This window comes from Felis catus, chromosome E1, assembly GCF_018350175.1.
Source record: "Felis catus isolate Fca126 chromosome E1, F.catus_Fca126_mat1.0, whole genome shotgun sequence".
NCBI classification, from domain to species: Eukaryota; Metazoa; Chordata; class Mammalia; order Carnivora; family Felidae; genus Felis; species Felis catus.
The window spans coordinates 35,466,498-35,605,304 of NC_058381.1; the positions used below are offsets into that span (position 1 = coordinate 35,466,498).

The following is a 138,807-nucleotide window of genomic DNA, read 5'->3' on the forward strand; positions in this document are numbered from 1 at the left end:
CTGTCTTTCCAGTCTTGGGTCCCTGGTTCACCCTCTGATCTACTCAACATGGTGCCTAGGGGCGGGGGTTTGGGTGCAATTGCAAAGCAGGTTCTTATCTGAACCCAGCCACTGGATGAAGGTTCTTGGCTCTCTGCCCTTGCACTCAGCCTCCCTGCACCAGTTTCCAGGACTACCTGTTTCTATACAGCAGAGTAGCTTTCTGCCTCTTCCGGACCCTGCACATCACCACCTCTCCCTCCCTCCTCCCTCCCCAGGGCCAGCACACTGTGCACCAAGAAGCCATTTGGGATTCTATCCAGTCTACTCAGCTCCCCTCCCTGACTTTAGGTTCTGGATCTCAGTTATATGTCCACGACCATCCCTTAGACCAGGACATCACTGAGAGCAGGGGCTGGTATGTCCCCCTCCCCACCTCTAAGATCCCTCCCCGCACCTGGCTTTGTCCGCCCAGGGGTCAGCTAGATGACAGCACTATCCAACAGACCGAACTGAGGTTGGTACAGGGTGGGGGTGAATGGAGGCCGATGCAGTGCATAAAAACTGGGAGCTGTTTATTGGTCGCCTGAGAAGCCTATATACAAAGAAGGCACAAGGAGGGGGAGGGAGCCTCCCGCTACAGTACCATGGAAGGGGACAGGGACTGGAAAAGGGAACCGCCAAGAGGCAGGGGTCAGGAGAGGTTCCCTGGAACCGGCCTCAACTTCTAGACTGGGCCTCAGGACCTACCCACGGGGGAGGAGGCAGAGCTAGGTCGGCTCTGAGAAAGCCAAGGACAGCCAAGAACTCTCCTTCTAGGTCCCCTCCCCATGGTCAGTGAGGGCAGAAGAGGTTCTGCCCAGGGGGCAGGGCCAGGGCTCCCTCCCTGTTCTACATTCAAGTGTCGCTCCCTCTGTGATCTTGTGTGTGTTGGGGGGGGGGGGGAGATGGTCTCTCCAGGCCTTCAGAGGCCTGCGCGGTAGTGGTGGGTAAGAAGTGGTATCTCCTCTCTACGTCCAACATCTCCTTGGCCCAGGACCGGTCCCCTCCTCTGCTGAGCGTTCCACTGAGTTCCCAGGGCAGTCCCGCCGCCACGTGTCGAGCTGGCCGGCGGCTTTTGCCCATCTTTGTTCCTCCAGACTGCTCTCCTCGCCAGTGCGGGCCGTGGCCGAGGAGAGAGGCTTCACAGAGGTCCGTGAAGGGAAGCCATCTCGGGGCCTTCCTTCTAGCTCACTCTGCTCTTGGGTCTGAGCACGCCCAGTCCTGCAAACGCCACGGTGGGCAACCTGAGGCAGGCCCCCGCGCCCTCTGGCATGGGTGCCGGGAGCTGGGGGCCCGGCGCGCTGTTCCTTGTCAGTAGTTTTAGACTTAATAGCAGAGTCAATCCAGTGACTATGGCTCAAGATGGGTCCAGTGTGCATGGGGGAGGTGTCACCACAGCGGGGGCATTTTCCTCCTGGCTCTGGTGGAGGCCCTTTGGCTTGGTTTTGGCACAGGCAGAGGCAGGGCCACGCATGTCCACGCGCCAGCCATGGGGCACAAGCACAGGCCACAAGCAGGGGGGCCCGCGTGTGTCCAGGGCCCAGGGCTGCGGTGAGCACTGCAGGGCCCGCGACCCCGGCCCTCCTGCGGGGAGCCCGTGGCTGGATAGCCCACGCGCGTGCTCGAAGAGGTGCGTGTGCCTGAGTCTGCTGCTGCCAGCCAAAGGCAGTGGCCCCTGTGGACCGTCCGGGGCATAACTTATGATAAATAGAAGGGGACACCAGGGGGAGCAGGGGTGGGATCGGGGAGGAGATCAGTAGTATCGGTCCCGACTCTGCCAGCTGGTGACCCAGTGCTTCTTGGTAGGCACGGTGCTCCCTGGAGGCGGATAGCGCTCCTCCTCCCGGATCCGCACCGCGTGGTACTTGGGCATGATCCGATAATAGCGGGTCCGCTTAAAGAAGTCGCACTGCATTGGGGTGGGGGGTGGAGAAGAGGAAGGGTATCAGCAATCCAGCAATCCGGGCCGCAGGAAGTTGTGCCCAGCCGCTTCCTCCCCCCACCCAGAGGCCCTCAAAGCCGGGACCCCCTGACCCAAACACATGCCATCTCCCTGCACCGCGACAGGGAGGGCGAGGTTACCCACCCCACGCCCCAGAGGAAGGAGGAGCTGAGGAGGGCAGAGAGGAGAAGGGAGGCAGATGGAGACAGAGGCGGGGCACTGAGATTGTTGATGAGAGGGCCAGGATGGGTGGTGGTCTCCCCTGACCATGCCGTTGGGGTGGGGGTGGGGCCAGTTTGTCGCCTGGGGGTGGGGGGTGGGGGGCTCCAAGGAGGAAAAGTACTAGTTCCCAGGAGAAGGACTCTACTAGTCCCGCCCTTCTCAGGAGGTGTAGACTCACTCCGGAAGTTTGCTGTGTGGCCTAGAGATGGGGCCTCGCCTTGGCCTTGCTCCTTTTCCAAGAAAGCTTTCCCAGAAAGCCAAGGGGCACGGGGAGCATTTTACGGCCCCCTCTTGGGACCCCAAGTCTTCAGGGGAGGCAGTGAGAAGACACGTTGAGCTCTCCCAGGGAGTGGAGGGAGACCAGTGGCCTGCTTTTAGGGGTGGCGCTGGGGACAGAGTGAAGTGCAGAGAGGGCCCATGGGGAGGAGGAGCGGATAGGACAGAGTCAGAGGCCCCGGCCAGCTGCGAGGCTCAGGGGAGAGGGCCCGGAGGCCGCGTTACCCGGGTGGGCCGGGGGGCGGGGGACTGCCCCCCTCAGTAGTCGTCGGTCAGCCTCTCTGTCTCTGACGGCTGGCTCTTCATTTCCGCCTTCTGCCTCTTAGCTTCATACAGGGCGCGAGTGCGGGCTCGCTTGAAGAAGCCGCACTGCGGAGGGGAGGAGGTGGGGATGGGCCATCAGGGGGAGCTGGGGGGTCCTTGCCAGCAGCACTCATGGGCGGGGGCTTAGGGCTGCGGAGCCCGGATGCCTAGGCCCCCGGCCCCAGCCCCAGCTTGGTGGTGTGGCCGGAAGCCAGAGCTTCCTGGCTTCTCCTTCCATCTTGCAGGTCCCCCCCCATTAGCCAGGCAGGAATATCCTGGTGAGTGAGGTCAGGATGGGACAGGGGGTGCGACTGGCAGCTGGGGAGAAAGGTGGGGATGACATGGGGGAAGGGTGGGGGAGACGTGAGGAATGGGGTGAAGGGAGGGCTGGCGAGGGTCTGCTGGCGGGAAGTCCCAGAGTGGAAGTCCCAGTGGTGGTCTGGGGTCCTCACCTTCCAGAGCAAGAGGATGATCAGCCCCAGAAGCAGCAGCCCGGCACTCACGGCCACAAGCACCAGCCATAGCTCGATCTCCGCTGGCAGGTCCTCCACCAGCTCAGAGTCAATGTCCACGGAGAACTGGCGAGTGAGCGAGCGTGGGAAGAGGCTCAGCCCTGTGTCTGCCCCCTGGGGCCCCATGCTGGGCCCAGGACCCTGCTGTTTGACCTGCTACCAGCAGGGGGCACTCCGGGACCAGAGAAAGCCCCTGCCCGCCCACTGACGGCGGCAGAGGCCTCCATTCTCTCTGGTTTTCCCTAGGTGCAGACCGGCAGCAAAGGACCAGCGTCAGATCTGGGAGGCAGCCTGGAATCCGGGTTTGTAACCTACCCATCCCGGCTTGAGCCCCAGCCCCATCCTGGACGAGCTGTGTGTGTGGCCTTGGACAAGTAATTCCTCCCCTTGGAATGTACATTTCATGCTCTCTAATAGGGAGATCATCATGCCTACCTCACAGGACGGCAGAGCGGCCAAGAACATGGGTTCTGGAACTAGACTACCTGGGTTCAAGTCCCACGTGTGCTATTCCTTAGCTGGGTGACCTTGGGAGAGTTACTTAACCTCTCTCTGTAAAATGGAGACTCTGAGAATGATACCTACCTCAAAGGTTACTGGGAAAGATTAAATGTGTTTGCCGGATACATAACAAGCACTCCACAAATATTTACAAAAAAATAAAGAATGCAGAGCTTATAGCACCATATTTCTTCCCCTACAATGTGTATGTATAATATAAAATTATATTACATATATTACAACATGTTATATAATCATACATTATAATATATTATATACAATGTAAAGTATATATTATAAAATATATTATACAATATTGTTATAATTATATATAATATTATATATAATATGATACATAACATTGTATATAATATACCATACATAGCATATACATGTTATATATGGTATTATATTATAAAATTATATTACATAATGTATATATTTTTTATACATTTATATTTATATATTTATATTACATTACTTATTTATATACATAATGTATATATATTTAAATAGAGAAAATTTTTTTCTGACTACGACTATATATCATTCTTTCTTTTTTTTTTTTTTCAACATATTTCTTGGGGCACCTGAGTGGCTCAGTCGGTTAAGGGTCTGACTTTGGCTCAGGTCATGATATTGCAGTTGGTGGGTTCGAGTCCCGCATCACGCTCTGTGCTGACAGCTCAGAGCCTTGAGCCTGCCTCTGATTCTGTGTCTCCCTCTCTCTCTGCCCCTCCCCTGCTTGAGCTCTGTCTCTGTCTCTCAAAAATGAATAAACATTAAAAAAAATTAAAATATGTATTTCTTTAAATGTTTATTTATTTTTGAGAGAAAGAGAGAAAAAGACAGAGACAGAGTGCAGGCGGCGGAGGGACAGAGAGAGAGGGAGAGGCAGAATCGGAAGCAGGCTCCAGGCTCCAGCTGTCAGCACAGAGCCCAACGCGGCTCAAACCCAGGAACCATGAGATTATGACCTGAGCTGAAGTTGGACGCTTAACCGACTGAGCCACCCAGGCACCCATCATCCGTATTTAAACAAAAATAATCAAAATAATTTTTAAAGAAATAATCATGGGGCAACTTATGGCAGTTACGCGTCGACTTCGGCTCAGGTCATGATCTCACAGTTAATGGGTTCGAAACCCGTGTCAGGCTCTGTGCTGACAGCTAGAACCTGGAGCCTGCTTCAGACTCTATGTCTCCCTCTCTCTCTGTCCCTCCCTCGCTTGCACTCTCTCTGTCTCTGTCTCTCTCTCTCAAAAATAAATAAACATTAAAAAAACTTAAATACAGGGGCGCCTGGGTGGCTCAGTCGGTTAAGCGTCCGACTTCAGCTCAGGTCACGATCTCGTGGTCCGTGAGTTCGAGCCCCGCGTCAGGCTCTGGGCTGATGGCTCAGAACCTGGAGCCTGCTTCCAATTCTGCGTCTCCCTCTCTCTCTGCCCCTCCCCCATTCATGCTCTGTCTCTCTCTGTCTCAAAAATAAATAAAACGTTAAAAAAAAATTAAAAAAAAAACTTAAATACAGATGATATAAAGAAAACGAAAGGTTCCCAGTAATCTTACTTCCTAGAAATAACTCTCCTCAACATTTCAGTGAACCTCTTTCCGTATTTTTTAATACATATGTTGAACGGACACACTTTTTTCTCCCACAGAAATGGGGTCTCTGTGTGCTGCACACTCTTCTGCGACCTGCTTCCTCTTTCGGTTTTATTATCATCATTTTGTGATGTCAATTAATAAAGATCAACCTCATCTCTTCTGAGGACTGCATAGTCATTCTAGAAAATGCACCACAATTTATTGAACCAACATCCTAGCGAAAGACATGCAGACTGTTTCCAATTTCATGCCATCATAAACGCTTTAAAATATCCTCGTATATTTACATTCGCCTATTCATCCTGTTAGCTCTTTAAGACGTAGTATCATGTGCTGCCTTGAAAGCAGTGTGCATTTTACACTCTAATAGATATTGACAAATGCATTTCCAAAAAGAATCCATCAATTTATACCCTGACCAACAGCATTTCCTTCTACCTCGTCAGCACGGACAGCGTTATTCTTTTTAATTTTTTCCAATCTGATAGGAAGAAAAAAAAAATCTTGCTGCTGTTACTTTTATGTCCTCACTATTGAGGTGACTATTTCTAGTTCACCCTGTACACTGTCCATTTATCTTTATGCTGCCCTATTTACCTTTACATATTAAAAATTGGGCGCCCGGGCGGCTCAGTCGGTTAAGCGTCCGACTTCTGCTCAGGTCATGATCTCATGGTTCGTGAGTTCCAGCCCTGCGTCGAGCTCTGTGCTGACAGCTTAGAGCCTGAGCCTGTTTCAGATTCTGTGTCTCCCCCTCTCTCTGCCCTCCCCCTGCTCACGTTCTGCCTTTCTCTCTCTAAAATAAATAAAAACATTAAAAAAAATTTAAATACATCTATACCAACACTTCACCATATGTGCTATAAACATTTTTAAAAGCAACCTATCGGGGCGCCTGGGTGGCTCAGTCGGTTAAGCATCCGACTTCGGCTCAGGTCATGATTTTGCGGTCTGTGAGTTCGAGCCCCGCGTCGGGCTCCGTGCTGACAGCTCAGAGCCTGGAGCCTGTTTCCGATTCTGTGTCTCCCTCTCTCTCTGCCCCTCCCCCGTTCATGCTCTGTCTCTCTCTGTCCCAAAATAAATAAACGTTGAAAAAAAAACGTTGAAAAAAAAATTTTTAATATCTACTCTAACTCAACTGTATAGTTGGTTATCATGTGAGGGAAGGGTTTGTCTTTACTTCCCAAATGGGTTCTCCCAACCCAGCTTAATAACCTAACTTCTTCCGCTGCTTAAAAGTGCCGTCTGCGTAATAACGTAAATTTCTGTTCTGTTCCATCGGTGTTTCTGGCCCTTCCCCCACTACCTTAATTTATTTTAGGAAATACACCATAATATATTTAGCCAACCCTCCCTTCAGCTCCCGTGTGTATGTCCTCCACCAAATCCTTTTCACAACAAATTGTTAGCAATTTTGCCTTTTTTTTTTTTCCCCTCCCCGATGTAGCTCTGAACCAAGCTGGAGAACTTTGTTCTCAAGTCTCCACGGGGATGGCAGGTCTCCCCAGAGAAGCTGTGCAGGTCCAGTAAGCTCAGGCAGGGGTTCTCAACCCTGGTTGCGCGTTAGAATCCCCGAGGGGCCTTTTACACCTACCCAAACGGGGTCCCCACCCCCACAGACTCTGATTTCATTGCTTAGGGGTGCAGTCCAGACCCCAGGGGCCCTCCAGAGGATTCCCAGGTGCTGCCACGACTCAGAACCACACAGCTGAAGAGAAGACGCGCTGTGCTCCCCTGCCCCGGCCAGGTAGCCCTGCTCCCCAAAACGCTCACTCACCCACACGGTCTTGTTCTCCATGCTGATGGCCGGGATGCTGGTTCGGAGGAACAGGGTAGCCCAGCTGCTTACCCTGACCCTGTCAAAGTCTCTGTAATCCTGGAAGCAGGAGGAGGGGGAGGGATGCATTAAAAGAAGCAGCTGAAGCCCCTCTGAGCCTCCCTCTTGACCCCGAGCAGCCCCCCCCACCAGGGTACCCTCCCCCGACACAGCATCTTTAAGAGGCACCCAAGGGACCTGAGAGCCAGGCGTCTCCACACAAATGCACATCACCCATTCATTTCTTTTTTTTTTTTAATTTTTTAAAGGTTTTTTTTAATTTAGTTTTTTTTTTTTTTTAATTTTTTTTTTTCAACGTTTATTTATTTTTGGGACAGAGAGAGACAGAGCATGAACGGGGGAGGGGCAGAGAGAGAGGGAGACACAGAATCGGAAGCAGGCTCCAGGCCATCAGCCCAGAGCCCGACGCGGGGCTCGAACTCACGGACCGTGAGATCGTGACCTGGCTGACGTTGGAGGCTTAACCGACTGCGCCACCCAGGCGCCCCTTAATTTAGTTTTGAGAGGCAGAGAGAGACAGAGCACAAGCAGGGGTGGAACAGAGAGAGAGGGAGACACAGAATCCGAAGCAGGCTCCAGGCTCTGAGCTGTCAGCACAAGCCTGACACGGGGCTCGAACCCACAGACTGTGCGCTGAAGTCAGATGCTTAACTGACTCAGCCACCCAGGCGCCCCTCACCCATTCATTTCTGCCTCAGGTCGTATGCCGGATGCTGCAGACAGCAGAGACAAGGAAGGTCACAGTCCAGGTCAGGTCTCTGGGCTAAATCTGGCCCGTCACTTGCTTTTGTAAATAAAATATTTTTGAGACACAGCCATGCCCATCCGTTTAGATATTGTTTATGGTAGCTTGTGCTACAATGGCAGAATTGAATAGTTACCGCAGAAACCGTCTGCCCCACAAAAGCTGAAAAGATTCATAATCTAGTCGTTTACAGAAAAATATGGTCTAGGTGGCCTGAGGAGGCCGGTACAGGAGTAACTGTAACCTAGAGTAGAACGTGACCAGTGGCATGTGCAGCTTCTGAGAAAGTTCTGTGGGTAGGGGGTGTCTGGGTGGCTCGGTCGGTTACCGATTTCGGCTCGGGTCACGATCTCACGGCTTGTGAGTTGGAGCCCTGACTCGGGTTCTGTGCTGACAGCGCAGAGCCTGCTTGGGATTTCTGTCCCCGCCCCCCGCCCCTCCCCCACGCTCTCTCGCTCTCAAAATAAATAAATAAACATAAAAGAAAAAAAAAAGTTCTGTGGGTGTCCAGGGAGAGCGTTTGCAGCTGGAAAAGTCAGAGAAGACCTCACTGGTGGTGAAGCATCTGGGGAGAGCCTGAGGGCCGAAGAGGAGTTTTCATGCCGCGACAACAGAGGGGGAGGGACCAGCACAGCAAAGGCGTGGACGTGGGAAAGCAACACACACACACCAAACAGAATGACGGACACACGAGAGAAGGTCGTTTTGGCTGGAGACGGACATTAGGTCATGTCCACAGGCAGACACAGGAACTAACGCTGACAGGCATACAGTGCCAGGTGTCACATTCGCCGCATGTTAAATACGATGCTGTCACTGACGCACGCACGCACGCACAGGCACGCATGTGCACCTAAGGCCTTGCTGGGACCCTGGCCTCACCCTCTCCCTGATGCTCTCCCCACCCTGGTAGGGGGCAGTGACCTCCAGATCCAGGCACTGACCTCGATGAAGGTGCTGTTCCACACTCGTGCCTGCACCGTCACATTGGTGATGACGGGGCTGTCGGGAATGAGGCACTCCAGCCACACACAGCGGGTGCGGTCACTGCCACAGCTCTGAGGTGGGCAGGGAATACAGGACATGAGACGGTCTGGGCCTCCACATGAAGTCCGATCCCTTTGTATACACATGGAGCCCAACACCCAACACCCCCTTCTCAGCCCCTCCCACACTGAGCCTTTGTTCACGCCAGCACCTGCCACCTGGGACACCACCCCCTACGTCCCCCCAGCTAGTCCTCAACGTGCTTCCCAGGCCTGTTCCTCTCTCCCTTCCAGCAGAGGGCGCCCCGCACCACCCACATCTCCTTGCCCGACCGCCCCCCCCCCCTTGCCATTCATCCTGTCTCTCCCCATTCTCCAGTCCTCATGTCCAAGGCTTTAAGCCGCTATGTCACCCTCAACAGGATGGGGCTCTCAGGAATACGGCCAGTGTCTCTTCCTTTGGCTCACTGAATTGGCGGCAAGGAGAATAGGATAACCACTGAGGCAGGAGATGAGTCTCCTCCCTCCGACTAGGGGCTCCTCAAGCCACGGGGTCACATCACCTCATCAGACTGGGGGCTCCTGGTGACTAGCACCCATCAGCCTTGCTTCAGTGCCCCCTCGTGCCCACATAGGCTGTGATGGGTGGGGATGGTCCCTTCCAACCTTGCCCCGGCCACTCACCAGTTGGGTCTCAGACTTGGCTTTCTTGGCAGCAGCCAGAGTGACTGGAGGGGGACCCTGGCCTCCCCCTGGGTCCAGCTGTCGTCGCCTGCGCTGTGGAGATGGCGGCCTGTCCCCAGGGACCTGAAGAGGGAAGAAGGGGTCGGCTAGGAGAAAGGGGTGGGAGCAGAGTAGGGGGGGAGGGAAGGGGGAGAGGTAGGCTCCTAAAGGGGTATGAGGAGAGGGAGGGCAAGACGCCGGCCTTCCTCCCTGCAGCATGCAAATGAGGTGCAATGCAAATGAGATGTAAATGAAAGATCCCCGAGAGAGATGGTGTCCTTACCGAGAGAGTGAGATTCAGAGGGTTGACAAGGTCTCCAGGTGGTCGGCAGGGCCAGGACCCATTGCCGTGGACGGTGATCTCTGTAGGGTACAGCAGCCACTTGCCATTGATGACTTCGTAGGGCCACTCCAGCCCTAGGACCAGGGTCCCCAGGGCTGCCAGCCCTTCCCCCATTGGGCCCACCTGTGGGCACACGGGGTGTCATGGCCACCGCCTCCTGGAAGACCACCTCCATCTCACCCATCCCAACCCTCACACCCTCAGACCCCAGACCCATCCCCCCCACACACACACTTCCCAGCAGTCCCCGCCCAGGGTCCCAGTGGCCCCCTTACCTGGAACTCATACTTGAGGGGGCTTCCCACATCCTCCACAGTTTTCATGCCAGACTCGCCCATCACTGTTCCCCCAAAGAAGCTTTGTAGCCGGTGACTCACCCTAAGGGTAAGAAAGATGCTGGAGTGAGGGGGTGGGAGGGGCCCTGGCAGAGGGGCTGGGCACCGAGGAAGGTGAACCACGGCTCCTCCAACATCAGGCAGACCTGAGAAAAATCCCTGCTTGGCATTTACTAGCTGTCTGCTAGTTATGCCTCAAGCGAGTGATTTATGCTCTCAGAACCTCAGTTTCCTCATCTGTGAAATGGAGTTAATAACACTTGCTATATCACGGGGCTGTTGTGGGAAGTCAGTGAGCTGATGTATATAAAATTCCTAGCACGGGGCACCTGGGTGGCTCAGTCGGTTAAGCCTCCAACTTCGGCTCAGGTCATGATCTCACGGTCTGTGAGTTCAAGCCCCGCATCGGGCTCTGTGCTGACCGCTCAGAGCCTGGAGCCTGTTTCAAATTCTGTGTCTCCCTCTCTCTCTGACCCTCCCCCGTTCATGCTCTGTCTCTGTCTCAAAAATAAATAAACGTTAAAAAAAATTAAAAAAATAAATAAATAAAATAAAATTCCTAGCACAATGAGCTCTCATGAAATGGTAGGGCCACACCAACACCTTAGCCCCAGGGTTACTGATTCCTCCACTGCTACCTGCCTTGCAAGGAGACTAATACTAATAATACTAATACTAATACTAATACTAATACTAATAATAGTGATTGTTGTTGTTAAAGGAAGGGATGACCCAGGGGAAGTAGAGGCCTGAGGACACCAGGTCGAGAGAGGTGTGTCCGAGGACCTTGGGCGCCACATTCAGGACACAGAAGCCCCAGCCCAGGCACAGCCGGCTGGGGCAGGCGTGGTACCCACATGCTGAGTGAGGCCTGGAGCGTGTAGTCCACCAGCAGGGTCAGGGTCATGGGCCACAGGTTGTCCTGGTGACTTGACCTGGGGAGGGAACGCAGCGGGTAGGGGAGATGTGTCGGCTGAGGCTGGGGCAGGAAGAGGCCCCAGGGCGCCTCACTCCTGACACAGACTGGTCTCAAGGTCACTCACGTGGAGAGCTGTAGCTGCGCCTGGAGTTCCCGCGTGTGCAGAGTCACTCCGATGACCTCGAACGTGATGAGCAGCTCCATCTGCCACGAGGGCCGGGAAGGCAAAGAGGGGCACTTGGGGCCGGGCAGGAGCAATGCCACGGGGGACAGAGGGACTGAACCCTACCCTAGGGAGTTGGGTCTCTGGCCGCCTCCCCCTCCCCCCCGTTGTGAGCAAGGGGTCTCCACCTGGCCACCTGTGTCCACTCTTCCGCCTTGCTAGCCTCATCCTGCTTCCCTTTCCTCTTCTTCTCTGTCAATGACATCTCTGATACTTTCAGGCTACAAGACTTTCAGCAAGATACTGTACTTTCTAAGCCTGTATTTTCTTTCTATAAAACAGTATGTACCTCCTCAGAAGGTTGTGAGAATTACAGCATAAAAAAAGTGCCAAGTGTTGGACTCAGGGCCTGGCACATAGTAGGTGCTCAGCAAAATCCAGTTTCCTCACCTCCACCTGCTCTAGCTTTGTGTGTAGCTCCCTAGTGGCCCCATCTTTCTTAGTCTCTGGGTCTCTCCTCTTGCCCCCCTGTATCTCCCTGTGTCCTACCCTGGCTCTTTGCTTCAAGGAGGCCTGGGAAGCAGGCAGGCAGAAGCAAGGTTAAGGTGCTCATCAGAGTAGCAGCCTGGGACCCACAGGGCTGGGAAGGTCTGGCCAGCACTCACCCTCTGGTTCCGTTTGAAGGGGTTCCCCAGCTCACAGACGATGGTCTCATTGGCCTGGCACGTCCCAGCCTGAGGAAAGAGGACAAATCAGGTCAGCCCCTTCCCTGTGACACTGGGTCTGATGCCGGAGAGGCTTGAGCACCGGGTTCCCCTAGCATTAGGGACGCTGCAAGCACCTGAGGAAGCCCAGCCCAGAGGAAGGAGGGTGGACACATGACAAATAAGAACACATGTAAACGACATGCATATAAGCATGCAAATGCTCGGCGGAGCCCCAGTTGGGCTCTTTGCTCCACGGAGGGCACTCACGGGGCGCACTGAAGACAGCAGCAGGGCGGGAGGCACCTCCAGGGTGAGTAGCGCCTCGTGGGCGTCTTCCCCAGCCCGCTCCCTGCTCCGGGTGTTGGTCACGTTGATGCTCAGGTGTAGTTTCCGGACGTCTCTGCTGTAGTGCAGCCTGGGGCGGGAAGGAGACCAGGGTGAGCCCAGAGCCCCGCCCCAGGCCAACTAGGCCCCGCCCCCCAGGCCCGCTGGTGAGGAAAGCCCCTTCTCGGGACAGCAAGGCCCGGCCCTCTAGCCTCCCCCGGAGAAGAAAGCCCCTTTCCTGGCCGGTGAAGGCCAGCCTGAGCATCCCCAACGTCAATTAAAGCCCCGCCTTTCCCTGAGGCCCCTCCCCTCAGATCTTCCGGGGTCCCTCTGATCCCTGACCTAAAGGGCCCCGCCCCTCATCTTCAGTTACCCAATGAAGCCCCGCCCCGCCCTTGGCCATTCAGCTTGGCCTGGAGCGCACCTGCTCAGAGGCTGCCCCAGCTCCGACACGAAGGCCGCCTGCATCTGCAAGTTGCTGTCGCATATGTTGTCCTGGCCGCACTCCTTCTGGAAGTGAACCTGGAGGAGGCCGGAGGCATAAGGGCCCACCACCCATACCGCTCTCTCGCTCCACAGCCCTCCCGGGCCCCGCCCTTCCGACCCTGGCCCCACCCACCTCGGTGTGGTTCTCCAGGGCCTGTGCCTGGTTTAGGACCGGGTACGCGTCCAGGGACCGCAGCCCCAGCCGGGGACGCTCAGGCATCCGTAAAGGTAAAGAGTAGTTCATGGAAATGATGATGGGACGGAGTTTGTCGCGGACGTTGTCCTGGGGAAGGCGGGTGGGTTGAGCCCAGGGCTGCACTCCCCTTCCCCGCCCCCCCCCCCCAGGTTGAACCCTCACACCACACTGAACCCTCAAGGGGAAACTGAGGCCCCTCCACACTGAAAAACCCCGATAGGACTCCTCCTCCCCAGAGATGGGGGGGGGAGTTGTTGAGCCTCCCTTCATCCCCGAGGTCCCCAGGTTGTGCTCTCTCTGTTTTGTTTTTTTATGTTTATTTATTTTTGAGAGACAGAGACAGAATGTGAGTAGGGGAGGGGCAGAGAGAGAGAGAGAAGGACACAGAATCTGAAGAGGCTCCAGGCTCTGAGCTGTCAGCACAGAGCCCCACGCCGGGCTCAAACTCACAAGCCCTGAGATCATGACCTGAGCCGAAGTCGGACGCTTAAGCTTAACCGACTGAGCCACCCAGGCGCCCCCGTGCTCTCTCTTTCAACCACGATATCCTAGAGAAGGGCTGAACTGGTCCCTCGCTCACAGGCCTCTTTTTCTCCCAGACACAAACTAAGCCAAGAGTCTCACACCCCTCACTTTTCTCAGGGGCGATGAGCCCTTTGGCGCCCATGCTCCCTCCGAGGGTCTCTCTCTCTCTATCATACGCTGCTCCCTGTACCCCCTGCAGACCAATGGCCTTCCAGGCCACCCTCCCCCTCCTCTGCCTCTGGGGAGATTGCGATCCCTCCCCCCTGACCTGGTGGGACTCTAGTCATCTCCTGCAGAGATCCTGGATCAGTGCCCCACCCCTCGCCCCTCCCTCACCATCAGGAGCAGTTCCAGCTTCTGGCAACGCAAGTCGGGCATGGAGAAGAAGCCATGGAAGACCGCTGACTGGCTGCGTGCAAAGCGAAGCCTAGGCGGCCGGCGGTCCCGGTCGGCCTCCAGGGTGTAGGCCAGGGCTGGAGGTGGATGGGGTGGTTAGCAAGCGGCCAGGTAACCACGCTCCTCCCCGCCCCGCACCCCCACACTCACTGATGTTTCTCCTGTAGTTGGGGTTCCCGGCACTCTGGTTGTAAGCAAAGCACAGCTCCACCTGCACGCTGTTGGGAGGCGGGAGACACATAGGAGGGCCTGCTCACAGCGGGACCCAGTTATCCAGGCCCTGGCTCTCACCCCTGTACTGGGCAAGGGGAAACCAGGGCCCTTAGAAGGAAAGGCAGGGACAAAACTGGGGAGTCCACACAGCTGGTTTGGGGCGTCCCTGGTTTCTTCCCTCCCCACTCCCATTAAAGCCACAGAACACAGGGTTAGAGGTCACCAGTTGGGAAACTGAGGCCCTGAGAGCAGAAAGAGTTGTCTGAAGTCACCCGTTGGTTGGTGCCCTGCCCAGTCTTGTATAGGGACCTGCTGTCCAGATCTCTTTCTCCCACTCACCCCTGCTCTCTGCTCTGTGGCCCTTTGCCTTCTGATCCAGGCCTCATTCACGCACAGACCCCGGGGTCATCACCATTGTTATTACTGTCACCATCTTAGCAACTAACACGTTCTGAGCACGTAGGGTGTACAAGGTGCCGTGTGAAGGGCTTTGTGTACGTTATCTCATTGAATTATCACAACAATCCTGCAAGTTGGTTATTATTGTTAACTTTGTTTTATAGGCAACGACTCTGAGACTCAGGGGGATTAACAGTTTGCCCAAGGTGGCTCTCTGTCCTGTCCCCCTAAGTGTCTCCCTCTCCCCTCCTCCTCTAGGAACCCACTCCCCAGAGCCCACCCCTCTATACCACTGCAGTGGGCATAGCTGGGATTTATTCAAACACTGCAGTCCAGAGCTCCCTCTCCAAACCCATGCTCGACTACCTCCCCCCGCCGCCCCGACCAAAGTGGGTAATTTGCCTATTACCTCCTGCAAAGAAGTCGGCTTTTTAATGAGGTTGGATAGGAGGGGCAATGCTAACCCCAAGAACCAACCCTCTAACGGTGGGATATCAGGAGTTGCCAGGGGAGGGGTTTGGGAGCCAGGGTCCTTCCTGGCGTGCTCATATATAGAGAAGTGGGTGGACAGAGCAGGGGCTGAGAGTCTTACCAGGAGGTAGCTGTGCAGAGTGCAGGGTCCAGCACGGATGGCCTGGCTACCAAGGTCTTGTGGAGGATGTTGATGACCGGTCGCGCCCTGCAGGGAAAACACACAGACACCAGTGCCTCCTGCCTGCCCCCTGTCAGGCCAGGCCTGGGGCTCACACTTGCATGGACCCGGTGCCCAGAGATGGTGGACAGAGGTGGGGCTCCACGCAGACAGGGCTGGAGGAGAGAAAGGCCCCCATCTACCATTGCCCTGGCTTACCGCAGCAGCACGACGTGGTCTGACAGGCTCCCCACTAGGAGGTCCGGGTAGAAGTTCTCATCCACGTCCATCCGTCCACTCAGTGAGTAGCCAAAGGTGGCCAAGCCAGGCAGTCCCAGCTCCTCCCCAGGGATCACCTGGGGGCAGGGGGAAGCGGTGGGGACAGGCTCAGGGTGAGCTCTGGGGAGTGGGGCAGAGGGGGAAGAGGGAGAAGGTGTCTGCGGGGAAGGAAGGCAAGCCCCCTTTGTCCCTGTCCATCCATACCTGCTGCGGCTCTCTGAGGAGCCCCCTGGAGCTGCTGTGATAGATGTACACTTTGCCCAAGCCCTCGAATGGGGCTCCCACAGCAACGTCTGGGGAAGAGAGGCAGGACGGTTGACTCTGGGTACCGTGGGCCCCCTGTCCCTCCAGCCTTGCGCTCCAAGGCCACAGGGGCCAGCATGAAACTGACCTCACCCTGCCAGGCGGTGCTTCAGAACGTCAGGGAACAGAGCTCGATGGCTGGGGATTAAAACCGCGACCATCGTGAGCCCAGTTGCTTCCTTTTAAAGTAGGTCTAGGAGAGGCAAATGACTTACCTAAAGCCATACCGCAAGTTAACGCCAACAGGCAGGCCTCAACTCCAGATTCCTGGCCTAGTGTTTGTTTTTCCTTGTTATAGTACTTTCCATCTCCTCTGCCAGCCTCCCCTTCAGATACCCGGTTCTTCTAATCGCATTTACCAGCAGGGCCACAAAAAGAAGGGTTCCCCATGGGTGACTTTGCCACGTAGTTATCAAGCACTGACCTCATTTAATCCTGACAAGAGTCCTAGGGGGGTAGGTACTCCCATCCCATCTCACAGGTGAGGAAGCAGACTCAGAAAACCCCGAATCACACAACTAATGAGTAGAAAAGAGGACAGTTTGAGTGCCTGTCTGTCTACCACTGGGGGCTGGAATTTTAATCACACGATAACTTTTCTTGTTAAGATTCGTTAGACTTTAGACTTTTAAAATTCTAACCAGTATTGGGGCGCCTGGGTGGCTCAGGCAGTTGAGCGACCGACTTTGGCTTAGGTCATGATCTCACGGTTTGTGAGTTCCAGCCCCGCGTCGGGCTCTGTGCTGATGGCTCAGAGCCTGGAGCCTGCTTCTGATGCTGTGTCTCCCTCTCTCTCTGCCCCTCCCCCACTCATGCTCTGTCTCTGCCCCTCCCCCACTCATGCTCTGTCTCTATCTCAGAAATGAATAAACATTAAAAAAATTTTTTTTAAATTCTAACCGGTATTTCCACAAATAAGCCCCGAATGTTTTATGATCTTCTTAAATTTTACTACACTCTTTCTAGTTTGCCGTTTTTGATTTGACAAGGCCTAGGTAACCAGAAAGCGAAGCTTGTTAGAGAAGTATGTAAAGGAAAAGTAAGTGGGTCCTGAGTAGAAACCAGACGACTCTTCTATCAGTGAATGCTTAGGCTTTGCTAACCGAACTTTCTAGCACCTATTTTGGCTCTTTAGAGGCTCCTCTGCCTTCCTTTCAGTTCTCAGGTATGTTCTGGGAAATCAAGGATGTCAGAAAAAGTGGTTTCCAGATAAGCCGGGTGCTCTCATGTCAACCAGGTGCTTCCTTAATCTGTCCCCTTTCCTTGACACCCCAGGTCTAATTGGTCCCCAAGCCCTGTAGAGCACTGGCCACCCTCTATATCTGGGCTCCCATTTTGTCCCAGCCCTTAACACCCCACATTTGATATAATACGTTCTTGGGGCACTTGGGTGGCTCAGTCGGCTAAGCATCTGACTTTCGCTCAGGTCATGATCTCACGGTTTGTGGGTTCGAGCCCCGCGTCAAGCTCTGTGCTGACAGCTCAGAGCCTGGAGCCTGCTTCGGATTCTGTGTCTCCTTCTCCCTCTGCCCCACCCCCCCCCCAACCCCTTGCACTCTGTCTCTCTGTCTCTCTCTCAAACATAAACATAAAAAATATTTTTAAAAAAGAATACATGGGGCGCCTGGGTGGCGCAGTCGGTTAAGTGTCCGACTTCAGCCAGGTCACGATCTCGCGGTCCGTGAGTTCGAGCCCCGCGTCGGGCTCTGGGCTGATGGCTCAGAGCCTGGAGCCTGTTTCTGACTCTGTGTCTCCCTCTCTCTCTGCCCCTCCCCCATTCATGCTCTGTCTCTCTCTGTCCCAAAAATAAATAAACGTTGAAAAAAAAAATTAAATAATTAATTAATTAATTAATTAATTAAAAAAAATAAATAAATAAAGAATACATTCTTGATCTTAATACCCCAGCCTTGCTCTCCCCCAACCATTCCATATCACCCTCCAGAATCACCTTTCAAGGTACCAAGCTATCAGATCACATCCCTGCCCCAAAACCTTCTCTGGACACCCCTCCGCCATTACCCACACGTAAAGCCCCAGTTCCTCCGCCCGGCTTTCACAGCGTCTACCCCGTCTCCACAAGGCCATTCCGGTCTCATCTCTGACGTGAACACCCCACATCCGCTCAATTTGGGCAGATGAGGGCAAGTACCCCATGCTCATGTTCTGCCCCTTCTGTTCCCCTCTGTGCACACTCAGCCCAGACTCCGATGCCCAGTGGTACATCCACTCCTCCAGGAGGTCCACCGAGCTTGCCTCTGGTGGCTCCCTCCGCACGGCTTCTCTCTATGACTGCTGTGAGCTCCCTGGCCCTGGGCCCCAGTCTCCTCTTCAGGCCCTGCCAAGGCTGGTATGCGGCTGGCACTCAGTCAGTGGGTGTGCTGGGGCAGGAGTGCTGGCTCATACCCTGGAATCCGTCCTGGTTGATGTCACCAATGCTGGCCACAGAGAAGCCAAAGGCAGAGCGACTGGGGCCGTGAAGAAGGAGGGAGGGGTGGGCAGGGAAGGAGGTGCCTGCCTGGTTCATGAAGACATAGACGGCACCCCCCACCTCTTCTTTCCGCTCAAAGTAGTACGGGGCACCCACCAGGAGGTCCTGCCACCTGCACAGGAGAGAAGGAGGGGAAATGGGAGTGTGGGGTCAGCCTCCAATATACAACAGAACTCTTGTTTAGCAGGTCCAATTGTGCCAGAACACACGGCTATACAAATGGCATTTCTGGTCACGTGAAGGACATGGGAAGGCCAACATGACCCTTTAAGAGGAACCGTGTGTCCTGGAGAAGCCATGGAGCCGCAGATCACACCCAAACAACCCACATCCACTAGAACCATAAACTGACAAACGGAGACGCAGGTGCCGTGCAATTGACATGTAAATACCCGGAATCGCCTAGTGTCTAATTGCAAATCAACGCGCAAATTCGACTTGCAAATCCCCGTAAACAGCATGCAAACACATGAACAACCGCAACCCTCCATTTCTCTGCCCTGTGGCTTGCACAAGCCTGCCCCCCTCACCATTCCCCCTGGCCCCCGAGAATGTCCCTGGATTCTCACCCATCATTGTTCAGGTCTGCCAGGGCAATGGCGCTCCCAAAATAGGCGCCCACCTGCGTGCCCTCCAGCACCTGCCTCCGCCGTAGGTCTCCGCCTGCCTCCTGGCTCAGCAAGAAGACAGCGCCCATATGTCGGTGCCGTGGGGCACCCGTCACAATCGTGATGTCCGTGGGGTGCAGGATGGCGCTGCCCACCTGTACTGTGTACCCTGGGACGAGGGCAGGGTGGTCAATCGAGGCTCAGTACACTTTGTCCCCTTCCACCCTGGACCCAGCCCCCCCCCCCAAATCCCCCAGATATCTTCTATTCCTCTATCCCAAGTTGGGAAAGAAAGTGGACCGTGGACGCCCAGCCTCCAATCCCGCCCGCACACTGGACTGTGACTTCCATGAAGGTAGAGACCTTGCATCTCGGGTGCTCAGAACAGGCCCGGCACATAGGCGGTGCTCAACGGGCGTGTGCTAGTTGAACTCAATGGCCCTCCTCACACCTGCACCGTGGCCTCGCTGTCGTACCCGGCACTGAAGGTGAGAGGCCAGCAGGCTAGGAACTGAGCCCCCTTCTTCCTCTACCACCCAATGAGCCACCACAGCAGGACTCACCAATATAGAGGTTTCCTTGGTCCTCTGGCTCCTTGTAACTATATTCGGATAAATCCCAGTCCTTCCGCTGAATCATGTAGCTGTTTCCTTCACAAGAATTTCCGGGAGGGGGAGGAGAGGAGTTTAGATCACCACTGTCTTCGTCCTCCCTATCGAGGTCCCCCTGCCACCCCTACCCCAACAAGGACAATAATAACCCCTTCTATTTGTGAGCACTTTGCCATTGGCAAAACCCGTCCCCTTTATTTTAATAATTCTGTGAAGGAGAATGATGATGCCTGTTTTACAGATGAGAAAAACAAGGCTCGGGGATGGGAAGCAGTTGCAAGAGACACGGCTAGAACCTGGTCATCCAGGCTCCTGGATACTAGATGACTCTTCCCTCACTCTAGACCCCGAGGCCAGACGCCAGGCTATTATCTCCTGGTTCTGCCCCCAAACTCAGGCTGCCTACCTGTCCCCTGCTCCATGGGGGCTGTGCTGGAGAGTAGCCACTGCCCTGCTGAGGTTCTAAAGGACCAGGGGGCAGGGGAGGCAGGACCAGAGGACTGAGCAGAGGCCTCAGTCTCAGGTGAGTCGAGCTACAACCATGCCCTGGGCTACCTGTTGGCCAAGAGGAAGGCCTCTCTCTGCCGGTTGATTCTACAATAACGATGCAGTAAGGACAGAAGGCTCACTGTGGCTACAACACGTGTGGTGGACACAGGTAGACGTGGAAGGGACGGGAGCCCTCAGACACCTGAGCGGCAGTGTGGGGCACAGCAGTTACAAGCACGGCTCTTGGTACAAAGAAATACTCTACAGGCCCCCAAAAGATTGCCCTATAGGTACCGATGGGAAAAAATGCCCATAGCTTATTGATAAGTGGAAAAGAGAAAGTAGCAGAACAGCATGTTTAGTTGGGATTCTGTTTGCGTGTGTGTTTTAAAAAGATATCTTAGGGGCGCCTGGGTGGCTCAGTCGGTTGAGCGTCCGACTTCGGCTCAGGTCATGATCTCGCGGTCCGTGAGTTCGAGCCCTGCGTCGGGCTCTGTGCTGACCGCTCAGAGCCTGGAGCCTGTTTCAGATTCTGTGTCTCCCTTTCCCTCTGACCCTCCCCCATTCATGCTCTGTCTCTCTCTGTCTCAAAAATAAATAAACGTTAAAAAAAAAAGTTAAAAAAAAATATCTTTAAAAAGACATCTGCATATCCTGGGGGCGCCTGGGTGGCTCAGGCAGTTAAGCATCCGACTCTTGGTTGTGGCTGTTTGGGCTCAGGTCATGATCCCACGGTTGTGAGATCGAGCCCCACGTGGGGCTCTGTGCTGGCAGGCGGATTCTTGGGACTCTCTCTCTCCTGTGTCTCTGTCCCTGCCCCTGTTCACATGCGCATGCGCAGTCTCTCAAAATAAATAAACATTAAAAAATTTAAAAAAAAGAGAGAGAGATCTATATATCCTAAAATAAATCGGCGGTTCCGTGAGACACTTAGTAATCTGCACAGGGAAACAGGAGGAGGGAAGTGGGTGGGAGAGGAGGGGCACTTAAACTCTTTGTTTTACCAAATCCTTCCGCCCCAGTCAGCAGTTGTACCAGGAGCGTGTTTTATGGTTTTAATAAGGTTTCAAATTCTTGAAGTGGAGTCAGATGGACCCGCGCTCCAGTCCAGGTTTCGTACCTTACTGTTGGCCTTGGGCAATTTACTTTACTTCTCGGAGGCTCAGCTTCCCATGAAATGGGTATAATGATACCTGCCTCATAAGAGTATTTTAGGATTGCTTAACATAATACGTGTAAAGCCTCCGGCACATAGTAGGCGCTTTAAAATAGTAGAGGTGCTGGCGATTGCCGATATGGGCAGAGAGATCTCTTCTGCCCTCTGGTGGGGAGGGTCTGGGCTGGCTGTCCCGGGTGGGGGTGGGGGGGGCTGGCTGGGAGTGGGTGCTCCTCCTCCCGTCCCCCTTGGTCCCCACCTTTCCAGTTATAGGCACCCGGAGCGCCGAAGTACACAGTGTTCTGGGTGAAGCCACCGCTGGTGCCCAGCTGACACATGCCCGTCTCCAGGTAGTCCGTGTTGCTGTTACACATCTCGTTGTGGTACGTCTGCCAGTCATCAGTGGGGTCCAGCTGGAGGTCATTGCCCCGCACATAGCACTTGCCCACCATGCGTCGCTGGTCCTCGGACCCTGACCACAGCACCTGGGTGTAGCGGTGGGCACAGACCTGGGGACACACCCCCCCCACAACACACACAGCCTGAGCCCGTAGCAGGGACCGAAGACCCGCTGTCTCCTTGGCCCTGTGCACCTCTGGCTTTGCTAGGGAGGACTTGGAAGAGGTCTCCTGGCTTGTTTTTCTTCCCACAGTGACACCTGGACCTGCGTCTCCTTTCCGGGATTTGGAAATCTGCTCTGAAGGTTGGGAACACGTTTTGGAAGGCCGGGAGGTCCTGGGCGGGAGAGTGGCTTACAGATCTTGGCAAAAGGAAAAGGGGAAAGGATGAGGGGATGTGGGATCCAGGCTCTCGGGTCCCAGACAGAAGCAGAGAATACTCCAACCAAGGCTGTCAGGCTCCTGTGTCTGAGCTCCTCAGTACTGGGCTAGACTGCTCTGCGCCTGTCATACCCCCTCCCAGCACACTAGAGGGGCTCGACAAAGAGTTGTGGGGCAAATCGATGAGAACAAGGTGTTTGTAAAACAGCCAGGGGTCAGGTGAAATCCAGAACTAGGCCTGGGTCTCGTGTGCTTGGTTTCTGTGTCTCCTTCCAGCCATGGGCCTGAGTCACTGCTAAGCCTCCGGTGCCAGCAAACCGCGCGGCACACAGTAGGTGCTCATTAAACATTTGTGGCATGAACAGACGGGTCAGCAGACAATTGTCGAAGGGCACAGGATCTAGGACTGCCTTAAATGGAATCCCAGACCACACCATCCATAACACGGTTCTAAAACGGCATCTCAGTTTTAAGCTCCGGCATTTGATGCAAACCCGGAGTTTCAAACAGTGTTCAAAGGTAACGGAAATTGCAACAGGGATGACTATGGGGGTGGCGATTGATTGGAAGGGGACACACTCTCCGGAGTGATGTAAATATTTCTTTAACGGGTATCTGTTGACACAGGTGTTTAATGTGTCAAAACTCACGAAAAGGTAAAATCTGTACATTTCGCTGTCTGTAAATTTCACATCAATTTTTATGAAAAAAAGAACGGTCTATCTGGGATTCAGAAATTGAGACCCCCCCCCCCACCAGGGGCCGACACTGAAGAATGCAGCCAGGAATTGGCAAGTGACAGCAGGGAGTGGCCCCCAAACCCCAGCCGGGTGAGCTGGGGTCAGCAGGGCTGTGCCTCTTCCGCCAGCAGCCTGTCAGGAAGGAGGGGGCCCAGGCCGCAGTGCCCCAGGCCTTCTCTGCCCTTTCCTCCTCACAGTTCCCTCAGCTCGTTCCCACGAAGGGTGAGCACCCCGGGGGGAGGGGTGGCGGTGGGGATGGGGGGAGAGGAAGTGGGTGATTCAGACAGGACCCAAGCCATGCCAGGCCCTGGGCGCATGCCGGCACCCCTCCCCCCACCCCACTGCCACATAAGAGTAGGATCGAAGGGCCACTCAGGCCCCTGGAGACATATAGGCATAGAAATGGACATCTGCAAGGTCCCAGCTCAGTTACCCAAGACCCCTCCCCTGCCCTCTGCTTCCCTCCCCAGCTGCTGGGAAATGAAGGAGAGGGCTGGGGTGGGGGGAGCTGACAGCGAGTACCCACTTACCAGGACTCTGCCCGCAGGGCCCTGGCTGGCCACAGTCACCCCGAGCCACATGTCCTCAATAATGTGATGATCAGGGTCACCTGTCGGCATGGGAGGGATCATGAGCCGGGGCACTCATCCTCCCTGTGCCTGGAGCCTCTGAGGGCCGGGGTTGGTCTTTCTGGACCTCTACTCCTGCAGACAGCATCCCCCACCCCCCCACCCCCGCCGTGCCCCTCCCCCAGCCCGCCATTAATCTCAGCTCCACAAATCCCATGTGGTCCCACTCTCCTCTAAGAGCTCCCTCCTCCCAGCTGGACAAGAAGGGACTAGAAACTGCCCAGGTAAGCCTGATAGCTCCTCCAGATCATTCTGTCTGTGCTACCCCCCTCCACCAGACCCCTGACCCAGCGCTGATCCCCAGCGCCGTCCCCTCACTTTTCTCAGAGATGTTCATCCGCACACAGTCATTCTTGTAGGCAGTGAGCGGGCACAGGTACACAGCACCGGTCCGGTTGGTATAGCCATCGGGCACGGCGAGGTCCCGGGGAGCACCAGCCAGGAGCCTGGGGGGCAAGGAGGTTGGTGAACCCGAGCTCAGACTCCCCAACGCCCGCTTCAAACAACTCCCTGTTCACCATGTTTCCAGAGCATCTGCTGGGTCCCAGGTGCCAGGCTGTGTGCCAGGATCTGGGGTCAGGAGATGAATGGATGCTGGCCCCCGCCCTCCAGGAGTGGCCAGTGCAGGGGAGGCCGGCAAGAAAACAGACATCTGAAGTAAGTGCCTCAGGAGACGAAAGCGGGGAGCAAATCTGCCCAGATCCAGTGTGGGGCGCAGTCAGGGAGGCACACAGAAGGGGGAGCCCGGCCTGTGCTGATGACGATGAGGAGTCACCAGGAAGAAAGGGAGGGAGGGCAGGCACTTCAGGCAAAGGTGTGACATGTGCAAAGGCCAGGAAGTATGAGCAAGCAGGGTGACTCAGGATCCGCAAGGCCCCTAGTACAGCGGGGGGCAGGGGGCGGGGTGGGGCCACACAGGAGGGCAGGGTGGAAAGGCCAGCCACAGAAGGATTTTTCTAAACAAGGGAGTGACAGGAGCAGATCTGGGTTTGGGGAGGAATGTTTGGCATCTGAGTGACACGGTCGGATCTGGCTTCTGGAAGGAATGCTTTGGCTTCTGAGGCGAAGGTAGACCGGAAGAAAGTCTGGAGGAATCCCGGCACAGGTCAACTTCCGGGGGGCCTGAGGGGAAACCGTGTGAGGGGTGGGGTGGGCTGCTGGAGGCCTGGGTCCTTCCCCTCTAAAGTATACGAGGACTTCGGTCCAGGGGCTGGCACCAAAGAATAGGAGGTAACGAGTGAATGCAGCGAGTGTCCCCTAAACCACAGCCAGATGAGCCGAGGTCAGCAGGGCCCTGAAGTGACTTGGGTGATACCTACTCTCCCCCCACACGGCACCACCACCACCTTGAGACAGGCATACAAGGTGCGGGGGGCTGGGTACCTGACACTTTGGACAATGGGGCCGCAGGGCAGAGTTCTTGGCAGTGGGCACCAGCGTGGGGATGGGCGAGGACAATCACGTTGCCCCCAGCCTGCCTAGAACGCGTCTTTGGGGATGCTAACCGCAAGTTCCTCCAAGGGTGCTTAGGGCCCTGGCCATCCATCCCGTCCCAGAGAGGTGGCTATTGGAGAGGAAGGCAGATCAGCCTGGAAGCAGGATCTCAGAAGACGGTTCTTAGCCCACCAGCATCAGAAATCTCTGGCATGTTTGTTAAAACAGCAAAGCCCTCAGCCGACCACAGACTGTCCGAATTGCATCTGGGGGTGGAGCCCTGGAACCTGCATATCTAACATGGGCACCTCAGTTTGAGAAGACAGCTCTACGTCCCCCTTGCTCTTGGGGCATCATCTCCCGGCAGCCTCTGGACATTCGGCCAGGCCCGCCTCCCAGACCCTGAGGGACGCAGCCTTCTGGGTGACGGGTACCTCCTAGGTACCCCTCCATCTGGCCCCGGCAACACTATCACCCTGAGGCTTCCGGCTCAGAACTTGGGCTCTGGGCTTCCTGCCAGAGTCTGGAGGTGCACAGCAACGGCCCCCACCTGCAGCTCCTTCCTGGGACCTGTAAGCAAGGGCTGCAAGGAGGGGGCAGGGCAGGGCCCGGGCATGCCGGGACCTGGGGTGCCTCCGCCCACTGATGTCAGGAATGCGCTGCCTGGGGGTGCTGGCAAGGGGGCGGGACTTCTGCCTGCACCTCACTCCTCCTCGGGCTCAGACCTCACCCTGGGAAGTGTGGCTGGGGGCGGGGGTGCGGCTTCTTTAAGCAGAGCAGTGCTAGGAGGTGCGGGCAGGAAGGCTGGCAGGGCACCAGGGTGGCAGCCAGGCCCGGTTAGTCATCCACTGTCTGGGCCGGAGAGGGTGCCCGGTGAGTCCGCTGCCTGACCACCCATGGACATCTGCCCCCGGCGCAACTGACAGGTGAGAGACAGAAGCAAAAGCCCGTGGGAAAGGAACGTTCCAGCCAGCCTGTGGGGGAAAAAAAAAAAACCTGATGGCCTGCTCGCGGGGTTTGTTCCGCCTTGTGCGGCAATTTCTTTTCCCTCTCTGAGCTGTGAGTGCCTCATCTGTAAAATGGGGACAGCAGCTGTCCCACCAACCCTGGAGGGGGGACACAGGGGTTCATTCTTCAAGAGGGCTTTCTGACTATGAAGTCATGGCCAACGTGAGCACCGTCCGTCTGACTCCTTGTGGCATCAGGGACTGGCCTTAACTTACTCCCAGGTGTCCCCCCTCCACCCAAGCACCCAGGAATCTTTGCCCCACCGGGTTTAGGGGACCTGGAACCAAGGGCAAATAGCAGACTGGTTCGGTTTAGAGGGAGCAGAGGTCGGGACCTAAGTGGCACTTCCACGGGGGTGGAATCACTAAGGTGGGGGTGGGGCGTTCTAGCACGGTCGCTCAGGTTTGGCTGGAGGTAGAGGCTGAGGGATGGCTACCGTGACCTTGAAGGGGTAGGTCCAGGCCTCGGTGGGCGAGGAGTCCCTGGGGAGCCCCGGTTGCAGTCCAGGGCGCGAAAGGCAGTGGCGGTGTTGCTGGCCCCCCGCTGAGCCCTGACCAAGTTGTTGGGGTGGGGGGGCTGGTGAGGTGGCTGAGGAGCCGGGTGACCGTGACCTCCTAGCTTTGCTCATCTCAGAGGGCATGGGCGGAGGGGCCCCTCCTCTTAGCCCCCTGGGGTACCGAGCAGGCAGAGCCAGGCACGAATGGCGACTAGATTGAAAGAAATCCCTTTACCATCTATACCCGTTCGGCCCTCACCCTGCACCAGCCTTGTGCCCACTGATGGGCAGTGGGGCAGGGCTGGTGCCCTAATTCCAGCCCCACATCCTAGGCCCCTCCTTTCCCAGAGATTCCACAGGGAGCCCCCCCCCCCCGCCCCAAACCCTTTCGAGTATTTTTAGCTCCTACTTGGCCTGCTCGGAGGCCCTTTAAGGCCCTCTGGCTCCCAGCCCGGGATCCAGTGGGTCTATAGCCAGAGGACTGGGAGTTGGATGGGGGTAGGCTTGTGCTGAAGGTCAGGTCCAGCTTCCTCTAGCCACAGCCAGGTGTGGGAGAGACCTTACTGGCACGTAAACTGAAGTGTGAAATACCATGCAAATGAGCACCTCTGCTACCTGCTTTCGGGTCTGGTCCAGATCAGTGAGTCCAAAAGCTGACCCCTCCCAGACCACCCCCGAGCCCACCCTCTGGGCAGCAGTCAGAAGAGAAGGGAAGCTAGAGGGGTGCTTTACCTAGCTCTGGGAGCACAGAAGAAAGGAGGGAGATCGGACAGTCCCTCTCCTGGAGCCGGGCTGGGGCCCTCTGGGAACTAGGGGGATGGATGAAATGACCTCTCAAGGGCTTTCAAAGAGCTGCCTCCTCAGCCTCTCCTTTGGCTTCAGCCAGACAGCCCCCTCCTGGCCTCTGGGGAGTCCCTCGAGCTCCAAGTCCCATCAAAGCACTTCCTCACCCCCATCCCATCACTCTTCCCGGAGCGGTTCAAAGCTAATGCAACAGCCAAGCAGAAAGCAGCAGAATGGGAGGAGGCTGGGGAATGGGATCCAGGAGCAGTTAAGGCACCAGGCTGGCCCCCTGGGGGGCCCTGGGGTGGGCTGATGCTCAGAGAGACCGCCTGTAAGATTCAACTTCCCAGGCCCCTGGCTTCGGGGGGGCGCTGGGGTGACTCAAGTGGGAAGCTTTCAGTTACCTTGGAGGAACCAGAGGGGCCAGCACTCAGACCACAGGCCCGGTGCCTTACTCCTCAGGCCGGGAAGCGGGTCGTGCAGGGCACCCCCTCCCCTTTGAGTCCCGCGGGGTGCGGGTGGGGGCAGCTCCCAGACGCAGGATCCCAGCTCTGCGCCCATCCTGCTGCCCGAATTAGCCATCTCCCCAGAGGCTGCTCCTGTGGCAGCTGAACCGTGGCCCTCTCCGTCCTCCCCCTACGTCTGCCTTACGCTGCCCCCTCTCCCTTCTGGTGACTCAGCCCAAGAACCAGAGCAATAAGCTGGAGGCAGCGAGACAATGAGAGAGGACAGGAGAAAGAGGCCTTGGCCCCAAACAAGGAGTCTTTCTCATCTCATCTCCCTCTTGCTGGCTCCTTAGTATTTTTTCCGTGTTTGATTCCTTAGGGCGGTCTTCGTGCCGTCTAACCTCAGTCCCCTGCGCTGCGTCAGACATCCCCTTCCTCCTTTGTTTAGCTCTGGCCAAATCCCTTCCACTTCTTTTTCTACCGGATCAGCCTGCCCCTGCCTCCTGCCCAATTTTAAACCTCCTTGGCCTGGACTGGTCACTGGAGAGAGCCAGAGGAAGAGGGTACCACGCGTGCGGGAATTCTCTGCTCTGCCCATGTCCTCTGGCACGAGGCTTGGAAGCTGCCAGGCGTCTGCCCTGCCCCGGGACACATGTTTTAGGAGAGCACAGCAGGCAAGCCTGGTTCCTACCTACCTACCTCAGATATGACCTCATTTGCCGGGAGCCACAACCACCTCCGCTGCCCCAGGCTCCTCACTTCCAGGCAAGGGCAAAGGGGAGAGAGAGCCCCAGAGGTATCTTCCATAGCCCACAAGGTCAGGCCAGACCAGGACAACTGGATTCCCAGGAGGGAAGTACAGAGCAGGTGCAGGGGGCTGGGGGCAGGGGCCATCTCCCAGAGGAATAGTCCCTCTGCTTCCCCCGGGGCTCCTCATGCGTCTCGCCAAGAAGCCCAAAGTCCTTAGTCCTTGGCCCTGCTCCACACCCCTCACTTCCAGAGACTGGGAAGCTGGGTTGGAGAGAGCTCTGATGTTGCAGACGGGGAAATCCGGTCCAGAGATAAAGGTGAACAAAGAGGTCCACACCTGGGTTTTTAACCGCTTCTGGAATAAGGCCTTCTTTGAGACTATGATGAAAACCACACTCCTCCCCTCCTTCTGCCCCCAGAACAATACACAGACACACGATATTTTCAGGGGCCCCTGCATCTCCCAGAAACCTTCTAGGAACCCCAGGCCAAGAGTTTTTTCAGGACCATGAGATGTCTCCCCTTTCTGAGGGGCTTTGCGGCTAACAGAATGTAAGACTTGACTTGCCGGTTCCCCTCAAGCAGCTGTTTGCATCTGGCTCCACAGCTGGCCGCAGCTAAACCCAGCTGGCCCGGCTGGCTCTCCCCAAGGGCCAAGGGGCAGAATTCGGCGAGAGGAGGAGAGATGAGCCAAGAGACAGAGCCACCCCCGGGAAAGACAGGACATCCGAGAGACTGGCCCAGAACTCTATCTAGAACTACCTGCCTCTCCAAGGTGCAGTCGTTTTAGAACCTTCTGGGCTCCTGGCACGCCTAATGCCATCTCCAGCTGCCCAGGAAGAAAAGTAGAGGTCCTCTGCTCAGCCATCTTGGTCAGTGAGGGCCCGGCTCTGGCACGAGAGCCCTGAACTGCTCCTTGGAGACGTAGGCATACACACAGCACAGAGATATACACACTATCTCACGAAAGCCGAACTAGAAGTCATGTTGTTCTCCCCCTGACATGCAGAGAAATTAAGACTCAGATATTAGGGACAGATCCAAGACTGGAAACTGGCAGTGGGACTCTGGCACCTTTTCTCTCTCCTCCATGCCAAGTTGCCTCTTATAGGCCAACAGAAGCAGGAAGGAGCATATAGATCCAGGTCCAACCCCTCTTTGGGGAAAACTGGCCCAGAGAAGGGAAATATCTTGCCCAAGGCCACATGGGGGTGGGGGTGGGGTGGGGGGTGGGGCTTACAGAATCCATTATTTACTCCAGCTTTTCACTATTTAATCTTGCCTTCCTGATCTTCTCTTTACACTATGCTGCCTTATATCATGCAGATTCAGGACTGAAAAATCCGAAAATCTTTTTTGGGGCTGGGGCCGAAAGAGCACCAATATAGAAACTTGTGCCGATGGTCACTTAGGTTGTCCAAAAGACGAAGGGCAGCCCAAAGTTGCTGGCGCTGTGCTGGGAAGGGTGTGGTGGACTGGGCCCCTGCAGAAGCGACATGGAGGCCAAGGAGGTAGGTAGACTGGGCTGGGGCTGGGCCAGCAGGGGCAGAGGCTGAGGCCGGGGCAGAGTTTGGACTTTGGATATTCCAAGCTTCCTCAAGTTTCTGCAGGCCCCAGCCAGCATTGGGAAAGGCTTCAATAACACCCTGTATGTGCCTATGTCCTCTCGCTCAGCTGGAGTTGGACACCAGGTGGGGGTAGATGTCTGGCAGGTCCCCCAGCCCAAAGAGGTTGGGGGGGGGCCTGCCCACCTGTCATAACTCCTTCCCTCCTGGGGTGGCCTCCCCTGCCCCAGCTGCCTTTCTCTCCCAAATGCCAACCCCAGCACCGGAGCCCATGGCAGAGAACCCTCTGAAACCTGCACACGCCCCTCTAGACGCGAGTGTGCACCATGGCAGGGGGGATGGGGGGAGGAAACACAAACAGCTGGATGCAATCTCCTTCTCTCCTCTCCCCTGTGGCTAGCTGCTCCCCCTCCTTCTCCTTACAGCTGTTGGGGAAGGCGACCAGAAGAGAAAAACACTCTTTCCCTCTTCAAACCAAAACAAACACACTCAGGGTTGAAGATTCAACATGAATCTGTGGAATGCAGGGAAGATGTCTGGTGGGAGGGCGTCCCTGCTGGGGGTGGCTTGGGGAGCAGGAGACCAAGCAGGAGGTGGGACAGCTCCCTCGACTTCCCCATCCTCAAGGGGTCAGAGGGAGCTCCTGGACAGCTCCAAACGCCCACACTGGCCCATCACTTCACCCAGCAACTGCCCAGCAGCTGAGGAGGCCCTCCAGTCCGGCTCTGCAGAGGGAGGGTGTGGCTGGCATGGCCGGCCGACTAAAATGCGAGGTGTAAAGGCCTGGGAGGGCTTAAATACATACGCCCACGGGTTCTTCCCAGGAACGGGGGAAGAGGGATCCACTAGGTGTTTATTTTCCCCAGGTCCCAGCCCTGGAGAGAAATACTCGGTACATGAGGTCCTCGGTTTACAGAATGGGAGGGTGCCCAGGAAACGGGGGTCCCACTTCTAATCAAGAGAGGTGTGAAGAGCCCAGGGGCTGAGTTTAGGCAGGTTCTGGCCCGGTCAGCACTTGCCAGCGATTACCGACCCCATCCCCTACCCAACCCCTCCACTTCCCGCCAGACCTTGGCAACAGAAGGGCTGCCCAGGTCCCCGCCCCCTTAATCCCGACTCCCTAGAGCCGGCGGCGGCCCCGCGGGCCTGGAAGCCCGGCTGCGCCTCGGCTAAGGATCCGCGCACCCTGCGCACACCCTCCCTCCCACCCCACCCCCGCCAGCCTCACTTACAGGTAGCGCTGCTGCCGCTCCGTCTGCCGATGGAGGGCGACCGAGTAGCCGAAGAGGCTGCCCGGGTTCCTGGCCTCCTTCACCACCAGGAATCGGGTGTCCAGGTTGAAGGCGGAGGCGACACGGCCCCCGGCGGCCACCATCAAGGCGAGCGCGCAGAGCATCGGGCGCGGGACGCAGGCGGCGCGGCGGGGGCCGGGGCCCATGGCTGCGAGCGGGAGCGGGGGCCGGGGCGACAGCGCGTGAGGGTGCGGAGCTGGGAGTGAGGACCTGTTCACCTGCTGCCCGCGCCACCGCAGAACAGTCGCGCGGGCCGCGTCGTTGAGCGCCGCAGCGCCGCGCTAAGTTTCTGGCCCCCGGCCCCGGTCAGTCTCAAGTCCTCTCAGGGTCTGCGCTCTCAGATTCCTCTCCGAGGTTCGCGGGTCGGTTCTCCCGCCTGCCCGGCCGCCGGGTCACCGCCCCCCCACCCCCCACCGCCCCGGGCACCCTGCCCCCAGCTGGTCCTGGCCGCGCCCCCTTGGCCGCACTGTGGCCCTCGATCCCGGCTCGGCGGCGGCTCTGGGCACGCAGACCGGTGGACCGCAAGGAAGACGGGAGGGAGGGGTTCCCTCCGCGCGCGCCCCGCCTCCCCACGCCCAAGCCCGCACCTCCCCACCTTGCGCGCCCAGCCGGGGCTCCGCTTTCCTTCCGGGGAAAGAGAAAAGGTCCCGGCTCCGCCACCGCCTCTTAAAGGGGCAGCATCGCCCCTCCCTCCTCATCCTCCCTCACCAGGCTCCGCCTTCAGCCCCAAACACCTGTCGGGAGCCCCCAAAGGCTTGGATTTCCCTTCCCCGCCCCATGCTTCTCCCAAGAAGCGTCACCCCCACCCCCACCCCCACGCCCGAGCAAGATGGATTGAACGGGCGGGGCCGGGGGTGGGATTTGTCCGGCCGCTTTGCTCCGGTTGCTACTGCTGCTGGAAAGGCAGTTCCAGGCGCGGCCACCTCTGCGGGCCCGGCTGGAGAGCCCCGGCGTTGGCGTATCTGGGAACCGACGTCCGCGCGCCGCTGGCTGGAATGCGCCCGGCTCGCCTCCGCGGCGCTGTGAGTCCCCGAGAGGAGGCTGGCGGTCTCTGGGCGTTCTTCCTCGCACCCAGGCCCTTCGCTGTCCTTGTCGAGATTGATTTCTCTTGCCTACCCGCGCTCGCCCACCCTGATCCGGGCTGGGAGTGGTCCCTCAGCAAAGCCAGACGGATATTTAGCAGTGGTAATAACCAAGCATTGCTAGTTGTAGTAAGCCACAAGACAGCAGTTCCTCCAAAGGGCTGAGCCTTCTCGTCTCCCTTATAAGCTCGTCGGGGTGGAAATGAGTCCCTTCTCCACTGTGTGGCCAGGGAGCTGGGCCCAGACCGTACACGTATCTCATCCACTCCTGCCTTCAGGGCCCAGCCCAGCAGAATCCCAAAGGTCTCCTTCTCCTACTCGGGCTCAGACGGAGTGTTTGGAGACTGGGCGGGGACGGAGCCCCCATAGGTGCGTGATGGGTGGTGCCAGGTGGAGGTTGGTGGGCGGGGCCCAAAGGTCTCGTTATCCTCAGAAGAATCTAACCGAAAGGGAACTTCAAGAGGTCACTATCTACTTTCTTGAATCTGACTCAGATTTCTCATATTGAAGCACAAAGACCCACTTCTGCTGAACATTCTTTTCTCCAGGCTGAAGGAACGTTCTTATTTTGGCCCAGAAATTCAGGCCTCAGCACTCGCCCTCTTGAAATTTGACTTAGAGGGCCTATCTCTGAGAGTTTATAATAGTAAGAAGAAAACTACTATGTAGCAAGTGCTCACGCAGCAGGAACTATGCTAAGTGCTTTACAAAGATTATTAAATTTTTTTTAACGTTTATTTATTTTTGGGACAGAGAGAGACAGAGCATGAACGGGGGAGGGGCAGAGAGAGAGGGAGACACAGAATCGGAAACAGGTGCCCCTACAAAGATTATTAGATTAAAGCTTCGCAACAATCTTCAAAGATTATCTGTTTAGGGGCGCCTGGGTGGCGCAGTCGGTTAGGCGGCCGACTTCAGCCAGGTCACGATCTCGCGGTCCGTGAGTTCGAGCCCCGCGTCGGGCTCTGGGCTGACGGCTCGGAGCCTGGAGCCTGTTTCCGATTCTGTGTCTCCCTCTCTCTCTGCCCCTCCCCCGTTCATGCTCTGTCTCTCTCTGTCCCAAAAATAAATAAACGTTAAAAAAAAAAAAGATTATCTGTTTTAAGATGAGGCAACCGAGGCTCAGAGAGGTTAAGCAACTTGGTGAAGACCACACAGCTCGGATTTTAATCCTATATTATCTGGCCTCAATGTCCTCCTTGACCACTTATGCTAATCATTAACATTTGTACAATACTTGGGGCAGCTCTAGGTTTTTCGGGGGGGTGGGGGGTGGGGGGTGGGGGGTGGGGGGGGGAGCCTGAAGCCTGTACAATTTGGAACCCTCTTTAAGGAGAGGAATAAAGAGCTGGGAGTACAAAATTAGATTCAGAGGCTGGAAAGGGACTTGCACGTTATAGTTTATGAATCATTTCACGTGCAGACTTCTCTTTCGCCCTCCTGGCCTCTCTGTGAAATTAGGATTATCATCCTCACTTGACTTATGAGGGAGTCTGGATGTCCAAGGTCACACAGCTCATTTGAGTCGGAGCTAGGACCGGAAGCCCCTGACCACACCTATGTCTTTAAGAGACGAGTCCCAGGCAGATGTTGGTCAGACAGCCAGATGCATCTAAATGAAAGCAGCTGCAGTAACAGCGTTCTCTGTGATGTTCTGCGAGACGACATCCATCCCTGTCTGCCCTTAGGACAGCATCTGTTCCCGGGCTGTGACTCCCAGAGCCACCCAGCCTCTCCCCGCAGTCTGCCTTCTAGTCTAGCGCCCATGGGGCCATCTAAGGTCAAGGAACAAGAAGCTGACCGGGATGGAAGTTGACCAGTTACCTTGTTCCCCTTTGGGCTGGCTGCTGGGTCCTCCACTGCATTCCTGGAGGAGGGGAGATGTCCAGGGCCAGGAGAGCAGGGGCCAGGGTGGCCGCTTAGTGTGGGCAGGGGTCCCACCTGACACAGCTTTGAGCGTCCTGTGATGACAGATGGGCTCTATGCCAGGCATTATCTCTTTGGCCATCCCAAACAGGAATGACCAGCATGTCCGATCCCAGGGCTGGGAGCAGGAAAGGGAGGAGGGATGGTGTTTCCACTCTAGGGGAGTATCCTGAGGGAATGTGGGAGCCAGAGCAGCTAAGGAATGTGGGGGAGTGTCAGATAGGTCTGGGGGAGACAGAGCAGGGATGGAGGGAGACGTGAACACTGGAAGGGTCTCTGGGCTAGAGAGATGCAGAAAGGGAAACCGTAAGTTCATGACAAAGTTCTGAAGTCCTCTGGTTCCAGTGATGTCTCATCCACGGCTTCGTCTCATTCGTCAGTTGACTTTATCATGTCAGCTCTGCTCTGTGGAGAAGGGGCCCTAGTAGCTACAAAGGTAGACAGAGAAAAACAGAGACACATGAATAACATGCCTCAGGAGGACCCAGAGTCCATTTTTTAAACTTTTCTAAATGTTTATTTATTTTTGAGAGAGAGAGAGAGAGAGAGAGCAAGCAGGGGAGGGGCAGAGAGAGAACGGGAGACAGAGGATCGGAAGTAGGCTCTGTACTGACAAGCAGTGAGCCCGAGGCAGGGCTCACACTCACAAACAGTGAGATCATGACCTGAGTCAAAGTGGGATGCTTAACCGACGGAGCCCCCCGCCCCCCCAGGCTCCCCTTGGAGTCCCGTTTTTGATTGGCTGCTGACAGCTTGTAAGCACCCCCCTCCCTCTTCCCCTTTGCCCCACACCTGGACAAACTGACAATAAAACTGGGGGGCTGTGTTCCCTCCTTTGGCATCCATGGAGGATTCGAACTCCGTCAGGCCTTCTCTGCTCAAAAGCTCACTTTGATCTCACTCCCCAACCACAAGAAGGCAATCTCCTTTCCTTCCTCTCCCTGGCTGGTTCAGACCTTGCTCCACACGCCAGCCCCGCTCTCCCCCAGAGACCTCAATTATGTAAATAACAAACCTTTTCATGCCCTCTTGGCGTGTGTGTGTGTGTGTGTGTGTGTGGCGTCATCAGTCTTGAGATCAAGCAAAACCTTGGGTGGGGTCCGTCTGCCTCTGGGGGAGCCTGGCAACAAGCCAACTCTGGGTTGTGCTGTAAAGGCAGGGAGGCTTCTTGGAGGAGGAGTACCTGGACAAGGGAGAAGGGCAAGACGGGGGCCTCAGGACAGAAGAGGGCAGAAGAGCCGGGGCCTGGTTTGGGGTGAAATTTCCTCAGTCGCAACAATGACAACGTCAAGATTCTATAAAGGCGCCTCGGTTTGTTTAGCGTTTGCTGGGTTTGCGCTAGCCTTCCTCTGGGTGACCACCCCCGACCCCATCTCGCTCGCCCAGAGCCCCAGGCTTGCTCAGTCCTCACAGGAAGGTCAGCACGCAGATGGGGTGTGCACAGGCAGCTGGGGAGAGAGGTGGAGCAGAACTGGGGTGCCGTGTGTGTGTTGAGTGCAGGCTCTTTTCGGCCTTCTCACCTTGGGCAAGTTACTTTCCTCCTCCGAGCCTCGATTTCCCCATCTGTGCAACGAAAGGGCTGGAGGAGATCTCTCATTATTCCCTCGCCGGCATCCCGTGTGTCCTAAGGCTCCTAATATTTGTTGAACTAAGTGGATGAGATCTCTGCTATTGAATTAAGACTCAGGTCTCTATCTCTGATCTGAATTGGAAATGCAAATTACTGAGGAGGGAGGGAGGAGCCGTGAAGCATGAATGGGTTTATCAGATTTCCTTTCTCCTGTGACCTAGATACCGGCAGGCGCCTGGTCCCCGGCTCAGAATCTGTCAGCCTCAAACATTCATCGACAACCTACGATGGCCTGGCACAGAGCTGAGAACCTCCAGGGGTGTCAGAGACGAACCAGAACACCTTCCAGGGAGGCCTTCACCTTGACCCCATATTCGAGCTTTCACCTTGACCCCACATTCAGAGAGCTCTCAAATGTAAACAGCCTAAGTCTGCACCACATTGTATTTTAGGGCTGGGGGGGGGGGGTGGTGGACGGGCAATGGGGGTGCCACGCAGTCACTCTTGAATCTTCCAGGCCTTACGGTGACTTCCAGTCTGGGCTTGCAGTGTGATTATAGAAACCCGACGCACAGGTTTGTTGGAAAACAGTAGAGCTGAGGCCCAGAAGTCACTCACTACGAGATAGTTGTGCTGCACTGTGGATTACGCTTGTATTCCCAGCACCCGTGACGGTCACTCACACGCGTCTTCAGCCACCGTGTGTCCAGCTGAATTCAGTTCATGCTCCGTACGGCCCTAAATCAGAGAACACAGTAGAGGTGAGTGAGAGGCCAGCTCGGTCTCGTAAATATCCTCTTGCTCCCGTCCCCTCCCCCACCCTGGGATCCTGTTGGGACAAATGTCTTGGCTCAGTGGGTTGAAAAGGAAAGTCAGAATTCTGAGGCATGAATTGCTGTGCCCACTGACTCACTTCCTCCTCCCCACCCACTGCAGACCCAGCCGGGCCCTGAGTGACACAGGTTGCAGCCTTCTCCCTGCCCGTGCCCCTCATCCGAGCACTCCACCCCCCAGCCCTCGCTGCGGACCTCACCCGTGAGTGGAAGGGCAGTGACGCCAGCTGCCCCTGATCTGAAATGCGCTTGCAAGTTTTGGTGAGCTAGGGGGCAGGGGGTGGGGGTGGGGGATGGGCACAAATTCTGCTCTCAGGACCCCGAGCCTGATGTGCAAGGCAGAGCACCCCTCTGGAGTTTGACCTGGGAGGTACCAGAAATTCCCCTCCTCATAACGGGCTCTCTCCTTTCCTGCCAGGATCACAGAAATTCTCACCATGAGGCAACCTTCCTGTTGCCCTAAGGCCTTGTCTCCCGAACGTTCTTATTAAAAGGCAGGGAGCTCACCTGGCAGGGTAGCATGTGGGCTCCCCTGGCAGGGATGGGGCAGGATGTTACAGCATCTCCCACAGAGCCCAGGGCCCTGGGTTATAAATGATTCAGGCAGCAGGAAGGTAGGGGGAGGGAGGGAAGAGGCCAGGGCTGGGACAGAGAATGATTTAATGGAGGGGGGTGGCAGGCAGGCCCCTGGCACTGTCCTTACTGGTTCCCAGTTAGCGTGATGAGCAGTGAAGAAGGGATTTCACTTTCCTGCAAAACAGTGCCCCCGGGTCTTGGGCTTTTCCCTCTGGAGGTCCCTTCCCTGCCTTGTCCTGGGCTCCTCTGATGGGAGGAAGAGTTGTAAGGGCTTGGGGGACGTCACGGCCACTCCTCGGTGGCAGAACTGCTCTGGGCAGCACTCCTGGCCGTGGCTTGGAGGCGGAGCGTGGGCACAGCCCATCTGGACTGCCGAATGAGATGGAACTCAGGGGTACGGTGTGGGGGGTGGGGTGGGGGGAGACAACCAGATGCGCACGGGGACACGGGCCCAGCGAGGGGCCACGGGCGGGGCAGCCGGGCAGCAATCACAGAGGCTGCAAGGGACACGCTCAGGAAAGGCTTCGGCTTGCTGGCCTTGGAACTGAAGGCAACGGCTGGGTTCACTCACCCCTGGGAGTGAGCCGAGAGCCTTTGCGGCTTCAAAAGACCGATCCGGGGCGGATGCAGGGATGGACCCGAGAAAGGACGAGGACCTGCCCTGCTGCAGAGATGTACATGGACGTGAGAGATACGTGGGTGAGGGCGGGGGCGGGAGCCGGTGGCGCGTCGGTGCAGGGGATGCGGGGAGAGGTCAGTAGCCAGTAGCTGGCGAGTCCGCGGGACCTCCGGGGCCTCCTAGGTGGAGGTGGGTTCGGCGATCTGACAGAGACCCCGGGACAGGGGTGGAGGCATACAAGGCCAGAGTCCGGGAGGGCCCCCCAAAGTGGCGCGCGCCAAACCTTCCGGCAGAGGGAAGATCCTAGAGGCCTTTCCCCAGGAGCACTAGCCTCAGCTTGGATGTCAACCGGGCTCCTTGGGGTCAGGCTTGGCCCGCAGCAGGCTCCCTTGAGATAGTTCCCAGGGTCTCTCACCACCTGCACCCTGGACTCCAGGCCTCAGCTCCGTCCTTTCTTCCCTCTGGCCCCCTTCTTGTTCTAACTCTCTTGGTTACCACCCCAGAGGCCCCCGCTTCATTCATTCCCTGCCTACCCTCTTCTCTGCCCCCACAGACACCCTTAGACGTCCGAACAATGCACAGCTGTCCTTGCTGCCAGTGTGCCGGGCAGTGGAGCCCCTACCGCAACGCGCATCAGCCTCTGACTCACCTTTAGTCATCTCTGACCCTCATTTCTTTGCAAAGAGGTGACGGTCATGCCCAACTCTGGGAATGGTTGGGACATAACTGAGACCATACCTGAGGCGCACCTGGCATGGGGCCACCCCCTGCGCCCTTCCCTTCTCTTCCCTTGGACGATCATTACCTGGCCCCAGGGCTTTACTCCCCTGACCCTATTCAAAACTAACCTTAGACGACTCGCTGCTCAGCCCGGGGCTTGAGGTTCCTCCACGACCACCTGCTTCCCTTTGGTCCTTGCACCCCCCACTCCCATCCTTCCCCCCCCCCCCCCCGGCTCCAGCCCGTGGGGGAGGGAGATCATCCCCCACATCCGGCTCACCCCTTTCTCGAGACCTTTGCCCGGAGTGCCTGAAAGCAACATGCCAGCATCTTCCTGCCCGTCGACAGCTCCCCTTCCATCAAGGCCAATCGAGGCCCAGTCCCAGCTCCCCGGGCCTCAACGGATGCTTTCTGCTCTGGCATAGCCCTGTTTTTCCCTCGGATAGAGCGCTCGCCATACTGGGCCATATGTCACTTATTAGCTGGGGCGAAGTTGCTTAAGCTCTCTGTGACTCAGTCTCTCTGTCTGCACTGGAGCTAATAACTGCACTCTAACCCTAGAGTCGTTGCGGAGAGTAGATAAGAACGTGCACAGGGCCCGCCGCAGAGTAAATAGGCCAATAAATGTTATTTTTTTTTTATTGAGATGGTTGGGGGGGGTGACGACAGGGCTCCCAACGGCCCTGACTCTCAGAGAAGGCAAGCCCAGACCGCCCCCCTCTCTCTCCACCCTGCCCATAGCTCCTACGACACTGCTCTGCTGGGAGTGGAGGTCAGTGATATGCCTCAGATTGAAGCTTCTCTGGCCCATCAAACAAATCGCAGTGATCCTTTGTGGGTTCCCTTCGGCTCCATTCACTGCGGTGCGTGGACGTTTCTGTGCCCGGGAAATGGACCCCCAAGAGCTGGTGGAGGTATCAGCCCCTGGGGAACCCCCATCACAGAGGAGCCCGGCTGACCTTCCCCGGGGCTCAGGGTGGGACTCCAACACAGAGATGGGGACCGGTGGAGAGCGGGCATCCTGGAATTCTTCCTGGAGGAGGAAAATGGGGAGAGCTAGGCTGAGAAAAGGGGTGACAGGTTTCACGGGGAGTCTCATTGCGCCAAGCTCTTTATGTAGATTGCGACCTTTATTTTTCAGGAGGAGCCTGTGAGGTCAGTCCTGTAATCTGCTTTTCCAGAAGGAAGCAAAGGCCCGGACTGACAAAGCGACATGCCCAAGGTCACACCATTCCAGAGGGGAGCAGGATTCTAGTCCTGATCTGCCGGGCTCTGAGGGGAGGGCCGGGCCGAGGATGGTGGGAGAATTCCAGACTCTGGCCAGCTGCCCCTGCATCCAGGGAGGCTGTGGGTGGGGTGGAAACAGCCACCAGAAGCCAGGGGCACGCGGCAAACAAGGGTACCAGGAAATGAACCGGACCCAGGGTCCTTCCTCCCGGCCCGCCCTGTGCCCCTGGCCAACTGCCACCTCCCTTTGAGGCTTCTCCCTGCAAGAGAACAGAGAGAGCTGGGCCGGAGCCCAGGGATGGCCCTATACGGGGGGAGGGGGGGGGGGACCAGGAGGGTCTTGAAGCCCAGGAGGAGCCCTGCCAGGCCTAAGCGCCCCCTGTCCTGGGAAGAGAGATAGAGATCCCAGGGGTCTCATCCTGTTTGTCTCAGATGGAGCTCAGACTGGGGCCTCGCACAGAGAAGGCGCTCAATAAATGTGCGTCGAAAGGAGGTACAGCAGGTGTGCCGTCCAAACTGCGAGGCTGGAGGTGAAGAGGCCGGGTCCGGACACGGTTTCTGCCCCCGCCTCGTGACCCTGGACGAGCCTCAGAACGTCCCTATCCGTCAGATCAAGTTGTTATCCTGGAATGTGCACCATCGCTTGGGTCCCTTCCAGCTCTGACAATGCAGTTCTATTCATTCTTTTACTCACTCGCTAATTTGTTGTCTCAGCGAAATACATCGTAGAGTCCGAGAAATATACTTTGGTACTAATGAGGCAGTGGGCAGAGTGGCGGCAATCGGCAAAGCTTGTGGGGGTGGATAGTGACGGGTCCCCCTCTTGAGCAGGGACTCTGGGGTCAGATGGCCTGGGTTCAGATTCTCCCTCCATGACCTGCTCACTGAGTAACCCTGGGCAAGTTACTTACTCACGTTGAACTTGGACTTCCTCATCTGTAAGATGGAGATGATAGGAGGATATACCTCATAGGGTTATTGTAAAAATTAAATGGGATAATACAAATAAGTTGCTTAGGGAAATAGTACACAGCAGGCGCCCAACAAGTCTTAGCTCTTCCCGTTCCTTAGAAGGCGAGCGAACTCCAGCAGACAAAGGGGGCTGCTATGTGGGTGCAGGGGTAGGGGTGGGGGAAAGCATCAGCACAGCGTGTGCTTAGATACAGAGGCGGGAAAATCCAGTACTGCCAAGGAGCACCAAGAGACCCGTCCAGACTAAGTGGGAAGAGGTAAGTTGGGCGCAGATGGTGAGCGGCTTTGGTCAGGCTAAGAAACTTGGATCTGATCCTGTAGGTTGGCATTTCCCAACTGCTGCTCCCCAGAATTCCATGAGCTGGTACTGGATGTTTTATAAATATTTCAGGGCACCCAGGTGGCTCAGTCAATTAAGCGTCCGACTCCGGCTCAGGTCATGATCTCGTGGTACGCGAGTTCGAGCCCCGCGGTGGACTCTGGGCTGACAGCCCAGAGCCTGGAACCTGCTTCAGATTCTGTGTCTCCCTCTCTCTCTCTGCCCCTCCTCCGCTCACATTCTCTCTCTCTCTCTCTCTCCCTCCCTCAAAAATAAATAAAATTTAAAAATTAAAAAATAGGGGCGCCTGGGTGGCTCAGTCGGTTAGGCGTCCGACTTCAACTCAGGTCACGATCTCGCGGTCTGTGAGTTCGAGCCCTGCGTCGGGCTCTGGGCTGATGGCTTAGAGCCTGGAGCCTGCTTTCGATTCTGTGTCTCCCTCTCTCTCTGCCCCTCCCCCATTCATGCTCTGTCTCTCTCTGTCTCAAAAATAAATAAACATTAAAAAAATAAAAATTAATATATATATATATATAAATATTTAAGGGGTGGGGGATGGGGGAGAGGACAGAATGACTGGGTGTCCACCTGCAAAAGAATAAAGCTGGACCCCTACTTCAGATCGGGTACAAAAATTAACTCAAAACGGATCAACGATCTAAATACAAGAGCTAAACCAAAAACTCTTAGGAGAAAGCAGAGGGGTAAATCTTCGTGATCTTGGATTTGGCAGTGGATTCTCAGATGTGACCGAGGGAAGCAGCGAAAGAAAATATAGGCAAACCCAATGCCGTGGTCTCGATGTTTAGGCCCGTCCCCCTCCCCACCACATCTGTATGTGACAGTGCTGATCTCCAAGGTGGAGGTGGGGCCTTTGAGGGGTGATTAGGTCGGGAGGTCAGAGTTTCTGGATTGGGATCAGTGCCCTTATAAAAAGAAGCTCCCCAGAGCCCCCCAGCCTCATGTGAGGATACAGGGAAAAGTCTGCAACCCAAAGAGCGTCCTCTCCTGACTGTTGTTGTGCCCTGATCTTTGACTTCCAGCCTCCAGAATAAACGTCTGTTGTTTATAATCTACCCACTCTGTGGTATTTTGTCGCAGGAGCCTCAACGGACTAAGACGCTGAACTTCATCACAATTTAAAACTTCTGTGCTTCAAAGGACCTCTTCACAAAAGCAAAAAGATAACCCATAGAATGGAATAAAATATTTCTAAATCATAAATCTGATAAGAGATTGGTTTCTAGAATATATAAAGAACTCTTACAACCCAATAAGAAAAAGGCAAGCTTAAAAATGGGCAAAGGATCGGGGCGCCTGGGTGGCTCATTGGTTAAGTGGCCAACTCTTGATTACAGCTCAAGTCATGATCTCAGTTTGTGAGTTTGAGCCTAGCATTGGGCTCCGTGCTGATGGTGCAGAGGCTGCTTGGGATTCTCTCTCTCTCCCTCTCTCTCTCTGTGCATGGATGTTCTCTCTCCCTCTTTCTCTCTCTTTCTCAAAATAAATGAATAAACTTAAAAAAATTTTTTTAATGGGCAAAGGATCTGAATAGAAATTTTTCTAAACAAGACATACAGATGGCCAACAAGCCTATAAAAAGATGCTCAACATCACTAATCATTAGGGAAAAGCAAATCAAAACCACAGTGAGGGGCACCTGGGTGGCTCAGTCGTTTAAGCGTCTGACTTTGGCTCAGGCCATGATCTCACAGTTCATGAGATCGAGCCCCGTGTTGGGCTCTGCGCTGACAGCTCAGAGCCTGGAGACTGCTTCGGATTCTGTGTCTCCCTCTCTCTCTCTCTGCCCTCCCCCACTCGCATTCTGTCTGCCTCTCTCTCAAAAATAAATAGACACTTAAAAAAAAAAACCCACAATGAGATATCACTTTATACTCCCGAGGATGGCTTGAACCAAAAAGTCAAATAAATAAGTGTCGGTGAAGGCGCAGAGAATTCGGAGCCCTTGGGCATGGCTGGTGGGAACGTTAAATGATGTGATTGCTTCAAAAAATAGTCTGGCATTTTCTCAAAGAGCTAAACATAGACTCACCATTTGACCCAGCAATTCCACTCCCTGGTATATACCCAGGAGAGATGAACACATATGTCTGCACAAAAGCTTGTACGCGACTGTTCGTGGCTGTTATTCGTAACAGCCCCAAAGTAAAACTCACCCAAATGTCCGCCAACTGATGAACAAACAAAATGGATCACATCCACACAGGGGACTATTATTTGGCCACCAAAAGGAATGAAGCGTTAATACACATTACAGTATGACTGAACCTTTATGATACACGAATTACATCTCAATAAATTGTAAAGAAAAAGGAAACACAGGCAGGGTGTGAATCTAACATCATATTCCTTGGGGGAAATTCTGGGTCTGGGAGGGGATTGTTTATGTTTGTTTGTTGGTTTAGCTTTGGGAATTCTCTGAGCTAACATGCATTGATTGGCAAGCTTGGACCACGTGTGAGTGTTGTGGCATTTCCCAAAATGATGGCCATAGTTTAACCACAGAACCATTTCCAGAGGAACGTCTCTTTGCTTTTCCCAAAATGCTTTTCACAGAACACAGTATGGCAAGTTTGGCCATAAGCAATGGGGAGCCGTTGAAGGTTCAAGCAGGGGGGAGGGCCTGGCTAGAGCTGGGCTTAGAGGGAGAACAGGCTGCGGTGGGGGGAGAAGGGAAGGAGGAAGGACAGCCTAGTGACCTGGGGCCAACGAAGTGGTTAAAACGCATCTAAATAGACCTTTCTGCAAAGAAGATACACAAAAGGCCAGATGAGCACTTAAGGAGATGTAGTCATCAGGGAAATGCAAATCAAACCCACAATGAGATACCACTTCTCACCCGCTAAGTGTGCAGGCAGGGTGGCAGGGGTCTGAACGTGGCCTTCACTGTGGAAGGGGTGGAGAAAACCATCCTGCCTCACCTCTCTTTGGCTCCTGGAAGAGGTGCTTCCCTCCTCCCTGGGCTCCCCCACCCGAGCCCTAGGAATTCCCAGACCCTCCCTGACCCAGACAGGAGCTCCCCACCACCCTGGTGCTTCCGGAGAGGATGCTAGGGACTGTCATTCATCCCAGCTGTGCTTACGTCCCTTTTCCTGGAAGGGGGATGGGCACCAGCCTGGCAAGGCTGGAGGGGGTCCGGGGAAGGCACCAGATCTAGAGACACACAGGAGCCTGGCGGGCGGAGAAAAATAGTGGGTAGGAGCAAGTTGACCTGATCAGAGCCAGGCTGGAGCGGGAGTCTGTGTGGCCTCAGAACACATTATTTCCCACAGAGCCTCCCTCCCCCAGGCCGTGAGAAGCACACCCAGAGCTCAGGGCCGAGAGAACTTGGAGAACTTGGCCTTTAAGTCTTAAAAGCCTCAGTCATAATGGTTCGTGTTTATTGTGTCCTTAGTCTCTAGCCCGTGCTAAGTGCCCCGCCTGCATGATCTCATCTGATCCTTAAAGCAATCCTGTGAAGCAGGTAATATTATTACCTCCATTTTACAGATGAGGAAACTGAGCTCTAGAGCCCTGCGATGACTTGTCTGATATTACACAACGCGACAGTGGGCCAAGGTAGGCTCATGGAACGAGGTTAGATATCGAGCCATAGACACGGGAGCAAGGTTGGAAAAGTGCACGTGGTGGCCTTCTTCCCAGCCCTGACTCCAGCGCTCCGGTCCCCCAGCCCAGCCCAGAGCAGCCCTGCATCCACGGCCTCTCCTGAGGTCCTAGGAGTTGGAACAGGGAGCACCCCTGAGACTCTTCGGCCATCCCCCTGCAGCAGGTAAATTCACAGCTGCCTGGTGTCGGAGTTGTCCAGAGACCACGGGAGGGTGGAAAGGTCTCAGGGAAGGTTGAGGGCTGTGTGTCCCCCTCCAGGCTCCCGCTCCCAGTGGGGCAGGGAAGGGGACCCCCCACGGAGTCTCAGGGCATCCTCCCAGCAGCACTCAGCCCTTCTAGCCGAGGTGACGGCCGGTAGACGGCTCTTCCAGAAAGAGACACGGTAGAGCAGGGCGAGGACCCAAGTTTATTCTCCAAAGGCCAGAACGGGACTCACTTCCATCCCAACACCAAGTCAAGGGCTCCCAGAAGGGCAGAAGCTAGATTTCAGAAAGAACACCCATCAGCAAAGGATTTTGGAGTCGAGAGAGTAAAGGCTTGGGGTTTCCCGGCTGGGCCAGACTCTGGTGAGCATAGAGGCGGGGGCGTGGCTGAAATGGTACCACCGTGGGTGACGAAGAAGATGGGGTTCCTGTCGGTGGCCAGACCCGCTCGAGGGCCTAGCAGATCCCTGATGCGGATCTGAGGCAGAGGGATGGACACCGTGGCCTCCCGCTCCCGTAAGCCTTCTGTGGCTGCAGGAAAGGAGTTGGCTGTGTGCGGAGGGGCGGGTACCGTTCACTCCCCAAATATTTACGGACAGTGTTCTTAGTGCTGGGCCCAGAGCCAAGGCTCTTGGGTCAGGCCCTGGCTGTGTCCATTACTCTTGTCTCTCTCGGGCAGGCAGACCCTGGACGAGGGGAGGGGCAGCCGGAGGAGGCAGGAGCCTGGCTCACCCTGCGTGGGGGATGGGACCTGTAGAACAGTGAATATCGCCTACTGATCCCTCCCACAGCCGACCCTCCGGCGGGGATCTGGCTGCATCCCAGAAGGCTCAGGCCTGCTCTCAGAGGAGAGGCTGGGAAACTGGGGGCAGGAAGGGGGCCTCTCGGGCTCCTAGGATGGGGGGTGGGAGCTGTCTCTTTGGTCTCTCTGGCTCCCATCATCCAGCCCCCCCCCCCCAAGAGCGGGGGCTCCCCCAGGGCTAGGCTGGGCCAGATAAGCTGCTGCCTGCCTTACATCCTGGGCGGGAGGCAGCCCCAGGAGGCAGAGCTGACAGGAAAAAATAATCAAGGAGCCTGACAGGAGTGGGGGGGGGGGGGGAGAGCCGACAAGCCCCCACCTCCTAGCCCCTAGCTAGACACATACCCAGAACCACCCGCAGGGGTGGGGCGGCCCACGGAAAGTTAAGACGCGGGTTCTGGGCCGTGCGCAGGGGCCAGGAGCTCTGGCCGCCCCCCCCTCCAAGGCCCCTGCCCAAGCCCCTTCCGGAGGCTTCTCCCTCGCCCCCTCCTCTGGCTCCATCACCCTACTTCCGCCCCCTTGTCCCGTCTCCGTCTCCCTCCGTGTCTCTGTCCTCTGAACCCTCATCTCTCCTGTCTGCACAGACAGGCTGGGACAGGAACCCAGGGGCCTCCCACTGAAAAAGGCTCGGTGGGAGGAGTGGGGCGAGGCCAGGAGGGGTCGCGGATTCTCCGGGGGAGTTGAAGACCCAGACCCTCGGCCTTCTCTGTCCCTGCCTGCCACCAACCCCCCCCCCCCGCTCTGCCATGCCCGGGAGGTTTGGGGCTGCAGCACAGGAATAAACAACGTGTCTCTCCCTCGTGGTGTGCGTTAAGTAGCTAAGTCTGAACTTCACCCAAGCTTCTCCTGACCAGGTAAACCCCTGCTCCTCTTTCCCACAAGGCCACGCTTTCCCCACAAACACCCCTGCAGACAGGGGGCGAGGCTTCCTACCTGCCCCCTGAGGAGCCCGCGTCTGCTCAGGTCAGTGCTGAGAGGGGCGTCAGCCTTCAGTCCTGACAGGCTCAGGTCCCGTGGGGGCCAGGACTCCCGTAAAGGACGGGCCCTCTGCCTCGCCACCGCCTCTCCTTCCCCAGACCCCGGCTTCCCTGGCTGGGACCGGTCAGGGAAGTGGGCTGGTCATTCCACCCCTTTTGGGGGTTCCCGGCCAGGGCAGCCAGGGCAGGTCGGCCCTAGACTTGGGGTGTTCGGTGGGAAACGTGGCGGTCACAGGAAACCTGAGCGCTCCTTCCCAGCTCTAAGGCCCCCTCTCCCCGCCCCACCCCCACAGCAACATCTGGAAGGCCCACCAGCCTCTCCCAAGCTCCAGGGACGCCTCCCTCAGGAAGTCTTCCAGGTGGAGCTGACCCTTCTCAGGCTGACTCACAAAGTGCTAGTGAGCGCCTCGCCTCCCCTGTGCGAAGCCCACACGGGACTCCTTGGGAGAGACCCAGAGGAGCCCCCACCCCTGCCGCTCGGTTGTCAGCCAGCTGCGTGGGGTACAGGCAGAGCAGGCACCCCGCTCTGGCTCGCTCGGGTTGGAGGGCTGGTGTGGTCTAGATTTGGGGAAGGTGGGGGGATAGGGATGAGCCTGATGAAGGCATCCAGGAAGGCTTGCTCTCTTCGGGGCTGCGCCCACCCCTGCCGCCCCCCTCACCCCCACACCGAACTGATTCCCCCCTAACCACGGGGGCAGAGCGTGCTTTTGGCCCTCCTGCCTACTCACCTAGGGCTCTGCCTCTTCCCTACAGCTCCCCCCCCCGCCCTGTCCCCCCTCTCCCAAGGCCGCCCATTCCCATGGCTTCCCAGCCGTGTGCCTTGGGCCTGTGATAGAGGCTCATCCGTGTACTTGAGGCAATAGGACGTTGTCTCCCGTGGTTTTGCTGCTGACCAACTGGGGCCGTGCTGGTGACAGCTCCGTGAAAGGTCCGGTCTTGCACCATGAGCCTCCAGACGGGCCAGACCTACAGGGAAACAGCATAAGCAAAGGCTGCAAGACGATCGGGATTTCCAAATTGTGCGAGGCAAACGGAACCACTGTCGTCCTTGTCCTCCACCAGCCCTGGGGAGTGGGGAGCAGAAGCCCCCTGTTCTTCAGTGTCGGCTTCCCCAGAGCCGGCCCCCGATTTGCAAGGCAGCCGGTCACTCGTTCCCCGCTCCCCAGGGCTTGCTGACTCTCCTTGGAGCCTGTGGCCTGCGTCTAACCCCTTGGCTCTTTGAAGGTCACAGTCCTTCCACCCAAAGACTTGGGAGGGAGGAGTAGGGGGGGGTGTCTCTCCTTCAAGCCTCTGGATATCAGTGGGGTGATTCTTCTTGGCCTCCTCCAGCCATCTCCACATTGGGCCACTGACATTCTCCACGTGTCTGTGTCGTGTCCGGCTGAGAGGGGCTGACTTTCGGCAGCCCGGCAGCCCTGCACCAGCGCAGGAAGGGGTGAGGGGAGTCCGCGGAGCAGATGGTCCTACACCACATCTAATCTCCCCCTGCTCGCTTCACATGAAACCCCAGGGTGATCACCCGGGGTCTTGAGCTCTCCCGACTTCCAGACTCCGTCTTCCCCTCCCACGTGAAAAACCATACTGGGGTTTTAAGCTTTAGCCCTCACCCCAAGAGTCCCCGCTGCTCCCCTCTACCTCTGCTTTCTGCCTTTTGCCAAATTCTCCATGTCCTCTTTGCCCCTCACCTGTGGGCTGTTGGCTCTGTGCTTTAATTCCTCCCTAAATACTGCTCACCAAGCAGTGAGTGGGGTGTCACTCCTCCTGAGAGGTGGGGGTGATGGAGGAGGGAGGTGGCCTGTTTCCATCCATCACCACCTACCTGACACTGCTCCAAGCACCCAGCCACCTCTCCTCCCATGGCTGTTCTCCTTCTCACCCTGGCTGCCCAGCGCCTTGTGACCTTGGTTCTCTGTTCTCTGCTTTGTCTGTCTCTGGCTCCTCCCACTCCCACTGCCCAAGATTCATCTGTGTTGTCTCTTACGGTTGTATTTCGTTCCTTTGCATTGTGTAGTATGCTATCATATGAATAGACCATCCCTTATTGATCTAGTCTGTTGCTGATGGGCATCTGAGGCTTTCAGTTTGGGGCTGCTGACAATAGTGCCGTGGTGAAAATCCTTGTGCGTGTCTTTTGGAACATAATGTATGCTTTTCGTGTTGGACACATGCCCAGAGATGGAAATGCTGGGCCATAGGGGCTGAATATGTTCAGCTTTAACTGATCCTGTCATAAAATTTTCCAAAGTGATTCTGCCAATGGACACTCTTACCAGCTGGGTATGAAAGTGCTATGTGCTTCATATGCCTACCATATTTAGTTGGTCTTTTCATTTTAGCTTCTAGTAGCTTTTGCATTTTCCTAGTGACAAGATATTGAACACCTTCCCTTACGTTCACAGGCCATGTGGAAAGCCTTATTTGTGAAGTGCCTGTTCAAGTCTCTTGCCCATTTTCTATTGGACTGTCCATCTTTTTTGTATTGACCTGTAAGAGTTCTTTATATATTATGGATGCCATCCCTATGTATTGCAAATATCTGCTCCAACTCTGTAACTTTGCTTTTCCCTTTCCTGATGGTGACTTTTGATAAACTGAAGTTCTTTATTTTAATGGAGAATAATTCATCAAGTTTGTTCCATTATGGTTAGTGATTTTTGTGTCCTGTTTAAGGAAATTTGCCTACCCCAAACTTATGAAGATATCTCAATGTTTCCTTCTAGTTGTTACACCTTTTTCTTTTTAGATTCATATTCTAGCTGAAATTTATTTCTGTGTGCGATGTGAGGTAGGGATCAAGATACCTTTTTTCCATGTGAACATCCAATCAACCCAGCATCATTTATTGAGAAGACCATGCTTTTCTCCTTAGAGCAAAGCAGCAATATCTGTGTCAAAAATCAAGTGGGCATTTTTGTGTGGACCTGTTTCAGGGATCTTTATTTTGTTCTACTGGTCCATCCTTCTACTAACACCACACTGTCTTAATATCTGATGCTAGAAGTCCTCCAACTTTTCTCTTCTTCAAGAGTGTCTTGGCTATTCTTGGTCTTTTGTATTTCCATACAAATTTTAGAGTCAACTTGTTGACACACACACACACACACACACACACACACACACACACACATTCCTGCTAGGTTTTGATTGGGATTGCATTGACTCTATAGATTGATTTGTGGAGAATTAATACCCTTACAATCTTCCAATTCATGAAAATGGTATACCCCTCTGTTAATGTAGATACTTTACAGTATTTCACAATATGTTTTGTGGTTTTCTATGTATTAAGTAATCATGTACTTTTTTGGTTAGATTTATTTCTCAATAAGAAATTGATATTTTTAAGGTGTATAAATGATGTTGTGATTTTTTTTAAGTTTTTTTTTTTTTGAGAGAAAGAGTGCACTTGCAAGTGAACAGGGGAAGGGGCAGAGGGAGAGAGAGAGAAAGAGAGAGAGAAAGAAAGAATCCCAAGCAGGCTCCACACTGTCAGTACAGAGCCTGATATGGGGCTTGACCCCATGAACTGTGAGATCGTGACCTGAGCCTAAATCAAGTGTTGGATGCTTAACCAACTGAAACACCCAGGAGCCCCAATGATGTTGTCTTCTGGGGTTTTTGTTTGTTTGTTTGTTAGATTGATTTTTGTTTTAATATATTTTATTTTTTATTTTTAAGTATAATTTATTGTCAAGTTAGCTAACATACAGTGTATACAGTGTGCTTTTGGTTTGGGAGATAGATTCGCATGATTCATCACTTACAAACAACACCCAGGGCTCATCCCAACAAGTGTCTTCTTTAGTGCCCATCACCCATTTCCCTCCCCACCCCATCAACCCTCAGTTTGTTCTCTGTATTTAAGAGTCTCTTATAGTTTGCCTCCCTCCCCCTCTGTTTGAAACCATTTTTTTCCCTTCCCTTCCCCCATGGTCTTCTGTTAAGTTTCTCAGGTTCCACATACGAATGAAAATGATGTTGTCTTTTGAATTCCTTTTGCTAATTGTGCATTGATTGTATATTGAAAAGAATTTGGGGGTGCCTGGGTGGCTCAGTCGGTTAAGCATCCGACTTTGGCTCAAGTCATGATCTCATGGTTTGTGAGTTCAAGCCCCACGTCAGGCTCTGTGCTGACAGCTCGGAGCCGGGAGCCTGCTTCAGATTTTGTGTGTCCCTCTCTTGCTGTCCCTCCCTTGCTTGCGCTCTGTCTCGCTCGCTCTCTCAAAAATAAATAAACATTTTTTAAAAATTGGAAAACATTTGGGGCGCGCTTGGGTGGCTCAGTCGGTTAAGCGGCCGACTTCGGCTCAGGTCACGATCTCACGGTCCGTGAGTTCGAGCGCCGCGTCGGGCTCTGTGCTGACCTCTCAGAGCCTGGAGCCTGTTTCAGATTCTGTGTCTCCCTCTCTCTCTGACCCTCCCCCATTCATGCTCTGTCTCTCTCTGTCTCAAAAATAAATAAACGTTTAAAAAAAATTGGAAAACATTTGATTTCTTATACCAAACTTGTATCCAGTGACCTTGCTAAATTCACTCATTTATTCAAATAGTCTGTACATTTTTTGGATTTTCTCTGTATACCATTAAGTCATCTAAATATTGGCCGTTTTATTTTTCCCTTACAATTCTCAGAACTTCTTTCTCTAGCCATAGTGTCCTGTCTGGGACTTCCAAGTGTAGTGCTGGACAGAAGTGGGGATAGTGAGATCCTTTTCAGTAGAAAGGCTTTCAACCTTTTACCATGAAGTTGGACGGTGGCTGTGTGTGTTTGGAGATACTCTTCATAGTACTACTCTTTTGGACATTTTGCTGATAAGAGAATGGGCTAAGGGCTTGGGGTAGGGAATGCTACCGAGGAGGGGAGTCCCTAGGGATAGCCTGCTCCTCACTCAAAAACCAAAAAGGAGTTGTCTCCAAAAGGGACACACCTCCATGATGACTCCCCTTCCCGTCCTCTATGGAAACTTCAGTCTAGTCTAGGTCTCTCACTGTTCTTCTTTGGCTTTAGAACATGACCACCAGTCTGGTCTTGTCATTTCTCAGGGAACCTAGAGCTCAGAGTAAGGCTTCACGGCAGGTTGGTGGTAGACCCAGAATTAGAACCCATGGTTGCCAGATCCTAGCTCCGTTTCAACCACCTCTGTGGTCAGGAATTGGGAGGTGGCCAGAAGGTAGAGGCATGTGTGTGTGAGGGTTTTAGGAATTGGACAACTTTGTCCAAGTTAGACATGGTGACCAAGATGCAAGGGGCCTGGGAGGCACAGGGAGGGGTCCTGAGCCCTGGCGGGGGGGGGGGGTGCGGGCAGGGGGCAGAAACTGGAGCAAACCAAGACCTGGGATATTGAAGTCAAGCAGCATTCTCCTCTTCTGGCCGCCCCCTCCCCCGCCCACAGGGAATGTCCGGAATGTGATGAGCTGCTAAGATTGGGACTCCCACTCCACCTGGCACGGGGGGGGGGGTGCTTTGCCACCTCCAATTCTCCGAGGGGATTTTTCCGGGGATGGGGTGGGACATCAATGGACACGATCCTAATGGAGGAACTTCATGGAAGGTCTGAGGACACGGTGCCTCTCATGCAAGACCAATGGGCCAGATGCCAAGGCCATGGGCATGGCCAGATGCTTTCCAGCTGAGCTGCACAGTGAGTCAGAAGGCACGGGGCCTGGGTTGAGGGAGGGGGTTCCCGGTTGCCACGGAAGCGGGGCAGGAGGAGAGAGGAGAAGGAAATAAGGCAGAACAGTGGCTGGCACTCTTCCACAGGATGGAGCCCTATGGCTGATGGTTGAGGAAGCCATCTGGGGGCCCCGTCCAAAGAGTGACCCCAATAGGTGCTGCCCCATCCCTGCTGGGTCTGGTGTCCCCGTGCATAAGGAGCAGCCTGGGTCCTCATTGAAGCAGTTCCAGGGGGTCCTCCGATTCCATTCAGGGCAGTTACTCTCGGGCATGTTCTTAGCCTCCAGGCTTACCCCTGCCCACCCTGCCTTTTTGTGGCTCTGCGGGGTCTCCCTCTGAAGACCTCAAAACTTTTGCAAAGCTGCATCCACTCACCTCCACCGAGTGACTCAGCCGCCATTTGTTCAAACCTACTAGGTGTCAGGCATTGTGTGGGTCCTGGAGCTTTGACAGTGAACAAGAGGTCCCTGCCCTCCTGCGGCTACACTTCAGGTGGGGTTGGGGTCAATAGCCAAGACATGGGTGCTTCCTGCCCACGGGAGACAAGCGCTGGTGTTAACACTGGCACTGGGAACCCCGGGGGCGGGGGCGGGAGAGCGTGGCCCGGCAAGCAGGAGCAAGGGTGGAGGAAGGCAGAAGGGGTGCCGTGGCCCCAAGACCCGCAGGACTTGGTCCTGCTCCAGGTCCCTGCTTCCTGCGGGTGGACATTCCTGGACATTCTGGATGGACATGCCTGAGAAAAGCTATCAGAACAGAGCAAAGGGAAGGGAGGAACGGGGGAGGGGAGGGACTGGTGGTTTGAGGTTGGGCCTGGTTGCAAGAGGATCAGAGATGGAGAAAACCTCAGCCCTGGGGACCAGTGTGCGGCTGCACCTGAGACCTGTTGTGGGCGACCTGAGATCGGGGCGGGAGGCGATCCAAACCTTGCTCAGGGCCCGCTGCCCGTTGGCTCTCGCTGAACGAGAACAGAAGGCAAGGGGCACCATTCCACGAGGCTGCAGTGGGAACAGATCCAAGCAGCAGGCCTGTCCCACAGACACCTGGTCACCACTGTGGACCCTTATCTGGGCGTTTGACCTGCTGCTGCGTAGGGAGGAGGTAGGCCACGGGCCTAGAACCCAGACTTAGTCTTGGCCGCTTGCTTCCTCCCCACACTTAGCACAATGCCTGTTGGCATTGTAGGAGGAGTCCAAAGTGCTTGGGGAATACAAATCATAAATGAATAAATGATGGATAAATAAACAAATCTGTCAACCAGTTTGAGTCCCCAGCTGCCAGAGTCCTCAGCATTTAGGAATGGGCAGGCCCGCCACCTGGTGGCGATTGAGCTAACTGCAGCCCATGGTCAGTGCCCAGCGCCCCTCTCCAAAGGGCAGAGAGAACCCCGGATTGTAACAATCATGACTGATCCAGGGGCCGCCTTGTCCCTCCTCCTGCCTCCAGGCCACACCACCTTGTGTTCCGGCACACTTGGGCAGTTTCTCGTCTTTAAAACATCCAAGGAAAGAGATTCCTCCCTCACCTCTTCTCCTTGGAAAATCCGACCTATGGTCTGACCTTCATGTTTTTCTCCTTTCCCTCTTGTCCTCAAGGCAGAGAAAGTATCAGAGGGCTCCCCCTACCCCTCACCCAGGCTGAAAGATCAGCCTGAGAGCGCCCGCCTGCTTTTGTAAGTTACAGTGTTATTTACATATCATCTGTGGTTGCTTTCTTTATCGGAGGCCACGCTACCTGCAAAAGCTACAATAGTCTCTATCCGGCCTTTTTCAAAGTTTGCCAACCTCTGTTGTAGCTGCCCTGCTGACTCGCTCACTTAACAATTGATGAGCACCTACTGTATTCCAGCCCCGGGGTGACCTCTGGCCAGGGTCACAGAGATAAAGGACATCGCACCTGCTCCCTTGTCACTCGCCGTCTCTAGGGAGAAATGAGTAAGTAAAGCGACCACCTGTCAACCGCAGAGGCTTTACCACAGGAAGCCAAATTGCCCTCAAGTACAAGAGCAGTCGCACAATTAAATGCACCGCTGAAAAGGGGGCTGGATGAATACGGGTGTTAGAAGGCAGGGAAGAGCAAAAACATGGGGGCTGAGTCCTCATGGAGAACTTCTTCTTGGAGATAAGCTGGTCTCCCAGGACAAGGAGAAGTGGACACCAAGAAAGGCTTGGGCAGGGCTGGAGTTGCAGAGTTGAAGGCTTCAAGCTGCAGGTTTGAAGGTGAAAGTGACAGGAAACACCAAGGAACAGCCTGAGGCAGGCCTGGTACAGGATGCCTGCTGTATCATCAAGGAGGGGTGCTGACACCCGCCAGTGGGATGAGGAGAGCGGGGGCACCGAGAGGTATCTGGGAGGGAGAATCAATAACACTTGGGGATGGACGGATGGTGGCAGGTGAGAGCAAAGTAAATCGAATGACGGGGGGTCGCTGAGAAAGGGAGAAGTGGAGGAGAATCTTTAGCGTTTAGGGATGAAGACAGCAAGTTCAATTTCCAGTATAGTTTGAGCTGCCTGTGGAACGTCCAAGTTAGAGCGTCTGGAAGACCACGGGATGCCCGGCTCTGGACTCAGGGGGAAGATCTGTACCAGAGCTGTGGTTGAAAGTCATAGGAGTGGAAGAGAGTGTGCAAGGAACGTGTGAACCAAGGACAGAGGCAAGAACAGAATCCCAGGGCATCCCTCAGGTGCCTGGCCGAGCGCAAGGTGCAGGGGACGGAGCAGGAATCAGTCACGGCCCCTGTCCCCGAGAAACTCGCTGTCCGACCAGTAAGAGAGACACAGCAACAGATCATCTCAATATAATATGGTAAGTGATAAAATGGATGCATGTTTGTGTGGCTCCAGGGAGCTGGCCCCAAACGACTTAGCGGAAAGCACTTTGGCTGGCCGCCGACAGAGTAATGGATGGTTGAGGACGCTTTCGCCGGCACAGCATCTATTCCCTCTTCTGGGAAGAGTCCCAGGCTTCCCTTCGGGGAACCACTTCTCCACTCTCAATTTGTGTTTGAGGGAACTGGCTCCTTTCAGCCTCCCTCCCACTCCGGGGTGAGCTGATAACCCAGGCTCCGCCGCTTCCTTTGGACACAGTGAGTGGTTTGGGGACAGGCGTGTGAACTAAGGGCACCCACTGAGACTCAATCCCAGGACTGTGTCTAGGGAAGCGCTTTCCTGGCTAAGATCGTTAGGGGAAGATAATGTAAGCACAGGTTGGGAAGGGGGGGGGCAGCCACATGGAAAGCAGACAGATAAGTAGACATGGTGACATCCTTTGACGTCTGTGAAGCTCTGGGCCCCGCGCTTTCAGAAGTCCCTTACCCACAATGACCAGCTTTTTATTTTTATTTTATTTTATTTTTTATTTTTATTATTATTATTTTTTAATGTTTATTTATTTTTGAGAGAGACAGAGACAGAATGCGAGTGGGTTAGGGGCAGAGGGAGAGGGAGACACAGAATCCGAAGCAGGCTCCAGGCTCCGAGCTGTCAGCACACAGCCCGACGCGGGGCTCGAACTCACAAACCGTGAGATCGTGACCCGAGCCGAAGCCGGACGCCCAACCGACTAAGCCACCCAGGCGCCCCAATGACCAGCTTTGTAGAGAGCCAATCTTGTTAGAGGGACACAGCCATACTAGACAAAAAATTAAAACTCAGTAATACCATTTATAACCTAAGCGTGTTTTATGACTTTAACATAAAAGCATGAAAGTAGTTATTTACTCAAAATTGTGTGATTCTTTTATTATTTTCTTTCCTCGTCCATAAATGCTGTTATTTAAACAAAACAACAGGACTACTTGAAAGAGGTAATTAGTACTGATTGATAACAGGGCCAATTAAGGAATACGTGTAAGAAAAATATAACAATATTCTTAGGTCATCTCTTTTCGTCTGATGTAGGAAAATTTATTTTAACTCTTCAGCACTCTTTGCTGGACGTTTAAATTCTGTGAGCTATAGGATTGTATATTCTGTTTTTATTTTTTAAGTTTATTCATTTATGTATTTAAGAATCTCTGCACCCAGGGCGCCTGGGTGGCTCAGTCGGTTAAGCGTCCGACTTCGGCTCGGGTCACAGCCTTGCGGTTTGTGAGTTCGAGCCCCACATCGGGCTCTGTGCTGACAGCTCAGAGCCTGGAGCCTGCTTCGGATTCTGCGTCTCCCTCTCTGTCTGCCCCTCCCCTGCTCACAACCTGTCACTTTCTGTCTCAAAAATAAATAAAACGTTAAAAAAAAAAAGAGAGAGAGAGAGAATATCTACACCCAACATGGGGCTTGAACTCACAACCCCAAGATCAAGAGCCACATGCTCTTCTGACTGAGCCAGCCAGCTGTCCCTGATTGTGTATTCTTAAGATACATAAATGTAAGACGGCAAAAAGAAAAAGATACCTATAATAGGACAAATTGAGGCGATATTGCTTGTATTAAGGGATAATAATAATAATAATAATAATAATAAAGCAATGGCATGTTTCTGTCTGCCCCGTGACATGGTAGCATGATGTGAGTCTTGTTTTTCTATTCCAATAATACTTCTCTGAACTGCCTGCAGCCTTTATTTAGGAGAGCTTCATCTTCTTTTAGGCAGCGCCGAAACTTCAGAGAGTCACGTGTCAAGTTCACTCGGCCCCACAGCTCTGTTCGCTGTGTCGGTCCATTGTGACGACATCCAACTAAATCTCCCTTCAACAAAACCCGTGGGCACGGAATGCTTAGGAGTTCACTTCCTTGCCACGGCAGGTGTTTAGACCTCTGGGAATCCATCCCAGCTCCTCAAAAATGTCCCTTGCTTTGTATCTTACGGGCTTGTTTTGGTAGACCAATTGTTCATCAGTTGGTCCTTCGCGTCTACGGATTTATCACACAGACCAGCCGTGTCTAAAACGTCCGTCGTGTTTAAATACTCAGCTGCCAGCAGAAGGTTGACTTCCTTCTCGGGAAAGATGGTTTTAAGGCACAGAGGTGATCCAGACTGTGAAATCCAAGTCGGATTCTGGGACGGTTAATTTCATGTCGACCGAAATGGGTCATGGGGTGCCCAGGTGTTTGGTTAAACATTATTCTGGTGTGTTCCTGAGGATGTTTCTGAATGAGATTAATGTGTGAATCAGTAGACTAAGTAATGCAGACCACCCTCCCCATTGTGGTGGTTTGGGGGGGGGGGGTGTGGATATCCAATCTGTTGAAGTCCTACATGGAATAAAAGGCCGAGTAAGGGAGAGGACATTCTCTTCTGACTGTCCTCATGCTGGGACACCAGTCTTTGCCTGCCTTCACACTGGAACTTATATCATCCGTGCTCCCGAGTTTCAGGCCTTGGAACTCAGGCTGGAGCTGTAGTACCGGCTCTCATGGGTTTTCAGCCTACAAACCGCAGATCTCGGGACTCCAACCTTCATAACCACATGAACCGATTCCTTGTAATAGATGATAGATGAGAGAGAGACAGGTTAGCTCGCTAGCTAGATATCTCGCATTGGTTCTATTCTCCGGAGAACCCAGACTAACGCAGATTTCCAATAAGTTACAATTTTTATTTTTAAAAAATTTTAAGAAAGTCTGGGGGCACCTGCGTGGCTCACTCGGGTCAGTGTCTGGCTCTTGCTTTTCAGCCCAGGTCATGATCTTATGGTGTGTGGGTTCAAGCCCTGTGTGGGGCTCTGTGCTGACAGCGTGAAGTCTGCTTGGGATTCTCTCTCTCCCTCTCTCTCTCTCTCTGCCCCTTCCCCCCAAAAAATAAATAAACTTTTTTTTTAATTAAGAAAGTCTTGTTTAACTTGACTGCCCTTTTCTGGTGACTTCCCCCCTCCCCTTTTTTTTTAAGTCTGAGGCAGTCTTATTTCCTAAATATGAGTCTTTTCCCCCCCGTGTGAGCTTTTCTCACAACCTACACATGATGCTGAACAACTCAAATGCAGTCAGTTTATTCTTCTCTTGGATCCCTGTGACCTCTCCAAAGATCACCAAACAGTTTTGGAGAAATAGCATATAAATTTCTGTTTATTGTGATCCCTTTCTCCATTTTTATCGTTCATCTACGTCCAAATTAGAGGAGGACATTCCTCTTCTCTCACCCTTTAAAAAAGACTTTACAGGAGTGCCTGGCTGGTTCAGTCAGTGAACCATGCAACTCTTAATCTCAGGGTTGTGAGTTCAAGCCCCCCCCCCCCCGCCCTTCCCCGCACTGGACGTGGAGTCTACTTAAAAAAAATTACTTTAAAGGTCAACATTCTAACATCTCTGCCATAAACAGCAATACTGATAGTCATCTTGTAGGTAGGCATGTGTCTAAGGAGTATCTCCTTCCATGTGTATAAAGTCAGTAATCTCATTACATGCTTCTGCACATTTTGAGGAAACTGAAACATGGCTAAAAATGTTATGAAAGCTTCAGCATCCCAAGTAAGTACATCATTCCCCTTTCACCAGCATTGTGCACAGGATTCACTGCACACAACCTCAGTGACCACACATGACAAGGAATATGGTCCTTGCAAAAATAGTTTGGAAAAGTCACTAAACAAATGGATGAACGCACTGTATCCCACAGTAAGAAAGAGCAACAACCCTGGATAGGAAGAAAAATCTGATTCCCAGACGTACCACATTATAAAATTCAAAATACCTAGTTTCAACAACAAAATTACAAGGCCTATAAAGAAAGAGAAAATATGGCCCATTCACAGGAAAACAGGAAGGAAGCATAGATACTGGACTTACTGAAACAAACAAACAAACAAACAAACAAAGACATTGGACTTACTAGACAAAGACTTCAACTGTTTTTAAAATATGCCCAAAGAGGGGGTGTCTGGGTGGGTCAGTTAGTTAAGTGTCCAACTTTGGCTCAGGTCTTGATCTCACTGCTCGTGGGTTCGAGCCCCACATCAGGCTCTGTGCTGACAGCTCAGAGCCTGGAGCCTGCTCTTGATTCTGTGTCTCCCTCTCTTTCTTCCCCTCCCCCACTCACACACTGTCTCTGTCTCTCTCTCTCTCTCTAAAATGAAGAAACATTTAAAAAATTAAAAAAATATATTCCCAAAGAGCTAAAGAAAAGCATGGACAAATAACAAAAGGAAACCAAGGGAACGGTGTCTGAACAAATAGAGAATATCAATGAGATAGAAGTTATCAAATGAAACCAAATAGAAATTCTGGAGCTTAAAAGTACAGTACCTGCAACGAAAAATTCATTAGAGGGGTTCAACAGTAGATTTGAACAAGAAGAAGAATCGGTGATGGAAAGTCCATTGAAATCGTCCAGCCTAATGGACAGAAAGAAAAAAAGAAAAAGGACAGAGCCTAGGAGAACTGTGGGACACTATCAAGTTCACCAACACATGCACTGTGGGAGTCCCAGACGGAGAAGGGGTGCAGAAAGAGTACGTGAAGAAACAATGGCCAACTTTGATGAAAGGCATGAATCTACACCTCCAAGAATCTCAAAGTGTTCCAAGCAGGATAAGTTTGAAAAATCCACACCGACACACATTCCAGTAAAAAAGAAGTCAAACTGTGCCACTCTTCTGTTCTGATGCACCGCATCTCACTTTGAGTAGAAGTCAAAGTCCTTACGATATCCTGCGAGGCCCTACGTGATCCCTCCATATCCCTCACGTCCCCTCTTTGTCTTCGTCTTCTGGTACTCTTGCTCACTCTCTCTCCAACCCTACTGGCCTCCTTGCGGTTCTTCAAACCCATAATTCAAACTCAACCACTAATGAAGGTGTGTTGAAGTCTCCAACTCTAAGAGCGGATTTGTCTTTTTCCTCTTGTAGTTCAATTGCTTTTTGCCTCGCATGTTTTGACACTCACTTTGGGTGCATATACATCAAAGATTGTCATGCTTTCCTGGAGAATAAACCCGTTTATTATGTGATGCCCCTCTTCATCCCTGATTATTTTCCCCACTCTGAAGTTTGCTTTGTCTGAAACCAGTATAGCTCCTCCAGCTTTCTTTTTTCTTTTTCTTTTCCTTTTTTTTTTTTTCTAGTGAGTTCTATGGCCAATGTGGGGCTCAAACTCATGACCCTGAGATCAAGAGTCACATGCTCCACCAACAGAGCCAGCCAGGTGCCCCGCCCCACTCCAGCTTTCTTTTGATTAGTGTTAGCATGGAATATTTTTCTTGATTCCTTGACGTTTAATCGACTGTATCTTTATATTTGAAGTGGGTTTCCTATAAACAACACGTGGCTGGGTTGGGTTTTGTTTTGTTTTTTATCCACCCTGTCAGTCTTTTCATTGATGTACTGATATCATTCACATTTAAATGATTGTTGACAGCGTTGGATTACCTTCCATATCAGTGGCTGTTTTCTGTTTATTGCACTTATTCTCTGTTTCTTTGTTTTTGAAATCTGTCCCCACTTTTTCTACCTTCTCTGGCTTTAGTTGAGCGTTCTATATTATTCCATTTTCTCTCCTCCCTTAGCATACCAATTATACTTCTTTTAAAAGTATTTTAGGGGTTGGGGTGCCTGGCTGGCTCAGCCAGTGGAACGTGTGACTCTTGACTTCAGGGTCATAAGTTCGATCTCCACGTTGGGAGTAGAGATCACTTCAAAAAATAATAAAATAAAATTAAAAATTTTTTAAATATTTTGGGGCGCCTGGGTGGCTCAGTTGGTTGAGTAACCAGCTTCAGCTCAGGTCATGATCTCATGGTTAGTGAGTCTGAGCTCCACATCAGGCTCCCTGCTATCAGCGTGGAGCCCACTTTGGATCCTCTGTCCCCACTGTCTCTCTGCCTCTGTCCCCCCCCACCCCCCCGCTCTGGTGCTCTCTCGCTCTCTCTCTCTCGCTCTCTCAAAAAGAAATAAAACATTAAGAAAATAAAAAAATAAAATTAAAAAAGATTTTAGGGGTGCCTGGGTCACTTAGTCGGTTAAGTGTCTGACTTCAGCCCAGGTCATGATCTCACAGTTCATGAGTTCAAGCCCCGCATCGGGCTCTGTGCTGACAGCTCGGAGCCTGGAGGCTGCTTGGGTTTCTGTGTCTCCCTCTTTCTCTGCCCCTCCCCTGCTCATGCTCTGTCTCTCTTTCTCTAAAAAGTGATAAATAAAACATTAAAAAATATTTTAGGGGCTCCCGGGTGGCTCAGTCAGTTAAGTGTCTGACTCTTGATCTCAGGGTTGTGAGTTCAAGCCCCATATTGGGCTCCATGCTGAGTGTGGAACCTACTTTAAAAAATATTTTTACAGGCACCTGGCTGGCTCAGTGGGAAGAGCGTGTGTGACTCTTGATCTTGGGGTCATGAGTTCAAGCCCCACATGGGGTGTAGAGATTACTTAAATAAATGAAAAAGCCTTAAAAAATGTTTTTAGTAGCATCCCTAGAGTTTGTGACACACACTTAGCCTGATCGAGATCCATTTTCAAATAATACTATTCTCCTTCGTGGCTAGTACTTTTAAGAGAATATTCCCTTATTTCTTCCTCCTGTCCCTTATCACTTTGATGTAACTCACTTCACTTATCCATAAGCTATAATTACCCAATGTATTTTTGCTATGATTATCTGAACATTTTTCTCTTAGATAAATTAAGAATAAGCAAAATAAAATATTTTATTTTCATGCATTCCTTCTCTTAAGCGCTTCCTTTCTTTATGTGGAACTTGAGCTTTTGACCTTTACCATTTTCCTTCTTTCCGAAAAACTTCTTTTACCATTTCCTCCAAGGCAAGTCCACTGGCAACAAATTCCCTCAGCTTTTGTTTGACTGAGAAAGTATTTATTTATGCTCACCTTTGAAGGATATTTTCACTAGATGCAGTATTCTATGTTGGTTTTTTTTCTTTCAACACTAAAGATGTCACTCTACTCTGTTCTTGCTTGCGTGGTTTCTGAGACATCCAATATAATTTGATGTATTTTTTTAACTTTATTTTTTATTTCATTTATTTTTTTTAAAGTAAGCTGTATACCCAACATGGGGCTTGAACTCATGACCTGGAGATCAAGAGTTGCATGCTCTACTGACTCAGCCAGCTAGGCACCCCCATAATTCATATAAATTCTTCTATAACTAAGGTGGTGCTTTCCCTTCCGGCTTCGTTCGAGATTTTCTCTTCTTTGGTTTTCTGTAGCTTGAACAAATTCCAACCTCCTGCACCCTGACCCCAAGAGTGCTCCTTCCGTGATGCCCTTGCGGCCTCCCTCTTATCTCATGGGGATCTCCAGCCTGGACTTCTCTTCCACTTCTCCACCAATCACCCGACTCTTCAATTCCTCCTTTGCTCAACTTGGACTCCCCTACAAACCACTTGAACTACCACTTTTCTAACGGATGCTTCTCCCTTGCATGGCCAACAGACCTCCATCCTGGTCGACCCAACTGTCTGCTCATAGCCTGTCACGAAGTCCAGCTGGAGAGCAGGCCACCACCTGGGATGGTCCCCACCATGCACCCTGGGGTCTCTACAACATCATAGACTCCCTCCACAGGGCTGTGGCAGCCCAAATTTCTTCCTTTCCCTGGTCAGTCCTTTCCCTGGTCCCCATGGCAGAAGCCACACGTAAGCCTTGCTCACCTTTCTGCACTTTCTTTAAGCCTCTGGTCCCATCACCTCCCCTGTCCTCAGCTATTAACTTCACACCTACCTTGCACACACACCCATACAGGAACTCCCAAATACCTCGAGTCATTCTTTTTACTCCGAAATGTTTCAAACACCCAGAAAAGTACAAAGAATGGCGTAGCAAGTACCCATGTGTCCTGTACCCAACGCTATCAGATTTACTTCTGTATTGGGCGCCTGGGTGGCTCAGTCGGTTAGGTGTCCGACTTCGGCGCAGGTCATGATCTCACGGTTTGTGGGTTCGAGCCCCGCGTCGGGCTCTGTGCTGACAGCTCGGAGCCTGGAGCCTGCTTCCGATTCTGTGTCTCCCTCTCTCTCTGCCCCTCCCCCATTCTCGCTTTGTCCCACTCTGCCTCTCAAAAACAAATAAATGTAAAAAAAATTTTTTTTTGTTTCAAATGTACTTCTGAGGGGCACCTGGCTGGCTCAGTCAGTAGAGCATCTGTCTCTTGATCTTGGGGTCTTGAGTTTGAACCCCACGTTGGGTGTAGCTATTACTTAACATTTTTCTTTTTAATTTACTTCTGACTCCAAACCTGCAAGCGTACCTCCACCCCATAGAGGTTCAAAGTCAGACTGCCTCGGGGAGCCTGGGCGGCTCAGTCGGTTGAGTGTCTGACTCTTGATTTCAGCTCAGGTCATGATCTCGCAGTTTATGAGTTCGAGCCCCATGTCAGGCTCCATGCTGACAGCACGGAGCCTGCTTGGGATTCTCTATCTCCCTCTCTCTGCCCCTCCCCTGTTTGTGCTCTCTCTCTCTCTCTCTCTCTCACAATAAATAAATAAATAAACATTTTTTAAATGTTTTTTTGAAAAATCAGACTGCCTGAGCTCAAATCTCGAATGTGCCACTTACTTAGCTCCTCTGTGCCTCCGTTTCCCCCTCTGTTACGAGGTAGACATGAGACTGCCCACCTCAGAGCAGCGGGATAGTAAATGAACTCATGTGTAGACTGTTTTGAACAGCGCCTGGCACCCAGTGAGTGTTCCATGAAAGCCAGCCCTTATCATTCCATCTCCCCTCTTGACTCAACACAAGGGAGAATCTGCTGTGAGGCTAACCCCTTGGGTGGGGTTCCAGATCCTTCCCCTCCCACCTACTCAGGGATGGAAGTCTTGATTAACCTGTCTCTGCTGGCTGTCATCATTGACATCTACACAAGCTTGCTTCCATTTAACACACACACACACACACACACCCTTCCAGCTTCCCCTCCACTGAACCCGCTCTCCCTGATATCACTGACTGCTCCCTTGAAATGTCATCCAAAGGGCACATCTCAGTCCTTATCCTGCCTGGACCGTATGTCCACAGCAGGATTTGACCTTGCTGACCGACCTCTCCCCCTTCGCCTCGAAACACTCTCTCAGCACTCCCCAGCACACACTCAGGACCACTTCCCTCTGCGCTGCCTCCCACCCATCTGGCCACTCTCTCACGGGGGCCACCCAGAACCCTCCTTGGCTCTCTTCTCTCCCTCCCTTCCTGGACCATCGCACCTGCGCCCGTGGCTTCGCTTACCACAGGATGCCCCAAACCCTCAATGTGCATCTCCAGTCCAGCTTCTTTGTTGATTTTTCAGATCCCTGAAGGCAACTGCTTGCTGGACAGCTCCTCGTAGACGCCTCAAAGACGCTCAAACTCACCATGGTCAGAACTGAGCTAAGGGCCCAAGGGCTTGGGAGAATGATTTGGCAGTATCCTCTGAAGCCAGACAGACGTCCTTATGGCCCACAATTCCACTCTTAGGGACCCAACAGCAGTGCGCACATGTGTGCACCAAAAGACATGTACGAGAATGTTCATAGTGCTACTCATGATAGCCCCCAACTGGAAACCACCCAAACGCCCATCAACAGGAGAACAGATAAATAAACGGCGGCATGTTCACATGACAGAAACCTGCATACGACAGTGAAAAATGAATGATCTACAAATATATCCAGTAACATCAAACCCACACAAACATAATGTTGAACAAAACAAGCCAGACATAAAAGAGTATACACTGTTTACTTCCATTTATTTAAAAACAAAAAATAGGGGCGCCTGGGTGGCTCAGTCGGTTGGGCGTCCGACTTCGGCTCAGGTCATGATCTCGCGAGCCCGTGAGTTCGAGCCCCGCGTCGGACTCTGGGCTGACAGCTCAGAGCCTGGAGCCTGTTTCGGATTCTGTGTCTTCCTGTCTCTCTGGCCCTCCCCCGTTCATGCTCTGTCTCTCCCTGTCTCAAAAATAAATAAGCATTAAAAATATATATATATGGGGCACCTGGGTGGCTTAGTGTGACTCTTGGTATCTCACGGTCGTGAGTTTGAGCCCCGCATCGGGCTCTGCAGTGAACATGGAGCCTGCTTGGGATTCTTTCTCTCTCCCTCTCTCTGCCCCCCTCTCCCTCTTTCTCTCTCTCTCCCTCTGTCTCTCAAAATAAATAAATAAACATTCAAAACAGCAAAAAATACGCAACACTGACCAGTAGCACTAGAAGCTAAGACTGTTTACCCTTGGGGAGTAGTGACCAGAAGGGAGCACGAGGGGGCTTTTGAGGGCTGGGACCGTCGCTTCTCGCCCTGGGTGCCAGTTACACAGCTGTGCTTGGTCTCCACAAATTCGTCGGTTGTGATTGGTGCACTTTTCTGCATGAAAGTTTTAAAAAGAGGGGCGCCTGGGTGGCTCAGTCGTTTGGGCGTCGGACTTCGGCTGAGGTCATGATCTCGCGATTTGTGAGTTCGAGCCCCGCGTCGGGCTCTGTGCTGACAGCTCGGAGCCTGGAGCCTGCTTCGGATCCTGTGTCTCCCTCTCTCTCTGTGCCCCTCCCCTGCTCGTGCTCTGTCTCCGTCTCTCAAAAATGAATAAACGTTAAAAAAAATTTTTTTTAAGTTTTAAAAAGCAGAACAAAACCGGAGGCACCCTCTTCTTCATCAAGCAGCCCATGGCTCTCTCTCTCTCTCTCTGTCTCTCTCAGAGAATGGTCTTCTCTTCCCACTTAGTTACCCAAGTCAGAAGCCTGGGGCTTATGCCCCCACTGTCTCTCAAAGGGATCTGCTTGTCTCCACCCTCATTGCCACCTCCTTCACCTGGACCCAACTGCCTTGTCTCTTGGACTCCTTCAGGAGCCTCCTCACAGTCCCCCCAGCCTCCACTCTTGCCCCTCTGACTCATCCTTACGTAGCAGCAAGAGGGATCCTTCTAGAACCCAAATCCAATCATGGCTCTCCCCTGATTAAAATCTTTCAGTGGTTCCCTGTAGCCACTAGATGAAGCCCACTCTTCTGCTCTGGGGTTCTAAGGGCCCTGTGTCCTCCGGCTCTCCTCCAGCTTCGCCTTTAACCAACCCTCCCCGACGCCACGCCCCAGGCTGGCCCATGAGCCTTTGCGCAGACTTTCCCCTGAACTCTCCCCCTTCCCCGTATCCCTGCTTCTCCCAGCTGAGTCTCACACATGCTTCAGGTCTCAGTTCCGAGACCTCCCTGCCTCCATGTCACAGCAGTCCCTGCTACCCCTGTCCCATTATGTGTCGTATGGTAGTGAAACCGGCTGCTTCTGTGTCCACTTCTTCTGCTGGACTTTGGGGTCCTGCTCCATGGAGGGAGCATTGTGTCTGTCTTGCTCAGCGCTCCATCCCCGGCACCAAGTGCAATAGAGGCTCAGGAAGGATTTAATGGATGGATGAAGAATTCCAGAAGACCTCCAGGTTGCGAAGTTCTGGACCCCTGGGATGTATCTCCAAGGCAGCTGGCGAGAAGGTGAAGGAGAGTTCCCCCTTGAGTGACAAGAATCTGGGAATATGAAGGGGCCTCAGAGGCCATCTAATAATCCACTGTAAAAAAAATTTTTTTTAACATTTATTCAGACAGACAGAGATAGAGCACGAGTGGAGGAGGGGCAGAGAGAGAGAGAGAGGGAGAGAGACAGAATCTAAAGCAGCTCCAAGCTCTGAGCTGTCAGCACAAAGCCCAATGCAGGGCTCGAACTCGCGAACTAGGCGCCCTTCTATTTTTTGATTTACAAACGAGAAACCTGAGGGAAGGAGCCACAGGCTGGTCAAGGATGGGTGGGTGGGGAGAGAGGCACGCGCTGCGGAGTAAGGCAAGGTGATGATGAAGAGTGACTATTTAGTGCTGATAGGGCTCCTAAGACCAGTAAAGAGAATATTCCTTCTGGGTCTGAAGGTGGGGGCTTTGCACGTGGCCCCCTGAGCAGGTCTCCCCAGGGGAGCCGGACTCTGGCCTCCTTACATTGACCACTAGATGGCGTCAGCTCCCCAGGCAAAAGAGAGAGCAAGGGCTGGGCTCTGTCTTCCCGGGTTCCTCCCCTCAGACCCGGCACCCTGCACGCCCAGTGGCTGTGCCATGCCCAGAGAGCACGACACCGGGCTCCAGGAGACAGTCTGCTTCAAGAGGATGCCTTTTCTCATGCCCAGGGAGAGGGGGGACGATGGAGTCTGACCTGTACATTGGCCAACCCTGCTCCTCCGTCCTGCCAGCCTCCCAGAGGCCCCTAAAAGGCTGCATCATCCCTCCGCCCCGGGAAGCAGGACTCCGCCCGGCGGCCACCTGCTCATCTCATCGGCCCAGATGAGGTGCAGCAGGTGGCAACTGGTCCCACTGCATCCTCTGGCCACCTTACCACCCTGAGCCTGCCAGCGGATGGCCCTCTCGGGGAAGCTACTCTTACTCTTATCCTTGAGCCCGGGGCAGCTTCACCCCGGTGCCCGCCCCGTGCCTCCCCTCTTCCTAGCCCTGCGCGCGCACTCAGCCAAGATGCTCAGCCCCTCTCCAGTACCAGAGGGTCTCCGTTATTCATTCCACGAACATCAACTGAGCGCTGTAGTGGTGTGTGTCAGGGCTGCTGTAGGCATCTGGAAGGTGGTAGTGAGCTGGGAGATACAGTCCCTGGCGGCTCGGAGCGCACAGTGCAATGGAGGACCAGATGCCAATCGCACGCTCCCCAACTATTGTTTAATGGCTCACCTCAGTCTTTCATGCTGCAGCTTTTGTCCATTTCTTTCAGACCTTCAGAGCAGAATGGAGCGTAGAAACTATGCTACTGTCATCCACCACCCTGTCGTGACTCCAGGGTTCCGGACTCCCAGTCCAGTGCTCACTCGCGGAGCCCAGGAGCCGCAGGCTGGGGTGGCGACCAGGAGGGAACGGGAGTGACTCACCTGGGCCCTCTTTCTCGGTTGTGAATGAATGAATGAATGAATGAACCCCTGAGAAGGGGCTTGCCAGAGGCTGTCCCCTTTCTGTGGGGAGCAGGGGGCTCCAAAGCAGGCCCTGCCCGCCTCCCCCTCTCGCATTGTGGGAGGGGAGCCGGCCGGCCCAGTGCCCTCGCTGCCCCCAACGCCTCGGGCTTTCTAGGCGCCCTCTTGGCAACAGAACAGAGGGCATCCCGAGCGGGTGGCAACTCGCCCCGCCACGGGCTCGGAGCGGCGGGCGATAGGCGCTGGGGGGACGCGGAGATAGACGGGCAGATAGCGCTCCCCTCGCCCGGCCCCCGCCCCCACCTTTCCCACGCTGCGGCCTCCCCGGAGCGATTCAGACCTGGCGGACACTCCTGCCCCTCCGCCCGGGGACGGGGGCCTTTTGCCTCCGCCAGCCGCAGCTCTTAAGTCCCGGGGATTTGCCTGGCATCCTGTCCTCAGGGTCTGACTTTGGAAAGGGCCACAGAGCCCCCTGCATCCTTCCCTGCGGGACGTTAGGAGTCTAGGTAGGAAGCCCCTCCCCCGGACTGGCGAGACTTGGGGAGGCTGCAGAGCCCAGAAATGACCACAAGGTGGCGCGCTGGCACTGCGCGTCCTGAGTCGCTTTAGCACCGCCGGGCAGACTGAAGGGACATGAGAATTGACGAGGCTGCCCTGTGTGAAGGTCGTATGCGGCCGGGAACTGAGAGTTGGAGGAGCTCCCCCTCCTCCCCCCACCCCCAAAGAAAGGCGGAGAGCAGCATTGGGGGTGGCGTGGAGAAATGCTGTAGGCGTTGGGAACAACCTGGACGACTTTGCGGGCCAGACGGGACTTAGGAGTGGCCCATCCGCAGGAAGGGGAGCCTCTTTTCCAGGGCCTTCTTGGAGGGACAGGACTCAATGGAGCATCATGGGTCGACTGAGAAGGTGCTAAGAGTTTTATACACATCGGCATACAATGACACGTTCACACGGAGACACCCCCCTCCCGTGGCCCTCCACTCACACTGCTTATACCCTTGCGGTCCCGCGTTCACACACACACATACACACACGCACACGGGCCTGCTCTCATGTGCATCGCTGTATACTGCAGAACACGTGTAACCCTCACACCACATACCCCAACTACACCCGTCCCACATACCTCATCTCTAAAAGGGCCCACATTCCCCCAGTGTTGTCCCCAGTGCACAGATTCTGACCCCAAACTTACTAAATAAAGCACAGAGAGCCAGCCTCTAATCTCACCCAGCCTCACGGGGACCCCAGATCCTCTGCTCCCTCTAGCAAGCCTGGGCCATTTCTGAAGCTGCACCACGGGCAGGTTATGCACCTCCAACCGCTGCCTAAGCCCCTAAATCCACACACCCCTGCCCCCGCCCCCAAAACAGGACCCTCTCTGGGCCCCATTAGGACTTTCACAGGCCCGAGGCACTTTTCCCTGATGGGCCCCTTCCTCTATAAAGACATTCAAGATTACGTTTTATGATTGCACTGCTGTGAATATATTAATCTCATACACTGAAACATTTTCCTCAACCTAAAATGTCTTCCCCTTTTCTTCTGATTTTAAAAGAAATTAAAATATTTTCCAGAGCCCTGGGGCCTTCCCACGCTGGGCACATTTGTCTGCCTGTCATTTGCACAGGGTACACACACACACACACACACCACCTTGGACCACCTCCCCCCACCCCCCACCGCGAACACCCAATAGGCAAATTCCCCTGCCTCCCCATCGCACCTGAGCCCACCTCCCAGCCGCAGCCAGGGAGACAGACAGACTGACAAATCCTGGGGGCCCGGCAGAGACACTCTTCCCCCCCAACTCCTTCCTTCAGAGACGCTGGGAGTTATCTGGACTGGGGGCGGGAGCCACAGGAGGGGGAACAAGGGGTGTGTGTGTGTGTGTGTGTGTGTGTGTGTGTGTGTAACAACAAAGAATGGGGGGGAGAGAGGAGAGAAAGAGAACGAAAGAGCGCAAGAGCATGTTTTGCCTCGAAGGCGAGACTTGCAGCCAATCAGAGCGCTGGAGCCTCCCTCCGAGACTCCACTATTGAGTCTATAACCGGCTGGCCGGGCGGAGCTGGCAGCATTTGACTGTGGCTTGGGACGCGACGAGAGGCGCGCAGCGACCGCCCGAAGGCCTGCCATGGTCTAGGCGCCCCTCGACCTCCCCTCCCCCGAGACCCTGCGGGCCCTCCCCTCGGCTCCCCAACGCACACCCCTGCCTCGTCTCCTGCGCCTCCTCCGCGCCCCTGCCGGCTTCGGCTCGGCGGCCCAGGCCAGCCCCAGGACTCGCGGCGCCCGCCAGGATGAGTGGCTCCTTCGATCGCAAGCTCAGCAGCATCCTCACCGACATCTCCAGCTCGCTAAGCTGCCATGCAGGCTCCAAGGACTCGCCCACCCTGCCCGAGTCCTCTGTCACTGATCTGGGCTACTACAGCGCTCCCCAGCACGACTACTACTCGGGCCAGCCCTACGGCCAGACCGTGAACCCCTACACCTACCACCACCAGTTCAATCTCAACGGGCTTGCGGGCACGGGCGCTTACTCGCCCAAGTCGGAATATACTTATGGAGCCTCCTACCGGCAATACGGGGCGTACCGGGAGCAGCCACTGCCCGCCCAGGATCCAGGTGAGACCTTGGAGGGTTCCCCCAGGGAGAGAAAGGCGGGGAATTGAAGCCCACATCTAGGGAAACGTCGAGGGTTTAAAAAAAAAAGTGCTGTATAGACAAGGTGGGCTAGAAGACCCCCAGAGGGGACAGATGACCCTCCAGTCCCGAAGCTGTGCACCGCGGTCTCAGGGAGGATGGGGCCAGTTAGGGGAGGAAGGGGAAGAGCGTGGGGTGTCAGGGGACCTCCGAATCGGGTGCTTTTGCAAGCACTTCAACTTTTCCATGGATTCCAAAGGCTTGGGGGTCGGCAGCGGGGACTCGAAGCTCCAGGGGCCGTCTGGATATGGGCCGGGAGAGGGGGAATGGTAAGGGGGACATGGAGAGAGACAGACACACACACACACACACACACACACACCCCAGAAAGCAGAGCCTGAGAAGTGGGAAAGCGGAAAAAGAGAAAGGTGGAGAAACAGCAGAAGAGAAACGTGGAGTGACAAAGTGAGGGAAAAGAACAGAGGAAGGGACAAGAAAAAAAAAGGAGGGAAGGAAGGAACAGAGAATCCGTACTGTGCTTGCCACTTTTCTGAGAATCTAAAATTATTCTAAAATTTAAAAAGTTAAAAAAAAAAAAAAAAGCAGGGGGGAGGGAGGAGGAAGAACGGAGGGAAAGAGCTAGAGAGGTGACCGAGGGCAAGGTGGGGGCGAGAAGGAGGCGGCCAGCAGGCTGGTGGCGAGCCGGGAAGGCGTCGGAGCGAAGCCGCGGCCCGTCCTCGCCCGGGTGGCGGGCGCCGGGGACCGCGCTCCGGGGGCCGGGCGCGGAGCTGCGAGCTGGGAGCGCGCGTCGTGGGCGGCCGCCGGCTCCGGCTCCGCTCCGGCTCCGGCTCCGGCTCGGTCGCCGCCTGTCGGGGCGCGGGCGGCGGAGCGCGCACGGCCGGGAAACCCGGAGCGCGTCGGGGGGCGCGGGGGCGCGCAGGCCCAGGCTGAGCCGCCCCCCGCCCGGTGCGTTGCCCACAGTGTCCGTGAAGGAGGAGCCGGAAGCCGAGGTGCGCATGGTGAACGGGAAGCCCAAGAAGGTCCGCAAGCCCCGCACCATCTACTCCAGCTACCAGCTGGCCGCCCTGCAGCGCCGCTTCCAGAAGGCCCAGTATCTGGCGCTGCCCGAACGCGCGGAGCTGGCCGCGCAGCTGGGCCTCACGCAGACACAGGTCAGTGTCGGGCCAGCAAGGACGGGGGAAGGGGGGGTGCTCGGTGGGGCCCCGCGCAGGACCCCGGGGATGGGGGGGGGGTAGGCGCCGCTGAACCTGGCTGGCCTTTGAAATCCCCTGCAGGCCCTCGAAACCCTGGCCTGTAGATGGAAGGCCACCCCTCCCCCATGCCAAGTCTCAGCGGCTGTCGGAAGTCTCTGCATTAAAACGTGTACAGGCGTGCATATTTGTGAACCTGTGCAACCGTGTGTGTCTGCCACCGGGAGAAGTTTCCTCCCCTTGCTCCAGACTCCCCAGCTCCCACGCAGTGCCTGTCACTCACTTAATAGGAGTCCCTTTCGTGTCTTCCCCCACCCCCAGGCCAGGCATGTGTGTGTAGCAGTGGACGTGTATGTGTATATGCATGAATATTTGCACACGTGCTAACGGGTCTGGGTGCGCGGGGGAGTGGTCGCATAAGGAGGGGGCAGTGTGTTTACAGATGGAGGGACACGTGTACATGACTGTGCACACTGGTGAGTGCACGTACAAAAATGTGCACTTGTCTCAAAACACCCCATTCATGTTCGGCATCTAAATGCTTCACCCCTTCCTCTGCCCCAAAGCCAGGAAGGGAGGTTCCCCACCAAAGGGGGATAGGAACGCAAAGGTGAGCTCCACCCCTACCCCCAGCCTGATCCTAAAGCCCCCAGCAGCCTGTCGCTGCTCAGGGGCGGAGTGGCTGGTGGATGCCTGGCTCCCTACAGGTGTTGACAGGCGGGCCTGGGTTACTGCGGGCGGCTGGCTGCGTGGGGCCCTGTCCGCTGGGAATCTGGGTCACCCAGTGAGGAGCTGATTCATTGTTTGTATCAGTCACGGGGTGGGGAGCAGCAGGGGGAGGGGGAGATACCCCAAGGGAAATTTAGAGAATCATGGCTCACCTGCTCCTGAGTCCCCAGGTCACCCCCATTAGCCAGCCCCCGAGGGCTCATCCACGCCTGAGTGTGTGAACGCGGGCGCTTGTGTTCACGGGGCGTTTATCTGGGTGCATCTGTGCGGGCGCGCGCGCGCGCGTGTGTGTGTGTGTGTGTGTGTGTGTGTGTGTGTGTATCTTTGTAATCTGGTGTCTGAGTGTGAAGCTGTGAGTGGGTACATTCCTGCACATGGAAATGCTTATGTGGGTGTGGGTTTGTCTCTGGGTACCTGTGTGCCTCTGCTTATGGGTTTCTCATGTGAACAAAATGCCACCAACTGCCCATCGTAACTTATCTGAGCCTCCTGGTGACCCTAGGAAGTAAGGGCTGTCATCCCCATGTTGCAGATGGGGAAGGCAAGAATCAGAAAGGTCCAGGGATTTGCCCAAGGTCGCACACTTAATAGGTAGTGGAGAGGAATGTGGACCCATGTGCAGGATGTTCCTAACTGCAGTCCCCCCCCCGCCGCCCCCACCGCCCCCCCCCACCCTGACCTATCGAGAAAAGGTACTGGGCCGGGGAGTCAGGACACCTAGGTTTTGCCAGGGTCTTGTGTAAGGTGGGGTGCTGGACTTGCCTTTTCTAGGCTGGGGCCCTTTGGGGTTTTCACTACACGTTCTGAGAGGCTAACTAGCTCCCCCTCTTTTTTTTTTTTTTTTGCCATTCCCCTCCCATGCAGGTGAAGATTTGGTTCCAGAACCGCCGCTCCAAATTCAAGAAGCTGTATAAGAACGGGGAGGTGCCCTTGGAGCATAGTCCCAACAATAGTGATTCCATGGCCTGCAACTCACCCCCATCACCTGCCCTCTGGGACACCTCCTCCCACTCCACTCCAGCCCCTGCCCGAAGCCAGCTGCCCCCGCCGCTCCCCTACAGTGCCTCCCCAAGCTATCTGGACGACCCCACCAACTCCTGGTACCACGCACAGAACCTGAGTGGACCCCACTTACAGCAGCAGCCGTCTCAGCCGGCCGCCCTGCATCACGCCTCCCCCGGGCCCCCGCCCAACCCTGGGGCTGTGTACTGAGCACCCCACCTGACCTGAACCTCCCACGAAGGACCCGGGACCAGGCAGAAGGCGCCTCTGTCCTAGCCGACACTCAGGAATCATCGAGGAGCACAGGGGAAAGGGCACCCCTTTCCCCCTTCCCTTGCCCCTTCCTCCAGAGATCCAAGAGCTTCCAGATGAAATTTGCATGGACCAAGGATGTCCCCTGAACCTCCCTCCCCCTTGCCTAGACACCGGGGTACCCCTCCAGACGTTGGGGCGCTCCACTCCAGCTGGGACAGCTGTTCCCCTTCCGCTCCGGGAGCCTGGATTGGCTTTTCATGGCCCGTCACCTTCCAGCTTCTAAAACTTAGTGCTCATTCCACAGACTGGAGAACTCGGGGACCGGGGACACTGTGCAGCATTTGCAGGTCAGGCCTGGGCTGGGGCACCAGGCACCATGGATCCCGGGACCTGCTAGGCCTGGTTCCTCCTAAGTCACTAAGCCACCTGTGGCTCCCCACTTCCTGAGCAATCCCTTCTGCCAAAAAGACATTGGACATGGTGACCAGGACTCAGGGTGGGGATGTCAACCCCCAGCCCGCACTTCTAGCCCTCGTTTCAGATTTGAGGGTTAAACCAAAGAAACCCCCCCAAGTGAGGGTGTCTTTTAATATTTGTGGCTTTAGAGGGAAGAGCCCAAGGAGCCGTCTCTCTCCTCTCTCCCCCTCTGGTCAGAGAGGGGTGGTGGGTCTCAGGTGTCTTTCCTAAGGACCCACTTCTTCTTCCGTGTACAGGACTTTGCACAACTTTGGTTTTAAAAGCTGTTGAAAACTAGGAAAACAAAGGGCATTGTTAACAGATAGGACCAATCTCCCCTGCATGGGCACTTCTGCCCTGCCCCACCCCCACCCACCTCTTCCTCTCCTCCAGTAAGTTGGCAGTTTGGGCGCCAAGCCCCAAATCTCCAAGGAAACCTACCAGGCAAGACAGACCCCCCCCCGAAACATCCCCTTTCCGGTGGCTTTGGAAGCAGATTGCTCCCGCAGATGGAGAACGGTGTGTGAGGCGCGCGGAGAGAGAGGGCAGGGTTACGGCTCCGTGCCTTTAGGGGTGAGGGGGTGGCTGTCTGGAGGGCTGGTAGCACTACCCTTCCTTGGCCCAGACGTCCCCCCCAGAGCTCACCTTCCTCCACCCTGATGTGGTCAAACGTCGAAGAAAAGGGGAGGTGGAGGACTGTAGCTATATATACAGTATGTATTTTTTTTTTTTTTTTAAGAACAACAGAGAGAACCAGCCTCCTCCCTACTGTGGTTTCCTATTTATGTGGCCCTTGCCTCCTGGACGTACCTGCCTGTGCGTTGTGAGCAGAGAGAAACAGGGATGTGGGCTCCGGCTGGATTGGGGTTTGGTGGGAGGTACAGGAACAAGGAGACACTTGGTAGGTCTCAGAGTCCCACCCTAGGGGGACGGGAACGAAGCCAACACCCACTCCCTCCCAGCCTTCTCCCTTCTGCTTTCTTACTGGACCCATCTTTATATATAACGTTAATAAAAAAGAAGAAACTAACCGCTGAGCTCTTTGAACTGGAGGCTGGAGGCAGACAGCTCTTGGGGAGGGTCTGGGAGTTGGGGAAGTTGGCACAGAGAAGCCTGTGAGCCTCTAGGAGCTCCTGGGGGAGTCAGCCCTGCGGACCCACTGCTGGGACTCTGGGCTCAGGAGCTGGGCTGGGCCTGGCCCCTGGTGGCAGGTGTTCCTGACCCTGTGGCCGCCCCCAACTTGGCCGGTCTGGGTGGGTGGGAGGCTCCCAGCTGTGGCCTCCCTGACTCCACTCTGCTTGGTGGCTTGGCGTTCCCTGCCAGCCAGCTGCCTTCCGCCACTGCTGCCGCCGCTGGGTCACCTCGGGGCTGCTCTTTGATCTTGGGCTCACACGCAGACATGCTTGCACACGCGTGTAACCCCCCTGACTCCACGCCCAGGCGCTCCCCGGTCCCTCGTTCTCTGGTCTGTCCCTTCCAGCTTGGGGTGAGGGTGGGGCCTGGGGCAGGGGGGACACTGCTGCTCGCTCGCTCCCTCCCGGAGCTGGCAGGGACCCTGGGCCACGGGGATCCGAGCTGGGTGACGGAAGCGAACAGACGAAGGGGGTCCTGTGTTTACCTTCTCAGGCTCAGCCCTGGCTCCACTCTCGCCAGTGCCACTTCTCGCCAGTGCCACTGACCCGCCTGGGCCCAGCACTGCCACCCCCCCTGCCATTCCAGTGGCTCCACTCTGGGACTGGAGGTGGTGGAATGGATGGAGGTGTGTGAGGGACACGTGGTGGTGGCAGGCAGGAGGCAGTGTGAATGCACGCACTCGCTTGTGAGCTACCTCTCTCTCTCATACGCGCACGTTCCGGGACACGCGATGACCTCTCTCCCGCCCTCACACCTACACGGACTCCCGCCGGCGACACAGACACAGACGCAGACCCGAGACCCCTTGGCGTCGCACGGACGTGCGAAGCCGAAGCCATAAGCCTCCGGGAGACGGAGCGCCCCCAACACACAGGTGCGCACGCACGCATCCCTCAGGTCGCACATCCCAGGGTCACGCACAGGCACGGGCGCGCGCGCCCAACGAGGCGGCGACAGTTCCCTGCGCCGGAAAAAAAAAGTCTCGGACCGAGAGTCAGCAACACCACCCAGCCGCAGAGGTGACCCGGCTCAGCCTGAAACCTCCCCGGCAGGCCGGGCCCTCGCTTTCCTCATCCGTCGAACGGGGACAACAAGCCCCACCCGCCCTGGTGGCCCCTGGGGCTGTTGCGAGGTCCCAAGCAGCGTACCAATGAGAAGTCAGAGGGAAGGGGCTCCGGCGGTCACAGGCACCTGGCCTGGGGGTCCTCTGGGCTGGGCTCCAGAACAGTGGGGACCCCCCCACCGCCCCCCCCCACCGCGCCCCTCTACCTCCCAGGAGGCGAGCCTTGCCTCCCCCACTCCCCCCCCCGCCCCTGCCCGAGGGAGGCGGAAGGGAGGAGGGCCTTCCGCCCACGGACGCCAGCCAGGCTGGCAAGGGTTAAGTGGCAGCTGCCAGGCGGGGCTGAGCTGAGCAGTTTGGTTTGAGGGCTGCGTGCAGGCAGGAGCAGCGAGGCGGCAGCCGGGCAGACTTACTGGAGACACTGCATTTTATTAGGGCTGGGCTGCCAGCAAAGGGAGGGAGAGGGGGGAAAAAAAAGGGCAGAAAGAGAGAGGAAGGAAGGAGGAGGCTGGGCAGGCCGGCTGGCGGGCGGGCTGCTCCGGGATGAAAGGGTGTTGTAAACTCCCTAATTCCTCCCTGCTCATCCCTGCTCGGTCAGGCTGGATTAACTGCCCGGGTGACCTCCCGCGGGGGTCAGCCCCACCCCTGACCTCCCCTTCCTCCTCTCCTCACCTCCCGGCCTGGCCAGTGGCCCTCTTCCACTCTGTCCAGGGGCCCTGGGCTGGGGGCCCGCCAAGAAAGGGCTTGGGTGGGGGGGGGACCTGGCAGGGTGCCAGGGCGGGGCTGCTGCGCCCATCTTCTGCCAGGTGCTTCTTGACTACACCCGTTGCCTCGCCACAAGGTGCGGGGACGCGGGGGGCCTGGGGCACCCCAGTCTGCCCCCAGGGTCACTGTTCTCCGAGCCTTAGCGACAGCTGACGCTCGCTCAAGTCCTACTCTGTGCCAGGCATTTTGCATGGGATCCTCACAGCAGGCTGGGGGGTGGGGGGGTGGGGTGGGGGGTGATGGAGTACCCACTCTTCAGGGGGGGAAACTGAGGCACAGAGCGGTTCAATCTCTGGCAAGGTCATATAACTAATGTGTGGCGATGCTGGGGTTTGCACCCGGGTCTGTCTGAAGGATGGGTGCTCTTAAACGGCTTTCCTGGAGCTGAGTTGACTGAGGGGCCCCAGGGCAGAGCTTCAGAGAGCTGGAGCCCCCACCCCCCCATCTCCCTCCTGCCCCACCCAGGTTCCACGCACCCCAGGTGGCCAGCCCACCTTCCAGGCTCCTCCCTGGAGGAGAAGTGGAGGGGGGGGGAGGGGCCGGCCCCAGGAAAAGCTTCAGGCTGTGTTCAGGAATGCTCCTGCCGGGAGTCAGCTGACCTGGACTGAATCCTGCCTCCATAACCTCACTGACTGTGTGATCTTGGACAAGTCACTTAACTTTTCTAAGCTTCAGTTTCCTCATTGGTAATACCAGGATAATGCTACCTGCCTGGTAGGGTTGTCGAGAGGATTAAGCAGTATAATGCGAACAAAATGCTTAATAAGGTACCCAGCACCTAGTGAGTACTGCTCAGGTAATGAGAGTTGCTGTTGACGATGGTGACGACGGTGACGATGGTGACGGTCGTGAGGGAGGGAGAAGGGGCTGACTCCCCACCTTGTTTCCCGCCCCACCCCGCCCTTGCATACCCCCAACTCAGACCCATGACCCAGCCATCACTAGGAGGAATAAGTGTGTTCCCCAAAGGAGTAAATCAGCCAGTATCTACTGAGCACCTGCTACCAGCCAGGCCAGGCAGTTCTAGGAGCCTGGCAGAGCAGATGCCCAAAGCCCGGGGAGAGGAAGGCACACACCTGTACGAGGTGCTTCAGGGTCAGAAGCGGGGCCAACCCCGGAGAGGCCCCAGCTGGGCAGACCTGACACGGTCCCGGGAGACCTGGAGGGGGCTGTAAGGAGAAAGGGCAGGAGCAGTGGGTGGGAAGGAAACCTGAAAAGGTTCCATGGAAGAGGGTAGCACTTGAATTATGCCTTGAGAGAAGGCGGGTGGCATGACAGGCAGAGCTGGGGCCTGGGAACCTGCTCCCTGGAGCACCGCCTATGGAATAACTCCCCGGGGCTCAGGGTGGGGAGGACGGGGGCTTATGGGAGAGCTGGGGATGCTGGCTAGAGCGATGCGGAAGGAAGGGGGGAGGCTGGGGTCCAGAAGGTCGCTAAGTCCTTCCCGGGATGCACGGCTCCGAGAACGGCAGGGTCTGACGGCTCCTAGCCCCTCGGATGAGCTGTCATCCACTCTGGCACCATGAGCTTGGGGAAAGGAAGCTCCTTGCCCTACTTCTGGGGGAAGACAGGTCCCCGAGACCCCTCCGTTTAAGGGGTCCTAGGCAGGAGATCCTAGAGCTCTCACCCCATACACCATCTGCCTCGGCAACACACCACCTGCTCCCCAGTCTGGGAGAGCCCCCACACCTCCGAGGGGAAGGGAGTTCTGGGAAGCTGAGACAGGACCCCTGACGGGCAGCCCCCCAGCCCCCAGCCCCTGGGCGAGTTGCATCAACCAAGCCCGGGGAAGGAGGGGGAGGTGGTGGGGGATGGAGGAGGATGGCAGGAGGGGCAGAGGGGTGAACGGAGGGGGGAGGAGAAGGGGGCGCTTCAGCCAGCACCCTGGCCTCTGTTTTTCCAGCTTTAATTGCAGCGTTAATCACCTTAATAAGCTGTTTACCAGCCATCCAGCAGCCTGAGACTGGGAGACTTAGAAGCCAGAAAGTGCTTGGAGATGAGTTTCCCCGGCAGCCCCGGGGGAGGGGAGGCAGTGCTGATGGGGGGGTCCTGGGGGGCTTGGGGCAGAGGGAGCAGGTGGAGGCTGGTGGAGAAGGCTGGGACCAGGGAGTCCAGAAGGCCAACCTCCAGCTCTTCGAACAGGCCCGGCCGGCTCCCACAGAGGCTCTGGAGTCAGCTCCTTGGGCGACCCTTCCTTGACACCAGCCCGGATCCCCAGCGCCCCCCCCCCCTTCTCCTCTGTCACTCAGCCCTGTTTCCTGGTCCCAGTTCTGCAGAGGCACAGCGCACCTCTCACCTTGTCCTCGGCCTTGTCCCCGGCTCACAGCGCATGGCTGTGACTGTTGTGTTCACCCTGGGCTGGGAGACAAGTGGCAGTCTTTATGCCAAGGTCCGTGGGGGCAGAGCTGGGAGAGGGTCTGCACCGGGGGTAGCAGGGACAAGGACAGGGACTTGGCCGTGTTCACTGGGACACGCTCCCACCTCGGATGCCTCACAGGATGCCCGGTGAATATGGAATGCCCGAATGGATCAACGAGGTGACAGAACCCTCGGGCCCCTCACACAAACCCTCTTGGCTTCGGCTTCCGCTCCCGTCAGAGGAGGGGGAACCGGAGGGGGAAAAAGATAACTGTCTCTGTCTTTCGGTTGTCGGGGGTTAAATAAGACCAGAAGAGGAAAGCCCAACACCCAGTCACCCGCCCCGGAGCAAATGCAGGAACTCAACCGTGATGGCACCCTCGCTGGGCATGATCCCATCTCACTGCTGGGAAGCAGCCCCAGAGAGACTATGTGACTTGCCCAAGGTCACACGGCAAATGAGGGGCCGTTCGATGAGTGCCGGTGGCCACAGCTGGACAGGCGCTGCTAAGTGGGCTCTGAAACCCTGGCCTCCAGACTGTAGGATGAAGAATGTTCTCTGGACAAGTGGGTCAGACCCAATGATCTGAGCACCACCCCACCCCTACCCAGGGTCTTCAGTTGGTCCAGTCCACTGGCTGGTGAGTCTTGGAAGCTCCTGCTTGGGGGTGGTGTGGCGGGGGGGGGGGGGGGGAGGGGAGGGAGGGAGTATGGAATTGGCCTCTGGAACCCCTGAAAAGCTCGGAGGCTTTGGAAGCACTTGGGAGGGGTCTGGAGTCTGGTAACTGCTCTGCCCAAGGTCGGCAGTCTGAGAGAGGGGGTACTTAGGGGCCCAAGGTGGCCAGGAAGCACCCTGCAAGGAGGCAAACCTGGGGAGGGGGCTGACAAGGGGGCGGAGCCTTGAGGCTGAAACTTCTCGGTTGTTTGCTGAAGCAGGATTGGAAATGTCTGCTGAGTAAGCAGGGAATAAAGACTCCACACCCTGGAAGATTAGCTGGTACGGGGGAGGGGGTATCCCCCCCACCCTGGGCAGTTCACCTTGAACCTGGCAAACGGCAGCAGGGTGCCCTTCCCTGCGCACTGAGAGCGCCTGGCCACGTCATGCAACGCGTGTGGCACTGCCCCACACCCACCCCTGGGGCCAGGCAGGCCTGTCCTGAGCTCAGGGATCACCAAGGGGGGTGCGGCGGGTGGGTGCGGGGAGAGACATACCCTTGGCCAACAGAGGGTAGGTAGGAAGCTGAGGAAAACAGGAGGCCAGAGGGAGTGGGAGGCTGGCTGGTAAGGAAGGAAAGCAAGAGAAAATTGCTTCCAAGCACAGACTCGGATCCTCCCAAGACCTGGGCAGGGAAGATGCTAAGAACCCACTGTGCACAAATCACATGCCAGGCACTTTCACAGGCACTGTCTCATTTAATCTTTTCAGCTGCATAGAAAAGTTAGTGCCCTTCTTAATCCATTTCACAGGTGAGATCGTTGAGGCTCAGAGAGTTTCAATAGCTTCCCCGAGAGTCCCCCAGCGGATTTGAAGCAGGGTTCAGCATTCTGAATCCCTAACCTGTGGGATCCCTAACCTCTTAGCACCCCACAGCCTCCAAGAGGGAAATGGAGAGGAGCATAGGGGGCCGTGCTCAACCTTTCCCCTCATTCTCAGACTTGCCCTGTGCCCTTAGAGCCCCAGGATTGTCCTTCATTAGACTCGGGCACACACGTCCAAACAACTGAGCTCAAATCCTGGCTTTGACACTTGTTAGCTGAGTAACCTCAGGTAAGTCACTTGCCCTCTCTGAGCTGCACTTTCCCTCATCTATAAAATAGAGCTAATCCGGGGCGCCGGGGTGGCTCAGTGGGTCGAACGTCCGACTTCAGCTCAGGTCGTGATCTCCCGGTTCGTGGGTTCAAGCCCCTCGTCGGGCTCTGGGCTGAGAGCTCGGAGCCTGGAGCCTGCTTCGGATTCTGTGTCTCCCTCTCGACCCTTCCCCCACTCCTGCTCTGTCTCTCTCTTCTCAAAAATAAGTAAAAACATTTAAAAAAATGTAAACAGAACTATCTTGCAGGGCTGGTGAGGAAATGAGACTATACATATAAAGGGCTTAGCATAAAGCTTGGTACCATGATGGGCACTGAACAAACTATACAGTTAGTTTTCCATGAAACCAGACTGTGTGCTGTTAGGACGCTCTTCGGTTGGCCTAGAGAGTTCTAGGCACCCTCAGTGAGCCCGCGGTGGACCCCTCCTCCTCCGAGGGCAGGGAGAGCTCTCATACTAGAGAATTCCTCCTACTGGGAAATGGCTCCCTTGATTCAAACTAAGTCTGCCATGTTCAGATGTCACGGAAGGATGGCCACTAAGGACAGAGCCATGTGCTGGGCCTTAGCGCCAGTGGAAGGGAAAAGGGCAGGGATTAATACTTTTCAGTTACCCATCAGCTAAGAGCCGCTCTCCACACTGACATGCTTACAGTACTCTACTATTTTGTATTTACGTTATAACAGGAATATTTCCCCTTATTTATTGCCAGAAAACAGCTACCTACAGTGTCTTATAGGCCACGATACCAAAGCATTCTTAATTCTGAAAGTTTTTTTTCCCCTAGAGTCTCTTGAGGTTTCTTTTTTTTTTCATTTTTTTAAATGTTTATTTATTTTTGAGAGATGGGGGGGAGCACGAGCATCGGAAGGGGCAGAGAGAGAGGGAGACACAGAATCGGAAGCAGGCCCCGACGCGGGGCTCGAACTCACCAACGGTGAGATCATGACCTGAGTGAAGTCGGCGCTCAACCAGCTGCGCCACTCAGGCACCCCCTCTTGAGTTTTCTAGGTATACAGTCAAATATCGGGAGAAAGGAGTGGTTTTAGAGGTGCTTTTTAGCTTAGTAGAAGGAATTCTGGGGCTCTAGGAGGTATAACCTTTTGTTTTTTGTTTTTTTTTAATTTTTTTTTCAACGTTTATTTATTTTTGGGACAGAGAGAGACAGAGCATGAACGGGGGAGGGGCAGAGAGAGAGGGAGACACAGAATCGGAAACAGGCTCCAGGCTCTGAGCCATCAGCCCAGAGCCCGTCGCGGGGCTCGAACTCACGGACCGCGAGATCGTGACCTGGCTGAAGTCGGATGCTTAACCGACTGCGCCACCCAGGTGCCCCGAGGTATAACCTTTTGTGAATACAGGAGTCAGGGGCCTCAGAGGCATTGGCCCTGACCCAGGCAGGCGCGGATGGTCTCACCTCTCCAGGTACCTTCTCATCTGGGGTGCCCAGAGCACTGTCCAGGGAGCGCACTCAGACATCCCCACCCTTTGGCCAGCCCTCTGCAGGACTTCCTTCCTTCTTCTCAAAGCAGCTCTGATCCAGCCCACCACTCGTGAGGCTGTTTCTGCAAGGCATTCGGAGCACGGTTCCGCTCACAGCTGGAGATCAACAGGGGAGCAAGGGTGCTTGGGTAAGATCTCTTATGGACAGAGAAGGTTTTTCTTGCTTGGCGGCCAGAGACAGTGATAATAATTAATCCTCCCGGAATCCTAACTGTATTATCATAATACCATTTGTGTCTTAACTCCTTCCGTCCTCACAACAGTTCCTTGAAGAAGACCATGCTATCATTATCTTAATGTTGCAGTTGAAGAAGGAGGTTAGGAAACTTGCCCAAGGTCACAGAGTTGGGTTTGAACTCAGGCCCCGGCTCTTTACTATTTTGTGTTCCTGGAGATGGAACTAAACTCTTCACCACTACATGGTAAGCTGGTGAGTCAGAGGAGGATTTAGGTGGGTGGGGGGAGAGGGCCACTTTGGGCACCAGACTGGTATGGCCGAAGTGAAGAAATAAGTCACCATATCCCCTGGCCTGCTTGGTATATTTCACAACTTACCAGGAGACACTCTCCCCGTCTCCATGACCTTCTGAGATATTTTGATCATTATCCTCACTGCACAGGTGAGGAAATAAAGACCCAGGAAGGTAAAGTGACCTGCCCAAGGCCTTTGAGCTGCATGCCTGCATTCCAGAGACTCCGTGAAGTCTCTCTGGAGGAGACAATTTTTCTTTTTCGAGGGGCCGGGAGGAATGGGCCGCTAAGGGGCTGGGAGTGGGAAGGATCCCGAGCCAGGGGTGAGTCCCAGGGGGAGATTCAGGCTTTGGAGAGGGAGGTAGGAGGACTCGAGGAGGTCACAAGGGGTGGACGAGGAGGTCACAAGGGGTGGACGAAGCCTGCCTTGGTGGACCCAGCTGATCCCCCTGGGCTTGGAGAATGTGACAGGAGCCCAGCAGAGGCTTGTCAGGAGCCTCCTGCAGCCTGGCTTCCCCCAGGATCTGTTGGCGCAAAGAATTCCCGGTGGCTCCAGGGCTGGGAGGAGGAGTTTGCAACAGGCCCCGGCTTGCAGAGACCGAGAACGCAACTGCCGGGTCCAGGTCCGGCGGAGAGGAGGTCTGCCAGTGTGGCGGGCAGTGGGAGGGGTGGGACCTGGGCGGGAGTCACCGTGCCCTCATCCACTAGCAGGCCTCTGCTCCTCCGCACACAGGCACTGAGGCCCTCCTCTCCAAAGAGGACGGGAGCGCCAGGGTTGGGAGAGAGGTGGTCAGGCAGAGGAAGGAACCACTGAGTGGGGGAGCCCCCAGTCTGAGAGGGGAGGCCAGTGCCCTGTTCGCTAGCAACCTAGTCTGAGGGAGGAGTACCAGTCCCGAGGGGTCAGGCAAAACAGGACACAGAAGGTGATCACGGGAGTGGGCTTCTAGGCCAGCCGAGGGGATTCCCGAGCAGAGGGGGAAAGAATGAGGTCCCCCCCGGGGGAGCCTTGAGATGTAAGTCGGATAATCTACATGCCATGCCCCGGGCCTCACGATTCGATTCGGCTCTATGTTCTTCAGGAGCTTGATGTGGGGAGGACAAGAGAGTGGGGGCCGCAGGCCAGAGTGGAATCCCTCACGCTGGCCAAAGGGTCTTTCTTCCGTCGGACCCCCAATTTAACCGAACTTTAAGGGGGATGGTTCAGAGGAAGCGGAGAGGAGTGTATTCCACGTCTATTCTATACAGAGTGGCTCCCTCCCCTGGAAATGAAGTAATCTCTCCATTTTGGGGCCAGAGAAGCCGAAGGCCTGGCACTGTGAGGCATTGAATCAGAATCCTTGATGTTTGGAGGAAGCTTGGAGCCGACTCCTTTCCCTTCCTGGACTGGCCAGACATGTCCCCCAGGATGCCAATGGGGCTGCGTACCTTAGAGTCATCAAGCTATGGGGCTGGAGAGATGCTACTGAATGCATCTACTCTGATGAGGGAAGCAAAGCCCTATACTCAGGAGCTCCCAATCTGATGGGAGACAGGGGTCTGCCTGACAAAGCCCCAGACTGGAGTGGAAAGTGCTGGTAGGCACATATCAACCACTAGACACACACACACACACACACACACACACACACACACACACACGGGATCTGGCAAGAGCAATTATCTGAGTTTCAGAGAGGGTATGTAACTTGCCCAAGGTCACACAGCAAGGAGTGGCAGAGCAGCACTTTCCTCATCAGGCTGTGATCCCAGCTCCCTCTTTGCTAGCTGGAGTTGCCCTCAGGGCTGGTGAGCAGAGGGATCAGTGAGGCGTATTGGAGAGGACCGTCTTTGGGGTCCTGGGCCTTGGCTGGAAACGCTGGCCGTGTCTGGGAGCCATGGGGTGTGCCAGGAAGGGCTAGCCCGCCCGGGAGCTCTTGCCAGAGCTCAGGAAAAGAAGGAGGCAAGCCTTCAGGGAACAAAGCAGATAAAGTCATAATAAAATGATCGGGTTTCTGTGGCCCTTCAGTCTCCCTCCCCAAGGGCTCACCGGGGAAATACTCCCCGAAAATAGGAGACAGAGAGCTAGCAGAGAGGGCCAGAATGAGAAAAGGGTGGGAGAAGAGAGAGAGAGAGAGAGAGAGAGAGAGCAAGAGAGCCATCCCCACCCCACACGCACTCACAGCCGGGGAGGCTAATCTGTGTATTTCTGGGTGTGTTTCACCTCGTCTCTGCATGTGTTAAGTCCCTGTGCCTCTTCTTGGTTCACCCCTGTGTGTGGCGAGGATGTAACCTGTGAGTGTATTTCTCTGTGTGTCCGTGCACGGCCCTGGCAAGGCTCCACGCACGTGGCCTCACGCGTGCCTCTGTGCGCGGCTCTGCACACCGCAGCGATGCGGCCGTGTGTCTGCCTGCCTGCGTGTGCACCTTCTTCAGTGGAAATGTGTGTGCATGGGGGGAGTCCCCGGGGCCGGGGTCCCTGCACCTGCCTGGCTCTCTGCACTGTCTGCGGCCTTTGTGTTTCGAGAATTGCGTTGGAAGGGACTTTAATTCCCTCCTGAACCCGTCTGTGCCGGCCAGGAAAGGGGGGAAGCAGAGGCATGGACAAGAGGTCACTTGTCCCTCTCTAGGAAAGCCTTTTGGCTTTTCAGCTTGGAAGGGAAGAGGTGGCAGTCACCCCATAGTCACCGGGGACTCAGTGGCTCCCCCCCCCCCCCCCCCCCCCCCCCGGGACCCACAGGCAAGCTTCTCAGAGAAGGGGTGGGGCAAAGGCTGGAGCAGAAAGAAACCAGAGCTGGAGATCTCTTCGCCCAGCCTTGCACTGGGAGAAGCAGGGAAAGAGATAGCAGAGAAGGGAAGGCATGGGAGAGAAATACTTTGTGGGCCACAGAGTTTTTCTTTTCCACCATAACTGCTAAACTATTACTCACCTCGTGGAACAGGGGCTCCCAGGGAAAGGGGGATCCTAGTCCCTTGAAAACCAGCTACCTGTGGGCAGGGCTTAGAGGGGTCTTTGCAGAGGCCTGAAGCCACCCTCACCGCCTGGTCTTAGCTCCCCCCTCCGCCCTTCGACCTGTAGTCCCACCCCCACCCCTTCCTAGGCCGCAGGAATCCCGGTAAGGAAAGGGTTATCCAGGTGAATTGAATCGGGGCGGGAGACACCTGTAGGATGCTTTTCTGAAGGAAGAGGCTTCAGTGGCCCTGAGGACAGAAAGCTGAGAGGAGATTTGCCACGACAACAATGGAAAGAATGGAGCTTAGACTCCCCCCCCCCCCACCCAACTAGCAAACAGCGATCAGGGGAGGAGAGAGAGTGGGTGTCTCATCACCTCCTTGGAAGCAGGAAGTCAGTGTAGCCTCCTCTGGCTTTTCCCCTCCCTACCCACATGGCTTACGCTTTCAGGGTTTCAGGGGGAAGGCCTGGATCTCCAAGACCCCGTCTACACAGGCCTCAGCTACCCGGATAACATTCCATTGACTCTGGATACAATCCCAGAGGCAAGTTCAGGCATCCAAACTCCAATGAGGTTTGGAGCTGAGTAATCAGCTGCTAGGGCTAAACAGACATTTTGTGGGGGAACAACCAGCTCCCCACCCCCACCTTGCACAGCAGATTTGGGGATGGGGGAGGGTCAGCCTGTCACTCCGTGGCTTCCCAGCCCCCTCCCACCACCCCGTTCTCCTACTTCCCACCTGCAAGTAATTTGGCCAATGGGAGGGCAGTTAAGATTGCAGTGTGGAATCCCTCTAGATCTGTGTGCGTTTGGTGGGGAGGGGCTGCCTCCTCTCCCCCCCCCCAACCCCAGACCCCGAGTGCCCTTTTCCTCTTCACAGCAGCAAATTACTTATAATTATCTCACATTGAAAACCTTCAGGAGCTGCTCCCCAAATTGCTTTAATTGAATTAATTGAATCTCATTTTGTTGGGGGAGAGAATGGGGGGGCGCATCTTAAAATAGCATGTGGGGAGAGGGAAGGGAAGCCCCCAGTCAGCTTTTCCCGTGGCGGAGACCCTTGTAGGTGAGAGAGGGTGCCCTGGCCTCCCGGTTTCCATTTTCCAGCCTCAGCTGATTTCAGATGCCCTTTTGCATTTAGGACCTTGCCGGTGTCCTGCTTTCAAATGGTGATGACAAGGAATGTGTGCCGTGCTCCAGCCTCCGGGCCCCCTTCCTCCTCCCTACCCCCAGGAGGCAGAGAGGTGAGAGGTGAATGGATGGCAGTGGCAGTCTGAACTCACCCCGGCCGTGACCCCTCCTCCCTGATAATCACACGGCAGCTATAAATGCCATTTGTGAAGCGCGTACTAAGTTCCAGGCACCGTGTCAAGCGTGTTACAAGCACTATCTCATTCCATCATCACAGCTACACCGGGAAGCAGGTCCTATTAGCATTCTCATCTTAATGGAGGAGGAAAACCAGGCTCACAGAGAGGTTAAGTAACTTGCCAAAAGCCACACAGCAGAGCTGGACTCTTTGGAGGCCAAAATCCCCATTCTGAGCCGATCAGTTTTATCCCCCTCCCCCCCCTCCATTACTGACCCAATCTTCTCAGAGGGGAGTCTTCACGGGAAGGAACCACAGGTTCCCCTTCTACAGCTTAGATGGCTTGAGGGAGGTGAATGGAGCTCATCCTCCCCTGGGGTTTCAATCCCACCATCACCCAGGAGCCCAGGGAGACTAGACCAACTCCCAAGGGGAAAGGACTCCTGTTTCCTTTGGAATGGTCCGGTGGATGGGGGTAGGGAATTGGGATGGGGGGGGGGCAGCCGGCCTCTGGCTGGGAGAGTAATTACACTCCTTCTGCTACTTAACTTTACAACCTGGGCTGTTGTTTTAACGATGCGACTCGTGTTGGGCTGTCCAATTAATCTCGCCTTTGGAGGCTTTCCGAGATGGGGCGGTAGATCTTATCTTGGGTCTGTGGAAGAGGAGTGTGCAGCCTACAGTGGGAGGAACAGCCGCCCTGAGGCCTCGTGGCCTCAGAGAAGCCCTGGGGAAGGGATCTGCGGCTGCCCCCTCCGCTCCTGTGGACTGGGGCTAAGAGCTGGGAAGGCACGGATGGGGAGGAAGAGGCAAGTGTTTCTCCTCTTGGTGCCCTCAGTCCTCACTCCTCCTGATCTTGGCTCTGGCGCACCCCATGCCTTTGCCATCCCCAGGATAGCACTCCATGGTGTTTTGGTGAGCGGGGGAGGCCACTGACCCACAAGGGGCCTAGGAGGGGCTGATCGCAGCCCCCCCCCCCGGGGCGGGGGTTCCACTGACTTGCTGACTTGCGTACCCCCTCTACCCTACAGAGACTCCAATTCAGGCTCCTCTCTGGGGCCAGGGGGGTTGGCTCCAAGTGCTTGAGTGGGCTTTTCCAACGAGGGCGGTCCCCACTTCGAAGTGCTTGGGAACAGGTTTAGACAGTAAAGGGAAAGATGACTCTGGAGCTTTTTGCCTGGAATTGGAGGCTCCTCCCCCAATCCCTCAGGCCAAGCTTGGGCTGGATTCCCTGAATTATTTGCAGCCCTGTCCTTGGGCCTCTCTGCCACTGGGTGCTGTGTGTGTGTGTGTGTGTGTGTGTGTGTGTGTGTGAGAGAGAGAGAGAGAGAGAGAGAGAGAGAGAGAGAGAGAGAGATGGGGTGTGGAGGCCATGAATCTACCGCTGGGTCCAGGCTGAGTTGAGGGCCCTGACTATATGCCCGTATTACTTCCTTTAACCAGGCGCTTACCACAAAAGTGGCTGGACATTTGTCTGGCTCCCCCATTTGCCCGCAGGGTCTGCCTCAGTCACCTTGTATCTCCAGGATCTCACAGAGCAGAGGCTTCACCAATGTTTGTTGGATGGAGAAGTCCAGTTCCTTCTGGGATTTTCTTCTCCTCTCCCTCCCCCTAGGTGGGCTGGGGCCTTTCCGCCCCAAGGAGCACCCTGGGAGGACTGGACTGGCTCAGTGGGCGTGTCCTGTCCCCAAGAGCAGGGAGCAGGGGCTGAAGATGGGGCAACAGGGGACTGCGAAGTGCCCCCGGCTCCCTCCAGAACCGGGCCAGGGGAGAATTTGCGAGTGAGGACCACTCCGACTTGGGTCATTCCCAGTATTAGCATCTTCCAGTTTCACACTGGAGCGAATGAAAATGGTCATCAGAACGTTCCAGAGCTACAAGCACAGAGCTAGTTAGGGGTAGAGGCAAAACTAGTATCCCATCCTCTAGGTCAGGGCTGGAAGAGTCAGACAGGAGGCAAGAGAGAGATGAGCAAGCAACCCCCACCCCCGGAAGTCAGGAAACAAACACACTTCACAGCCAGGGCCCGGGTTTTTATACAGATTTAATCTCTGAAAGCTCATGATGTGGAGGATACTAGATCGGTTATAAATAGGAGCGGTTCCCTCGGACAGAGACAGCAGTGAGGGGCTGAACTACCAGCCCACACTCCCTGTTTGGGGGTGTCTCTCCTTACACTCATCCAGAGAGTCTGCTTGTCCCCCATTCTCCCCAAAGTGTCGCCCTACTGGGTTTCCAAGAGGATGTGAGTGTGGGGATGATGGGTATTAAGGGTGGGAAAGGCGGCGATAGGCTCTTAATAAATACCCGTTGAATTAAAAGGATAATCGGATCCAGTATCTACTAAAACTGAATAGACACAGGAAAAAGAAGGCTTTTTTTCTTTCTTTCTTTCTTAGAAGAACAGCTTCAATTACCCATAGGTCCACAAGCCACATTTTCAGCATCGCTTCCTCGTCCCAGGGGGGTGAGGCAGTCTATCTATCAGTCATGGGGGTAACGCGCTGACCTCCAGGAAAAATCGGTGGAGGGTGGGAGGGACTCGGTGGTGGTCGACTTGAAGACACCGGATGCCCGCTTCACTTCCGCTTCTGCTCGGAACAGGGTTGGGCAAGGCGCAAGGCGCACAAAGAGGAAAAAATACTCAAGTGTTTCTTGTTGGTGTTGCCTCCAGGCTGGCGGTAGGCTGCAGTCCAAGGAAGGGATGGGAAGACTAGCGGTCCTGTGAGGAGTCTGCACTTCAGCCAGTGACTCTCCCTCCAGAGCCTCCGATCAGCTGGAGGGGAGGTGTCCAGTCTATGGTAGTGGTGGGGGGCAGTGGTGAAGACCAAAGTCCTTGATTAGGCTGTTTGGGTTACAGGGAGACATCCTTTTTCTTCTCTAGCGCCTTTTCCTCTTGAGAAAACCCATCTGGAGCTGGTTTCCTCCAGGACCAGAAGGGGTGCAGGTGGGCTGGGTCCTAGGCTTTGTGGAGGACGAGGGGCCGACCCACCCTTCCTGGGACTCACATCATCTGAGGTGGGGCCAGGACATCTGGGGAGTGATGCTGATACCAGGCCCCAAAGCTGTTGCTGTAGCCTCCGCCACCGGTGGGCAGGGCCCCTGCCTTGGGTAGATCCCAGAGGGATGGGAGGGGTGGGGAGCAGGGAGACAAGGAGGGGGCTCTCCCAGGGAAGTCCCCTTCCTGTCCTCCAGAGTTCTGCTTCAGGAGCTTCTTGTATTTGGAGCGTTTGTTCTGAAACCAGATCTTTACCTTTGGGGAGAAGAGGGGAAAGGATGGAAGGTGAGGAGAAGAATGCGGGTGGAGGGGTGAGATCCAGGGAAAGGGACCCAGCAGTGGCGCGCAGGCCCCTTGGGAACGTGCCCGGAGAACTGTGACAACGAGGCTAGGGGGCTCCTCAGCCTTTCAACCCTCCCCCCACCCCGGAAGGGGTGAGTTCCCAGAGACCACATCAGGGGAAGGCTAGCTGCAGGAAGGATGGGGCCGGCCTCACCTGGGTCTGGGTGAGGCCGAGCTGCGCGGCCAGCTGGGCCCTTTCGGGCAGCGCCAGGTACTGCGTGTGCTGGAAACGCTGGTTCAAGTGCTGCAGCTGCAGGCTCGAGTAGATGGTCCTCGGTTTGCGGAGCTTCTTGGGCGGGGCCTGCGGGCGCTGCTCCGAGGGCTCCGGGGACAGCGGCGGCTTCTCCGAATCTGGGGGGCGGCACAAGACGGTGTGCGTGGGGCGTTGAGAGGGTCGGACGCGCGGCTTCCTGAGCTCATTTGCATCTCGTTTGCATGTAGGCCTCAGCTAAGCAAAGGGCGCGGGTACCCGGCTCCGCCCTCCTCTACCTTCCGCTCCCCGCCCCCTTCAGGCGCCACGCCCACCGCGCGCTAGGACGCGGTTCTTGCCCTCAGGGAGCTCCCACTCATGGGTCCTGTGACCCTAGGAAGTCAGCGCCAAGGGACGGAGCGAGGGTACAGGTGGCGCCAGGGCCGGGAGGTCAGAGTTCAGGCGGGTGCGGTGGCGCCAGCTCGGGGTAGGGTGGGGCTAAAAGGCTCGGTCGGGGGCTGGGCTGAGGCCTGACCGGGGCAGGGCATTCCAGGCCGAGGGAACTCCAGAACAATGCTCAGAGGCCCGAGCCAGTGTTTGCGTGGCAGCCTCCCCGCTGCCGGGGGTGGGGAGGGTGGGGGTCGGAGGGGCCCGGCCAATTGGGCCTTGAAGCCAGGATGAGCACCCGCCCCCCGCCCCCCCACCAGCATCCGAGAGTGGAAAGTGCCCTCAGGGTTTGCCATCCCCTATTGCGAGGCGCAAACCTCAACCCGAGGTGCACCCTGCAGGGAAACTGGCCAGCCCTCTCCTCCCCCCGTGGCCGGCTGGCTAGGGGAGGCGGCTCAGGGGCTGTAGAAGCCCTGTGGGAGTGGGACAGCCCCCTCCCGCTCCCCGCTACACTCACAGAGGGGTTCACCGCTCACGGGGAAGGTGGCCCAGGTTCGCAAAGCACGCAGCGCCGGCCAGCGCAGGCCCTTCGGGCCGCTGCAGGATCTCGCTGCCGTGCTGCCCCGTGAGATCTGGTCGCCTCCTGCCTCCAGGCCCAGCCACTCTAGGAATCTTGGCGGGGGAACAGCGGCCCTAGAGTACGGGAGGTGCGGGGCGAGGGGTCCTCCTCTTCACGTCTGAGCAGCCCAACCTGCGCCAATCTGCGGGGGCACCCTGGGATCATTCCATTCGGGTGATAGGGCTGGGAGGCCCAAATGACCAAAATGCTCCCGGGCTCAGGGCAACGTTTGCAGCTTTCCACTCGGGGCTGCCGGGCCACTTCAGCCGAGAGAGAACTTGGCCCCGGTGCCCAGACGCAGCTAATGTCGGCTTGAGTCCCGCACCCTCACCCCGCCCCTCCTTCCTCTGGTCGTGCTCCCCCCGACGTGTGGTTCCCCGCCCTGGGCCGGCCGCGATGACCAGGTGCCTCCACCTCCCCCGCATCCCTCACTCAGGGCCCCGGGCGTTGCGGGCTTCTCAGATCCACCCCCACCCCGACCCCCGCCCCTGCCAATTCCCAGAAAAACCGTTGGGTTTCCGCTCCCCGCCCGCGCCTGTCCGGCCTCCCCTGCTTTGACCCTACCGCTCGAAGCCCCAGGCTGGCCGCCCAGCGACCGACCACCCGCGCCTCTCCGGCTGCGGCTGCGTGAACCACGAGGCTCGGGTGGTGACGCAGCGCCTAGGAGGCAGCCCCCGCTGCTGCTGGACTCCCCCAGCCCTCGGTGCCCCAGCTCTCCCAGAGGACGCCCCTCCAAATGCCTTCCCCCGACAGCTGCCCTTCTCCACACCAGTTGTGGCAAGTCACGACTGGATCTGCCCTGGTCGCGATTATGGAGCCCAAAGGCCTCCCTGGAGGCACCGCCGCCGCACCCGCCGGCTCCCAGAGCTCCCTTGGAGCCAAACCTTCCCCTGCAGCGCGGGTGGACACACGGTGGGGCAAAAAGGAGGGCTCAAGTCCTCTCTCACACCTCCAATCATTCGGTCTAGAATGGGCAAACCCACCAGTTTTCGGGAGGAAAAACGCTACCGTCTAGTCTAAGCACGTGTATGGTTTTCGTTGGATCCGGGGAAATTCTGTAAAGAAAAGGAACTCTCCACTCTCTGGCCCTTAGACCAAGTAGAGGGAAGACAAGGTGTGTGGAGGACAGGGATGACAATACTAACCCTGTAAACAATCCTCTGAAGGACGAGGCGATCTCGTTCCCACCCGGCCACACACACATAGACACAAATGTCCCATATGAGCATATACTAAAGGGAAGTCCAAGGGATTCATTTATAGAACCTAGGTCATTTGTATAAAACAAACAAACAAACAAACAAACAAACCTCCTCCCAACTGCTCCTCCTTTAAGGAGGACAGACACAGCAGCCTGGGAGAGGCAGCTGGCGTCCGTGCACAGAAGGCACTTTACTTTGGGGGCTCTGAGGAAATTCTCTAAAATCCTCTTTTCTGGCCTCATGCAGTGAACACCAATCTGCAAGGACTAAGTGCCTGGAAAAGAGGCATCCACACCCGGTCCCAGGGCCTCAGCTTGCCCATCTGTAATCCAGGAGGTTGAGCTCCCAAATCTTTAGGGTCACTTCCGGCTCTGATGGTTTATGAGCTCATGTGTTGGAGTAACAGGGAAAGGGAGAGAGATGTCCTGGTCCTGGGCTGGCACAAGCAAAGGCACCCAGTAGATGTGCATCCTTGGAGGAGACTGTGCTAAAGACAGTTAGGTGGGGGGGCAGGGAGGGCAGGGGACCTGAGGTCTAATTTGGAGCTAGTACGGATCAGCATATACAGTTGCACGGGTTCTGCCCAATAGCGGGCCCAGGACCAGGAAGACAGGCTGGCTAGCTCCTTGGCTTCTTTGAGGCCTTGCAGTGAGCACTTTCTCAGGGACTCAAAGTTGCTCCAGACAGCAGGCAGTGGGCCCTAACCTGTCCCCCACAAGGGCAAGGGGTGGATCCTTCACCAGGAAGGATCTGCATCAGGATCTATAGCTAGAGGCGGCCTGACCCACCTGTGGCTACATTCTTAGAACAATAGGTGGTGGGGTCCTAGCCCCAGATTCTTCCTAGCTGGAAGGCCAGCTCCCAGCCTCCATCAGGCATATTCAAGCACCAGCCAAGGGAGACGGGGAGGGGCCCCCAAATAAGCCCCCACTTCCACTGTCCTCCAACTGGGACCGCACTTCCAATTGTCTGGCTTGGGCTGGAGCACTGCTTTCGGAGACAAGACAAACCCGGAGAGGCGACTTGGGGAAGGGAAGGAGTACACGACGGAAAGAATCCTGGGGCAGGGGCTAGGCACCCACACCCACATCTGGATTGTTTCAGTTTTCCGTTACACGTAGGTGCACACCACCCCGCTGCTCCAGGGGGTGGGTAGGGAGCCCTGCCGCCCGGCTTCACACAACTGCAAATCGAAACCAGGTCGGTCTTGAAAGGAGACCTAGATCAACTCGCCCCCGCCCCTCCCCCCTGTCTCCCGCCCCATCCCTTCGCCCTCCCCCCACCCCCAGATCCCCTGGAATCTGAGTAAGGTCTGAATCCCGCTAGCTGCGCCCAACCAGGCGAGGGCGAAGTTTAGGGACGCAAAGGATCAGGACCCCAGAGGTGGGAAGAGCTGCGGCGCCCGGACTTACCTGCCTTCGGGTCCTGCTGAGAAGGCGCCGCTGGTTGCTGGCAGGGCAGGTAGGAGTCTCCCGGAGTCGCCGGCGCAGTGTAGGAGTAGGGCAGGAGGTGGCCATACGGCCCAGAGTAGGGCAAATCGGCGGCGACTGCGGTTGCGGGGGACAGGCCAAGCGGGTAGGCAGCCACTACCGATGGGACAGGGGCGATGTCCGGGAATATGGCTTTGGAGGCGTCCCGGCCAGGGAGGGAGCAGGGCAAAGAGGTCATCGCGGCCGGGGCCGGGGCCGGGGCCGAAGGGCCTAGGCCATGGCCCGGCACGTAGTCCGCTCCCTCCGCCAACTCTCTCTTTTCCGAACCTCGGGCGTTGGGACCGGATGAGCCCCCCAGCCAGCCTCCCGCACACTTAAGATCCCGGGGAAAGTGTCTCTCTGTGCCTTTTCCAGCGGAGAGCGCGCGCCTGGGAAAGGGGTTCCGAAGGGGTGCCCCCCATGGCTTTTCCCCTCCCCCCTAAATCCATGGGGGCCCCCCTCGTCTCGCTCTTGGGTTCGGTTCCCGGGACCCGACGGTGGCACCGCCCACTTAGACGCCGCGGATTGGCTACCGCACGCAGTGACCTCACGGAGGCTGGGGCCGGGGCCCGCCCCCCGGGGCAGCCCGCGGTAGGGAAATTCAGAACCGAGAGGTCCGAGGGGCGGTGCACACGCTCCAGGCCCAGCTGCCTCGGGGTCTTCTCCAAGAGGGATACCGGGGTGGCAGGGCGACTGGGGCAGTCTGGGAACCTCGGTCTCAATGGAAGAAACGCGAGGGAGCTGGCGGGGCCGGGATGGCCCAGGGCGAAGGGAGCAGCGCAGTAGCCGAGGCGCTTCGGCTGCGGGGGCTCAGGGGACCCTCCGTCGCGCTCTCCAGCTCCTGGGGATCTGCACCGCGGTTCTGATGCCGCCGCCACCAACCCGCGGGGGAATCGAGACCAGACCGCCCGCGCCGGCCGCTTATTCAGCACGTCGGAATGCGTCGCTGCTGAGCCCCGGCAGTTTGTTGGTAAACAGACGCCGGGTCCGGGGAGGTACCGCCCCGCGGCCAGCCTGCCCCGCACGCGCGCGGCGCACACGCCCCCGCGGGGCGCCCTTGGCCTGACACGCCGCGACCGCCGCGACTGCGCCTCACCGCGCCCCCACCCCCGTCCTGGCTTCCGCTTCCGGCAGGGGCCCCGGTGCGCTTGCGACAGCGCAGCTCCAGCGGGCCCCCGAGGCCGCTGGAGGGATCCGCCGTCCTGGCTTCGCCCGCGCGGCGCCCCGCCTTTCCTGGCGCCGCGTGAGGCTGAAGTCTTGCACGAACCGGGACAAAATCCGCGAGGAGGAGGAGCGTCCACTTTGATGGTTCCTCTGAGAGCGTAGGAAACGCGGCAGGCCTGTCCTGGTGGCCGCATTTTCCAGTCTGTGCAGGACCTGCCTCTAAACTTGGCCGCCCAAGAACTTGACGGGCAGGTGTCCACGTATACGAGTATCTATGGCCACAGGTAGGCAACTACACATAGGCTGGTCCATTCAATTACAACATATATGCAAACACACAGGTGTCTACACTGATGTTCGTGATCTCCGTGAACAGAGAGGTCCACTAACGGATCTGCAAATACAGAGTATAGGCTGTGATGTGAAACACATCTACGTGCCCAAAGATAAAGAGCGATATCCCTGGAAAAAAGCACGATCCTTACCTCTTTGACTTCGCACAGGTCAAATTGCCTGTGTGCACACTCAAGAATGCAGAAAACCCACGCATATAAGCATTTACACAAGTGTGGCCACCCTCTGAGTGATAACTGTCCACACATATCCAAGCTGCTTCATGTTAAGGGGAGAGACAGTTACACCCCCAAACTCAAAAGTCCTCACAGATTCCACAGCATACCCCCCCCCACACACACACCTTTTCTCCCCTGAGTACACAACTCAGACGCGCATATGCGTGGCTGTACACACATACTCGCTCCATCAGGGCTCAGAGCGAAGACAGCAGTCTTAGAATTGGAGAATAGGCGGAGACCCTGATCAGACAAAGAGGGAGGCTTAGAAGAGTGAGAGAAGGAAGGCACTGGAGGGTGGCCAGGCTCGGAGAGACAGAAAGATCAAAGACGGGTGCTGGGGTGGTTGAGCCCCCCAGTCAGGTGTCCCGAGGGGAGGATGGGCAAGTCAGCTTCGAACTGGATTCCCTTCTGGAATGGATAGAGATGCGTTTTTCCAAGAAAGCCTTTGGATCTGAGCTCTCCGCCCTGAAGCCTTGGAGCTTCAGGCGAAGCGCAGATTCCTTGTCTGGGCGGCTGTAGAACCGATTCCCTCTCATCCAACAAGGTATGCAGGGTTGCTCAGTTGAGAAATGCTGTTTTCACACGGGACCACCTTTTCCCCCTTCCTTCCCCAGCGCCAGCCTTGCCGCTGCCTCCTTAGCGCTGGGGCTATGCACTTACGAGGATATATCCTTCCAAAGCTTTCTCTCTTCCACCACTGCCTTCTTCTGGAAGGAGACAGCCACACCACAGTGCCGTGGTGGATTCCAAGGATGGCATCTCAGGGCGTAACAAAGGGAGAGAATGCTCTCTGGAGTGGAGCTGGCTGTCAGGGAAGGTTGTACAAAGGAGGTACTTTTGAGCTGGAACTTAAAGAACGAGTAGAGGGACATTTTGTCCCGCAGTCACGTACCCAGAGTCCCTTCTGTGCTGGACCTAGCAAGAAAAAAAAAAAAAAAAAAAAGGCAAGCGTGGGTTTTCTGGCAGGCCTTGGTAGCAGTTGACTTTGGGCATCCTCCAAAGCTAGGATACCCATCATGAGAGCCTCTCCTAAACTCCCAGGGGGCTTCCTGAAGGGTCCTCATTTCTATGCAGTGGTAGGAAACACCCTACAGCTGTTTCGAATTTATAAAACACCTTCACAAAAAGCCCACTATTATGATCCTCAACTTACACATGAGGAAACCTATGCCTCCATCATCACCTCTCTCTTCCGGGCTCCTTTTGAACACGCGGCTGGAGGGCTTGGAGCTGGGGCACTTGGTTAGGAAACCCCGTGTGTTCTCTCCGGATGCAGCCTCTCAACCGACAGGTCCCCTCCGACTGGCATCCCATCTCGCCATCCCAACCTCGGGCCTGGGGGGAGACAGGAAAGGTGGAAGGGGCCGGGATGAGGGCTAGAAAGGGCTGTAAACGTTGTGTTCCAGAAGCGAGGAGGGGAGGGCCGGCCTGAGAAAGCTTGAGGCCTGGGTTTCCGTCGCGCAGTTCGTACACTCGCTGGCTGTGATAGCCTGGGTGGGTCATTGCCCATCTCTGACACTCGTTTTATCCGAGGGACAAAGAGGGAGCTGCCCTTGTCCCTTTGCTTAGCACAGCCCTTGGCCATTTGCTTTAGAATGGATTGCAAAAACGGAAACCCCCAAACGTAATAAAACCAAGAAGGAGGAGGAGGAGGCAAGGCAGGCAGACAGAACAAAACGGATGCTCTCCTGCCACTACTAATACTTCAGCCCCTGGCTTGTCACACAAGCTCAAAGTGGCTCTCCCAGCCTTTTCTCCCACGCAGCTCCCCTCCCTTAGCAAAAGGGGCCTGCTTGGAGAACCCCAGCACCGGAGTGAGGCAGCGGGAAAAGACGGTGGGGTCCCCAGGGGGACACGGGGCCCCCCTGGTCTCAAGAGCCAGCCAAGGGTCGGCGACGACCTGATAGATCCGTGCAGCATAGGGTGGTTTGCACGCTCTTTGTCAGTTGCCTTGGAAAGAAAACGCAATCCCAGGGGATCCTGTAACGTTTCTTTGCCTAGAATAAATACCCCCGGCGGTGGGATGTATGCCTTGCTTGAGGGACTCTCCCCTCCAACCGAACCGGTGCTTCTCCCTCCCGGAGGGGCGGGGGTTCACAGTCAACACCCCAACACATGGTGGGTGCGTGGGGCTCTCCGCATCGTCCCTGGGCTCCCTACGTGGCGGGCTTCTGCGACGCTGCCGGGGCGCTGGGGTCTAACCCGGTGCAGACTCCACGCAGCACCTGTATGAACCTGCTCCGGGGAATAGAGGTTCTACCGGACCCCAGTCCTCCGCCCTGGGCGGCCGTCGCGCGATTATCCGCGCCCTCTGTCCTCCATCCCACCCGCGGTCTCCAAACGAAATCTTTGTTGGGTCCCCTCTGCTCTCAGCGGAATTTAAGTCCGATTTGGCGAGGTTTTCGTACTAACTCGTTGAGGGGAAACTTTGTGAATTATTTGGTTTGGCAGGGTCGGGGGTGAGGATTCCTCCCTCTGCTCCGCCGTGTGCTCGGTGGGTGAAGACCCCACGTTTGGCGACGCCCGGAGAAGGCACGGTTGGTAGAGGCCTGCGTGCCCCGCCGCACACACTCCGATTTGACTTTTCTTGGAATTTTGAATGATCTCTTTTCTTCTTTACGACTGATCAGTGAATGAGCGCTGGCGCAGGCGGGACTGCGGGCTGCTGACTGAGGTCAGCCAGCCCCGCTGGCCGTGCACTTGGGGTTCGCGCTCACCTGCACGCTCCGTGGAGAGGTTCCGCGGAGCAGGAATGACCCTCCCCACCCCCACCGCCACCCCCACCCCCACTATCATTTTCCACATAACTTTATAGAAGCAGGGGGAGGGGAGGGAAGAGGTCTCAGGGTCTGCGCCCCCCTTGAGATTTGGGCACTGCTCGGCAGACGACACCCACGAGTCTTCCTCTCGGCCCCCAGGCACACTGTCCTCCCGTCGTCGTCTTTGCTTTTCTTCCAAACGCCAGCCTCCGCTCCAGGAAAAGTCTCCTATTTGGAATTGACCGGGACGTTTAAAGTGCACGTACATAGGAAGTCACCAAACACGTTAAAAACAAAACTATGGCCACTCTCGGACCAAGTACCACAAGCCCCCCCAGCCCCGCAACAAAGGAAACTGTTAACCAAAAAAACGGAGCGGTCTGGAAGGTGCGTTGGAGGCGCCGCCCTGCGCGGCCGGATGTGGCCGCGCGGGAGCCAGATGTGGCGCGATGGGGGCCGCGGGGGGCGCCGGGCGGCGGCCGGAGCGCGGGGGTTCTGGCCGGTTGTCCGGGCTCCAACCCCGGCCTGCCCGGGGGTGGAGCGCGGGCCCCGAACCCGGCGGAACGACCGCGGCGCTAAGCGCCAGATGCCCGCACGCGGAGAGCCCGCGGGAGGCCCCGAGGCCAACCCGGCTGCAACGAATCCGCGGCGGCCCGAACGAAGGCGGCTCCGCCGGGTTCTGCAGAGTTTTCCAGACCCGGGCCCGGAAACTTGGGCGCCCCGCCCAGGTCTCCCTCGCCCGGTCCCGGGTGGAAGGCGGAGGCAGGACCTGGCGGGAGTGACAAAGCTCACCTGGCCCGCACGGTCGATCGGAGCGGGGGGGGGGGGGGGGGCGCAGCCACGCACATCGTAGCACAGAACACACTCCTGTAATCCAGCAGCCACAGCACCCAGCCCGAGGCAGCCACAGGACACCTGCCACATACACACGACCGTATCACACAGACACAAAATGCCCAGCGCACAGGTACACACACACAGGACATTACACTCGCTCAAGACTCCCCGTGTTCAGCGGAAGATCTATGGGGGTGGGTTGCTGCGTTCACTTTCTCACGCCCTACCAGACCTTTTGGAGGTCCAGACTGTTTTTCTTTCATCAGAAAAGGGTAGGTCCAGGGGCGCCTGGGTGGCTCAGTCGGTTAAGCGTGTCCGACTTCAGCTCAGGTCATGATCTTGTGGTTTGTGAGTTCCAGCCCCGCATCAGGCTCTGTGCTGACAGCTCGGAGCCTGGAGCCTGCTTCAGATTCTGTGTCTCCCTCTCTCTCTGCCCCTCCCCTGTTCATGCTCTGTCTCTTTCTCTCTCTATTAAAAATTAAAAAAAAAAAAAAAAGCCGGGGGGGGTGGTAGGTCCAGTCCCTGAATCCTAGTCTGGGCTGCAGAGTCTGGGAGAAGGGCACAGCCTTTGCCTCTGCTGGGCTGGGCTTGCCAGAGTGAGGTGAATACTGCCTCGGGAGGAGGGCTGGCCACGTGGGCACCTTAGACGCACCTGCACCCCCACCCCCAAAATGAGAAAACTGATCACAAGTATAAAAGCCGCAGAAAACAAAAAACAACCGCACCCTTTCCCTCTGTGAACAGCTCGGCGGGGCTCCCGGTGTCAGACCCGGTGTGGGGGAGGGTAGGCAGGGGGAGGATATGGAGGGAGAGTGGGAGGCAACTGGGTCCCACCCCCACTCTTCTCCTCTCCTCCAAACCCTCCCCCACTGGCTCAGCTATGGGGGGTGGGGGTATTAAGCCAGCAGCCGGGGCCCAGGCCCCCTCAAGTGTGTTTAAGGAGGGGGAGGTGGCCCCAACCCCTCTTCTGCCGGCATCTACCTTCCGTCCTCAGTCACTCTCATTCATTCCCTTTGGAAAAGGGCCACACACTGGAAATTCATCCACTGTTGTCTGGAAAAGGCTGGAGAACAAGCAGGGGGGGGGGTGGCAGAGGAGGGGGAAGGGTCTGTGCTTGCGCAGTGTCGTGGGGGGCCGTGCACTGGTCCTGGCCTCCTAGGGGAACCGAGCTAGGCTGCCTTAGCGGTTTCCAGCTTCTCAGACCAGTTTGCCCTCCCTGCCCCTAAAGACTCTTCTCAGTTTAGGAGCTAACCCACACCTGTCCAACCTCAGCCTTGGCTGAGGGACGGCTCTCAAATTCTGGGGGGAGACAAGCCCTCCCCAGCCCAAATTCTGGGTGGAATGTGCCCCAGAACTAGTGGGGAGGGGGGAGCCCGGCCCCACACCCCCATTGCCACCCCAACCCAATGGGGCACTGGCTGCCTCAGATTCTGTCCTCAGGAAAGCATACAGGAGAGCCAGGTGGGGGCTGTCTGGCTGTCTGAAGCACGGGAGGATCCTGAGGGAGGCGCTTCCTGGAAACACCTCTGAGGAACCTTCTGGAGCCTTGGGGGGATAGGGGAGCAGCAGTGATCTGAGGCCCTGTGTCTTGGGTGGCACAACAGTAATGATCATAATAGATAACACCTTTAAGTGTTTTCTATGTTCCAGGCACTATGCTAAGCCCTTACACGCATCATTTCATTTATCACATCCGTGACGTGTGACGTAGGTATTCATATTATCTCTACTTTACAGATGAGGAAACTGAGGCACAGAAAGATTGAGTGACTTCCGTAAAGCTAGAATTGGAATGGTGGCCAGCTTGTCCTCTTAACTCCCGTGGAGTTGTCTTACCTGGCCAAGTTCCACTCAGCAAGGGCAAGAGGAAAGGCTGAGGAGGCAGAAGGGACCCCAGGAAAAGAACATCCTCTGCAGAATGGTGGTAGGAGACATAATAATATCAACAATGGCTAATATCTATTGTGGCCTTGTGCACAATCCTTCACATGCATCTCTTCACTGAAATCTTCAGACAACCCTTCAAGGGAGTGCTGTTATTAGCCCCCATTTTACAGATGAGGAGACTGAGGCACAGAAAAGGGGCGCGCAGGGTCCACGCTCGCCCGATTGGAAGGTAAAAACGGGAAGAAGGAGCTGAGACAGAGACAGGGGGTTCTGCACCGTGGAGGGCCTCAAATGCCAACCAGGAGCTCAGAATGGGGCTGTGGGCGGTGGGGAGGACGAGGGTGGGAGCCGAGAGGCCTCCCCGGAGCATCTCGGGTACCAAAGTGCGTTAGGGAGGGGAGAGTCAGGTGGCAGAGAGCCCAGTTAGGAGGCTGTTGCAAATACAGTTGGTGGCAGAGGCGATGGAAAGGAGGGGAAGTGTTAGAGCGTGGCTCAAAGGGAAACTCTCCTGGGCCCGGTGACTGTACCAGAAGAGCAGAGAGGCAAGAATGACTCTGAAGTTCCTGGCCTGGGCAACCAGGGGAGTCTGGGGAAGAAGCCGTGTGTTTGGTTCAGAGACTGAGGCATAGGATGGGCGGACGGACCCTGGACCAAGATGCTAGGTTTGGATGCTTCAGCAGACAGCAGCCACTTGGGTTTCCCTCCTTGGCCCCTGCCCAGGTGTCTTTCCCACCCCCTCCCCCGCTGGGGGGAGGGGGGGAGGGCCCTGCCAGAGCACAGGGGTGAAACTTGCATATATGCAGATGTATGCAAATGACAACAACCCAGGCCGGGCCCAGCGCCAAAGCCAGGGGAGGGGGAGGGCCGCCCTAGCCCTGACTCACCCTCTGACACGCAGCCTGGAATGCCACCTCCCCAGCTGGGTTTCCTCCAACTCGGGGAACTTGCTCCTGGAATCACCCCGAAGCTCAGGCCCAGATCACAAGCCCAAAGGACCTGGGGAAGCTAATTCTGGGGGACTGCTGCCCCTCAGATATCTAGATATTCATGGCAAAGATGCCTCTCATCCTCTCGGTTCTCAAGAACTTCAGCGAGTAACTGAGCTCTGGCCTCTAGCACTGAGACCGTACCCCTCCCGTCTGGCTGGACCATGCAGCCTACTTCCAGCCCCTAAACACTCACTGCATGCAGTTCAATACCCTCTTTTTAAGCACCTACGAGGTACAGGGTCTGTGCAGGGCACGGTGGGAGTTTGGCCTAGGTCCCACCCCACAGTGAATTAACACTGTGAAAAGAGATATATAAAAAAAAGGGTGAATTAAAACACACATGGGTGGGGGGGGGAAGGAATACTAAAAAACTAGGTACTCAGGTCAAGAAGTGACCTTCCCTGGGGCGCCTGGGTGGCGCAGTCGGTTAAGCGTCCGACTTCAGCCAGGTCACGATCTCGCGGTCCGGGAGTTCGAGCCCCGCGTCAGGCTCTGGGCTGATGGCTCAGAGCCTGGAGCCTGTTTCCGATTCTGTGTCTCCCTCTCTCTCTGCCCCTCCCCCGTTCATGCTCTGTCTCTCTCTGTCCCAAAAATAAATAAACGTTGAAAAAAAAATTAAAAAAAAAAACAACGTAAAAAATGTTTTTCCTGCTCTGAGTTTTAAGGAGCCATTTTGTCTTTTCAAGAATTCTCTACAATAAAAGGAAAAATAAAAGGATGGACGTTATAGGGGAACCGGAAGAAACGAGGAGACCGTGGGGGAGCAATGAACCTCGCATTTTCTATGGTCAAATCTAAATCAATCTATGCATGTTATAGCTCAGTAGCAAGTGTCTTAGAAAAATTAGTAAAATCTAAACGGGTAGTGAGAGAGTAACCGAAAAGAAATGCTAAATAAAGACTTCTGCACCTCTGCCTCATGCCATAACACAAAACAAATTCCAGGTGGGTTAAGACGTAAATGTAGGGGCGCCTGGGTGGCTCAGTCGGTTAAGCGTCCGACTTTGGCTCAGGTCATGATCTCGCGGTTCATGGGTTCAAGCCCCGCGTCAGGCTCTGTGCTGACGGCTTGGAGCCTGGAGCCTGTTTCCGATTCTGTGTCTCCCTCTCTCTCTGCCCCTCTCCCGTTCATGCTCTGTCTCTCTGTGTCCCAAGAATAGAATCATACTGTACGTAGGATTCTTGCTTCCCTCTTTCGACAGTTTGTGGCTTCTTTTTTTTTTTTTAATTTTTTTTTCAACGTTTATTTATTTTTTGGGGGACAGAGAGAGACAGAGCATGAACGGGGGAGGGGCAGAGAGAGAGGGAGACACAGAATCGGAAACAGGCTCCAGGCTCCGAGCCATCAGCCCAGAGCCCGACGCGGGGCTCGAACCCCCGGACCGCGAGATCGTGACCTGGCTGAAGTCGGACGCTTCACCGACTGCGCCACCCAGGCGCCCCACCAGTTTGTGGCTTCTAAGACATGTTCCCCTGACTTCCTCGGCCCAGACCGTAACCACCCTCCCGTTTTCCCAGAGCCTGTGTTCCGCTGCATCGTCCCTCTACCGTGCTCTCCGGAAGGCTTGTCACATGAGGGCAAGGATGGGGTTTTCCGTCTCAGGGAACACAGCGTCCAGCACAGGGCTGGGTGTTTAATAAACGCTCAGTACACGGGCACGGAACGCATGAATGAAGGTGAGTGAAATGGTGTACCTGTGTTTGCATTTATAAGAAGTCCCAGGGGCAGGGGGGCTTCTAGGAGGCCAGAGGGTGACATTCAGGGGGTAGGCTTCTACCAAAGGGCCTCGTCTCCCTTCCTCCCCTCCCGCTGCTCTTCGGGGGTGAGAGGCTAGAGCATCCCCTATATCCTGGCCCTTTCCACAGCACGGCCGGGCGCCATGGAGAACACACTAGTTTGGGAGCCAAGCAGACCTGAATTCAAATCCCACCTCCACGCCTCACTGATTTGGGCAGAAAAAAAAAAAAAAAACCCTCCCTGTGCCTCAGTTCCTCATCTATGACATGGAATGAGAATAAGCCCATTTTCACAGGGTTGTGACGATCCAATGAATGACTGACTGGCACAGAGCAGGTGTTTTTTGTTTTTTGTTTTTTAATTTTTTTTCAACGTTTTTATTTATTTTGGGGACAGAGAGAGACAGAGCATGAACGGGGGAGGGGCAGAGAGAGAGGGAGACACAGAATTGGAAACAGGCTCCAGGCTCTGAGCCATCAGCCCAGAGCCTGACGCAGGGCTCGAACTCCCGGACCGCGAGATCGTGACCTGGCTGAAGTCGGACGCTTAACCGACTGCACCACCCAGGCGCCCCCAGAGCAGGTGTTTTATATATGTTCTCTCCCCTTCTTTCTCTTGGTTCCTTTGGCCCACCCACAAGGAATATGCGTGTCCCCATCACTTCATCTACCTGGAGGGCACCAGAGCCAACCTGAGACGCTTTTCTTCCCAGAGGACTTGGTGATGGCTGGAGGTGTCACTCCCAGGACAGGAATCTGTAGGGCAGAGACCCTTCCTTCCCCAGCCTCTCATCCTCCCCGCGCACTGACCACTGAGGTGTTCAGGGCGGCCTTCATTCTCCAGCTAGTCCAGAAGCCACCCTCGGCTCCTCTGAAGTTCAGGGCTACTTGTGAGGGTCTGCCCCTTGGCGGCACATGGACTACTTCTTTGACACGGAGGCTCTCAGTTGATCCTCACCACCCGGTCAGGTGGGGCAAGTTATTGCTGTCCCCATTTTGCAGATGAAGAAACCAATGCCCAGAGCAGCTCAGCGCCTTGCCCGACATTTCACAACCCATAAGGGGCAGAGGCTGGGATTGGAGCGCCCCCGCCTCCTGCCTCTGAGGTGCTCTGGGTTTTTCCAGAGCAACCCGGCTGTCTCTGAATGGGTAAAGGAAGAGACAGGGACAGAGCTGTCAGCAACTGACTGTTGCATGGCCCGCAGGGCCTCTGGCCATGTGCCTGGAGGGTGGTCTGAGCGGAAACCCCAGTCTCTGCAGGGGGTGGTACAGTGACAGGAGTCGGGAATTAGGACAAGTGGCCCCACCGAAAGTAGGCAGCGGGGACGTGAGAATTGTCTGCAAATGCGTGAAAGGGCTTCAGACTAATTCTGGGTGATTTTTGAGGCCGGAATACCGAGAACCAAATGGAAGTCAGAGGAACGTCAACGTAGGTTCGCTCTAAGGAAGAAAATTTTAATAATTGGAGCTTTCCAGAAGTGGCACATTGCCCACCTCTGTCTTAGGCACCAGCTCCTTTTCCCTTGCACGGAGTGATTATTTCACATCTCATTTCCTCCGTTGGAACAAGGCACTCTAGGGGGGCAGGCTCACGTCTCTTCGAGCTCTGTTCCCTCCAATGTGCCTGTCCAACCGGCCCTCAAGAAGTGTTTGAGGTTGGGGCGCCTGGGTGGCGCAGTCGGTTGAGCGTCCGACTTCAGCTCAGGTCACGATCTCGCGGTCCGGGAGTTCGAGCCCCGCGTCGGGCTCTGGGCTGATGGCTCGGAGCCTGGAGCCTGTTTCCGATTCTGTGTCTCCCTCTCTCTCTGCCCCTCCCCCGTTCATGCTCTGTCTCTCTCTGTCCCAAAAATAAATAAACGTTGAAAAAAAAAATTAAAAAAAAAAAAAAAGAAGTGTTTGAGGTTGAATGTCCGACTCTTGATTTCAGCTCAGGTCATGATCCCAGGATTATGGAATAGAGCCCGGCATCGGGCTCCATGCAGAGCATGGAGCCTGCTTAAGACTCACTCTTTCTCTCCCTCGAACTCATTCTCTCTCTCTCTGTCTCTGGAAAAAAAAAAAAAGTGTTTGAGAGTCTCCATCACTGGAGGAGTTCAAGCAGAAGTCGAGGGGCTGACACCCTGGGCCCCGGAGCAGACGGCAGAAAGCTGGAATCTAACTTCTGCTGCTTAGACAGGTGGTTTAGAGTTTCAGAGCCTCATTTTTCTCGTCTGTAAAATGGAGCTGATAATACCTGCCACATCAAATTGTGAGACTCAAACAGCTCACCACATAGGACTCGCAGAGTGCCCAGCTCATGGAAAGCTAATAACGCAGCCTTTCTGTGATGTGTGTGGTCGAGGGGCTGAATCACAGGCCAGGTAGGTGCCCGCCAATGTCCCTCCAATTCTGAGAGCATATGATTCTATTCCGTAAACGTTCGGAAAAGAGCTAAGTAGACACCAGGAAACAGATTGACTCAGGGGAGAAAATTGTTCAAAATAAACAGAACCCCCATTGGGAGTCCCTGGGGACTTGAGACCATCCCAAGCACTTGCCCTACCTTGGCCTGCCTGTCCCCATCTTAGGCAAGTTCCAAGGTCCAGTGTTGGGACCTAGTCCTTAGAGGACCTGGACATCATTAGCCCTGAAAAAGGTATCAAGAGTCCCCAGACAGCCCGGCCCATCCTAGAGAGACCAGCCTCCGCCAAGAACAGGGCCCGAAAGTTCTGATTTGGCCATCATCTGTCCTAACCACAAGCCCTTCACCAGCCCAAGCCTCCAAACCGGCCAGATGACGTCATACCTCCTGGAGGGTGGCAGTGGTTCCTGTGTGCCAGCCCCCAGCTAGGAGGGGCCCTCGGCAGCTCCTGGAGCAGCCCTTGGCTCCCTTTCAAAGTTTCGTCATCCTTCTCATATGTGGATGGTCCCTCAGAGGTCCCCCGGAGCCATAGGGTCTCAAATTCTGGGCTGAAGAAGGTCTGGAGTGGGCCTGGAAATCTGCATATTCATAAGTACCCACTGTGAGAGACGGATTGGGCCCAGCTCCCTTTAACCCCCGGGGGAGGCTGAGCCTGAGAGGAGATGTGACAGGCCCCGCGAGCCGAGTGGGTCTTAGGGACGGCGCGTGGAATGTGGGGAGGTCACCTTCGCGGCTGGGAGCGCGTGACCAGTGCGTAACTGAGGTCGTGTGCCTGTGACTCCTGGGCGTGTCTTGTGTGGGAGCCGTGTGGTCGCGGGCTGCGTCGGGGTGGCTGTGCGCGTGGACGACCGTGGGCAGAGAAACGGGCGTTGGCTGTGCGATGTTCCGTGTGGCTCTCGGAGCCTGGTCGTGGGAGTGGCTGGGTGCTGGGTGTGTGCACGTGGCCGTCGGCGTGGCTGTGTGTGGCTCTGCGCGACCCATGTGCGCCTCTGGGCGGAGGCCGCTGTCGCGGATGCGTGTGCCTGCGCGCAGCCCTGCGACGCTGTCTCCGGGTGCGCCCGCGGGTCCGGCGGTGGGGTCGTGCGCACCTGTGCCGCTGCCCGGTGGGTTCCTGGCATGGCGTGTTGTGTGTGCAAGCGAGGTGAGGCGCCCTCGACTGTGTGTGTCCCTGTGCGTCCCTCGGGGACTCGGCTGTGTCACCGTGTGTGACTGTGACTCTGTGTGTGACAGCATGCCCCTCCAACCACCTTCCTTGGGTGGCTTTGATGTGGTTGAGCCTCTAGGGGACATAAGGACGCCTGCCTCACTCGTGAGGACTTCAAAAGATGGCTGTCCTTTCTGCCCAGCGGGGGGGTGGGGGACCCATTTCCCCCTCACCCTTACCCTCTCCTCCGCCTGGAGGACAGGCCTGTTTGTTTTCCTATTTTTACTGCCTCAGATGAGTTCATGGCCGCAACTGACTCACCACTCTTTCCGAGAGACTTGGGGAAGGAAACAGGGGTTGCTTGGTTGGGGCCTCTGCCCACTAGCCCCGGGGGCTTTCAGAGCAGGGCCAAGGAAGGCATCCGGGTCCACTGCAGGCTGTGTGAGCACCTCAAGCCAGTCCCCCTCCAAGAGCCTGGAGGGTCCGCCAGCCTCCTTTAGAGGTCGTTGTTTAGTCCCTGCCTCCTATCCCGGACGAGAGGCCTCTCTCCTTGTCTTAAGAGCTCTCTCCTCCCTTTCGTCACCAGGTCAGTTGAAAAGCAAGCCGGAGCTTTGGGGTGCATGTGATGTCTCCCTCAGATCCCCGTCCCTGCAGGTAATTCACGCAGCGACAAAGATGCCCTGGCTCCACAACACTGTTTGGGCGCCCCCTATGGGCAGAGGCTGCCCTGGCTGGACGGGGTGGGGCTCCAGGATGGAGACCTGCCTAGTGGGGCGGGAGAGAGGCAGAGGTAGTCCCCAGGGATGCCCCAGTCTTACGGGGGAGTCAGAACCCTCCCGTGCACAGGCTCTGAGAAGGAGAACAAGGAGAATTCAAGCTAGTGTTCCCTGGGCCGGGAGAAGAGTCTGAAGACGGATCAGAGAAGGCTTCTGGAAAGGGCTTCGGGGACTTGATGCAGGCTGGGATAGAAATCCCCTACTGGGGTCTCCCCGGCATCCCTCCAGCTGCAGCCGGCACACAGCTACCCGTGTCTGGTTGTCCAGGAGGGAGCCCTGAGGCTGGGGATCGTCCCTTGCCCCTGCCCCAGCCTGGCCAGCCAACACCCCAGCCGCGCTCCCCGCCTGCTTGCCCAGCCTGCGGGCCCCCACATCCACCCTGCAGGTGCCCCTGCCAGACTCTTACCATGACTGAGGCCTCATAAGCTTCCCTTCACTGCCGCCCTTCTCGCCCCCTGCCTCGGAGGCTCCTTCCCACTCCCGAAACTGGCTAACTCACCAGAGCCCACCCCTCCACCCACCTGGCCCCGGTGGGAAAACTCCCCACTTCAGATTTAGGGGTGTTTGGGTCACGGTCCCAGAGGGATTAAGAAGAGCCTCAGACTAAAGAGTCAGGAGGCCCGGCTTTGGGGAAATCACTGGGCAAGGCAGCCTCAGTTTCTCCATCTGCAAAATGGGGCTAATGGCCGCCTGCCCTGCTGGGTTCCCAGAGCGGGTGGGGAATGCTCCAGTGAGCTCATGGGTGTGAAGGCCCTGGTGAGCCATAAATAGTCCCGTGTCTGTGGGAGGGAGGGAGGGAAGGAGGGAGGGAAGCTGTTATTCCAGCTGGGCCTGGCTGCCTGCACAGAGGGCTTGGCCAGTGGGGGGCTGGGGAACTGTGAGGGTCTCTGTGCCAAGTACTGATGACTGGAGAGTTCGAGACTGGCACCCCGATGAGAGGTGGGGGTAGGCGAGGCTCCACGGGGTCCACGCCAGGGACAAGTGCTGGGGTGACAGCAGCAGGGTCTGTGATATAAGGACTTCGGGCCAGTCACTCAGACAAGTGACGCTGAAGAAAATGCTTTGGGGAAGATGGGTGAGAAACCTGAGGTCACCAGTGACATCACTCTCAGCCTCTCTTGACGTCCCTGCCTCGGTGGGAAGGGGGTGGAGAGGCCATCTTCTGTGCCCCTCTGTCCCTGAGCCCTGGGGACAGGAGGCTGAGCACGTTAGCTCGTATGGACTCAGGGGCTTAGCTGCGGCACTCTCTGGTAAGGAAAATTCTGAAGCCACAACCACTTCCCCAGGAGGGTTTGCTGAATCGCTCTCTAGCTTGTCAGAGAGATGGTTCTAGACCCCTCTGCCTCCTCTTTAAGTGGGCAGTCTGACGCCTTCCCTGATGTACCCTTACTCCCCTCCAATCTATCTGCCCACTCTCTCCCTCTACATACTCCCCTCAGCCTTCCCCTCTGAGCCTTTGAGCAGGCTACTCTCTTTCTGGAATGAGAATGAGCCTCTTCAGGACACCCCCCATCAGCCTCAGGTCAAGTCCTGCCCCTGCCAGTTTCTAGCCAAGTGACCTTGGTCAAGTCACTAACCCTCTTTGAACCTCTGTCTTACCGTCTGTGAAATGGGTCTAATACTGCCTCCCACGGTGGTGAGAATGAAGATATAATACATGAAGCACCGAGCTTAGCTCCTAACCCCAGGTGAGCCGCTCACCACCTTCACCCTTCCCAGAATCCCTCCCAATGCCTCAGTTTACCGTACACTGACTTCCTCTATTTGTTGCTTTGTAACAAATCAAAAGACAGATATTTACCGAGTACTCGTTTGCTATGTGTTTAGTCCCGGAGCAAGCTCATCCACGGACACGGAACATCCAACAGCATGGCTTTCGTGCCAGCCTAAGTCAATAGCGGGGTTTGAGGTGACAGAGAAAGGCCAGGGCAGGAGTGTGGTTCGGGGGTGTTCCTGGAGAAAGGGGCCTTGCAGGGCAAGTAGGAGAGGCAGAGGGGACAAGAAAGGCAATGTGGACAGAGGGCACGGCAGAGGCTCGACTGTGCTGTGCTCACTGGGGACACGGGAGTAGAGAGAGCCTGTATGGGAAATCTTGGGAGTGAAGACTGGATCGAGAAGGTCAGGCCAGACACGGAGATCCTTGAGTGCCGAGTAGAGGAATGGAGATCAGACACAGCAGGAAATAGGGAGCTACAGCAGGGTCTTGAGCAAGGGAATGATGTCTGAAAGGGAAGGGATTCCAGGTTTTTGCTAGATGCTTACTCTTTATTTTCCCACTTAACCTCCAAGGCACCCAGTACGACGTGCACTGTTATCCCCATTTTCTGGATGTGGAAACGGACAATTGGAGACGTTAAGTAACCTCCCCGAGATCAGAGAACTGAGGAGAAAGGGAGGCAACCGGAGTCTGCCAAAGTCCAGAGCCCATGCTCTTGCCCGCACGACCCAGTTTCCCCCAGGGCATGGGGGTCAAAGTCAGGCAGGACCCTTCCTCCCCTTCCTCCCCCCATCCCCCACCCCTTGGTGGTGGAGTTTGCCTCAGGGGCTGGGAGTGTTTGGGGCCAGCGAAGGTGCAGCTGCCTCAGCGGGTTGATGGAGATGACAGGGACCAGTCAGGGGACGCCTCTACAGTCACCACACAGGGAGAAGTCTGGAGGGCCAGGAGTGGCCAGCGGTGACGCCGGGCCTTCGGGCCTGCCTGTCCAGGAGGAGCAGGAGCTTGTGGATGGAACCGGGAAGGTCTGGAACCTGACACAGCGGGTCAGGCAGAAATGGCTCTGGCTTCCAAGCTCAGGGGAGAAGCCTGAAGTCCAAGCACTCTTCCTGTCCCTTCCGGACTGGAGACACCCAGAGCCTGGGGCCTGTGGGACCTCCTTCCTCAGTCTCCCCACTGGCCCTCAGAATGGAGCCTGGGGGGCAATATAAAGGCGCCGACTGGCAGCCTCCCTTACCTCCCACCCTCCTCCTGCTGCCTCAGCCCGTGGTGTGTGCCCTTTGAGGCCTGGGGACCAAAGGGCCAGCTCCCCGGTCCTTGTTTGTACCAACCCCACCAGCCCTTGGGCCCTCTGCCCATGTCTCTCTCCTTCCCCTGGCCGCTCATTTATTCAAAAGAGATCTCTGAAGCACCCACTATGCCAGGCCTGGGCTGGGCGACAAGGATCCAGCCGGGTCCTCAGAGAGCTTACGTTCTAGTGCGGGAGCCAGACGATAACTAAGGAATTAAAGAGGAACTCGTTTCAGGTAGTGACGGGGTGGTGAGGAAGAATAAGGCAGAGTTGTGGAGACAGAGGGATGCTCTTTAAAATTTTTTTTTCACGTTCATTTTTATTTTTGAGACAGAGAGAGACAGATCACGAACGGGGGAGGGTCAGAGAGAGAGGGAGACAGAGAATCCGAAGCAGGCTCCAGGCTCTGAGCGGTCAGCCCAGAGCCCGACGCGGGGCTCGAACTCCCGGACCGCAAGATCATGACCTGAGCCAAAGTCAGATGCTTAACCGACTGAGCCACCCAGGCGCCCCCAGAGGGGCGCTCTTTTAGATGGGGTCACTTAGAGCGCCTCTAAGAAGAGATGTCTTGAGCTCTGGATGACAGAAATGAAGAAACGTATAGGGAAGAGCATTCTCCTCGGAAGGAATGGTCAGTGCAAAGGCCCTGAGGCGGGTGCGGGCGCAGGCCTGGTACATGTGCAAAGCAGCAAGAAGGCTGATCAACCTGGAGGGGAAAGTAGGGGAAGATGAGACACGAGAGGCAGGCAGAGTCCAAATGGTGTAGGGCCTGTAGAGTTCCCATATTATTCTGAGTGAGGTGAGTGGTCCTTGGGGCAGGGGCATTGAGGCCGGGGAAGGACGTGTTCTGATTTACATTTATCAAGATCCCTTTGGCCGAGGGGCTAAGGGCTAAGTCAGCCATTTCTCCTCCTTCCCCTCCAGGCTCCTGATGCCCCCCAGCCCCCAGCCTCTTCCGCACATCTGGACACAAGCTTCAGGGAACGTTCTCCACGAACTGCCTTTCATTTATTATCTCGTAGTGAGAAGGTTCTGGGGGTGACTTTGAGAGACCCCGAAGGGTCTATGGCTATCATAGAACCTTATGGGGGTTCCTCTTCTTCCAGCCTGATGTGGGGCACCTCCGTGACCGGGACTCACACCCACACCTAGACGGGAATTTCAGGTCTGGAGAAACGGAATGAGGAGGAAAGGAAGGGTGAGCTGGTGACCTTTGCACTCTGCTGACCCCTCAGATCCCGCTGGAGCCCCTGGATATGCCCAAGTGGGCCTTGCCTCTGTCTGGGTGGGGCTTGTGGAATCTGGCGGACCTCCTGGGGGCTGACCCTGGGGATGGACGCCCAGCAGCACTGGGAAGGGACTGAGTCAGATCCGGAGAGCAGCACGGGGCGGCCTGGCTGAGGTCACAGTCTGGTGGCTGGAGGTGGCCTCCCGACCCGAGTCCTCCACCCCCAGCTGGTGTTTGTCCAGAGGGCCCTCTGACATGCGCCAGGCGCCTTCCTGGCCTCACTGTAGCACTCCTGGGACACAGGATGCTCAGAGCCAAGGCCAGGCTGTGGCTGGGCTCCAATCTCCACCCTTCCCTTGTGCCCAGATTGACGGAGAGGCATGACCCTCTTCCCACGGAGCGCCCCCCCCCCCGCACCCCCCGACTCAGGGAGGGGCACGACCCTGCCCTCAAGGAGCCCCCGGTCTCAGAGATGCCCGAGACCCACTTCAAGAACACAAAGATCAAGATCATAAAGGAAAACTCTCCAACTGGATGGAGACCGGGGTGGAAAATGGCAGCGGTGGGAGGGAGCGTGGACAGGAAGGGCCCCCAAGGAGGGCAGTGGCAATGAGGCCGGGGGCTCGGAGACCCTTTGGGAACATGGTGGTCCTCTGTCCTGTTTGGGCCCCCGCTGTGTGCAGCTGTGGGTAAGGGGCTGGGTCCGAAGGCAGCCATAGGCTTTGGCGCCCACTCCCAAGTGCCCTGGGAGCCTTGGGCGGGCGCTGTCCTGACATGAGGGGGCCCCTGGTGCCCACGTGGGTCAGCTCACCGCTGGCTCCTTCATCTGGAAGCTCCATCTCCGACCCCCTCGTACCCACAGTGCACTGAGGCAGGGAGTTGTGCAAGGGTCAGGAGGCAGGGCGGCAGGCTGGCTCGGGAGGGGAGATTCCTGTCTCCTGCCCCGACTCCCTGAGGCCTTCCCTCCCGCAGCCTTGGCCTGTGCGTGCGGCAAGTGCCCTCCCCCGCGGTTGTTGTCGGCTGTCAGAGCTTGTCTGGCCTGAGGGTTCTCACCCCAGCGCCGCCTCCCCCTTACCTTCCGCTGGGGAACAGCAGCCAGAGGCCTGAGACGGGAGGCAAGCCAGGGGCTAGAGCCAGGCTAGGCCTGAGTCTCCAAGCCCAAGAAGGAAATCGAGTGCCTCCTGGACAGAGCCTTACGGGGGGCTGGAGGGGGGCGGGGAGGAGGAGGAGGAGGAGTGAGTTCGGTGGTGGCGGGGGGGGGGGGGGGGTCCTGCCTGAGGTGGCTTCAGTGAGCCCCCAGCAGGAAAGACAGGACGGAGCCCCAGATTCAGAAACACAGCAAGGTGGTCTCTAGATTTAAGGCCGTGAAAAATCTGAGGGCCCCGGGGAGAGATGGGGGTGAGTGCTTTCATACCAGTGCCAGCCATCTCCAGGTGGCACTGGCCGCCTCGGGAGGGGGTGAGCTGCCCACTGGGGAGGCATTCAAGTAGAGGCTATGGGGGTTAAGCGTACTCTCGCGGGACATTCATTGAGTACCTTCTGTAGGTGGCCCAATCCAAGCTGTTTAAGTGGGGAGGCGGGTGGGGAACCACATGATAGTTTGAAGTCCCTTCCAGCCCCGAGACCCAAGGCAGCATCCCTCTGGGCGAGGTTCGGGGAGGAGGTGACAAAAAGAAAGGGCTTCTGTGAGGGCCCGGACTGGCCAGGAGCCTGCCTAAGCCTGGGGCCAGCGGCTGCCAGACACATGCCCCCACCCCAGGGGGTAAAGGGGCTTAGGTCTTGGGGGTAGCAGGGTGGGGAAGGGGAGCCAGACAGCTTCTTAGAAAGTGGCAGGCAGGTGAGCGGGGCTCCCCAGTGATAATTAAGGAACAAAGGTGCCGAGGAGCAGGGCGCCTGCGCAGGCCTCTGGGGCGGGCAGGCTACTGGGAGCCTGGAGAAGAGGTAATAAGCAGGGAACCAGCAGACAGCCCGGCGTCGCTACGCCCACAAGCCGCCCCCTCGCCCTCCTGCTCCAGAACAATAACTGAGCGCCCGGCCGGGGGGTGGAAACGTGTGGATAATCCACGGGCTGTCGAGCTGTTCGGGTGCTGCGACGAGGCTGCGGGATGTGGGTCTGCGGGGAGAGGGGCCTGTGGCCAGCCGAGGAGCCTGGGAGCGGCAGGAGGGGGTCAGGGTGACGGCAGGGATGGGGGCAGAGGACTTAGGCAGGGGCACTTAACCTGGGATCCCGAAGATGTAGGGGTGCCTGGGAGGAGATGCTTAAAGGGAGCACTGTCACCCACGACCGTCTTCTGGTGACTCACCTCTCCGGATGGTGGTTGGAGGTGGCCGATGAGGCAGGAGTGCCCGACTCAGAGTGAGGAAACCCGAGCTCTGCTTCGGCTTTGGAGAGTACCGTGACCCTGGGGAAGTTTCTTGGATCTCGGGCTTCTCCACCTGTTGAGACGGGAACCATAGTGCGTCCCGCACAGGGTGGTAGGTTGGATTAGCGATCAGCGGGCTGGGGTGCAGGAAAGCCCCTGGCTTGTAGGGGTCCTCAACGCAGGTCTCCCCAGACTGGATGGAAATCACATTCTCAACTGGAGCCACGCTCCTAGTTAGCCACCCCGGCCCCCCGCCCCTCCGAGCCTGCAGGAGCCAAGTGCACTCACAAAACCTCGCCCACCATTTGGACCTCCCCGATCCTTCCCCCTATAGGTGCGTACCCACACACAGACCTGTGTGTCACCCGTGCCAGCAGAGCTCCTGAGCTTCCCTTCCCGCAGAGTCCCATAGGGGCATGCATGCCTTTCACATTTACTCCTCAGCCGCACCCCCAAAGAGAGGCCCGCAAAGCCGCCCCAACACCAGCACCAACACAGTGTGCATCCTTGTTAACCGTACAGGGCACCCTTGATTCAAGGGTGCCGGTGCTGAACTGCACATTAATCGGCCCTCGAGCAGCATGGAAGTTAGGGGCACCTACCTCCCACTCGGGCAAAAATCCAGGTGTAACTTTTGACTCCCCCCAAACTTAACTGCTATCCCACTGTTGATTAGGAGCCTCTCCGATAACAAAAACGGTGAGCGCACATTTTGTATGTTATCTGCATCATACCCCGTATCCTTACGATAAAGTAAGAGAAAAGAAAGTGTTGTTAAGAAAACTGTAGAGAAAGCACACTTCACTACCGTCCTGTTTTTATTTTTAAAACAATCACGTGGGGCGCCTGGGTGGCTCAGTCGCTTAAGCATCCAACTCTTGATTTTGGCTCAGGTCATGGTCTCACGGTTTGTGCGATCCAGTCTGCGTCAGGCTCCTTGCTGACCGTGCGGAGCCTGCTTGGGATTTTCTCTCTCCCTCTCTCTCTGCCCCTCCCCTGCTCATGTTCTCTCTCTCTCTCTGTCTCTCGATAAATAAACTTTTTAAAAAAAGACCAGAGACCATTCAGCACTCTCACAACTGATGGCTCCCCGGTTATTGGAGATTTCTGCTTGCACACACCTTGTGCATGTGTTCACACGCACACACACCCACTGGTGCATTTGGCTAGTTTAGCAATCGGTCTTCTCCCCTCTGCATCCCTCCTTCTTCCAGTCTGGTCCAGCACCACGCTGTCTGGTTCATCTTCCTGAGACTCAGCTTTCCCTGCGTGTCTCTGCTGCTCCAACACCCCGCATGGCTCCCCATTGCCCTCTAAGATAAAGCCCAAGTCCTTCATCCTGCCATTCCTTCCTCCAGGTCTTCGGTGGCTTCCCCCACTTCGCAGGACCTCAGTCACCTTAGAAGACATTGGTACCCTCCCCCGGTCCAGCCGGTGAAGCCATTTCCACCAGTCATTGTCAAGCTTCCTCTGAGGTCCCAGTGAGGAGCCCACTGCCCTCCGAGCTAGCCCATTTCATTTCATTCCAGGCAGGCTGTAGTTACTGGGGCTTCGTCCAGCCAAGGCAACCCAGCCTGGCTCAACTTCTGCTGCTGCCGGGACGTTTTCTGTAATCTCTTGCTCTGTGGTCCTGGCTTTGGCATTCCCTGCCTTCACCCGAGCCATTGTTCCGGGACTTCTCTTCCTTGCCACAGGGCTCTGAGCCTCCTGGGGACAGGGCGCCGGAACTAGCATAGGTGCTCAGTCGCCGGGTGTCTTTTCGATGGCACGTACCCACATGCACACCCGTGTCCAGATAAGCGCGTGCCCACGTGTGTGCAGCTCTGGCCCCGTGCATTCTGGGTGCTCCCGGGGCCGGCAGGTTCTGACACAGGGGGCTGTCAGAGATCATTTCGGGAGGCCCCATGGTTCCCATTCTTTTGTCACGATGCTTAGGGACCCCTGCCCTGAGTCTCAGGCGCTCCAGATCCCCCAGCTCTCCTCCCCTCTCCCTCCAGGGTAGTGGCACAGCTGACAAAGAGATCTGAGGTCCCTTCTCCACGCTCCTGGAGCCCCCAAGCTGTCACAGCACCAATTAGTTTTGTGATGGGATTGCCCCACGCTCCCACTCCCCGACCCCCTCCCTGCATTACTTTCCTCCACAGCACACGCCCTTCTACAGGCTATATCACTTGCTTCTTTCTCTGAACCATTTCGTTTCCCTTTTCTAGAACCTGAGCTCCTTGAGGGCTGGGATTTGGGGCTCTTCTGTTCATGTGTGGATCCTCAGTGCCTAGAATATGACCTGGCATACAGGGCTTATCATCTCTAGAATGAATGAAGGTCATTGATATTTTTTTAACTTTTAATTTATTTGTAAATGTTTATTTCTTTTGGGGGGAGGGCAGAGAGAGGGGGAGACACAGAATCCGAAGCAGGCTCCAGGCTCTGAGCCATCAGCACAGAGCCCCACGCGGGGCTCGAACTCACAAGCTGTGAGATCATGACCCGAGCCGAAGTCGGACGCTCGACCGACTGAGCCACCCAGGCGCCCCGAAGGTCGTGGATTTCTCCTCCATCACCCCACACTGGACGGGGAGCTCTAGAAGGGTGGGGTTCATGCCTGGCCCTGTCTGCCCAGTGCCCGGTACAGTGTGGGGCACGCAAGAAGAGTTCAAGTCCATGTCCGTTGGCCGGAGGAACAGGGGCCATCAGCAGAGTTTCTGTCCATCCACGGGACACCCCGTGGGCCCAGCCATGGGCAGGATGAGCCAGAGGGTAGAAGCAGAGAGGAGGAAACCCAGCTCCCTCCCTGGTGGGTCTGCATACACCCGGCTCCTGACAGCTTCTCTGGTAACACCAAGCGGCAGCCTTAGGGCCTGGGCAGGACGTGGGCTGGGGTCATGGGGTCACGTGGTCCAAGGGAAGCAGGAGGAGCCAGTGGCCCTGGCTCAGGGCTACTGGAGATAGGGTGGGAGTGCTTGGCATCCTGCCCTACCCATGGACCACGGAGTCAGCCCTTTCCTAACACTTTCTGACCTCAGTTTTCCCAGCTGACAAATGGAGCAAATAATGGTACCGGCTTTTTTTTTTTTTTAACGTTTATTTATTTTTGAGACAGAGAGAGACAGAGCATGAACGGGGGAGGGTCAGAGAGAGAGGGGGAGACACAGAATCCGAAACAGGCTCCGGGCTCTGAGCTGTCAGCCCAGAGCCCGACGCGGGGCTCGAACTCACGAACTGTGAGATCGTGACCTGAGCCGAAGTCGGACGCTTAACCGGCTGAGCCACCCAGGCGCCCCTGGTACCGGCTTTTAAGCAGAGTGACCGGAACGAAGCGAGCACCCAAAGGTTATCTTCATTGTCGTGAGAATGTGAATGGCCATAACAATGATGAAAAACATACATAGGGTAAAACGAGGCACCTGCCCCCTCACTTTCCAGTCCTGGGGGTTGTCCCAGACTCCTGGCCTTTGGGTTAAGGAAGCTGGACAACCCCCCCCCCCCGAGGGCTGGGCCTTCGGGGAGCTGAAGGCTGGCTGGGAACTCAGAGACCCAGGGAGGAGACAGGTGGGTCAGCAGGAGACAAGGCCCAGGGAGGCCCGGCTCTCCAGCCAATGGGAGAAAAGGGGAAACTGAGGCTGAACTGCAGCACCTCCTAGTGCCCTTGCCGCTCTGCATTATGGACCACGCACATAAGGATGGGGCACAGAAGTCCTGCCGCGGGGCCTGCGACATGCTGGGGACTTGGGATGTGTCCTCGTTGCTGTGGGCTGTGGGCAGAGAATGTCCTTGTCCTGAAGGTCCTAGGGATGGTGAGAGAGCACCCCAGACACGGAGCCAGGAGACCCCAGACCCCGGTGTGGGCTCTGCCTCTCGCTCACCTTGTGGCAAGTTACCCGCCACCTCCCTCACCCGCCGTCAGCCTCAATGTCCGTCTTCTGTCAAACGGAACGACTGGACGAGGCAGTATCGAATGGCCGTGGTTCTCTAGGGAAGTGAGGTAACGCACATCAGCACAGTGCCTGGCACACAGTAAGTGCTCAGGAAGCATTGGGGTTCCAACATGTTTGAAGCCGTCTCCTCAAGAGAGAGAAGACAGGTCTCCCCTCATAGTCCACCTACCCCCCCATTTCTGCCAACACGAGAATCCTCCTCGAGGGAGCCGGAGACTATGACGAAGGTACCAGTCGGCCTTTTTGGTGGACCCCTGCCTCTTCCCAGCCATCCAAACCCTAGCACCCCCTCTAGGTGCCTCTGGGCATCTAGCCTCCCCTTATCCCTCCCTTACCCATGGCTACAGGGTGGCTAGCAAGAAGGCCACTGGAGGTTCCCTTCACAGACAGGACTTGGCTCTCTGGGGCCTCCCCAGGTGGTTTGTACCTGGGCAGAGGCTAAGGTCTAAGCTAGTTTGTCCTAGAAGTTTTAGTTTCTTTAGGGCCGAAGGTCTACAGACTTCCGAGGTATCGAGGCCTCGGTGGTCCTAGCACTGAGGGTCAGTGCTGAGCTCTGGTCACCACAGACAGAGCTTCTGTCTCCTTCCACTGAAGCCCCTGCCTCGTCCCGGAGCCCTTACCCATCCCTGCTCACCCGAGGGTCCAGTCCCCGGGGGCCTGCGAGCCTCGCCCATGGAGGACGAACTGATTTAGCACGCACCTCCCAAACAGTGGATCCAGAGGCCAAACTGCTAAACAAACTATGTTCTCCTTGCCTTCGACGATAGGCCTTCATAACAACAGAATTTAAAAATTTGTGTAAAGCCCCGGTTCACATTTACGTGACTAAAATATTCTAACGTAACTGTGAAAATGGAAAAGCAACCTATAAATTATACTTAATGAATAGCAAAATGGTACATGAGAATACTGAAGAAAATCGAAGTTAAAAAAAAAAAAGAAAATCTAAATTTTTAACTTAAAATTTGGTAAACATAGGCGGGCCTGGGTGGCTCAGTCGGTTGAGCATCCGACTTCAGCTCAGGTGGTGATCTCGCGGTTGGTGAGTTCGAGCCCCGCCTGGGGCTCTGTGCTGGCAGCTCAGAGCCCGGAGCCTGTTTCGGATTCTGTGTCTCCCTCTCTCTCTGCGCCGCCCCACCCCCCACCCACTCATGTTCTGTCTCGAAAAACAAACATCAAAAAAAATTTTGTTTTTAATTTAAAATTTTGTAAATATAATTAAACATGATGAGATCTGTTCATAAAATACAATGCTTTGTTTTTCCAACACTGAGTGCCTATCAAATTGCCAATATAGAGATTCAATATCGAGGCGCCTGTTTGGCTCAGTTGGTAGGGCATGCGACACCGCGTGAGTTCAAGCCCCACATTGGGTAGGGAGCCTACTTTAAAAAAAAAAAAAAAAGAGAGTTACGAACATGGACCCTTAACACTACTACGATGTGTAATTATAGCAGAACCCATTGCACCTTTCTTGAATGGTTTGCAAAACTAGCTCATTGCATGCATGCCATCTGGAAGGAAGCGCTTAGCAGGTATATCTACGTATTTTTTATCTCACCCGAGCCCACTGCTACAATGCCCGTCTCTGTCACCGGGCCCAGGCGCGTTCTGAGGACGCACAGACACAGTCGCTTTTTGTCTCAAGAGCTGAGAGCAAGAAGCATTTCCCCATCCCGGGCCCGAGCAGTATTCCTGACAAGAGCAGGTGTTTCGAGGCCTGGGTGGCGCCATGCCCACCCAGGTACGAGATCCTGCCCGACCTAGGCACGTCAGGGGTTTTTCCTCAAGCCCAACGTCAGTGCCCTGTTTCTGTTTTGAGGCGCCCGGGGCGGGGGCCCCCTTGTCGCCTCTAAGGGCACCACCGCCTTGCACGGTGCGGGGCAGGAAAGAGACATTGTTGGATTCTCGTGTTAGCCAGACCGCTGTGGAAGCTCCTGGGAAGGGTGTAGAGGGAAATGAGGAGTCTGGGGGACCAGTAGGGGGGCACCGTTGACGTGATTTCTGGGCGAGAAAAGACAGACGTGTGGACTGAGGAAGATGTCGGTGTGGAACGTCGAAGAGAGGTGACGAGACATATTTAGGGAGCGAGAAAGTTCCTTCTCCTTCTGTGGTCTCCAGAAGCTTCTCTCCGAGGTTGGGTAGGGGACATGGGACAAACAATCAGACCACTGAAGTAAGGGAAATTCAAAATCAAGGACAAAAGATGATCAGGATGGGCCCAGTCCTGAGCCATTTGACATAGTCCAACAGCGAGATAGTGACTGACCAGAGGCCAGGGCTAGCCGACCGTCCCCACAGAGGACAGTGCCCAGAAGTGTAAAGATTTTGGGTGGGGGCACTGCTGGGGACGGATGCAAGGTGGAGGACAGGCGGGGGCGGGGGAGGAGCAGCCAGCCCCAGAAGCCATCGCCAGGCAGGGCCTGCTTGGTTCGGGGCCCAGCGCCCAGAGGCATCAGGCCGGACAAGATGACCTCATAGGGAACCCTTCCAACTCCAGGCTCTTTGCCCTGATCCCAAGGGCTAAAACTCCATCCGCGTCCTCCACACTCCATGTCTACACCTGGCAGCCCTCAGAGATGGTTATCTCCCCTCCCCCCACCCTACGCCTCCACCCTCCCGCCTGTCCGTCTGCCAACAGCCCCACTCCTGGCCTTTCATCTGGTGCCACAGCAGCCGGTCGGGACGCTGCCGTCCCCCGCGCCCCCACCCCGGGCTGTCCAGCTTCACAGTTTCTCCTGGGCTTGGGCCCCGTGGGGTTGCGAGCTGGGTCCCCCAGGGCTTTGGCTTCCCCCTGTGGACCCCCCTGCACAGGGTGGCCTGGGGGCACATGTCTCCTCATCCTATAACAGGAGCAAACACCGAGCAAGGACACCCCCACTGGCCATTCCTCCCTCCACCACTCCTCACCCCCTGGGACCCCTCCCGGCTCCAGAGCCGTCTTCTTGCCTTGTCCTCTCTGACTTGAGTTCCCAGGCAGCCAGGGGGAGGCCATAAGACCGCGGCAGGGGGCTCCACTGTCGGAGAACAGACGTTGGGAATAATAGGTACCCTTTCCCCCCCCGGGAATTGGTGGCGGCAGGCACGGCTTCTCAGGTGGATGGGTTGTCGCCATAGGGATCGGCCCCTTCCAGCCCCAGCCCTGTGCCCAAGGCCCTGGGGGGGAAAGCGTGGGGTGAGGCCGACTGGCAAAGGTGGGGAGGAGGGACAAGATAAGTTCTCCGTGAGAGAACTCTTCTGGGAGGCTGACAGGCAACCAGGAGATGTTTTGATGGGGGCAGGTAGACTGGAGTGACAGCTCTGAGTTGCCCTCTAGGACTTGCTGTGGCCAGAGGTACAGATGAGACAGAAAAGGCTAGAATATAGCCTCCTCCTCTGGCCGGGGTGAGTCGAGGCTAATGCATACCCTGGCCATTCCTCTGCCTCCAGCAGAAAAGAACAGAAACCACACCCGACGGAGGGGAGGGCAGAGGCTTTGTCCAGAAACCGCACCCCACCCAGGCTTGGGCACCCTCTGTGCAAAGACAGGTGGGCCCGGCAGGAGCTCTGGGGGCCATGGTCATCCAGGAGCCAAGCCAGGATGTGTGGGGCCCTCCTGCACAGGCTGGGGGGCTCCTGAGGGCAGACACTGTGTCTGCTGTACCTTCCACGGTACCGGGGGCCGCTGCCCACTGCCCGTTACATCCGGGTGACTTTCCTGAAGCCCCGATTCAGAGGAAGCCTGGCTTCGGTGGAGCTGAGACGGCCGGCAGGGTCTGAGGAGGAGGGCACCCAGTGCAGCGGGGAGAGGGGTCCGCAGGAACGACCGTCGCATGCCTCTCAGAGGCTGATGTGCTGACCGCCGGAGCTCAAGCCCCACTGGGTGGTGAAAGGGGGCAGGAAGAGCAAGGAGGTGCATAGAGGGGGGCAAAAGAATCACTCCGAGGGAAGGGGCTGGAGGGAGGGGGTGAGGGGGGATCCAATATTTCACTGTTTATTTTCCTACATTATTGAGACTCATCCCTGCAAGAATGTATTCGCCCATTACATGTGGAATTAAAAAAATATAATACTTGGGGAAATTCAAATAAAGCGTTGGGTTTAGTTAACAGTAAGGTACCGATGTTTGTTTCTTAGCTGGGACCAAGGTACCCCGGTTGATGTTAAAAAAGTATCATGGAGGGGCGCCTGGGTGGCGCAGTCGGTTAAGCGTCCGACTTCAGCCAGGTCACGATCTCGCGGTCCGTGAGTTCGAGCCCCGCGTCGGGCTCTGGGCTGATGGCTCAGAGCCTGGAGCCTGTTTCTGATTCTGTGTCTCCTTCTCTCTGCCCCTCCCCCGTTCATGCTCTGTCTCTCTCTGTCCCAAAAATAAATAAAAAACGTTGAAAAAAAAATTAAAAAAAAAAAAAAAGTATCATGGAGACTCCCAAGAAAGGACTGCCACAGAGAAAGTCCGTTTTGCTACCTTGGCCGACGCTGGCCTGACTGGGAGGCTGGGGGAGGATGAGCAGGCTAGCCGTGCGGCGAGGGTACGGGGGTCATTTTATAGGGTGCAGCCTGTCGGGGTGCTGGGCCAGCGGGCATCGGGGAGGTCTGTCTCGCCGGGTCAAGGGACTTCTAGCAATTGGCTAATGGCAAACCAGACAGGCGGGCAAGCCAACATGGCGCGATGAGATTAGGATGGCGAAATGCTGGACGTACCCCAGACTCGTGGTAACATCTCATGCCTGAGAGACAGGTAGGAGACAGACAGGGCAGAGGGGGCAGCTCCTTCCGGCTGGTGTATGGAGGGGAAGGAACGGCAGCTCAGGGCTTCGGCCAGAACCTGGAGCTTGGAGGCCAGACTCCTTACTCGTGGGCACGTCGCTTCAACTCTTGGGGCCTCCGTTTCCTCACCCATAAAATGGGGGCTACCATTCCCTCCGCCCTGCCTGCCTCCCGGAGCCGTTGTTAAGTGTCCCGTGAGAACCGCGACGCGGCTGGGCCTGGCGTGGCTCACGCTCGCCCTGGGAAGATGAGCACGGAGTCCCCAGCGATCGGAAAGCCAGGCGCACCCTCTCTGCCCAGCACCAAGGTCAGCTGTGGCCGTGCCCGGCCCTGGGTGCAGACCTCGGAGGAGCTCCCCGTGGCGGGGGGCCTCCCCGGGGGCCCGTGTTCTCTCGGAGGTGCTCCCCAGAGGAGCCAAAGTCTCCAGGAGACAGGCCAGAGTCCCCCATGGGGGGCGGGGGGCAGGCAGCGGGGGGCCTGGGAGAGCAGGCTGCCAGGGCTGGGAAGATGTTGAGGTGGGGATGGAGGTATCTGTGAGGGCCCAAGCCCAGGGGGGAATAAATTCTTGCTGGAGCTGTATAATTAAAATCCTATTAAGCGGCGCCTGGCAGTCTCCTATCAACCCCCACCAAGGCTCCACGCTGAACCCGCTCTCGGCAGCTGCGGCACCCTGCTCTCCGGGCACCCGCTCGGGGCTGGCTCCGCCTGGGGAGAGCCGGGGGCCAGGATATGGCCGGCCTGGGGCAGCGCCAGGGTGGGCCGGGATGGGCACAGGGGAGGGGGAGTGCGGTCAGGGCTCCGGGCCAGGCCTGCCTCCTGGCCCCTCCATCCCGTCCAGCCCTCCCCCTGTCCTGGGAGGGCTCGGTGTCCTCTCCCCTCCCCCTCAGCCCCTCTGCCTGGGGCTACTGCACCCCATTCCTCCCTTCCTCTCCCAGGCTCCCAGCTCTCCTCTGGGTAGCTCCTCAGCGCCCTGAGCGGTTCTCCTCCTTCTCCCATCCTCCTCAGCTCACGGTTGTCATCCCCTGGTGTCCCCCCGCTTCTCCTAAGCCTCTCCCCTGTCTCAGGCAACTTCTCTTTCTCCTCCCCTGCTCAGGTTCCAAGCCCCTCTTCCACACCGGGAACTCTGGACCCAAATTCTATTGACCCTTCTCCCTGCGCCCCAGCCCTTTAATACTCACTGTCCTTCCCTGTATCTATACCTTGAGTACACTGGTGCCTCCCCCGTCAGATTGGTGACCGTCTCCCCCTTCCCTCTGGAGGGCTCCCTGCCGACCCCGAGAGCAAACGCTGCAGTTTGATGAGCTCGGGGATTGACTGGTCTCCCCTCAGGAAGGCCTTCGTCCAGAGGGCCCGGGGTATCTGGTCAAAGCAACAGAGTCCTGGACAAGAAAGGGGGAGCCTGGACCCAGGGGCTCCCCAAACATCCCCTCGCGGTGAACAGCCTGGAGAAGACCTCTGAAGGATGGAGAGGCTGGCTGGGCCCTGGCATCAGCCCCTGAAGAATGTATCCCACCGCTTTCCAGATGCCCACCAGTTTCAGAGCCCCGCCCTTAGCTCTCCCCCTTGGGCCTCCCATAGGAGTGATTGCTCTAATCCCCTCTGAGGGGCTCTGTGGGCCCCTCTCTATGACTCCTGGATCCCCTCCTGGGTCATGGGGCTGGGGACGTTCTGGGTGGCCCCAGGACCCTGTCCCCTGCCACCACACCAGCCTGATCTCACTAGGCTTCCCCTGACTCTCCAAGACTTCTAGGGCAGGGGATCCCACTTCCTTGTTCAGAGCTCCTCTTGGACGCACCAAAGGAAGGTGGGACCATGGCAGGCTGCCCGTTCACCTTCCCAACCAGATTCTAAGTCTTTCCTGGCCACTTGACAGCCTGGGACCCCCCTCAGCGTCCAGAGGGGCCTCCCCTTCCTGCAGGTGTCTGGCTCCTTGTAACTGGAGAACTGAGTGCTCTTCCGGTCTGGGGGGGTAGGTAACAGGACAGGGAGAGCCCTCCCCTCCCCACCCCTCCCCCCGCCCCCACCCCCACCTTCGCCCTCAGCTCCTACCTCCCAACCTCTCCAGCATCAGCCTGGCAGCGCAGGAGTCAGAAGTCAAGGGCTCGGGTCTGAACCCTGCCACAGAACGAGCTGTATGAACTTGAGCAGCCGTCACACCCCTCTGGGACCCCACTTCACCATTTCGATGAATCTATGGATGCGGACATTGACTCACCTCCCTCCCTGATGCCGTTCCCGCGCCACCCCCAATCAGCCGCCACCCCCAGGCACTCCCCTCCTGCCTCCCCTTCTCTCCAGGTGCCCACCGACTCCCCTTCTCCGCCATTATGTTTACAGGGCACAGCGTCTGTCCCAGGCCCTGTGCCTGGTGATGGGCTCACAGAGACAGGACATGGTCTCTGTCCATTGCACCCGATTCCCCAGAAATCCAAGCAAAGCAGCTCAACAGAGAATCAGAGAGAACACTAGATGCTCCATACAGGTTTATGCAAATGGGGTTCAGATGAACAGAAAACAGGGCGATGGGGCGCTTGGGTGGCTCAGTCGGTTGAGCTTCCGACTTCGGCTCAGGTCATGATCTTACCGTTCGTGAGTTCGAACCCCGCATCGGGCTCTGTGCTGACCGCTCAGAGCCTGGAGCCTGCTTCGGATTCTGTGTCTCCCTCTCTCTTTGTCTCAAAAACAAATAAACAGGAAATAAAATAAAATAAAGAAAACAGGGCGATGTATGGGAACTCGGAGGAGTTTCTCAGCATAGAGTTGATGTCACATTGGAGCTGGAAGCAACTTTGGAGATGACCCGGTGACACTGCGGCCCAGGGAGGGAAATGCCCGACTTAAGGCCTGTAGCACGTAGGTTGGCATCGGGACCAGGGCCAGAGCTCTGTCTACCCAACCAAATGGAAGAAGCTGGGCCTTCTGGGAGGCAGGGGCACTCTCCAAATTCCGCCAGGGTGGGGATGGCCGAGAGAGCTGTAGCAGCCCAGGCTGCGGGACCCTGCACCCCCGCCTCATTAGCCACCAAGCTGGCCGATCCGTCCCTGCCAAGCGGGTCCCTGCCATGAAGGTTTCACAGTGTCAAAGGAAAGGTGGGCAGTGGCCCACTGACAGTAACACAAAGCTCAGGAGCCCATGTCCTAGGCAAAGCTTGAGCTTCCACGGATGAGGGCTTAGGAAGGGGAGTTGCATCCCAGTGGGGGCTCTGGGTGGCTTTCCCTGGGGTGGGGATGTGGGCAGGAGGCCCCCTCTGGACCCCACCCTTGATTTACCTACCCCAAATCTGCTTAGATCTGTCTTGCAAACTGTCCTTCTATGCAGGTCTCCACAGTGTGGAATCCTTACCAGTGTGAAAGCCAGGGTTCAGGTGCTGGTCCCTTGTTTGAAAACAAGAGACTAAAAGGGCTCCCGGGGGCTCAGTCACTTGAGCATCTGTCTCTTGGTTTCGGCTCAGGTCATGAGCTCATGGTTCATGGGTTCGAGCCCCAAGGAGCCTCCTTGGGATTCTCTCTCTCTCTCTCTCTCTCTCTCTCTCTCAAAATAAATAAATAAACTTAAAAAAAAACCGTAGCAGGAGACTAAGGAGCAGAGACGGGCACTGACACCCCCACTGAGTCACACAGAGCCACGTTCCCTGCCTTCCCTTTGCTCCAAATCACTTCATCTGGCCCCGAACACTTAACAAAGAGTCGCCAGGCCAAAAGGACCCCGAAGAGACACATCCTGTCCTGGAAAGGCCTGCTAAGGAGACAGGGTGGGGACAGAAGGGAGGAGCAGGAGCCAGACTCTTTGATTCTGATTCTGGTCCCCTCTGCTTCCTGACTATGCCTCTCTCCCCACAACTCCCCCATGAGATCTCAGACGGAGACCCTCACAGCTGCAGGGGTGAAGGCGCAGCCGGGGCCGGGGGGGGGGGGGCAGCAGCACACCTGGTCCAAAGCTGCGATGACGTCATCTCCAGTTTTCCCGGATGTGGGATCTTCCCATGATGACAAAGTCCATGAGCCTTTCATTCCGTGCGGAAGACAGTGGGGGGTGGGGGTGGGGTGGGGAGGGGGGCGAAGCCTGTGGGGTGGATGTCCCCACACTCCAGAAAAGGATCTAGGTACCAGACAGAGCAGAATGCCTGCTCCTCTATTTGTTAGGCACATATCTCAGAGGCCCTCATCCCCCAAAGGGCAAAGTTCTTCCTGAAGTCTGCTTTCCATCTCTCAAACCCCTGTGCATTCACGGAGTCGTTAGCACGGAACCACACAGCTAGGGAGCAGGCATGTATTTCTCTTCCGCCACGGTCCCAGCCCGCCATCTGTCCACAGCAGCCGTGCGAGAAATGCACCACGCGATCCCAGCACTTGGAAAGGTCGCAGCTTTGCGAGCGACACGTTTTCCCTGGAAAGCCCCCACGCCTCTCACCCGCTTCCCCCTCCCAGCCCTTGCTTTTCCCGCAGGAGCCCGAATTTCGTGGACCGTATTGCCCCAAATTCTGTGTTTTTCCCTCTGCGCTGTGCGGGCCCAATGGGACAGATCACTGCGCTCTCTGGACCTCGGTCTTCCTGTCTATACAAAGGAGGGCCTTGTCCCCCTTTGTCAGGTGTGTGTGTGTGTGGGGGGGGGGGTGTCTCAAAGATCTCACAGGTCACTAAGCCCTGGTTGGCTGAGTCAAACGGGGTCAAGAAGCTGGCCTTGCTCCCAGACCACAGAGGGTAGCCTCTGCCTTCCCTAGCACAGGCTGAGATACAGGGTTTCTCTTGTCCCTGAAGGCAGGGCCGTCCTAGGTCCTAGCCGACAACATCCTTGGTGGCACCCTTCCCCCAGCCCGCCTCATCCCACCCAGCCCCACCCAGCCCAGCCCCACTCAGGGGGACAGCATCACCAGCCTCACACCGGGGGCCCCTGGCAAGCTGATGAGCAGGAGGGTGGGGGTACCCCCACTCCCCAAGTCCTATTACCTAAAGTGCCACCGCCCGACTCTATAATAATTGGGGGGCTCATTTGCATTTTGCTTGTGTGCGATTCCAGAGAGGCTCCCTGCCCACCACATCCCACGGCTCTGCAGCTGTCTGCCCAAACCCACAGCTGGCTTCAAGGGACAGACAAGCGCTAGGGAAAGGCCGGAAGCAGGAGCTGGCATGGGCCCTGGCTTCTCCAAGGAAGGGGAGTCTTGGCAGGGTCCCCAGACCTCATCCTGCCAGTCCTGGCTCAGGGGCCAGGGTGGGGATGCAGGGGGTGACGTCCTCCACCTCCCCAGTCTCAGTTTCCTCATCTGTAAACTGGGGCTAATAACACTTAACGAGCGAGGGGGGTGGGGGGCATGTAATTAGCGCCTGCTGGCTCTGGGCTTTGAAGTTGGGGTAGAGGAGGGGGCTGGGCGGGTGAGAGACAGACTTGGACGGAGTTAGAGGCCTGAGTCCACGGGCCTGCGGTGGGTGGCAGTGTGAGTCTCCAATCTGGGGGGAATCACAAAGCAGAGATCACACACCTAAGGGAGGCCTTGGAGAGCAGGGGTAGACAAGCAGACCCAAGGCCTGGGGCCATCGAGGGTTCCGGGTGGGAAACAAAAATGCCCCAGGGCACCTGAGAAAGGAGCCGGTGCCCCACCACCCCCTAATAGGGCGGGGCTGTGAGGGCGAGGAGAGGGACGGTGGAATCCAGACCTCGAGCTCGGCCACTTTGTGATGCTTCTAGCCCAAGAACCACAGTTCCCCACGCCTAGGCACACACAGGGCATGTCTCCACGGACAGGGCAACAGCTCTGGGCGCATGGGCTCCTGGGAAACTCACAAGGAAGTTAGAGAGGGTAGGGATGGTGGGAGGGAAGGAGGTTTTGGGGACTGAGCCCAGGGAGGTGAGGACAAGAGGGAGGGAGCACCACCTCCCACGCCCTCGGCCTTTCCGCTCGCTCCACGACGTCAGGGCTGACTCACTGGGAGAGGCCGCTGTCCAGCAGGGGTGGGAGGACCCTGGGGACCAAGTCTGGACACTATCCCAGGCCAGGCAGTGTGTGGGGCACCTTTGTCCGGGTTGGCACAGTCCAAGAATGCAGGCTTGAGCTAACCATCCACAGTCCGGCCTCCCACGCCTGGTGAGCAGAGCCTCAGATGGGTCTGGAAGGCCCCAAAGGGCCATCTGGGAAGGTCAAGAAGTCACCTCTGGTGTCCCCTTGCCTCTGGACAGCTCAACAATGAAACCATCCAAGATATATCAACATATAGTGGGAAGTCCTTCTTGATGTCAAATCATGAGTCTTTTTTGCTACAAACGCCACCCATCAGGCCTTCAGCAGGTGTCAGTGACCAGGAGGTCACTGCTCCTCCTGGCACCCTTCTCTACCCCACCGTGCTTTCTCTCTCAAGCTCCTTTTATGTCCTCCAACAGGTGGGGCATGGAGGTCATTGCATGTAGCCAGTGGCTGGAGTAAGTCTGTTCTACCCTACTGCTGTGCAAAACCTAAGGCCCCCCGAGTTGGGAGCCCAGCGATTTGTTTGGGGGTTCCTTAGGGCCGTATAACACAAGTGTTAATTTGTTCTCCCGCACAGAAAGAAGAAATGTTTGTTCGTTCCTTCATTCATTCGTTCATTCATTCACTCATTCTTTTGACAAATATTTACGGATACCCACTAGGTACCAGGCACTGTTCTAGGCACGGGGATACATCAGTTAGGCAGGGGCCCTGCCCTGGAAGGCCCTAGCCAGATCAAGAATGGGCAGAAGGGGCCAGAGCCCTTCAGGAGGATGGGGGGGGGCAGGGGGGAGGCTGTTTCCAGAAAAGGCCTCAGAGAAGGAGGAGGAGTTCAGCAGTCCAGGAAAGCTCTCGGGAGACACCCCACCCACCATAAATCCCAGAGGCCCCTGGGACTGGGACATCACTTTCGCACTGGCCACCCCTGGCCTGCCCGAGCCTGGGACTTGCCGGCTGGAACATCTGGAAGAACTGATGTGGTATCCACCCACTCATCTCCACCCCCCGAGTGTGTCCCGGGGAGGGTGGCAGGCGAGATTTATAGGATCCTCCTGGCTGTGCAACTTTGTAAACTTTTTGGAGACTAGGGTTTTTCTGTTTTCTGTGTTGACGACTCTCAAACGTCCGGGGCGAGAGGCGGCTTCCCCAGGTGCTTGGGGATCTGCCCCCAAAGTACTTTCCGAATGGGGCCCCTGGGCCCACGAAGGTGGTGGCACCTTATGTGTCCGGTGGACTGAGGGTCCGGGGCTGGGGTGGCCTCTTGCTCTCTCAAGGTCTGCAGGATGTAGGGTTGGACACCCCACCCTACTGGGAGCTTCTGAGACCACCTCCTGCCCCCATACATGCCACCCTCTATCCCACTGAACATCTCACTCCTCTGGCCTGGTGTCTCCCTGGTGCAGGGGGAGCTCATCACAGCATGGCTCCCTCCCTGTGGCTCTGGGACCTCCTCACTTCCTGTGGGCTGGAAAGGACATTATTAAGTCCAGTCAAAATCGGAATACGGATAGATGGGTGGTCGCTTAGGTAAAATATGGTACTGAAGCAGACTGATGAGATTGGTAACCATACTGGGGTGTAGGGAGAGAATATCCCTATTCTTAGGAAATACGCACTGAACTATTTAGGGGCCATCACGTATGTAACTGACCCTCAAATTGTTCAGGGGAAAAAACACACACACACAGGGGCACCTGGGTGGCTCAGTCGGTTGGGCGTCTGACTTCAGCTCAGGTCATGATCTCACGGCTCGTGAGTTCGAACCCCGGGTCGGGCTCTGTGCTGACAGCTCGGAGCCCGGGGCCTGCTTCGGATTCAGTGTCTCCCTCTCTCTCTCTCTCTGCCCCTCCCCTGCTCATTCTCTCTCTCTCTCTCTCTCTCTCTCTCTCTCTGTCAAAAATAAACATCAAAAAATATTTTAAAAAATACACACATGCACATAGACATGGAGAGAGGGAGGGAGAGAAAGATAAAGCAAATGGGGTAAATTTTCCTAATAGATGAATCTGAGTGAAAGGTGGGCTGGCTCTCTCGGCTGTAGCTCCGCCTTCACCCTGCACGGCTCCCCCACAGCCCGGGGAGAGAGGTCCCCGTGTCTCACTCCTTCGATCATCCCCAGAACAGTGTGCCTCGCCCACAGAAGTCACTCAGTAGTAAAGTGGGGGATATGCTAGAGCTTGCTGTCTTGCTGTCTTTGCATCCGCATCAGAATCTCCATTCATTCATTCATTCATTCATTCAGTTATGAATAAGCGTCCATCATTACTCAGCAGGCATTCCCCCTGGTAACCCTGGACAGACGGGAGGACCCACTCACAGAAGCCATCTTGGCAGTTCTTGATGGTTCTGAGTGGGTCTCTGGCCTCTGCCTTGATGCCCCTGACCCCCTGAACATTGACCTCCTTTGGGCTGTGTCACCTTGGTCCGGGCCTCTTTGTGGGGTGAGGGGTGGGAGGTACTGGACGCAGTTGGCCAGGGCCCGGGGCCCTGGCGGCTCCTTCCTCCTTGTCTTCCTCAACTTGCCCTTCACCCTTCTCCCTTGGGGGGTGTACGTGCTCCCAAACCCACGGCAATGGCCGTGGGCCCTGGGCAAGGCAGTTTGGCTCTGAGCCAACGGTCCAACCCAGCAAGAGCCTCCCTCCTTTTCCCCACCTTCCGACCCCTTCTACTCACTCCTGGGCCTGGCCGTGGCGCCTGCCATCCTCGGCCTCCTGGGGTGACATCACAGGGCTCCCCCCACGCGCACACACCCCGCAGCGGCGGCGGGGACGAGGACTCCCAGCACCATCTCCCCATCTCTCCTCTGGCACATCAAAGGCCCAGGCTGCAGCGTCCCCCTCCTCCCGGCCCTGGGGGAGTAATCAGAGCCAGGTATGTGTAAACGCTGGGTCCTCAAATAAATAAATAAATACGGGAACACGCCGGGCCTCCCGCCCCTCACTGCTGCCCGTCGTCGCCCTGGGCTGGCACCTAGGCACCAGGCCAGCCCTGACGAGGAGGTCTCGGGGACCGCCTGGAGCTGGAGGTGTGTATGAACAGTTTCGCGTGGGCTGACCCTGGCTTGCCCTCGGCAGCATGGAAAAGACTGTGTGTCGGAGGGAGGTGGGGAAGCTGCTCGGGGAAGGAAGGTCCCGCAGCGGGTGACCCTCCCCCCCCCCACCCCCCGCCACGTCTCACAACCGCACCCATGCTGCCTCACGCACAAGCCACTTCTCCCTCAGCATCTTTGAACTCCAAAGTCAGCCTGCCTCTTCCAGCAAATCCAGATGGCATCTCTCGACCGCAGGAAGAAGAAAAGGCAGGCAGTGATATATATGTGTCTCTGGAGGGGCACCTCTGGCCAGGCCGGGGCACCCCGCACCCCCCCCCCCCATGCTGGATTCCCTTGGCAGAGAGCAGGGGTGGGGGGTGCCATATTGAACACCTGAGGCCAGGAGGAGAAGGAAGGGGAGGAGGATGAGGACCCAACCAATATGGGCTGAAAGGAGAGGGAAGCTTTTTTGCGTCCAGGAAGCAGTTTTCCACTCCCGGTGGGCCGGGGGACACGCCCGGAGGAAGGCACGGCTGCAGGGCCCTCAGTGCTGGCTGATCGGCTTGTGTGACTGTCACTCGGCCTCTCCGAGCCTCAATTTTATCATCTGTGAAACAGTCCCCCCCACGCCGGCACTGCCTCTCCCATGGCGGGGAGCCCATGAGGTGCCCTTATAAACTGTAAAGTGTGGCGCCCCCATGGGGCTTGTCTTCGCTGCTGAAGGGGGAGCACCTTGGTGAGAAGGAGGTTTCCCCGGGTGTCACCGACTCCCCCACAGGGCCTGGCACAGAGGAGGCGCTCAAAACGTGTTGTCTGAATAACTGAGTTGTCAAAAACGGAACAAATTCTAGACTTCGCTTCAACTATTTTTAAGTTTTTGGCCATGATATCCTTCCGACCCCCCGTCCCCACTTTTTTTTTTTTTTTTTTTTTTTTTTTGGCTCTGGAGCCCTCGGAGAGGGTGATGACAGCTATGGAGCCTTGCCCCAGACAAAAGGACACTCGCATTTGCACGCGATTTCTGGCACTCACGCCCCAGGCCTGGGCCCGGAACCCCCACCTCAGCGAGGGGCCGCGCGTCCCGACTCCTCCGGGGTTAACGGCGGTATGTGAAGCACATTCTTCGTGCGGGAGTCTTGCGGGCATGATCCGCACACCGCCGCAGCCTTGAACCTGTAGGTGTTACCGTTTCCTTTCACGAATAAAGAAACTGAGGCCCAGAGACGTGATCTGACTTGCAGGGACCAACAGCTGGAACCACAGGGTTTGCTCAACGCGTCTGACTCCCAAGGGCTTCAAAGCTGGGGCTATTTCCAGGTTTTACTTTCCTAGAAGTGAAGTTTCTGTCTCTGGCTTCTGAGCCCCCTGTTGGGGGCCCACGCTAGACAGCACAACGCCTTTCTAGAGAGGGTGGCGGGGGTGGGGGGGGTGGGGGGGTGGCCCACGTGCTGGGGCAGACAGGGGCGGGCTGAGCGGTAAAGGGGGCACACTTGAACATGAAGCCCTGGGAGAACATTCTGCTGAGCTTTGACCCCACTCGCGGGGCAGAGGGCAGAGGGCAGAGGGCAGAGGGCAGGGAGCAGGGCTGGGGCAGTTCGGGAAGGCAGGGGAGCACAGGGGAAGCTCTGAGAACACAGAGCAGGGGTGCCTTGTCTGGGAGAGCTCCCCAGAGGGGGGTGGCCACAGGTCAGACTCACTTGGGTGGGGCAAAGAGGCTTAGTGTGGGGGAATTTGGAAGTACCACCAACTAGTCATACAGAGATCACGTATACAGCACTTCCTACGTGCGGTGCTGTGCTAAGTGATTTAAGCACTTTTCTTGCTTGGTCCTCACAAGCTTCTGAAGCAAGAAAGAATTCTTGCTGGCCCTACTTTACAGATAAGGGCAATTGACCCAGCAGTCAGGGGCAGCTCCAGGCACAGAGCAGGTATGCAGGAAATATCTGTTAAACAAATGGATGGCTGGGTAGATGCATCAACCCAGGTTTGTCTAATCCTCACATTTAACGCCTAGCTTTTCCCTAATCCTGGGAGACAGTAAGGAAGGGGGATTGCCAGGACCTTCCAGGGACCCCCCCCCCCCCCCCCGCTAGTCTCATCACCTCATTTCATTCTGAATAAAATCCAAAGTCACTGCCACCGTCTTCAAGGCCCTCCTGATGTGATTGCAGGTTGGCCTCCTACCACCTGGCCATCATTCAGGCCACTCCAGCCGCAGGGGACTCCTGGAGATTCTCTCAACAGGGCAAGTTCTCCTGGTCCTCACAGCCTTTGTATTACAGTTTTCTCTGCCTGAGACAGCTTCCGGGAGCTGTCCACCCGGCTCTCTGCTCAAGTGTCACCTTCTCAGCGGCCTGCTGGGTTCTTATCTCAACTATCACCTGGTCACTCCCTAGCCCCTAACCTGCTTTAACTTCTCTCCTTAAGCAGTTCCAACCGACTAACATCTTATCTGTCTGTGTCTGTGTCCACTCCGGAATATAAAAACCCTGTGAAAGCAGGAGCTTGGTTTTCGTTACAGTTGTATTCCCAACACCCCAAACAGAGTCGACATCAATAACTATGTGCTAAATAAATAAATGGAGGGCTCTGAGCCGTCCCAACGGAAGGGCAGGGACTGCTGCTGGACACCCCTGGGCTTAAAGGTGTTGCTAAATCCATGTGAGAAATTAATTGCCCCTCCTCCAAGAAGTCCTCTTGGATATAAACTTTTTTCAGCAAAAACCCAATGTTGAGAACTCTGCTGCATCCAATAGGGCACCCCGCCTCCCCGATGCCCTCTTGCTTCCCACCCTGATCTCCCTTCCCTGTGATCTTTCCAGGTGGGGGGAAAGTTGGGCTCTGGGGTGCCCGTCTGGCCAGCCTACAGCAGCCTGCCCCAGCCAGGAGGCGGGAGGCGGTGCCCCAGGCTTAAGGTGTGAATGGGGCAGGAGGTGGATGAAAGACCTCGAGTGCTGCTGGCCTAACGTACAAAGGGGACCAGAGCAGGTGTGAGGGAGGCCTGGGGGCCGTATGGGAGGAAAAACTGGATCTGGGGCTAGAGATCAGTTTCACTTGCCGCGTGTGAATTTCCATTAGCTTTCTTTGGCTGTCATTCATGCTGTGGGGACAAAGCTCGGGCTGGAGGTTAAGGAGAGGCAGGGCCTGGTGGTGGGGGCTCTTTTCTCTACCGGCCAGTATCCAGGGGCCTCTCCACTTCCCAGGAGACTGCACCGAGGCCAACGGGAGCTCAGGGAAGATGGTCCAAATGCTGTCCTTTTATAATGGGCCAGAGAAGCCTGGTGCAGTCACTCAACCGGGTCACACAGCGACCAGCCAAGCTGGGACCTGAATCCGAAAGCCCTGGGTCTGGGGTCAGTTCTCGGCAACTTATTTTTATATTTCAGCCTATCCTGTATCCTGGGGGCCCACCGCTGCCACTGTGGCCGGGAAGTCTCCGTGGGGCAGCTAGACTGGACTGAGTCTGGATGGCACATGGAGAGGATGGGGCAGGCCTGGGGCGAGCACCGGACAGGGTGCTCCCTGGACAGGGGTGCCACGGCCAGACAAGTTGGACAGGCAGAACTGGACCTTCCCGAGCAGAGACCCAGCTCCAAAGAGCACTGTCATTTTGAGGGGACACCCTGCTCCTGCAAAAGTGCCCAAGGTCATCCCGAGCCCCACCCCCACAACAGCTGCATTGCCCCAGGCTACGGAGGAGCCTAAGGAGGGGGCCAAGGGAAGGTCTGTGGTCTGGGTAGGAGTGAGAGAGAGGGGGCCGTGTAGGAGGGGCAAGGAGGGAGGGGGAAGAAGAGGAGGAGGAGGAGGAGGAGGAGGACAAAGCCGGCCTGTGTGGCACCTGGGACATTCCCAGTCTCTGCCCCGTCCCTCCCTGATCCTGCTCTGGACCTGGTGGGAACAATGCCCCCATTGAGGCCCATACCCCCAGGGATAAGATCTCTATGTCCCCCCGGACAGGAGCCAAGCAGGTGAGCCTGGTGGGGGCTGGGAGCCTGTTTTACAGCAAGAGAGGCAGGATCTCAGGGAGGAGCAAGGTCCAGAGGGCAGAGATTTCCCCACTGGAGACCTGCTCCCTCTGGGGCCAGGGCAGGGGGAGATGGTGGTGGGCCCAGCAGGTGGGAGTAGGGTCAGATTCCTGGGTAGGGCAGGAAGAGTTTCCCAGCGTGGATGGAGCCCTCCTCTGCTCCGAGAGGCGGCGCAGGAACATCAGGGACCAAGCCCCTAATCATAGGAGTCGCCAGTGTGGGAAGAAGCCCAGAGGGGTGAGACCCAACCCTCTCCCTTTAGGATGCAACAGAGGAAATGAGTTGAAAATCCAGAGGGGCCCCAACCTTGGTTTTATCCAGGAAGTAACAAGCGGTCCTTGCCAAGGCTTTTCGCGTCAGAAACAGAAATGGCTTACCATCTAGTTAGGGCACCTTCTGGACTCCCAGTCAAAAAAGACCCCAAGTGAAAGAAGAAGGTGCATTTGCTATCATTTTAAAACAGAGGGGCACCTGGGTGGCTCAAGTCAGTTGAGCGTCGGACTTCGGCTCATGGTCCGCGAGTTCGAGCCCCACGTCGGGCTCTGTGCTGACAGCTTGGAGCCTGGAGCCTGCTTCAGATTCTGTCTCTCTCTCTCTCTCTCTCTCTCTCTGTCCCTCCCCCATTCGTGCTCTGTCTTTCTGTCTCAAAAATAAATAAACATTAAAAAAATTAAAAAAAAAAAGAAATTCGATGCTGTGGGATTTATTCCTTTATTGAACACCCACCTGAGTTGGGTGCTCCTGGGCTGCGGGCAGCCCTGGGTAAAAAGACCCCCGTGGGCCACAAGGGAAAAGGGGCAGTGTGGGAGCTGTCTGGTGTCCCTCCTCCCTGGCTGGGTGACCCAGCAGGAGATTTAACCTCTCTGGGCTCAGTAATTCAGCTCTGAAGTGAGAGTGAAGGCCCCAGCAGCCTGACCTCCGCAGGTGTGTTTATGTCTGTCTCCCCCACAGGACCATGGGGCCCTGCGGCGGTGAGTTCTCGCCTGGAACAGCGTCCGGCACAGGCTGGCCACAGAGGCTCCGGAACCATCTGCTGAATTCATTTTGAACAGGATGTGAGTGAAAGTTTGTTTGTTTTTTTTTTTTTAAGTTTATTTATTTTGAGAGAGGGAGAGAGAATGCAGGCACAGGTGCGTGCAGGTGGGGGAGGGGCAGAGGGAGAGGGAGAGAGAGAGAATCCCAAGCAGGATCCCGACGTGGGGCTCGAACTCACGAACCGCGAGATCATGACCTGAGCCAAAGTCGGACGCTTAACCGACTGAGCCACCCAGGCGCCCCTGGGTGAAAGTTTTTACAGCATTAGAGGCTATATCAACGCGAAGGAAGAC

At 56.2% G+C, this 138,807-nt stretch overlaps 3 protein-coding genes and 1 long non-coding RNA gene across 18 annotated transcripts; 2 read left to right on the forward strand and 2 right to left on the reverse strand.

Moving 5' to 3' along the window:
* Positions 1-537: 537 nt before the first annotated feature.
* Positions 538-31,908, reverse strand: ITGA3 (integrin subunit alpha 3). 2 transcript variants are annotated; one of them, XM_011289188.4, is made up of 27 exons: positions 31,768-31,908; positions 31,113-31,320; positions 23,717-23,844; positions 23,300-23,379; positions 21,510-21,759; positions 19,558-19,644; positions 18,956-19,163; positions 18,302-18,498; positions 15,797-15,885; positions 15,533-15,669; positions 15,275-15,361; positions 14,221-14,288; positions 14,011-14,147; positions 13,087-13,236; positions 12,892-12,989; positions 12,411-12,558; positions 12,102-12,170; positions 11,398-11,477; positions 11,212-11,289; positions 10,295-10,397; positions 9,960-10,142; positions 9,638-9,760; positions 8,912-9,025; positions 7,163-7,261; positions 3,217-3,342; positions 2,687-2,830; positions 538-1,930 (listed from the first exon to the last, which is right to left on the reverse strand). In XM_011289188.4, exons 1-26 carry the CDS (start codon positions 31,868-31,870, stop codon positions 2,720-2,722), a joined length of 3,261 nt encoding a protein of 1,086 aa, XP_011287490.2. In that variant the 5' UTR covers positions 31,871-31,908; the 3' UTR covers positions 538-1,930; positions 2,687-2,719. The 2 variants fall into 2 exon arrangements, with proteins under 2 accessions (XP_011287490.2, XP_044900179.1); XM_045044244.1 differs by lacking the exon at positions 31,768-31,908 and having other exon boundaries at positions 31,113-31,241; positions 31,317-31,539.
* LOC102899841 lies at positions 25,489-42,240 on the forward strand. 14 transcript variants are annotated; one of them, XR_006589362.1, is made up of 7 exons: positions 32,055-32,357; positions 35,972-36,166; positions 36,268-36,511; positions 36,687-36,844; positions 38,332-39,412; positions 39,640-39,720; positions 42,118-42,240. It is a non-coding gene; the product is annotated as an uncharacterized LOC102899841 (long non-coding RNA). The 14 variants fall into 14 exon arrangements; XR_006589363.1 differs by lacking the exon at positions 42,118-42,240 and adding an exon at positions 40,158-41,183; XR_002738285.2 differs by lacking the exon at positions 42,118-42,240 and having other exon boundaries at positions 38,332-38,464; positions 39,240-39,412; positions 39,640-41,183.
* A 27,835-nt stretch (positions 42,241-70,075) lies between these two features.
* Positions 70,076-75,404, forward strand: DLX3 (distal-less homeobox 3). The gene is made up of 3 exons (XM_023244224.2): positions 70,076-70,703; positions 71,703-71,893; positions 73,526-75,404. Exons 1-3 carry the CDS (start codon positions 70,379-70,381, stop codon positions 73,871-73,873), a joined length of 864 nt encoding a protein of 287 aa, XP_023099992.1. The 5' UTR covers positions 70,076-70,378; the 3' UTR covers positions 73,874-75,404.
* A 14,336-nt stretch (positions 75,405-89,740) lies between these two features.
* Positions 89,741-95,886, reverse strand: DLX4 (distal-less homeobox 4). Its single transcript, XM_019817715.3, has 3 exons — positions 94,865-95,886; positions 91,209-91,405; positions 89,741-90,967 (listed from the first exon to the last, which is right to left on the reverse strand). The coding sequence occupies exons 1-3, from the start codon at positions 95,118-95,120 to the stop codon at positions 90,719-90,721; spliced, it is 702 nt and encodes a 233-aa protein (XP_019673274.1). The 5' UTR covers positions 95,121-95,886; the 3' UTR covers positions 89,741-90,718.
* Between the last annotated feature and the right edge of the window lie 42,921 nt (positions 95,887-138,807).

Bases quoted from the DNA above. Each gene is read 5' to 3' on its own strand.
- ITGA3 (XM_011289188.4), bottom strand. From the start codon at position 31,870: ATGAGGAGGGAGGGGCGATGCTGCCCCTTTAAGAGGCGGTGGCGGAGC. The intron at 12,990-13,086 runs GTGGGTGGGGCC...GGCCTCCTCCAG, and splicing joins CCCTGGAGAACCACACCGAG to GTTCACTTCCAGAAGGAGTG. The intron at 9,026-9,637 runs GTGAGTGGCCGG...TGCCCACCTCAG, and splicing joins CCAAGTCTGAGACCCAACTG to AGCTGTGGCAGTGACCGCAC.
- DLX3 (XM_023244224.2), top strand. From the start codon at position 70,379: ATGAGTGGCTCCTTCGATCGCAAGCTCAGCAGCATCCTCACCGACATC. The intron at 70,704-71,702 runs GTGAGACCTTGG...CGTTGCCCACAG, and splicing joins ACTGCCCGCCCAGGATCCAG to TGTCCGTGAAGGAGGAGCCG. The intron at 71,894-73,525 runs GTCAGTGTCGGG...CCTCCCATGCAG, and splicing joins TGGGCCTCACGCAGACACAG to GTGAAGATTTGGTTCCAGAA.
- DLX4 (XM_019817715.3), bottom strand. From the start codon at position 95,120: ATGACCTCTTTGCCCTGCTCCCTCCCTGGCCGGGACGCCTCCAAAGCC. The intron at 91,406-94,864 runs GTAAGTCCGGGC...GCCGCCCCCCAG, and splicing joins TCAGCAGGACCCGAAGGCAG to ATTCGGAGAAGCCGCCGCTG. The intron at 90,968-91,208 runs GTGAGGCCGGCC...TTCTCCCCAAAG, and splicing joins TCGGCCTCACCCAGACCCAG to GTAAAGATCTGGTTTCAGAA.